This window comes from Gouania willdenowi, chromosome 16 (assembly GCF_900634775.1).
Source record: "Gouania willdenowi chromosome 16, fGouWil2.1, whole genome shotgun sequence".
In the NCBI taxonomy this organism is placed as follows: domain Eukaryota; kingdom Metazoa; phylum Chordata; class Actinopteri; order Blenniiformes; family Gobiesocidae; genus Gouania; species Gouania willdenowi.
In genome coordinates, this window is record NC_041059.1 from 11065975 (window position 1) to 11210153 (window position 144179).

The 144179-nt window shown below is 39.3% G+C and overlaps 3 protein-coding genes across 5 annotated transcripts in view; 2 read left to right on the forward strand and 1 right to left on the reverse strand.

The window, feature by feature from the left end:
- Window positions 1–4397: 4397 nt before the first annotated feature.
- Window positions 4398–120355, reverse strand: LOC114477662 (nectin-2). 3 transcript variants are annotated; one of them, XM_028470121.1, is made up of 11 exons: window positions 119876–120351; window positions 68649–68758; window positions 66771–67020; window positions 64203–64496; window positions 63952–64069; window positions 61381–61532; window positions 8316–8451; window positions 8150–8207; window positions 7968–8057; window positions 5279–5492; window positions 4398–4937 (listed from the first exon to the last, which is right to left on the reverse strand). In XM_028470121.1, the coding sequence occupies exons 1-10, from the start codon at window positions 119961–119963 to the stop codon at window positions 5280–5282; spliced, it is 1509 nt and encodes a 502-aa protein (XP_028325922.1). In that variant the 5' UTR covers window positions 119964–120351; the 3' UTR covers window positions 4398–4937; window position 5279. The 3 variants fall into 3 exon arrangements, with proteins under 3 accessions (XP_028325922.1, XP_028325921.1, XP_028325920.1); XM_028470120.1 differs by lacking the exon at window positions 4398–4937 and having other exon boundaries at window positions 4948–5492; window positions 119876–120350; XM_028470119.1 differs by lacking the exons at window positions 4398–4937; window positions 5279–5492; window positions 7968–8057; window positions 8150–8207; window positions 8316–8451 and adding an exon at window positions 52440–53092 and having other exon boundaries at window positions 119876–120355.
- A 5964-nt stretch (window positions 120356–126319) lies between these two features.
- g6fl (g6f-like) lies at window positions 126320–137602 on the forward strand. The gene is made up of 10 exons (XM_028470467.1): window positions 126320–126447; window positions 127696–128028; window positions 128356–128622; window positions 129239–129577; window positions 131274–131528; window positions 135305–135430; window positions 135654–135724; window positions 136748–136774; window positions 137246–137292; window positions 137581–137602. The coding sequence occupies exons 1-10, from the start codon at window positions 126348–126350 to the stop codon at window positions 137600–137602; spliced, it is 1587 nt and encodes a 528-aa protein (XP_028326268.1). The 5' UTR covers window positions 126320–126347.
- Window positions 137603–139211: 1609 nt separating this feature from the next.
- Window positions 139212–144179, forward strand: part of LOC114478586 (protein ABHD16A-like) — a 17913-nt gene continuing 12945 nt past the window's right edge. The window contains exons 1-3 of the mRNA XM_028471752.1: window positions 139212–139368; window positions 141327–141383; window positions 141462–141528. Coding sequence (XP_028327553.1) covers window positions 139267–139368; window positions 141327–141383; window positions 141462–141528 — 226 coding nt within the window. The 5' untranslated portion in view covers window positions 139212–139266. The remainder of the gene's footprint in view (window positions 139369–141326; window positions 141384–141461; window positions 141529–144179) is intronic.

Sequence of the window (144179 nt, forward strand, 5' to 3'; positions counted from 1 at the left end):
TGGTGTCAATCTGACCCAGGGATCATTTTATGCTTAATCAATTGTACCCATCAAATTTGGAAAAGTAATAAAATATGAAGCAAAATAAATAAATAAAGTTATCTTTTTAATTCTAGCAATTTCATTTTATCTTCTTTTTTGAAATAATATGTTCAAGTTTTGTGTATTCAGACAACTTTTTTTTTTTCCAGATATGTTTCGACTGCCAACTGTCAGTCTTCCTCAGAGGTGATTGCTGTGACGTGTCCCTATGAGTTATTTCATGAGGAAAGCATCAAAGCATCTACGGATCTCTTTCATGTGTCTTTATGAGTTCTTTTTGCCCCCTGTCACCCGGTGGACTCTGGAGAAGAGAGTCCCAGGTGTGGGAGAGCAAAAAATGAGTAAGACTGACAGTTTCCAGTCAAAACATGTCAGGAGATCAAATTTTCTGAAAAAAAGTTGCTTGAAAAAATATAACCTTTACATATTATCATCTTGTTCTTTGAATTTTTTGGTTAAAATTGACCCCAAGGATAATAGGAGGGTTAAACGATGACTCGTGTTGCTAATATGAATTAGATCAGTTTTCTTGGAGGTCTGGCCTTGGTGTCACGTCTTTGTCTTTATTTAAACTGTATTATGTCAGGGTTAAAGCCATGACTCTATCAGTGCTTCTTAGAAACCTTATGTACTTGTGTGATTAGAGAAAGAAGCAGGGAACAGACTGCAGTGTCATGGCATGCTTTTATAGTCAGGCCTGACCTTCATCTGCACTGCCATTGGCTAATCTCTACGTCCACATTCAGGAGCAGCTAACACTCAAGTGCTCCTTGAGTTAGTGTTTCTAGGAGGAAGGTAATGTGTGTGGTGTAGGAAATGTTGGAAATTGATCATGGTGATGCTGAAACTACTGTGTCAGACAGTGTACAGTGAGGGCCGGGTTGGAGTGAACTAACCAACAGTTAAAATCACCAATGATTATTTGTGAGTGTTTGTTATTTAATGATGAAAAGTCAATGTGACAATCAACCTCACACCTCTAACTCTTAGCTTTATCTATTAGCGTCTCCTTTGCTATTTTAGGCTGTGGCAGATAAGAAAGTAATATGACTCAGTGAAGGGCTTCACTTGGTTTTATAGTTTACACCGCCCTCACATGGTCAACAAAGGTAATTACAACTGAGAGAGAGAGAGAGAGAGAGAGAGAGAGAGAGAGAGAGAGACTAGTGTGTAATGAAATATCAGATGAGTAAAACTGTACAGCTTAACTCAGTTGACTTGAAGATGAGATTTTTTATTATTATTATTACTTCAATATGTTAGTATTTGAGCACTGTCTGTGCCCTTAAATCTATGCTGAGAGTAAATATTCACTACTCCCTGCCAGCAGGTGGCATTAAAGGCAAACCAGGACTTGTTAGTGATAACCTTTCTTACTGTACATTATGGAGGTAGATTTGTGTCTTTATTATTAAATTTTTAAAAAGTGTTTAAATACAATTATTTAGGTCTTAAATTTGTATTTTATTTTTGCATTTAAACACTTTCTTTGATTGAAAATAATATTTATTTTTGATTGAAGTTTGATTGAAAATGTTTTTTTTTCTATTGAAGTGATTTTTTTATGACTTTTTTTCAATTGAATGATATAATTCAATTCAACTTTATTAATATAACCCTAATTACAACAAAGTAATCAAACCGTTATCCAAATAATAAATTCATAATAAAAAGGAAAAAAACCCAACAAGATCCACATGAACAAGCTTTTAGCGACAATGGGAAGAAACAACTCCCTTTTACCAGGATGAAAGCTCTCGTATAAATTGTTCCTGTTGTAGATGATCACATAGTTGACCTGCAAGGATTTTTTTTTCAAGAATTTTGGAAAACAAAAGGAAGCTTGGATATTGGCCTATAATTAGACAAGTCACTTGGTTTTTTTAAGGAGAGGTTTGATTACAGCACATAACCTGTTACAAGAGATGTATGGAAAAACATATTTAAATAGTGGAGTTGGGATTGGATCCAAAAGACAGGTTGTTGGTTTAAACACTAACTATTGAGGTCAGTTCAGATAGAACAATTGGAGCGAAACTATGTAAATAAAAGCTGCATGTTGGGTAATTTCAGGAGCTACTTTAAGAAATTATTGAGCACACCTGCAAGGGGGACATTAACTTTGTTTCTAATTGTTAGAATTTTATCAGTAAAGAAGTCGATGAAGTCGTCACAGCTCAGGATGACAGGAATATACGATTCGACAGAGCTGTGGCTTTTGGTGAGCCTAGCTACAGTGTTGAATATAAACCGAGGATTATTATTGTTTTCTTCTATTAAAGTTGAGTAATACAAAGTTTTGCAAATAGCTTTTTTTTTTTTCTAAGCTAACAAACTCTTTCTCCAGGCAATAATAACTCCTACCATGTTTGAAGAGAGCCACTTCCTTTCCAATTATCGCAGTGACTGTTTTAAAAGATGCAATTCAGATTTATACCAGGGAGCAACCTTTTTATGATGTATCGTCTTCTTTTACCCCGAAGCAACAGCATCCAGAGCTGTGTGCAGTGACAACATTGCACTGTTGACAAGATCATCTATTTTCTCTGTCATAAGACATTGATAGCTACTCTTTGTTAATATATCATATTGATCAGAGATAAGCAGTGATGGAACTACATCTTTAAATGTAGCTACAGCTTTTTAAATAAATAATTTATTTAGGCTGTTTTCATCATCCACATGACTGTTAAAGTCACATACTATGATAGTTTTATTGGTGCTCAACGCCATATCAGTGAGAAACTCAGGGAATTTGGAGAGAAACTCAAAATGTGGACCAGGAGGATGGTAAACTATAACCAGTAAGATGGGTTTATCTATTTTATTTCTGGGATTACAAATTTCAAGAGAAAGGCTTTTGAATTAATTATGGTTAAGTTGGTTTTTGGGGTGACTGATAAGGTAGAGTGAAAAACTGCTTCCACTCTCCCTCCCCGACCGCCCTCAAAGGGCATATGGTGGTTATCATAACTGGGAGGGCTGGCTTTATCAAGAGCAATAAAATCTTCATTTTTGAGCCATGAGGCATAATAAACTTAATTGATGGTCAGTTATAAAATCATTCACTAAGAGAGATTTAGACAAAAGCAATCTGATATTTAATAGTCCACATTTAATAGTTTTTTTTTTTTTTTATTGTTTCGTGTTCCGTTTGTAGTTTTAATTTTTATTAGATTTTTATGGTTCACTCCTTTACAGTGGGTTTTAGTTTGAACTGCATGTTGCTCTATACTGCTCAGCACAGTGTTTATGGGGTATATGCGCTCTGTGCTTTGAGTAAGGGGCTTATCTATGGAGGTGTTTGTAGCAGCCTGTTTATTCTCAGCTAGTCATGCATGTGTAGAGCTGTGAATCACAGAATTAAATTAGATTTTAGCATTTGCGCTTCATCTACATTTAGGATGAACACTAAGTTTTTAATACACATGAAATTATGGAGTTTGCAGCAATAATAGACGGAAATCTACCGCCATAGTAGTATATTAACCATTTTTTTGACCATACAACTATTTTTTAAACATTTTTAAATAAAAAAAATCTTAAAATTTAAAATTCAGTAAAATGTTCCCATTTATTGTTAGTTACTGAAATTCAATAAAAACAAAAAAGTCACGGTCACAAAAAAAAAACTAAACTGTTTTTGTCATTTGAAGTTTATTTATTGTTTTTAATCATTGTATATTCCTCAATTTTTTGCTTTGAACTTTATAATCTATTTACATTGTTATTGAATTTGTAAAAAGTCACTCATGCTTTATAGTTTTTTTTTGTTTTTTTTTTTAAGACCAGTGCAATGTTTGTAAGGTTTGGATAAATTACATAAGGATTTTTTTTACTGCATGATATTTAATAAAATGGGCATCATCTGACAAAATTTTCATGAATGTTATGATGCAAATGAAAATAGGAAAAAAAAAAAAAAGTCATTTTAGTCATTTTAAAGATGTGTTTGAAACATTTGTCTTGGCCGTACAGTCACAATACTCAATGTTTGTAAATGAAATAACTTGCAATAATAAGTTGTGATTTTTGGAAAATTAAAAGTGAGTACATACTGTATATACAGTAGGAGAGATACTACATACTGTATATGGTATATTTTTTATGCATTTAAACCTTTTTTAACTAAAAGAATTGCAGTTGCATAGAAAATGTAGGCATCACATCACTGACCCTTTTATAAACAGAAAAGTTCTATGCATGGTAGGTATGTATGTGAGTAAACTCACACAGACGGAAAAGCATTTATGTCTTCAATCTGTATGGAAACATTGCAAATCCAATGGCCAAAAAAATGTTCTCCAAAGGAAAATGGTGTCGCAAGAAATCTAGAGATTGTGTCAAGTCTCGAATAAGCATGATGAACATTTATTGAATCAACAACTGAAAAACAACCCATAAGTAGTAAAAAAATGATTAAAATCAACATGATTCCAGAGAGATAAGCACTTATTTCAGAGACCACTTAAATACAAAAAAAGATCAGGTTAGCACAAACATATACAGACGCCGTAAAATGATAATGAAGCAGAAAAACTTAACTATTGGCATTCTTAACACTTGATGTAGAAAAAGCAGGTAATCTGTTGCAATACCAGAAGATTCATAAAGCAAATGTCTCATATTTCACTCGTTTTTAGCCAAATCCAAATAACAAGATGTAAATAGAAACACAAAACGTGTTTAGGTAACAGATATCCTCCAACATATACTGAACAAAATATGGCTTTCAAGATGGACAAAAGCGAGTGAAAAAGTTTATGTACATGCACATGAAAAACCAGCAGCGTGGCCCTCTCTTCCAAATGTCATATCTTCTCAGTCCTTGGGTTTCACGATGTGAGGTGATGTACAAGCCAGGTAAGGGTCAATATTTGCTTCACATTCATAACCTGAGTAAAAAAAAATAATCAACAGCCAATCACATTAAAACAACCTTTCTTTGAATTATGTACAGCTTGGGGTATATAAAATTCCTTTAGCTGTATCTTGCACAGTAGGCAATATGATCAATTATATTATCTTAAGTAGGTGATCATTGATATCATTCAAAGGATGGTCACACATTCAAACTAGACTAATTCAGTGGTAATGTTTCATTCTCAAAAGGCGTCAAATGTTCACATTCCCATGTCATCAGAGCTAAATTTTGCCTTTTTCTTTCTAGCAGAAATGAAATCTTACACATTCAAACAGACAAACGTTGATTGTTTGATTGGAGAGTCGTCCGTACTTCACACAAACATGGCTTCTGACACAAAGCTGTCTCCGTGGTTGATGTTGGAGCCAGAGTTATGATCCCGACGGTCGGGGTTTGTTTGCATGTAAGGGGGCGGGACCTCGCTGTTGCCGGGGTCGTCCCAGCCCGATGGAGCAGCAGAGTAATAATGTTCTCTGCCATATTCAGGTGCACCCGCATCCTCGTCATCATTGTAGGTATCCAGGTCCTGGAAATGGTAAGTAACAGGAAGTTTGGATTGATCAGGTGCAGGGTTGGGGTCAACTGTAATTGTAATTGATTGTGATTGATAATTAATTACAATTATGGTGTAATTATAATAATGTTATTGTAATTTAAAAAATCTATTGCTGTTGTAATCGTAATTGAAATGTAATTGAGTTCAGATAATTGACTTTGTAATTGCAATTACCATGGAAATTCTATTAGAATTGTCAATTTAATTAATTTGATTAAACACAAAAACAGTTCTATGGCTTACACATGTGTAGTTAATTATTAAACTATGTTTCATATGAAGTTTTCAGCAAGTTTTCTCACTACCCAGCAAACCGTCACACTTCTACACTTGTACAGGTGGTAAGGGTTAGAAGAGTTAGAGTTAGGATACAATAGAATGTTATTTAAATAGGAACAATACAAAGAGTAACAATAGTGTGAATGTAACTGATGTTACACTAACATGTAAACGTAAAGATGCCAAAATGACGTTGTAAAACACATACAAAAGTCCATACGATCCTCACAACACTATGTGGTCTATTCTCCCATGTGTGTAAGTCAGAAAAACTGCACAGCGGTGCTGTTTTTGGTGCGCCTTGATCCCAGTTACGCACTGTAGGTGGAGCAGCCCTGAAATGTGGCCGTTCCCATTCAAATCTGGCCTTATGCGCATTCTCTCTTCTGCTTACGTTCTTTTCCTCTTACGCGCTTGTGAACCTGGAATAAGTGCAACGCCCCGATAAGGTGAAACATAATATTGAACTCGAAATATGCACACACAAACTCATGATATTGCAAAAGAGACTCTCAGAAAATATATATATGTTCACATTTAACAGTTCGAAACGGGACAAAATGTGTTACATTTAATTATATTTTATCCATGCCATCCTCTCCTTTTACTGTAGGGCGGTGGGTGCTGCGTCGTGGAGCTGATCAGCTGTGATCACCTGAGTTGCGCCTCAGCTGCTGCTGCTGCTGCTGCTGCTCGATAATGAAACTGACAGACGTCAGACTTCTGTCCACGTTGGTCACAGTGATGTCCAACTATTTTCATACTATGTCCAACGTAAAGCCACAGTTTGATCTACTGCAGAGTAAATAATAAGTGAAGCTGTCATATGCGGAGGTTGATGAAATGCCCATGAGAGGATGGATCAGAAACTGTTCCCACACATATTTAAATGAGGCTCAGCTTCAGTTCAGACTTGCTTACATCAGCTCCATAAGGCACTAAACAATTTATATTTAGAACTCCGTGTTCCGTGATTTCTAGACAGCCCCAAAAAAATGACATTGTGACCCAGTCCGTCTCCTTTGCTTCAAACTGCCTTCTATCACAGACTATATGCTTTTGGTTCACTTTTGCGCGGTGGGCGTGTCAGGAGCCTGGACCGGAGAATACGCGCAGGAGATAGGCGCGTAAAAAAGCGCAGTCCAAATAGGAGAATAGGCCCCTATATGAATAAAAGTTTCTAAAATTGTAATTTAACTTTAGTAATTGAGAACATAATTGTAATTTAATTTTAGTTGAAAAATAATAATTGCAGTTTATTTGAAAGAAAAAATAAATAAATTCCGGATACCATAATTGTCATTGAATCGGAAGTGAACATGGAAAATTGAAAATGTAATTGTTGTTGATAAATGTAATTCACACCAACCCTAATCAGACACTGGTAGATCCGCAAATGTAAAGCTTTACACTCAACTATGATGTGATCTACTGGTTAGCAGACAAATATTGAAATTCTTCAATCACATGTAATAAAAAAAAATAAAATATTTTCCATTTTTTTTTGTAGTGAATGTAGGTTTTTAATAATTTTTATTTAAAGTTTGTGGGCACAACTTTCCTTGATACAAATACAAAAAGTAAATCAGCTTTGACTGCAATAATAATGTGTGAAAAATATTTTATATTTTGTATATAACACATTCTTAGCAGTGAGAGTAAATCAAAAGATGCTGTGATTGAAGTGAGTGTGAGGTTTCCATACACACCACCTCAGTCACACAATGGAATCATGGGAGAAATTATTCAGCAGAAGCTGTATTTACGAAAATAAAATTGAATACTAAAATGATTTGAAGTGTGTCGTTTTGTTTAATACCATGTGGGAAACAAAGAAAACATTTTTTTTTTTACAGGTTTTGTTAGTCACTTCTGTTTAAAAATATCAGTCCTTATTTGAATATGGCTTTGAAAAATACTGAACAATCCCAAATGTATCATTATTTTGCGCATTTGATTGAATTCAAAGTAGGTCTCTTACTGTATGCTATTTTCCTTTCCATCAACAATACAATCTGAAAGGTTTTTGTGCATATTTTCATCATATTTGTTTAACTCAACTTAAAGACTTAAATGCAAGTTCCCAGTATCACCCATTGATCCATGTGTGTACCGTACTATACATTAAAGTCTTTGCATTACAAATACATGGGAGCTGTTACTTACTGTGACGGGCTCTGGAGGACTCTGGGTGGAATAGTTCTGGCTCTGCAGAGGTGTGCTGTCGCTCACTGGAGCAGGGTTTGTGTGCACCGGCTGAGCAGAAACACACACACAAAAGTTTATTACTTACATTTAATAATCCTGGACTGTACTGTCAATGCCAAGTAAACTGACAGGGACTTTACCCTGTTGGCTGTGTTATTCTTCTTCTTCGGGGGAGGGGGCTTGTACTTTGGTGGACCACTACAACATAAAGCAAGACAACATGTAGAAGGCAACACATGCTGCTTTTTTGATGGTTTCAAAAAAACAAAAAAAAACAAACAATGATACAAGCTCAGATGTACTCACTCTCCATTGAGTTTGTTGGCCCTGTGTTTGCGGTACATTGCTATGGCTGTTCCAACAATGGCCAACAGCAGAATGACTCCGATGATGGCGCCGATGATGGTGCCTGTGGTTGGACCTTTCTCAGGGCGCCTTGTACCTGAAAACAAGAGACGAAACAGACGTTAGATAAACACCAAACAGTTTCAACATACATACTGTACTGTACATCCCATGTGCTAGGGTAGTGATTATAAACACTAAAGCTTCTGATTCTTTTCATTCAGATCGTTTCGCTGCAGGAAACTCCTTCCACGCTGCTGAATCGGTGTGAACATCAATGACCTTCTGCCACCCTGGACACAAACTTTTCCAAACACTCTCCTCTGGCACAACCTAATATTACACATTGCAACTTGCAAAAGCATGTATAAATGTACAAATCATCATATCCCTTCAAAAAAAAACAAAAAAAAACAAATCCATCGTTCTTTTGCTCATATTTCTTTGACACTCTTTAATTCTTAACCCACTTAGGTGCGACCGTTAAACTCAAAACCTACTTATTTGCTAAAGCATATGCTGTATAATAGCGTTAACTTAAAGCGGACAGGGTCTCGTCTGTAATGATCGCTTAGATCATTACGAGTACAAAGTCTTGTCTGTAGTGGTAGCCTTTCAGACCATGGCAGACGCCGCAAGACGTTTGACGTTAACCTAACCCCTAGGAACGAAGCCCAAAACCATGCGGACAGACCTGCTAATAGTGTATCATGTTTTTCTGCAGTCTGTGCCTTCTCCTCGCCCTTCTCTCTCTTTCCTGCTTCAGGTGTCTTGGTGTTGGAGCTGGCAGTTCCTGATCAATGGTTCGTGGCTGGGACACTCTGATGGTTTATCCTTCTGTCCACTAACCCCAACAAATCAAAGCGGATGGCTGCCACCTCTGAACCTGCTTCTGCTGGAGATTTCTTCCCATAAAAAAAGAAGAGGGAGTTTTTTCTTCACACTGTCGCTAAGTGCTTGTTCATGTTATATTTTGTTTAGCGCACTGAGATTACTTTGTTGTAATTTGCGCTATATAATTAAAGTTGAATTTAATTATGTTTCCTTTTGCTACTGGTCGCACTGTTATTCTTATTATTGTTATTGTTTTATTACGCTGTGATCTTTTGCTGCTGAGATACGGCAAATGTCCCCTTTGTGGCACTCTTATGAAGGTCTTCTATCTCCATATTTAACGCTTGCTTCAATTCACGAAAAAAAAATCATCCTATTGCGTAAATTAGCAACCCGTCATCCGCTTCAATTTCTCCACACTTGTCACCAGACTGGTTTAATCGATTACACAACACAATATGCACAATAATTACACCACATTGCATTCTCATCTTATATAAATAGTCGACTCTTTCCCACCCCTTCAATTGTCCTACCCTGACTTCCTCTTCCCTGTTCCCTTCTGCCTCACCAAGGTGTGACAATGCCCTCTTATTTTATAACCTCCTTTTATTAAAGTTTTTCTTACCCTTAGGGAGGGCTGGTGATGGTCACAATAATTAAATTAAATAAATTATTTTATTCAATTGCAATAATAAAACATGCATTGCTGTCACGAAAAGATTGCACTACATGCAGTGTTGACCTTCAACAGCATGTGCAGACAAGGTGATTTTCTTAATCTCGTAGCATCATCAAACGTGAAATCAGTAAGGAAAAGCATGAAACATAAATACAGTAGCTGCTATATGTGGCATGTACAGTAATAGGAAATACAATTAGATCTAAGAGTCACTTTAGACATGAGTTTTTGGTATTTTGACTGAGAGTGATTGTAGGACTTGTTTATTTGCAACCGCTGAGGGAGGAGTGGTTTTTGGTCCCAGTGGAGGAGGTCTATAGCGCCGCCCAGAGGGCGACAGTTGAAAGCAGTGGAAAAATAAAGTCTCTAATTTTCCTATAGATGCAGAACAACAGTAGAAGTCATGCCTTATTGATTTGCATCGTCTCTAGTTCCGCCATGTCTGAACATATCAAACCCAGATGTAATGAATGTGTATGATGCTCTGCAGACCACCTGTGGCACAGTCAGTCCCCCTTTCCACCTGCTCACCTTTAGTTATATGAAACGTACTCGGGTTGAGTTAATGAAAAACAGTAAAGGAAGGGGGCGCCCAGGCATTCCCAGCTGACAATAGTGGAGAGTCGGAGGAGCTTGTGATTCATGTTCAGCAGCGTTTCTTCTGCTAAGTTCACCAACCCTGCACAGTGGTTGCTAGTTAGCTGGCAGCTGCTGAGAGCCTCTAAACACACACAAGAATGGTAATGATCTCCTTACTGGCTTCATGCTTTGAAGGAGGAGAGCGGTTAGAAGCTTTGGGAATAGCAAACCTCGAGTACGGAGTCATGCCATTCTTAGGATCAGCACGCCCAAAGCAAGGAGTGAACATCCAAGATTAGCTTCTTTTTTTCAAACGTCCACTTCAGGCTAGGAAGCAGAGTTTAACAACTATTAAAAATAATTAAAAGCCCTGTAACGTTAGACTGTCAGTGAGATAACTGAAGTATAACTGCAATGGAAGTCCCATTACTGGGAATAGTTTAATAATGTCAAATAGAAGGAAAGGCAGCATTGGAAATGAGTTTTTGTAACAGTGATTGGTTTGATGAGGGCTTCGAGTCACGTTGGTGATTAAGTTCAACCAGAGGAATCAAGCAGAGGTGCTCTTAATGAACCATGACCGCACGCACGCACACACACACGCACACAGTGTCTACTGAAGGTGCCACCCAGCTCATTATGTCCAGTATTCCCAGGGGATTATGTTAATGAGAGAGTGGTAAAGGGCAGCGAGGATGGCAAGGGGACCTGATTGAATGCTGTTGGTGCTTTAATTACAGTCCTCTTCTAACAATAGACTACTATGAAAACCATCAAAAAAAAAAAAAATCCTTTTTTCCCCCACATGTACAAATGCTTTCTAATGATGGAGCCTTTTTAAGTTTCTCATTACCACCATACAGAGAATTTCCAACTACTGACCTTACATGTGCTGCTTTGATTATCGCCTTTCTTTCATGCTTTTTTTTTTTAATTGTGGTGAATCATTTAAAAAAAAAGGCTGCATTTGGAGGACAATGCACGTGTCAAAACCATGATGTTGCCATATTTTGAATAAAAAAACACACAAAAAAGGAAATTAAGGAGCAAAAATAAAAAATAACAATAATAAAAACTGGATTAGAGCTGTACCTGTGAAATCAAAATGTCAAATTACAACCCTTTGAAGCAATGTGAGATTTCAAAATGACTTCTTTTTTCCAAGAGATGAGCATGAAAATCCATTGGGGTGAATGAAGTTAATTAAGTTGAGTGGATAAATCCAGTGGGTTAAAAACAAGTTTCACATTCTTTATTTCCCTATAGTGTCAAATGCATAGCGTGCAAGATCCTAGAGACCATGTTTGGTGCCCTGATTGCATCTAAAGTAGCTTTTCTAGTTCTGCGGGGACAGAAAACACCACAACACACACATGCACACAAAGAAGAAAATAACTTATCACTGAATGAGGAAAATCCTTCTTCAAGACATCAAGTCCTTTGAGGCTCATTCTTTCATGATATGGGGAACATTTTAAGGAATAAAGGGAGTTAGAATGGGTAATAACTAGTCTATTTTATGTATTCTATATTTCCATCTGTTCATCTATAAACCTGCTCATCCAGTGCAGGAAAATGACTGGGTCTCTCAAATAGATTGGAATGAAAGGTGAGAACCATAGCTAATTTTAAATATATGACCTATTTTAAAAGTTTCAAAAGAAAAAAGAGGTTCAAGCCTGAAATCAACTGTAGGATTAAGAGCTTGTAAAGCCAAGCCTTCAGTTTCAGCTCACCTGAAAAAAATAAATAAATCAGTGGGAATCAAAGGGAAATTTTGTCAGTAAAAAGGTCTTTTTTTTTTCATTTTTCATATTCAACTTGAGACACTTTTTTAATGTTATAAATGATGAATAAATAAAATAATTATTTTTTTTTTTTTTTCAAATACCATATTAGATCTTGAGTATTGTAGAGTGATCACGGTGTAACATCCAACTTTGTTTATCAATAATGGCACGAATATCTTTTACTGTCTTCCCGTCACTGTAAATATAATAATTTTTACTGCCCAACATTTTGATTTGTTTTGTGTATTGTATGTATAACTTTATCAGCAGACTAAATGAGACGGAAAACAGAGTCATGCTTATGTCAATCAAAATTGTATACAGTACAGAACACTTTTAAATTATCATGTTTTTCTACTGTGGCTTGTATATATTGTCAGTTTATCACAAACTATGAGTCTGAAATAAATCTATCTATCTATCTATCTATCTATGTTACCACCACAACAGTTCTCTGTACGTGCAAAAAATAGATGGTTAATAAATACTAATAAAAATAAATAGATTTCTGATGCTGAGTGAATGTGATGACCAGCAACAAATGCAGCATAATCTTTCTACCACAGGGGGGTGCTGTGTCTCCTCAAAAACTAAAGGTCCGACTTTTCAAACTTGACACCTGTGCTTCATGTTACAGTTTCCTCATTCCTGTGCTGTGTCTGTTCACCATCACACCCCCTCCTAGTTTCAGGCGCCTGGTTTTTTTTTCTCTTGTTTTTTTTTTTTTTAGAAAGATCTACAGACCCCCCCCACACACACACACACACCTCCCATTTGTGTTTGCTCTCTCTTATCTCAGTGGCGTCATTATCCAGCCAGTGCCGGATTCACTCCAGCAGGTTTCAGGTTGGTAGCTGTTCTCAGCTCACAGATAACCTCTGATAGTGAAGAAAAGCTGCAGGAAAAGAGGCCAAATTGAAGGAAACCCACGGCGAGATTGTGTGTTAGTGACTTGACTCGAGAGCGTGCCCTCATGTGTTGGCCTCTGGACACCAGCCATGTCTTGCACTAATGAAATAACACACAGTGTGTGTGTGTGTGTGTGTGTGTGTGTGTATTCATGTGTAGGGTAAGACAGCTAGCCAGCCAGCCAGGCCTGTTAAATCAGCAGTTCTCTACCAAGGACATGCAACCAGACAAACAAATTACCCACACAAATCATGTACTTCAGGAGCACCAGACGAAATGTGCGATAAATACACAACATTGTAGAGAAAGAATGGAAAGGAATCCTGTGCTACATCCTCATACCTCACTCTGACATGTTTACACAAACACACAGGTCTGCAGCACAACCTTTGCCCTCCTGCCTTTCCTTTCAAGACATGTCTGCACAAAGACACATCAACATACACATTAAGACAAAAAAAAAAACACACAATACCAAGAACACACTCACTCACAAATCAGTGGAGACAGAAAAATCTGCTTCAACCCAACAAGGTGACTTTTCTTCTACAGTGAAAGAGAACGAGAGGACAGTTCAAAGTTCAAACTCAATAAAAGGTCAGCAGCCCTCCAGTGAGCCGATCAATGCCGTTACCATCTAGATAGAAAGACACCTTTCATTTTCCATACATGAGCCCTCTATTGCTCAGCCTGCCTGGCCAGCAAGTCAACCGTAGACCACCTCTCCCCTCGGGATGGCAGACGAGTGGGAGTGCAGGAAGAGGAGGAGATGAGGCTGCATGGTTGGCTGACACGAACAGAAATGACTGAAGAACTACTTCAGCATGTTGAAAATACCTCCAAACCTCTCGAGCTTTCCAATTCATGCATGGTTCTAGCAGCAGCAGCAGCAGCAGTCGGAGGCTAGTTTTTGTTATTGCTTTCTTTCCTCAGTCTCTAAATCTCCATTTCAAAATACCTCTGGGGGTAAGCAATACCCACCAGTGGACAGATTGGCATTTTAAAGCCCAATGCATGGAGAAAAGGTGCTCAGTGAAAGAAGATTCACTCAGTGGAGCAAAAAGATGCTAAGGAGTCCAAACACAGGAGCTCAGGAAAAGGAGACATGGAGGTGAAAGAAAATGAATCTAAAGTGGAGGGGAAGGGTTAGGCAGTGGGTAAAGCCTACTGAGATGAAGGCTGTGATTAAGAGGCTGGCTTCAGATAAATCCAAAGGGATTTCCAAGCTCCTCTCTGCAACAGGCTGATCACACACCGAGGGGATGAAGCAAAGAGCGGGAAGACAAAGATCTCCCATCCCTGTCTTTCCTCGCTCAATCCCTTGTTCTCTCTCTGTGTTGAAGCCTCTCCCTGAAGGGATTAAGGTTAACATGTTGGCCTATCCTCCACCTCCCTGGATGGTCATGGCTTTCCTCGGCTTTCTTTCACTTTATTTTTACCAACCCTGTCAACTCATCCTATAACTTCAGATTTACTAAATTGGCATGCCTGATAACCCTGTTTTTTTTTTTTTTTTTAATGACGCTAAAGCCCATTTGTACTTTGCCTGAACTCCAACTGACCAACCTTCAAAATCAGATTCCTGCCGATTTGCAGAAGAATAGGTTTATATGCAGTTGGTTGTGGTTTAAGAGATTAGCAGGCTGCAGCTCTTTAGAAAAACAATCCCACTATAGCGGGTGATTGAATGCGTTTCTAATGGGTTATCTTGACTTTGTAAAATGGGCCAGTTGACCAAACTATTTAAAAGTCTGAGAGATCCTGTTGGCTTGGCTTGATGCAGTAATGGACCATGTGGTTGAGCTGATGTAGACTGTTCCCATTTGTGATTTCTTTTAATGTTTTTACTATTTTAAGTCCTTCCAGTCAAAAATCAGACCTTACTATGTGCCGAGAAGAGTGCATTTATATAGATAAATCCTCCATATTGAGTCACATCAGCTCTATTACAGCGAGGGAGTGGAAAAAAAAACAACTTTTTCTCTCTGAAATCAGTTGTTTTTAAAGTTGGTCCCTGCTGTTTTTCAAGGTGTCAGAAGATACTTTGGGCCAGAGTGAAGCAAAGTTTCCGTGTAATGAGACAAACTGGTTTAGACTGAAACACAAGCCTTTTGAACTCAGCCGAAGACAAAAGACTACAGTATCACCAGGCGTCGAAAAACACAAGGCAGCCACAGCGACAGCAGAGTGCCTAGAGATGAGATTAGGACCGAATGAATTGATGGTCTCTGAAAGAGATTAAGATAAAGAACAGTACATGTAATCTCATTCCTAACAAAGAAAAAAGAGGAATTGTAGTCTTTAGATGTAGGGGTTAACTAGTTTATAGAATACTGCCTGTCCATCCAGAGGTGCATTCATTGAGGTTGAAGTGTGTCTATACCCAGTAATACAGTAATCCAAATAATCAAATGATGACTGCAGGGCCAAAAAAAAGAGATGAATCAGAGCTGTAGGGGAACAGAACTAGTCAAAGTACCCACACACACACACACACACACACACAAATAATTCACAATCAATGCAAGTACGCCAGTGTCGAGTGTTGCTGCTATTTCTGACTTTAATTTGACAGTGTTTGGAGCACGGCAGTACCTACTCCAAAGATCACCGTCATCCGCTGACCCTCGTTTGCAATTCACTGCACTCGTGATGTCGTTACAATTCATTTCAGCAAGAAAACAAATCACGTCTGATTGATTGTGCTTGTTCAGACAACATGTCCGGCTAAACGGCTCAGGGAAGAGATCGGACTGGAGGAAAAAACACGGGGCTGAATTTGTCTGTGTGTGTGTGTGTGTGCATGTGTACAAATCAGTCATGCTGGTCATTTCTAATCTACCATGCTTTCTGAGCTCAACCTTGTGTATCTCAGCTGGGGATTAAAACCATGTCACTGAGGAGCACTTAGTGCACATCCTGTATCTGTGTGTGTATGCGTGTGTGTGTGTTTTGAAAATCTAAAAATCAGTGGGATAGAGACTTGATATGAAAACTCTGTTGTGTGTGTGTGTGTGTGTGTGCGCCCTCTCCCTCCCTGGGGAGGCAGTGTGTTCCCTGCCACAGTGCATCAAAGCACATTCAGTTGTCTAGGGGGGAGGCAGGGACTCTACCTCCCTTCTTCCATCTCTTCCTCTTCTCCTTTTCATGCCTCCGTCACATCATCTCCCTCGCTTTCTGACAAGGTCGCCGCTTCCCTCGTGCTGTCTTTGTCAATATTTACTGTCCACTCCACAATGGCATGCAGGTACGGTACATGCATGCGAGCGACCAGCAGAGAAGGAAAGGGAGTGCTGCATTAGCCAAATGTGGTCAAGAAGCAACTGTGCAAACAAATAATGGCCTTGACCACTCTATAGCTGCAAACCCGCCTCATAAATGAAAGTTAATGGATAGAAAGGAAGAGAATTAGCAGAAATGAGTCTTGTAAAACTCTGAATTTAGCAGAAATCACATTAAAGTGGTAATGATACATTTCATGTATGCTTTCAAAACTCAGCTTTGAACCAAATACCTGCTTCATTACAGCACTTTTGTTACAATGTCTCTAATGTGATTATAAAGATATTTAATTTGACTTTAAAGCACCGATGATTACCTGGAGATACATTTAATTACACTTGTTGTGTTTGTGAAAGACTGCAGTAGAATACACTAATCTCTCCATTAATTATTAGGGCTTCATGCATTTGCCCGATGGCTGTTTCGGCTCCTGGAAGAAACATTTTTATCGAACATTACATTTCAAAGGACATCTGGAAAACATCGCCAAACAAACTGATCAAGTGAGGATGGGAGCTATATTTAATAAACCTGCATGGAGAGGAAATGCATAGTCGAACTAATAGCTAATTATTAAGAAACATCATTGCTAACATCACTAGAAAAAAATTATGAAAAATATAAAAGTGCAAGTACACCCCTATGTTTTTGCTGACCTGCCACTAGGGGGAAATTAAAAAAATGCCTCGATTATAGAGTTGCTCCTAGAGTATTTAAGACACACCCAGTCACAGCAGCCCCGCCTCCACAGCGCTGCACAGTTCCACATGGAGCCGTCAATCAATGCTCACTGAGGGCTGTGAGAGTAGGAAACCTAGTCCCTCCGCCCATCTTTATAGGAGGGGCGGGGCCAACAGTGATTATCCAAAATGACATCACCGATCTAATCTCATCCAAAATGAAATTGCAAAAGCTGCCTTTCAACTCATAGAAGTCATTCATTTTGACATTTTACAACTCAGGGGCTCAGGATTGTGTCCAGCTCATTCTACTGAATCAAACTTTGTCATTAATCAGGGCCGTGGTTCAGTAAGATAAACATGCCTGAGAGAAGAGTTGGAAAGGGAGCCGGCAGTGTTTAACACACAGCTGAAGATCATTCAGCCATCTCATCTGAAGCCGTCCTGCATTTTAGCTAAGTGGCTAACTTTAGCTTGGACACTACAGAGGCTGCAGGGGAACACTAGCATTGTGTCTGCAATCATTACCGGACTCTGCCTGCGATGTAAAACACCTTCCTCCTGGAGCAAAGTCTGTTTTCTAATCCCTTATCGTAGTACACGGTGCGCCGTGATGTCCTCCAAATTTCTACACCACGCCTGATTATTTAGCGACAGATTCAGAAACTTTATTTATCCCCGAGTTTCAGTTACATTCTGTCCAAGAAAACATGAAAAGACAAATAACATGGGAGTGCCTAAAAACGCGGGGGGTCTGAGAAATCCGGCGCAGTGATCAAAACGCAGCACATAGTTGCACTTTAGGTGGCCACGTCAGGTTTCAGGATGTCAAACAATGACATTTAAGGTGATGAAGGTTGTTAAACAATAAAGAGTAGAAAAAGCAGAGCAGAGGCTGGTTAATGTGCGCACATCTCTTTTAAGCTACAAGTCAAAATACTGATTCATCTTCTCCACTCAAGTGAGAAACCAGAGGCCCTGAAATGTACTTAAAAGATAAAAGTCAACAGTAACCCTTTGAAAGACATCTCCACCAGCTGTTTCTGTTCGCAGAGCCAGAAACTTCAAAGATTTCTCCTAAATGAGAGGGAATGACTCCAAGCTCTGGATGTGCATCGTCGCCGGTGTTATCTGGTTCACTTTGAGTTAAGAGGCTAAAAAATCCTTATCTGCTGAAAAAGAAACCACGTCTGTGGTCTGTTTCCCTGAGGTCAAGACTCATGTTCACAGGTTTAGTTCGGGCTTTTCATCCACTACTGCCTTTGAATCATCGTTTCTCATTGATTCAGGTTAGAAAATTACACGGATTAAGGGAAAGTGATACAAAATACTCGCCTGAAAATGGTTTAAAAGTGATTATTAAAAAAGTATTTGTGGTGAGAAACACTAAACATTGTCATTTCCAGTAAAAAGTTGTCATTTCAAATGCTTGAAAACACTTCTTAGGTTCTTTTTCCCTTTGCCTCTAAACCAGAAAAAGTATAATTACCTGCTTCTTTGTGCTCATCCAAGTTAATCACACCCTGCTCTCAGTGCATCATGAAGCATCATATTTAGCACTAGTCATTCAACTTTTCTTTTTTTTTTTATAAATACAGGGATTTAACCATCCACACCTCCAAAAGGATTAAACCAAAGAAGTGAAAAATATGAACAGCCTTTCAAACAAGCAGCATCATTTTTATTCAACATGGCACCAGATAATTTGTTTATATGTAAATGTGAATGTAATGAGGATATTATGGTGTCTTAGGTGGTTTTTTATTTTTTTTCTAATTCTTTCCTAACACGACAGTAACTCAATGTGAGCCGACTCCTGAAAGGTAACCCATCAACACTGAATAAATACTGCTCATAGTGAGCGTTTTATTCTGAGAATATTCAGCCTTCTATTTTACCTTGTAATGCCTTTGGGCTTCCAATCCATCTTCTCGCCCTGCTTTACCCACTCTCCTCGCCCACCCTTGCACCAGTCTCTCTCTCACTTCTACCGTGTCACTGCGGCCTCAAGGCCAGGCAGTCAGGAGCAGCTGGTGTGTTTACCTGCCCCCACCTGACCACGGCTAACCTCTGGCTAGAAGGGTCTCTCACCTCATTACCCAGCACTCAGCCACACATGCAACCTTACAACTTGTCATCCTCTTATACAGTATTTCTTCCCCACAGCTTGGATGCTTCACAGTGTAAAAGATACCACCCCTATTAATGATGTTGTTGATGACATGGTCACTTTTCATTTGCTTGTCCTCAAACCTTTCCGACTTGTAAGAGAGTCCTCTTCACTTATTGTCCACGGTTACATGATATTTTTTTAAATTCAGAATTAAATAATTTGGAATTAAAGTATTCTGCTTCGTGTTTACATGGAAATCGTAATTCCGAATTGAGGTTTACATGGGAAACACGTTTATTTGCCTTTATTCAATACCGCTTTAGGTCTGGGGGTTTGGGAAGGCTTCTGATTGGACAGGTAGCGAACGTGACGTATTCACATCTACTGGAATAAACACATAAACCTTATTTAAAGGGTTAAAATAAGCCTTTTTCCAAATTTTAAAAAAATATTTTTGCACCTTATCTTTCATTTGCACATTTTATTTGTGTAGTCTTTCTCCTTATTATTATTAGTGTTGTCTTAATATGCCGCTCTTTGCCGTTCTAATTACCCCTCGCTGATTAATAAAGTTTTTCTGATTCTTTTGGGCTAGAACATAGAAGACTACACAATAAGTACTATTTTCACTTTTATTTTGATATTGTTTCACTTTCAGCTAAGGAGGATATTGGAGATAGAGTAGCGGAGAATGGAGGCAGACGACCATACTTTGGCCAATCAAAGCCAGCGTGCTCTACCTCTACAGGACGTTGAGTGGAAGGAGAACTTTCAGACCACCCGCGCAACATTTGTGAAGCTGTATGTCGTGATGCAAGGTTTCATGTCCTCCGATGAAGCTTGTTGTGTTTGCTGATGTTCGTGTGTGTGTGTGTGTAATATGTCTGTGAATGTCAGCATGTTTATGCCTCCATCCAACCACTCTTTTCATTGTTTTTTTATGCTATTATGGTGTTGCACTTGTATTCATTTCTCCACTGCTCAGTACAGTACTTTGTGATTTTATCTGTGAAAAGCGCTTCATAAATAAATTACTTACTAACATTCATGATTTCTTAAAGGCTATTTTTAAATAAATTGTCTCTGCTCGAGTCCAACGTTTGTTTCGGGCGGCCATCCTGGATTATGCCGTCAACAGTGCCTCTTCGTGACAGGACGAGCATGCGCAGAACGACCAGAATTAATTAAAAGTGGAATGAACACCTACAAAATTGAGGGATTATTCTATTAAAAATTAAAATCACGATAAACCAGCCACTTCATTTGAATTTAAGTTTGATGCGGAATGGTTATTTTCATTCGGAATTAGGTGTTTGTGAGGTCATTTTAAAGCATTTTTATTCTGAATTAAAGGGGAATTAAACTCATATGTAAACAGCCATTCTCATCCCAAGTTTAATCACATATATTGTCAAGAGAAAACAAAGCAGAGGAAGAAAGTGTTGTTGAATATATCAGAGGGAACGCGGACCAGACGACGAGAAGGAGATTCAATCTGAAGTGTGGAAAAACAGATTGTGTAGGTATGCAATCAAAGAGGACAATATTGCACTGCTAGCATAAAGCCAGACATTTCTTCATTCTTTAAGCCTTGAATATAAAAATGTTATTAACTTTGTGCATATTATGTTGTATTTTTAAAATGTTTTTTGGAGTATCAATTTTTGTTCTGGGTGCCATTTACCAGTGCCATGTGTGTAGGTGTGAGATTGTTGAAGGCAAGAATCAGGTAGTCTGCGGGAGCCCCAACAAACAGTCCTGGGAGTGCCATAGCGGTAAATGGCCCCATCTCACCCCCAAACGGCCGTCTCATCATCTACTGATTAATGATACAGAGCTGTAATGGTCCCGTGCACGTTTCACATTCATTCACTTTTCTCTCCATTCAAAGCCTCTGGTGGCAAACCAACAAACATACAAACATCAAGACGCTACCAAAATAAATATAGAAAAACTGCACCCTCGCCTGAAGAGAACTCACATACTCATTAGGAGAGACATTTACTCTGCGCTGCCATTTAGTTAGGCATTGCCACTGGGAACCATGCATCCACAAAAAAAAAACAAAAAAACAATGGAACTCAGAGGAAATGGGAAGGTGTGGAGAAGTAGGCATTCACAGTTCAATTTGTCTTCATGGAAATAACTAATAGTTTTATGAGTGTTTCAATATGGTCGATTGGCTGCTGCTGCTGATTTATGCTTTTCTATAAAAATGACAGTCTGCTCTCCCTGCATGTCACAGGACTCACTGCTACAGCAGAGGACTGTCATCAACAGTCCTTCTTTCACCATCTATTTGAGCTGCTGCACAGTGGGAGGCACTACAGAGTTGTTGCACCTCCACAACAACAACACGTCCTACCCCTCAAAATACAAAAAATGTGTCCCAACCTCTAACAATGTTGCTTTATTATATCAAAAAGCAAACAACAATTCCCTGTTAATTAAATGGAAACAGTTTTTGGAGGGTTTTTTTTGCACCGAAGCCCAGATTTAAAGTCAACTGTACTCTTAATCAGATCTAGACAAACATTTCTGTAGAAGTCCGTCTATATGTCAGTGAATAATGGCTTTTAAAGCTCAGATTAGCACCCCCATTGATTAACATTGAAAGCTTATGTACAGCAGAAATGTCTGCAAAGCAAATCACAGTCCTGCACGTTGAATTTGAGGCTGTCCATGCACATGTATGAAAGAATAGAAAAGGAAAAAGCAACATTTTTTTTCTGAAAAACCAACCCAGACACAGAGAAAGCCATCATGAACAGCTCTTTATCCATAGTTTTAACTAATGTTAGCATGACACACAGTCGCCAGAGCTACTTTCCCTTTTTTTAGTTTAATTTACTTGATTTACATTTATAATTTTTACAAAAAGACATACACAAGAACACAAGATTTTCCCTTTGTGAAAAGCCTGCATATACTGTAAGTCATACCTGCTGATTATAATTACTTCTGCTCTTTTACTGCCATACTGTATCAGTCAAAGAACCGCTGTAATGACTGTTGTAACAACAAGAGGTGAAAAACAGAGAAAATTAGGATATATATATATATATATATATATTTACACATAATTGAGAAACACTATAATGTTACCATGCGTGTGAAATTCAATAGTGTTTCTGTGATGCACCAAGTCCAGTGACTTTACATAATTATGTATTGCCTTCTGTCGTCACTAAAAATAGCTTAAGTTAACTCCTCATTTTGGGTCCTCTGTTCACATGAGGTCAGTAAATGTCTCCCCTGACTGACGTCTAAAGTCATCAGCGAGGGGGTGAAAATTCACCTTGTTTAATCAAGTTTAAACATCTGAGCCCCTCAAAGGTTTAATCCACACAATTAGAAACAATCTATGGAGAACGTGTGCTGCTTGTTGTCTAATCCTGCATGCCCAATAATATAACCCGAGCAACCATGCCTAAGACGGGCTTAAATGTAGTTACTATTAGTAAGTAGGTTTTAAAGGAGACATATCATGGTTTTAAATCCTTCCTTTTTACATATAAATCATACAGTTGTGGTCTATATAAAGCAGAACTGCAATGCTTGGGTCTGAATTCCTCATTATTATAGCTCCACCCCTTTTCTACCCCTTTTCTGATGTGCTTCTAAGAGCAACTCGTTTTGGTGCTGTCTCTTTAAATGCAAATGAGACACTTCATACCCCGCCCCCTCTCCAGGTTGCAGAGGTGATACTCGGTTCAACGCCACCCTGTTCGGCCATTTTTGTAGTTTAATAGAAGAGATACGGCTATGTAGCGGCGCAGAAACTTTTTATTCAGAGGTTATTTACAAAATGTCAACAACAGAAGACTTGTCCATCCAGCCTTACATGTTCGAGCCAGAGTCTGACCCAGCGGAGAGAGATGAAAATGAAGATAATGAACCTGCAGAACCCTAACAAGTGAGCTAACACAAGCACCGAGCTAACGCTAGCGCCAAGCTAACGTCACAAAATGCATTTTACTACAGTCTTTTCGGAGACAAAAACGGCAAAATGAAATGACTAATGAAAACTTTAGACTTTAAATTAAATCACGTAGACCATATCATCAAGCATCTAAAACGAGCACACAGCGCTAACATATGAAGTCTGAAGACGGTGCAACTGCTAAGCAACTGCTAATGCTAACAAAACAATGACAGGGACGTCTTATCATCACACTTTTTAGCGTTATTTACAGCTTACCGAAGTGCTCTGTTCGTCGTCTCCAAAGATAGAAGGAATTGAACCCTCGATCAGACAAAGTCTTTCGGCAAATCCTTCTTTATACTGGAGGAGGTTGCAGAAGCAGTCATCCTTGAAGTGCTTCGCGCACACAAAAAAGACCTTACCCACAGATGTGGGTACATTTCCGTGAAAAATAAAACTCAACCAGGCACTTCGAAAAGGTTCTGATGCTGGGAGACGGTGTAATGAAGCGTGTGGGTTACTACATCCAACAACCGAACATTTTGACTTCGGCATCCTTGAGCTTGAACTACAAAATCACAGCGAGAAATAAAAATTGCTCGAAGTGTTGGGCCTGGAGTCGATGTCCTAATTTGGCAGTTCTGCTGCAAATACTGTGACGTAATAGTTCAAAAAACGTAATAGAGAATAGAAAAATCGAAACAGATTGGAAAATATGACCAAAACAGAAAATAAAGATATCTACAGGGCACCTGAAGAGACTAATTTGATTTGTTCTATACTTCTAAACACTCTAAATATACAACAAAATGCATTTAAGGGCTAAAAAAGTGGATTTAGCATGATATGTCCCCTTTAAAGCAATGAGTTTTGAAGTGAATAAGTTAGGTTCAAAATCTCTGGGTGCTTTAACATAGTTTAAAATACATCCACCCCGTACAAACATGGCTGGGTACAGAGATTCTAGTTAAGGAGACATCTGCACCAGGAGCAGAACACCCCAGTCCAGCAAAATAGTATTAACCAGCACGAGACAGAACCACTGCAGCCACAGCCCTTCACAGCCCCTAGTGCAGAGGGGCCCATCTGAGGAAACACTGGGATAGTAATCCTAAATAACATAAAAGATAACAATCCTAAAACTATATTAAAAAAAAAAGATAACAATAAAAACATGAAAGATAATCTTAAAATGAATAAAAAATTAGTTAAAAGCTCATTTGAAAAGGTGGGTCTTGAGCCTGTTTTTAAAAATAGGAACGTTCTCTGCAGCCCTGAGGTTCTCCGGCAGACTGTTCCACAGACGGGGGACGTAAAACTGGAACGATGTCTCACCGTGAGTGCGTGTCCTGACTTTGGGGATTATTAAAAGGCCAGCGCCGGAGGACCTCAGGGCTCAAGAAGGCTCATAGGGTGAAAGTAATTCTGAAAGATAAGAAGGCCTAAGACCATTAAGACACTTAAAAACCAGTAAGAATACCCTAAAATTGATCCTGAAACACACGGGGAGCCAGTGCAGCGATTTTTAAATGGGTGTAATGTGTTCCCGCCTCCTGGTCTTCATCAGGACACGTGCTGCTGAGTTTTTTTTAATAATTGTAAACTTCAAATATTGTTTTTGGGAAGACCAGAAAGCAGAGCATTACAGTAGTCAATTCGACTGGTGATAAAAGCAAGCATTAGCGTCTCCGTGTTAGCCTGAGAGAGAATGGGGCAAACGCTGGTTATGTTCACACGAAACCCCAAAATAACTTTCTCTTAACTTGTAGCTAAGGGCAACATTAATGTATTTGCACATGTTGTTCTGTGCCAATCTACATCTACAAGCATAAAATGGCTATTTAAGAGAAAATCACAGGCGTTGCCAAGCAACAGTCGGTGCCTGGAGGCGGCCATTTCTAACTCAACCGAATGCTGTAGTAGTGACATACACACCGCACCATTGGATATGTAATCAGTTGATACAAACTGTTGATAGCAAGCAACAGAATCCGTTAGCTCCAGCTTATTTTGTGATGTGGATGAATTTCTGTTAAACCAAAACAAAGAGGATGAAGGATGAATCTTCTGGGGACATTCAACTGTAAATGTTGGAGCCAGAATAGGAATCCGTGGAGTCTGGGATTGAAAACGGTGAGTCATGTGACAGAGATGCATTGCTAAACCGTCAGGTGCAATGGCCAGGCTGCTCAATCTGTCAGTGACTGCTGTGGCTGTGCCAAATGTATAATTATATTCAAAAACACTGTGGCATGTTTAGGCAGCTTGTACATGTAAAAATATACAGTGTTGGCCTCCGAGTGTTGCACTTAATATGTCACAGTATTGAAAAGTAACGCAACGGAGCGGCGAGCCGCCAATTATATGAGCAGCTGCTGACGACGAAACATACATTTTGTAGTTGGCACAGAACTACATGGCAAAATAAATTAGATTCTTATTACCATCATCATAGAGGGAATGTTTCACTGGTGTTTGTTTGTTAACAGAATCACGTCAAAAGCACTTAACGGACAAAATTCGAACCAAGACTGACATTACTTAATGAAAGATTCCAACACACTTTGGAGTCGATAAATAATTCCTCACTATCATTAGTGGCAAAATTAAAAATGTGAGTCATTAGATAAAGAATTCCCCCCTGGGACTATTAAAGTAATTCAGATCCTGATTAATTTACCAATATTTATGAAATTGGACTCATTCATGCCAGGTTAGTTTTTCAATTACCCTGCGGCGTTTCGTGTGAATCAGATCTGAATGAAGTATTTCATCGTGATTTTTCTAAAAATTTTGGCAATAAAGAAAATTACAATATCATCTATATGGAGATGTATCTCTTTTTTCACTTCTTTTTATTAATACAATCATACAGTACAATTATTTCATATTATTTATAGAGTACAGTCAAACAGTGACCTTTACAATTTTTCCATATTACTGAGATATTTCTTTTTATAGCTTATTTTGAATTAAAATACTGGATTTAGGAGTTGCTGCTTTAGTTACTTCTCAGAACATGAAAAGCACAGTTAGATGTATTACAAAGTGCGTCCTAACCCAGACCTTCCCCTAAACAAGCCACACTACAGAACTCACTCACACGTGCTGTCACTCAGAGCAGAAAAAGCCAATAGTTGAACATATTGTGCAGCAGTTTGTTAATAAATGCGCCTGTGTGGCAAATTTAACCCAGAATTTTCTTTGAGTTAAAAATATCAAGATTAATATCGTATATTGCCATTTTGGGAAAAAATATCAAGATATGAGCATTGGTCCATATCACCCAGCCCTACCATACATTTGGAGCAACTGTATTGTTGTTGATGGGGGAAATACTTTTCTTCCAAGTCTTCAAAGTGTGAATGATCATCATGGTATCATAATCAGGATCACTGATCCAGTTTACTGTCAATATTTGGTGTTTAAGCCCAGGTTTGCGCTCTTTTCTACAAGATAGGGCTTTTCTTTTGACTTGTAAGTAAATCTAAATTAAAAGCTTTGTGTCTTGGCTGCTTTACAGTAACTGCACAAATCATACTGTTCCTAAGTTAAAAAAGTTGCAGGCGCGGGATCATTATTAGAAATGCTATTTCATGCACCACTTATCAGAATATGCAGCTGAAACCAAACTCTACCATTTCGTCTCCCTGCTCTCACTCTGGCCCTACAGCAGCTCCCCACCCTCCCTCCCTCTGTGTGTGTGTTTCAGTGCGGCAGTATTTATGCCCAGTGTGGAGTAATCAATAGTGTTTCAGTGAAGGACACTTAGCAGCAGATTTGAGCCCAAATCCAAGCCAGCATGAAAGACAACATGACAGAAACACTTGCTGCTCGACCTGAAGGAGCTCAGTGTGACATCCACCCTGACTATCAACAGAGTGCACACACACACACACACACACACACACACACACTCCATTACGCACAGACACGACTGTGATGTTGTTTCAGCGTCTCCAAATACAGTTAAAAACATTTACACACTGCTACATCAAAGAAGCAGGGCTAATGAGTTATTGACTGATGAGGCTGCACACACGCTCACAATCTGCAGAGCATTATAATTCATTGCAATACGTCGCACATAAAGGACACAGCCAGTGTCCTCCCCACAATCAGGCAGAAGAGGACAATAGGAGTGTACGCGCCTGTGTGTGTGTGTGTGTGTGTGTGTGTGTACACAAGTCATTATTAGAGGTTTAGTGTGTGCTCACCAGTCAGTCAGGCTCCAGTCAGAGGAGTCGGCTTAAGGACTCATAGCAGCTCCCTGAGGAGACACTAAATACCATCAGCCGTTTAAACCCATCCATGACCGTTCTAAATATGCAGCACACACTCACTTCATTTTTAATAAGGGCTCCAAGCAAGACAGAAGAGGGGAAACGTGAAAGAAAGAAAAAAGAAAAAGACATTCACAGACATAGATGGAGGGAAATGGGGAAGACGGGATAGATAAGAGAGGGCGGTTCATTGGGGTGGGGTGGGGTGTGGGGGGGTTTGTAGGGGCAGAGTCTGTTGCATTGATTTCTTGGCAGTTTGGCACCGGCCCTGATTCGCCTGGAAAAGCCACAGATGTGTCAGAGTCAGTTAGGCACGCACGAGGGGAAGGCATACACAACTAGCGCGCGCGCACAAACACACAGTCACATGCATGCTTTAACACAGCACACAAACATACAACCTACAATGTAGAGAAAGGACATATTTTAGGGTGTCAATGATTGCGTGTTTATTAGGGGTGCACAATAGCTGCGTTTCCATTACCCTTAAAAATGTGCAAAATCTAAAAAGCGCAATAAAAACTGAAAATGGAAACACCCAAATTTTGAATATCGCAAAAACGTTTTTAGACGTTTTGATATTGAAATGTGTCGCAAAAGCGCTATGGAAACACTTTCTACAAATACGTACCTGGTCACATGACCACTTCTCTCCAAGTAAACATGACGCAGTACATGTAGACAGAAAAGAAGGCCGGGACATTTCTTAGCGTTATTAAAAATGATTAGTACCACAGTAGACGAGAAACAACAAAGGAATACGGAGTGTGATAAGGACATTTGGAGAGTCCGTCTTCCTGCGGCGAAGACTCATGGGATGAGATTTCACGGGAGTTGCGAGGCTCCTGCCCTGAACAACCTTCAATGGAAACACGTTCAAAGCACAATTATACCTTGTCGACGTTTAGAAATATTGCTTTTATTTTGCGAAAATCTGTAATGGATCTGACTGTACGATTCACAATTTGCATGTCGATACACATTGCGACTTATCGCGATAATTACAAATTTCACCTTTACAAGTTCAAAATGACAGCATGAAATTTAATATATTTAATTATCTTCAAACTTGCCAGAACAAGTAAACGGTAAATAACTGTAATTCAAGTATTAAAATAAAATCAAAAAACAGGTGGTATGTTTATCAAACGATCAAATTACCTTTTTCAAAAATGTTTAACTTCTGCTTTGACAAAAGATTTTGATTCTGTTAAGCTATACATCTATAAAAGTGCCCAATATGTTTCATGAAATCAACTTCCAAGCTAAATGTTAGCGCAATTAAAAACATTTTTTGTTAAAAAACATGATTAAAAAATTGGAAATGTTTTGGCAGCGAAATATCTCGATATGTTGTCGAATCGATCTTCTCTCACACCCTTAGTGCATATATCAAATCCACCTGTGTGAAAGGCGGAGACTACGCATAGGATTTTGACGCCTTTGCAACAGAGGCGTTTCACTCTGAATACGGCGTCAAAAAGAGACATAATTATACCAACACTTTAATGGGCAGAATAGGTCTCCGTAATCCTTGGATTAACCTTGCTCAAACACCTTTCTGCTCTGCTGGGTTTTTTCAAAGCACACCCGACTGTTAGCGGCGTACGTGCACAGCTCCACAGAGCGGCGTGGATAAATGGGATAAACATTTTGATGTGAGGGTGGATGAAACATTAGGATCAAAGTGAGGAACTGGGGAGAATCAGACAATCTTAGCTGTGAATCCACAAGCATCTTCCTGACAGACTACCTGATTTACCAGGCTTTTGTGGCCTAAATCAAGCACAACAAGTGAAGAGAATATGGATGGCAAACCCTGGGGCCATGTTGTAGGTTCGCTACAGTGAAAGCAAAAAATGACACACATGATTGTCAAGCTGTCACATTTGTACCTGCACTTAAAATAATAGACATTTGAATAATGTATGTGTTAGCTCATCTCGGACAAAAGTAAACACTATTAATAAACATTTTTCAGTATTAACCTTGTTTATGATCGGAACAAGGCCTACATTTGGTTTGTTGAATATTTTATAGCCAACTCGAAGCGGCTTCTACTGATGACTGGTTAATATTTTAAATCATAATTTCAGTTCTTTGATCATTAGTCTATGCAGAGTGATCCATCTATTCATCATCATGTACTGTATCAGACTGACTCCATACATTTACCTAGAATTTCATTTCATAATTGTCAGTCATTACTTTTTTCAATTTTTATTTTTCCATCATGTGAAGAGAACAAAAAACCAAAGCAATGAACCCTCGATAACCCTCATCTCACCTTATTTCTGGAGGCATTTCCCTCATGACACTTAATGTGTAATGGAAAAATGGGCAATTGTGAGCTAATCAACAACAGCAGTCCTCTAAAAAAATGATTTATGTAGGGGGTCAAACTTGTTTATTTGAAGCTAATAATATATAATGCCACGGTGGGAAATAGAGTTAAAGATGGATTGAAAGTGTAGAGCAGGAATGTGAAACTAATTTCAGTTCAGTTCGCGAAAACTTCAATGAACTAAAGTGAGCTGAACCAGTAAAATCATGAAATAAACACTTGGAAATAATAACAAGAGCACTGAACGAGTGCAAACCTCCATCAAGCAAATATTGTAATAATACAGTAGGTCCAAATGTTTGGGCACTTCAAACTTTTCAAAAAAATCCTGATAAAATGCACAATCCGGATCTGATCCAGAGGAAACGCGGCGGTTTAATTGTAGATCCAACCAGGGCTTGACATGAACTATTTTGCTCACCGGTCACTTGAGCTAGAGGATTCCCAGAGTTACTAGCCACTCAACATTTTTACTAGCCAGAATTTTGTTACTGGATAATCATGTTTAATATGATTAAAGCTGACTATGACATGCTTAAGTTCACACGCACTCGATTTACAACTCTTGTAAATTATGAATTTGGTGAAGGGATACAGAAGATTAATTGAAAAGATAAAAACTAAACTGAAAAAACCTAGCACGAGACACTATATTTATTAATAACAGCAATTCTAATCAGAAAATCTACTTTTTATGTTAGAATAAAAATGAAGGAGAGTTAAATTGCATTTCCTCAGAGCTTTCATCATATAGTCACCCCTCTGCTCTGCTTGTCTCTCTGCTTCATGAACACCAGCCTGCAAGACCGGAGGCTTCCAATATGCCACAAGTTGAAAGCTGAAGCTAGATCAAATTGAAATGTAAAACTCTTTTCTTTTTTGTCCACTCTTCCTTTGTCTCGTCACTTTTCCTCTCATTCGTTCTCTCTCCAGGTTTTGTTACGCCTTCAACTGGCCGCAACATCGCGCCACTGCTTCTCTTCTGTTCTCCTCACAGACCCGAGTCCGACCCGCTGTCAGCAGTGACGTCAGCAAAAGACTTCATGACTCGACCAATGAGCAACAAGTTTTGATGAACCACGGCCAGGCCCTCAGAACGTTTCCACGCCAAATAGCGCGTATCACGTTACCGAGAATTCAGTCAAACTAGTACAGTGCCCGTCGGAAGTCTGTATTCATGTGGGAGCTTAAGTAGAGTTGTCAATTATGGCCAAATGAGTATGTGTTTGAAGGTTGGATGTACAAAAATATTTGAGGTACAGACCCACATACACACATACACAGAGATTCCTTGCTTTAACGGAGAGATGACTCGGTTCCACCGAGTAAAACAAATGAAACTGTGCGACGTAAAATTGTATTCTACGTTGAATTGCCTTTGAAACGATATATCACACAACTACAGTATGTCAAAAAGGTCTCAGAGAGGTTCTTGACATCTACTCATAGAATATCCATCTCAAATTACAGCCCGATTCAACGAGCATAAGTGGAGGAGCCCCCTGGCGCCCTCGTGGCACATACAGGGTAAAGGGCCCCATTTATATACTGCTGTGTGCCAATGATTCGGTACCGCCAACCGTCGTAATATTTGACGAGCAAATAAATGAGAAATCGACTTTCATTTTTTTTTTTCTTTCTTTAGGACCTCTTGGGGTCCCGTTGGGCCCCAAATCGAAAATCAAGCTCTAAGCGTTGATGCGTACACATCCATAAATTATATCTACCAAATTTCTACCCGATCCGTTCACGAATAACAGAGGAGTAGTGATTTTAACTAGTGTACACAACAACAAGAAGAACAAGAAGAACAACTTGAAGGAGAACAAAGTGAGTGGCGTTTTGGTTCCGGTAGCCCAGCCTAAAAACTGTGTGCAGGCAGAGCTCATGAGTGTTGTAGTGCCCTAGTCTCCTTTCTTGTATTTAGTTCATTATTTCAGACGCAGTTTGAGAAAACTACAATTGTTTTTTTCAGGGGGTCAGTGTGGATGTTGTGGAGGAGTACAAATATCTAGGACTGGTTATAGACAATAAACTGGACTCTGACAGTGGTGACAGAGAGGAAGCTATACAAGGTAAAGTCCATCTTGGTCAATGCATCCCATATCCACTTCAGCACCAAGGTGCTCCCACCACGGTGCTCAACAGAACACGACAGGAAATCATTCTTGCCTGTGGATCATTATACTGCTTCTTACTTCTGTCTTTAATCCAAGAGTTTTCACAGTGTAGCTGGTAGATGGCTCAGTATACAGTACTTGCATTTATCTGTATTATACTGTATTGTACATATTTTCCTGGAGGTGTGCCCTTGTATTCAATCCCTATTTAATTAACAGTCTTTAATTTAACTATGAACGTTTTCTTTTTCTTTTCTATGTTTAAGTATTTTCTTCTTTTCGTTCAAAATATTTCTGGAGCATCTGTGGAAAAAAAAAAAAGTAATTTACCCCTGGGATAAATAGAGTATATCTGATTCTGATTAAATACAGTACAAATATAAAATCAAACACGCTATAGTGGCTAGAGGGAATGGTAGTGTTATCCAGTTGGCTAGTGTAAAAGTCAAGCCCTTCATCCAACCCAACATAACAGAGTCAAATTTGATAAAGATCAGTCAATTACGAGCCAAGATTTGAAATTTTTAATTCTCACCAATGATTAGAGAGTTTGGGTAATATTTTGTCAAAATCCTTGAAGTACTTTTTACAAACAGTAAATTGTGCAAACAAACAAACATCAGTAAAAATGTCTCTTTGGAGGTGGTAATTACAGACTGGACTGTCAGGGCCTACAAAGCCTGCTGACCTCAACACATTCTGTCTACTTCCTTCTCTTGTTCTTCTTTGGGTAGTGTGTATTTATGAAGGTGTTTTGAGGTGGCTATAACACCAGTCAAAACCAAAATTGACAAACAAGTAATAGCATTAAGTATAATTAATTTATCATATGATCAGATTTGTCAAAGTAGTGACAGTAAGTCAAACATCCAGCATTCACTCAGCAGGAATGATGTCACTGTATAACTGAACATTTCCTGCCGCAGTCAAACACGCATAAACACAGTGATACGTGCTGGGTCCCTGTAGCTCCAGGTGACAGGTGTGTCACAGCAGCACGCCGGGAAGCCGTGATCCCACCTGACAGGATGAATGACCGCTTATTCAGTGAACCTCATGACTCAGTGACCAAAAAGTGCTCGACAACTGAGCAACACGCCGACTCTAGAAAAAGGGGGCGAGTGTGTCACTCGATGTACACATTGCAAAAACACAGTGGAACACCTTGGTATCCCAGATGCAGATTAGACATGGTATGTTTATTACCCCGTGTGCCACAGACAAAACCAGAGCCGAGACCTCTATTCATCCGCCTGTCAGTGAAGACACAATAGGACAGTCACACTTTCTTTGACGCGCCTCTCTGGAATGTTAATCACCACAGAAAGCTATTATCTTCACATCCTCTCATCTCCTCCCTCCATTTGTCTTCCCCTCCTTTTAAAAACCTGACAAACCCAGTGCTCGTTACCAGAAAGTGCCATTGTTTCATCGAGCGCACATGTAGAGGGAGAGACAGACATGCGGCGGTGGAGATAAGGCAAGAGGCAGCAGAGAGGGGAGGTCTGTCTGACTGCTGACATAAATTGGTGATCATAAAAAGTGTCGTACCCAAAATTAATCAACGCAGAATAAATAAAGTGAAGCACCTCAGGGAAAGGTTTGTGTCTGCGCGCGAAAAAGAAGAGTGCGTTCTTCCTGAATACATAATGAAGATTTAATAATGGAAAGAAACGGGAAAAGCTTGACTTCTCCATTCATTCAGTGCTTCATTATCTAGATTCCGAGGTTTGTGTGAACATTTATTCAGCCTGGATTGTCTAAAGGGAACAGGTGTGTGTTTGCATAGCCAGCCCCCCCCCCCCCTCCCCCCCCAAATGTCTGCTGTGCCAACAGAAAGTGCCACTGACATCATGAATTTTATGCATCAGGCTGAATGTCAACACCGATGCATAATTCTTGTGGTAAAAAATGCTAAATGTCACCAAACACCAGACTCTGTTTCCACTGACGGAGGGCCGCGGATGACTGAAGGGTGTGCTCGCAGCGGGCAGTCGCCACGCCAGCCGTCACACTAGAACCGACATTCGACAATTGTACTGTGTGCAGTTGTGGCAGCAGTGGCAGAGTCAGCGACAGCAGTGACATGGGGCCAGCGAAGATAAATCAAAGAAAAGCAGAAGGCGAGGAAAGACTTTTCCTCCTTTTTCTAGTTCTTATGATTAGAGTTGCTGGAGAAATATAAAAAGGAGGAAGGGGTATATGAGGCCAGCTGATGATTTAAAGCACCAGGTGGCAAGACAGCAAAGGACAATCGTAAATCATCCGAGCATGGATTAAGCGTTCCTTTGGATAGAGTTCACCCTCTAATCAAAGTATGTTAAATGCAATATTAAACAAATTAGGTTGATGTATCCCAATCAAAAGGTTTATCGTTCAATAAAAGGAACGTGCGTTAAAGTGTCCTTGAGATGAGCACTGAACACTAAATTGCTCCCAGTGAAGATGACGCCTGATGCGTGTGTGTAATCAATATTATTTTACCACTGCTACATCATCTATAATACAGAAAGTTGTGCTTATAATCAGATCTAATGGGATGCCTAGCTCCAGGAAGATGGAGATAAATTACTTTTGATAATATAAGTATTAACTAAACTTAAAGTTTAACACTATATTGCAGAGATTATTGCATGTAATGATAACAATGGCTGCAGGAAGAAAAAAAAAACCCTCCTTGTGCTGTATTTTGTGAAGTGAAGTCAGGCTATGATGACAAATTCAGACAATTGAACATAAACCTTTATCATATTAGTTGCATACATTTATTTGTGTATGAGTATGTGCGTGGAATGTATGGCACACGTTGGGCAGTTGAATATCCCCTTCTAGGAACGAATAAAGTATCTATTGAAAAAAGCAGCACCACAAGAAATATGTATTTTGTAAAACAAATACATGAAAGGAGTTGTCATTCTTTCTTTTAATTATTGTAATTAACACTATCAGATCGTCATTTTCCTTAGTTTTTTTTTTTTTTAAAGAGAACAGTACACGACTTTAACACTAAAATAAACTTTGAAATGCCATATGACCAATAGGCTAAGGAATGTTGGACAATAGAATACGTAAGTGGGGAAAAACTGAAACGCTAGGGTAGGGGAGACAAGCCAGTGAACAAGTACCGTGTGTCAAAGGGATGTCTGCACACTGAGCCAATAAAAACTGCTTGAACCGGGTCGACTCTTCCTGGCATTTAAACAAGTGTTGGGTGATATATGATGTTGATCAAACAATACCTTAAAACAAACTCAGCACATAATAAAGCTGTCAGCCAACAACAACAGTCACCAAATCTTTTTCACCTACAGGAGTGAGCTGCAGAGAGAACACACACCTCAATAATGCATTATTGAATATGTATCAACTATTAGAAAACCTCAATCTTCCCAATGGCCATGAAATCATTGGGTACCATTAGAGATACTATGTCCTTTTGGGCACAAAAACAGCAAGTAAACCTAGCTGGAACTTGATATAAGTAGCTTTTGGCAATTTATTCATATCTTTTTATTGTCATGCATTCCTCAACATGATTTAAGAAAGAAATTCTTGCCTTTTTCCTATTTGCTGAAAATATTGAAGTTGAATTAGTAAGAAAATATTTGAATATTGTGAATGGGCCATTCAATGTGTTAATCAATGCCCTTACGAGAATCAAACTTGATGGCAAAAAAAAAAACAACAAAACACACACACCAAGGCAATGTGAGGACACTAAAAAGAGAGAATATAAAAGGAATGAGCAGCTAGCGATGCAGATATACTGCTTAAACTCTCCCTCAGAGGCAGGAGACCACCAGCTGAGCTTCTGAAATGAAAAACGACACTATTAATATGTATGTGGTGAGCCGGCAACCAAACATGCAATACAAAACAGACAAGGGAGTAAAAATCAAGTGAAGTAACAGTGCCCAGCAAACACAGCCAAGCACACACACACACAAACTAAAAAACAAGAGGTGACAGTAGTTATGTGAAAAAAATGTGATAGTATTCAGTGTTAATGTGCCAAGTTTGCACCTATGACCTTTAAGGTCTAAGAGGTGCGCAATGGGAGGCGGGGCAGCTCAGAGCCAATGGGAATGAAGGACAGAGACGGAGTGAATCAGAGAAAGGTAGAGGATAAGGACGGAAGGAAAACACGGGATTTTTTCATTTTCCTTCTCTCATTTCTTGTCTCCCTGCAGCTGTTCTTTCTCTCTGTCATCTCTCGATAACTTTATTGACACCCATCCCTCAAATCACCATGAACCGTTTGTGTGTCCGCTGCCCTTCCCTCCCTCCACCCCCCCCCCCCCCACCCACCTCCACCCCTACGCTCTTTTTATTCCTCTTTTTTTCTTCATCCACGCAAATGACTCAGTAAACCAGGTCAAGTGTTGCAGAATTTCCCCTGCAGCTCAACCTGCCTAATACAATAACGGCTCATTGCACCAAGACAAGTAATACGCTGCCTACTCACTGAAAGAGCGACTAGCACACATACAGACACACGCAAACACGTCAACCAACAACAGGCAATAAGGAAAACTCCCAAATTGCCACCGATATTTGTACATTTGTCAATAATATAGACAAACACTGATGTACAACACTGCCACTTGTCATTCAGAGCAAAATCTATCATTTTTGTTTCTTTTCTGCATGAAAATGAAAGACATACCAAAAAAAACAAACAAAGATAAACTGAACACCTATACCGAGTCTCTGGGTTTGCTGAGAATCTTGCAACATAGATTTATTGTTTATTGGTTTATTTAAACTTTAAAGAGCAAAACACGCAATCTAAAGACATCGTCTTAGGGCTTTTGGAAAATTGTAATGACAACTCAGTGACACTTCGTTTACTACCAAGAAAAATCTGCAAATCACTTAATATTTGAAATATAATGAGAAGTAATACGCTGGCTACTCACTAAAACAGTGACTAGCACACACACACACACACACAAGCAAACACGTCAAAAACAACAACAGGCAATAAAGAAAACTCCTAAATGGCCACCATATTTGTACATTTATCAATAATGTAGAGAAACACTGATGCACAACACTGCCAGTTCTCATTCAGAGCAATATTTGTCATTTTTTGTTTTTTTTCTGACTGGGTATGAAAATGAAAGCAGCAAACTTTTCCTAAAATTTGATGTTACAGCCACACTTTCCTGGAGCTGAAAACCTGCGCAGAGTCTCTGGGTTTACTGAGAAACTTGCAAAAAAGATCATTTATTTAAACTTTAAACGGCAAAACACGCAATCTAAAGGCATCGTCTTAGGACTTTTGGAAAATGATAATGACAACTCGATGACACTTCATTAACTACCAAGAAAAATCTGCAAATCATTTAATATTTTAAATATTATGGCAAGAGACTCGTGCATTAATAATGAACACTGAAAATCTAATAGCCTCACCAGTCTTCATTAAAAAAAAAAAAAAAGAAATTATGCACACACAGCATCGTCCTTTCGTTTCTACCTATCCAAACTAATGAAAAGCAATAGGGAGACAGAGATCCCTGAAGCATTAGAGTAAAAGTGGCATTAAGAGGAAGACAGCAGAATAAGGGGCCTCAAAACAAGATAAATGTCCAGAAAAAACCAAAGTCAACACACACACACACACACAAACATACACTTGCCCTTTAACACAGTCAAGCGCACAACATGACAAAACAGGTGCCCGGCAATTGTGTTTGCTCTGCAGGCAGGAGGGTTTGCAATATAGAAATGCTACAGCTCCATATATCAGGATGGGTGGACCAACGCAGGATAAACGACCCGTGTGCTGTATCTGGACAGTGGGTGTAATACACAAATAAATAACTGGGAACTGAAGCTGGATGATGACATGCAGACACTCAGAGTGAGCATGTAAAGAACGAGGACACACTTCTTTGTTATACGCTGAACTGAATCTAGCCACAACAGCAGTGGCTTACAAAGATAAAAAAAACTACAATTAATAATAATAATAATAATAATAATAAATACCTTCAAGTCCCTGGCCTTCAATCTATCAGATTTTTACTGTTTTTCCCAGTTGCCATTTTATCCAGCCTGGCCAGATAAAGCTACTGAGGCAGCAATTATCACAAGGTGCTAAAGATCACAGCCACGTTTATTACTGCCTCCATCATCTGTGTTTATTAACATTTCAGAAGTGAATAGAATCTCATTTCCTGTGCCAAAGGAAGACCTTTTGTCTGCTACAGACTTTTTGCTCAATGCTGACAGTCAAAGGACTGGAGCTGTGTAGGTGCAACAATGCTCAGCATCTCTCTAAAATCACTTTTTCTTTATTGCATTAAAACACTGAGGTGCACTTTATAGACTCAGGAACATTACTCGTGATACTAAGCATTAGCTAACATGTAGTAAAGTCCATGTCAGTAAAGACACTGTCCAAATACAAACAGAAGACATTTTGGTAACACAAACTTTTTTATATAAGGCTGACATGATGCTGTCATTAGCATGAATAAGGTGTCATTAAGGCTGTCATTAAGTGTTGTTCGCTAAATTATGACACCTTTGGAGCTATCTTGGCCTTTTTTAGGTTAAAAGGAGGAATCTAGTCGGGTTAGGGTATCTTTATCTTTTTTTGATGAGTTAGGGTAACGAATGACACTTAATGACAGCTTTCATGACACCTTATTCATGCTAATGACAGGTGTCATGTCATAATATTGACCGTCAGTGTCACTGGCCTGATCCTTTAAACGCATGCGCGTAGACTACGTCACTTACTTCACTCGCAATCTTTATGACAGAGCTCCTGGGACGTGATAAGGTATTTGAATGTAAACTGACCGAACAGACATTTGTTAAATATTTTAATAGTACACATTTAAAGGCACACCGCAGACTTTTTGACCGAAATAGTTCACCCATATGAGTTATTTTAAATGATTCCTCAGGCCAATATACAGCATTTGACAGTATCAATGCTCCGAGCGGGGGTTCCCTCTTGAAATACTGACCATGGAAGTTTGGAGAGACGGACCGTCTCTGACCAGGTCATGTGACCTGGAGAATGCCTGGAGAACGTATCACGGCAGTCACGTGACCACAGGCTCGGAATACGCTCATCGAGCTAAAGCTTTTGCTAGTATTTTTCCGCCTGTTCGACTCTTGGTCATGGCCGATGTATGCAAAAAGTTTAAAACTGCTTCTGAGGAGGCTAAAAAGATGCCGCCGAGACCCGGCTCCCTTCGCTGACCCACCTTCCGCCCGGTGCCGGTCACCGCCCCGCGCACACCGGGTTGCCCGATGCTACACCGACCCCCGCCGAAGACGGTGGCAAGGCCAGGGAGTAGGGGAGGAGTGCAACCAACGCGGTGAGAAGGGACGAGTGCCGGGCCACCGGCGGTGGGGATATGAGATGGGCGACGGTGGCTACTCTTCCAGCTGCACTGCACTTTGCACCCCAGCCCGACCGACCCAGCCCTTAGAGCCAATCCTTATCCCGATGTTACAGGTCAACTACTGTCTGCATACACAAACACAAGACAAAGGAGGTTGGCCCGACAGACTGTTTGTTGAGTTTTGCGACAGTGCTGCGGTGCTTGTGGCCACTAGGGGCGCTTGACGCCAAAGTTACAGGTCTAGCGCCCCTAGTGGCCAAAGGTTACAGTGTGCCTTTAAATATGTGACAAAAAAAGGCGATATGTACAAAAACAGATCAAAACACAATAAATCGGAATTCACTCAAAACATAAATTTTGAATTATTTTGAAATAGCAGGGTTTCAACCTTTTAAATAGTACACAAACTGCCGTAAAATGGGCCGAACGGATGTAGACGCGTTTCGTGATCAGGCCCGAGAAAGGAATGGGCACCGACAATGACGGCGTAATGCCAGCCTTATTTATAAAACTTCAAGTATTACCGAAATACGTCCGTCAGCTAACCAAGGACTCTCCTCGTAATTATTTATCTTAATTTCGATTCAGATAACTAACCATTTTAAGAGAAACAATCCTGTCTGTGATGATACAGAACTACAGAAGCAGAGCACACACACACATTAAACACAAAGATGAAGTAAAGCAGCAGCACCTGACAAATGTCACTATGACGAGATTAAAGCAACTGACATGATGCAGAGATTTATTTTTCCTCGGAGCAGAAATTAACAGGTTAAATGGATGCGTCCTTAAAATGCTGCTTCATTCCAAAGCTGCAGGACTACAAAGCTGCAGGACAGAGGGCCTAAAATTACTATAATCGTTTTACTCACCCAGCTTTTTTTTTTTTTTTTTTTTTTACACAAAGTCTGCATTTCAACAGAATCTCAAAGCTTCGCAGCAGCAGACAACACAATGGAAGCAGCACAGATCAGGATGAGGCAGGAAAAGTGATTACAAGGAGAAAGATGACAAGATAAGATGACAGACAGATGAATGGGGAGACACTGTGGGTATAGATGAAGAGCTGACACATGCACATGAGCACTCAAACACTGACGCGCTATTTTTGCAGGGCAGAAAAAGACTCGAAATGCACAAGACTGAGTTATTTTAACCCAACAGCCATCCTTTATATGAAATATTCTCAATATCATCAATGTAATCATCATCGTAATCGTTTTACATCATGCTACTTAATACAAATGACTGCAGGGACATCTCCACAGACTGTTAATGAAGGCTCACACTGACCACAAACCACCACATCAGTGGTCACATACTGTACAATGGAAGATTATATACAACAAGGACAGGTAACATTTATCACAGTAAGGGTCACCAAAATGTTATTGTATCTGATCCAAGGGCCACATTATCAACAGCATTTAAGGGAATGAGTGAAATGACCAATTTGAGCTTTTGGTGTTTTTTTTTTTTTTTTTTTTAAAGATGTTTTGCTCTTTTGTGTGTTTTTGTGTTTGTTTTTTGTGGTATTGGAGTTGCCGTGAATTTTAAAATGTTTCTTTTGGAGTCAGTTCTGTTGTGATTTTATGCATTATTTTCTTAGTTTTGCATGTGTTTATAGTTGGGGTTTTTTTTTGGTTTTGTTTTTTGTTCCAAAATAAACAAAGAAACAGAAAAGTTATTGATCTAAACCAGGGCGGTGGTGGCTTAACGGTTAAAGGAAGTGAGCTTAGGTTACGGGTTCGAATCCAAGCTGTGTCATCACTGTGGGATGTTGTCTGGTAAATTCAGTTGCTTTTTGTAATCTGTAGAACAAATGTCGGTTCAATTATTTCTAAAAAAAAAAAAAAATGACAGCTTATTAATATGAGTTATAGGTTATATCAATATCACCTTCTGATTCGACTGTGGGAGAATAAATATTCACTGCAACTAGAACATTAGTCGCACTCCTGCACTAAGAAAATACTTGTGGAAAAACTCCCACACAGAAAAACATACATTAGCATGCACACTCTCCATCATAAGGTGGGCACACGCAGCAGTTACACTCACAACCAATCCAACATTCACCACAGACTTGCACGTTCCCAGTTTAACATCTCTGGTCGCCAAGTCCAAACATTTGGAGACTAATTCCATCTTTATCTCCACACGCATCCGTCGTCTGAGCGTATACAGACGTGCGCGTGCCAGTGCGTGCGTGCACTTTGTAAGAGCTGTCTGTTGAGATGGTGAATTAAACAGTAAGTGCACTTGATCTGTGAAAACACTCCAGGGCAGATACACAATAACGAGACACAAATACACACCGGCGTGTAGACACAAGCTTACATACAGCATCAAAATCATTTCCGTCACAGCTTCTATTCTTAGGAGCAGCAGCAAACCATTCTTTCCCTGATATAAATCTCTTTTTATTCACACAAGCACATTTAGCTCAAAGCTACACTCCCTGGTGGTCATACTGCATTCACATAATACTGTTGTTTCCCCACATCCCCACCCGTCAGAGAAGGATTTGTTCCAGGTAAGTCGCAGCATGAAGACCTTTCAGGGCTTGGTTTGCACACCAACATGCATCCAGCTTTCATGGGCTCTGATGCTGATGCTAATAGTGTGTGTTTGTGCAGGTGTGTCGAGGTCAGCGGCACTCGGAGGACGTCCAAGCCTTTCTCTCCCGTCTCCTGCCCGCACTCTCCCTCATATTCAGGCTCGCACACATTGCAGAAGTACAAAGAAACTGATCAGTGAGAAGCTAAATCAACACAGCTGCAACAACCCAGCCTTCATTGGCCCTTCACTCAATCCATCTAAAACAGAGCTTCTCAAATGGGGGTACGCAATGGCAGTACAAGGGGTACTCGAGAGGGAGATAGTGGAAAATTAACAAATGAAAGAAAGCATTAAAAATATGGTGTTATTAGAACATGAACTGAACAGTCTTGGTCCCACTGGTGAGAGATGACGTGAAACAGAATTGGGGTCAGTTATAATTACCCATTTCCAATTACAACTCAATTCCAATTATATTTTTTATCCTCAGAACATCATTTACAATTACGTTCACAATTATTAAAGTTCAATTACAATTATTGAGCCTGAAATAAAAGACATAATAATAGTTCTGTTAGCATCCCTTATGATAACGGATCCTAAATCAGCTGTAAAATACACTAAAAACACATATCATCTAATTTATTTCCTATCAATTGATTACCTTGTTAGGTTTTAATATTTGTGATGTGGGTGTCTGAGCCTTTTTTTTATGTCAATATAGCTCGAGATTTTTTTTTTTTTTTTTTTTTTTTTAAATGGTAAAATGTTTGAAAGCTTGATATGAAACATATTTGAATAACTGTTAACTACATATGTGTATAACTGTACATAGAACTGTAACATGGTTTAGCGTTAAATTATAAATGACATTTTTCATGGCAAAGTCAATTACGATTGCAACAGAAACAAATTTTTTAAATTCCAATTACAGCATAATTGTAATTAATGATCAATTACTCGATTAGAATTATAATTGATCCCAATCCTGATGTGAAATGATAAAAAAAAAATATAGAAATGAATCCATTCAGGAGGCACTAAATACCATTTCATTCCATTTATTTACAAAATGAGATTCTTTAAAATGTGTGTCAACACTCATTTAGTCCATTATTATGCTCTATAGATGTTTCATTTCACAATATTACGAGCAAATTGCTGCAGTCGGACAAAGGGGATACCATACTTGGATTCAGAAATAAGAGAAAGGGTGTGTATGAGTCTAAAACGTTTGAGAACCACTGGAAAACAAAAATAAAAAAACGTCCCTTGATAACCTCTTGTTCTTTCTCTGCTCCATCGTAGAATATGTGGAATCTTGATCCGCTCGGCTGCTTTCGCTCCGAGACAAGACCTCAGATATCACCCCTTAAGCCCTCTTCTCACTCTATTACATCTCTTTGCCCTTCGTCCATACTAACTCACACTCTTCAACCCTCTCCGGCTGAATTCTTCCTTCCTTCCCTCGACTTGATTCTTTGCTTCCCTGTGAGACAACCATTCACCAAACAATGTAGTGTAACCCCCCTCCCACCACCACCACCACCACCCCACCCACCGTTACCTCCAGCTCTGTCAGCACGGGACAGGAAGAGTAAACGCCCAAGGGGCTTCCAGAGAAAACAGCAGCATTTACTTCCCCCCATGTCTCTCTTATCAGCTTGTCGGCCAGCCTGCACTAGTTGTTTTTTTCCCTTCAGTATTTTCTCAAGTGTGTGAGTATTTGTGTGTGTGTGTGTGTGTGTGTTAATGCAAACATTTGAACAACACTGAATGACCAGAAACCAGAAGATCGGATGTTATCATTTAGCGCATGGGGAGGAAGAATTACACCATTTTCAATTATTTGATTATTTCCCAATTCAGCATCCTGTGCACTGCCCTGACATGGCGCACTAACAATCTGTTGGCAAAGGTACATTTGCCAGTCAGGCACTATTATCGGCACCTTGTAACAATAGATATTACTTTAACAGTGGATTGAAAGCTACAGTTCTAATTCATGTTATTACATACTGTGCCGTGGCATTCAGAAAACACCTCGAGTATGAAGGTAATGCTGGTCCCTGAGCCAACAGTGCGTGAGAGATTGTTCAAAATAAATGAAAGAAAACCAAGCAGTATTATATGCTCAACAGTTATAGAACACACAGAAGGGCAAAGCACAGTCAACTCTGCTTGAGAAATAGTTTTAATAAACGCTGATTTGGACTTTATTTAAATAAAACAGAAGAAAGCAAAGCCAAATATTACTAAACTGGTTTGTAAAACACTGTAAAAGAAGGAATTGGAGACACCGCATTGATCTAATGTTAAGTATGAATGTCTGGACTTTGTACAGCGACTACAAGGTTAAAACACTGACTACCATTTATTAATCTGAAACTCCCTGTGGAGATTATAATAAATTTTAAGCAGCTCAACAAATATGAGGACATCCACCAAATGTATCTTTTGAATTCATAAACCCCACTGTCCTTTTTTTTTAGATTTCTTTTTAAAGGAAACAAAGCCCAGATGTGGTATAAAAAAATGATCTAAATCACTGCAGACGGAGGGAATGAACTTTCCAACTTTGGTTAGGTTTTTGTGAGGAGGAATTGCAAGTTTTTTTTTTTGAGTCGGTGAAATGGTTCTCTGCACATTAATTGGAGTTTCCTAATCTACTACAGGAGAAAACATGCATGCCTGTGGTTATTTTTATTTTTTTTACTAAGCATCTCATTATGAGTGTATATAACCGAGGTGGATAAATAAATGTGACATTAAATCAGCAAACTGCTTCATGTACGTTTGAAACATCGCTACAATACGTTACAGTGACTTAAGGCTTATTTTACAAGAACAATTGTCCTACCAAATAATGATGGAGCATGTGATATATTAAATAAAATCCAAAGAGACAAAACACTAATTCAGATAAATGACCCAAACAAAGTCCTTGATATCCTCTAGCTGCCAAAAAATATTACATAACCTACGACTAATAAACTAACAGAAGACAGGAGAAGCCAACAATCGTTCCATATCAAGTTTTACTTGATAAATAGTCTACATGTTTCAACTTACCTGGACTGAAACACTGAACACTAGGTTGTTGTTTTTAAAAAGTAGTTGGAATAATAACAGGAATTTCCAAAGTGAAAAAAATGAACCCTTGAAGATTTGTTTATTCATCAGCAACTAAAATGCAGGGCTTGGACTGAGTTCATGTAACTCAGCCAGAGAGATATTTCACTCCTCGAACAAAACAAGCTATTAAACATACTCTATGCAGTGGAAGGACAGAGTGCAGGGACTCAAATGCAATATGCTGGAGTACACAAGCCAATTGTATAGAAAATCCTCTGCTAACCAAAAGACGTGACACACACCAGAGATTTAATTAGTCTCTGCAAGCAAAAGGGAGACCGCTTCTTTATGGATAGTAAAATTATGCAGAATACTACTCTCATAATTGAGGTCAGAGTAGGACACTTGCTTTAATTCCGATGATGACCCTGGGCGTCACATCCATCACTCAGACACAACAGACCTGGGCATTCATCATTCACTAAAGCGTTTATCAGTCCGGTATAGGATGCAGAGGGTCGAACGCTAAACGAGGAGCATTGTATTAACAGTAATCAGCAGAGAGAGTCCACATTGTGTCTGCATGTTAATCCACAAAGAAGTCGTTTAATTAACACGACGGCAGTAGCAGCTAAAGCTGGAAGTTAAATATGCAGTGATGCACAAACATGCATGTGTCCATGCATGTGTGTACGCACACACACACAAACACACAAATAAACACACAAACAAACAAATCTGACATGGCTACATAAACAGCTCCACACACAAGCATCCTGTGGAAATTGGATCTGTCTGAACTCTGCAAAGCATCAGCGGGTGCCTAACTGCATGGACAGACTCCTTTAGCACACACTGTATGACTGAGGAACACACTCCCTGTCCAATGCACGCCCACGTGCATACACACAAATTGGTATAAATAGGGCCACTACCAGCTAGCCGGACTGCCCGAGGGTACCACACCATGTCTCATCATTGTAAGCTAATGTCGAACGCAGAGGTAGCGCTCGGCAGAGCTGCTGTCACTTTGGCTTCAAATCCAGATTATTTTCCTGCAGCCCAAATTAGGCAGGCTTTCTCCTTGGGGGTCACTGCTTTCACACGCACACACCTTTTACCTGCAACAATGGCAGGCTGCGGCTTAAAAGGCTTTCCACTGTGCTTGACTTTTTTACATTTAGCTTGAAAAACCAAAAAAAGGAGGCTGAGTGGGTTTGTATGCGAGTGTGTCTCTGTGTCTAAGTGCTCTCCATCTCACCAGCCTCGAATCCAAAGCAATTAGAGAGGCCAGATGGTGGGTTGGACTCACAGTAAATAGCTGTGCATCGACTGAAGAAGCCTGCAACAAAAAAGTCCTGTGACAAGGAGCCAGGATGACACATAGATACATGCTGACATCAAAGCACCAGGCAAACATTAAGTACATGCTGGTATATGCACCATAAACCAACTGTCAACATTAGAACATTAAGAGAGAAAAGGTATTGTATCATAAACTGGCATGAGATAGGATTTTTTTTTTTTTTGGTATGTAAACCAAATGGAACAGGTGTGAAGGCACGCATGGGCACACTCATGCATGCACTCCACGTCAGAAACATCTACACACGAAACTACCTATGCACGCGGACAAACCTTTGCTTGCCCTCCTGTTAAAATATGACCAAACCAGTTTTGGTTTAGTCAGAGTTCAAACAATGCAGCCTTTGAGAGTCTCTCCATTCAATGAGTTTCAGCTTGGCCTGCTCACTCACTGCCGACAACAAAAAGTGCCTCCAACCAGGAAACCACTGAACTTACAGCAACACATTCGTCACCTTTTTTCTTTAGCATCAGCCATTGCGTGAAGAACTTTCTATTCTAGCACACAAATGATCAAATAGAAGTGTCCGTATTATTACTTCTTAATAGCTGCATGCTTAGGTGATTAAATTGGATGAAAAATAACTCTACAATAATTCCAACAAAACGGTTTCCAAGGCAGCAAGCTTACTTTGTCCAACCAGAACACGTATGGAATACAGAAACACACTGAGGGGGTGGAAAACAAGTGCAAAACAATCGCTTTTCTACTCACTTTTCCCAAAGCTTAATATACCTTTGTAAACACAGAGGTGTAAAGAGTAATCATATATCCTACTCAAGCAGAAGTATTGTTAGTTGATGGAAATTGTACTCAAGTACAAGTAAGTCATACAAAAAAATACTCAAGCACAAGTAAAAAGTAGCTCAAATAAATAATACTCAAAGTAAAAGTTAATAGTTACTTTCACCCCACACGTTTATCTTTGGTAATAAATCTTGCCACGGTTCCCTTGCATACAGTAAACATCTCATGTATGAACTTAAAAAATACGAGATCTCGCACAATTGGAACTAAATTTATTTTCCACAAAGGCATCTGTATAAAATTAAAGGTTTGTAAAAATCCGCAATTCTTTTTAAAATAAATGAACACCAATCAATTAAATTAAAAACTTTATGAACACTAAAACTGTGCTATGCTAAATGTGCCATGTCAGTATTATTTGATTGTTGTGGTTATTTCTTTTTTTTTTGTAGTTTCACAATGTCTGTTTATCATTTCAAAACTAAAAATATATAATTTACTCAGTAATGGTTGGGTGTAGAAATGTTACAAATTACTTTACTACTTAGAACTTACTGAAGTAGCACTTTGAGATTGCTAAATGTAAAGGGCTTTACAAATAGGGATTTTTCACTACCGATATGACACAGATATTGCAGCCTTGCGCATCGGCCGATACCGATATTGATCCGATACGATATCAGCACGAATCATACTGTACATACTTTTATTAATTTTTTTGTAGTGTGGAATGTTAGAAAAGGCTTGATCAAGTGATGTTACTCAAACAGAGAACAATGGTCAGCAACAGTAGGTTACTTTGTTGGAGTGTGAACCACAGTGAACAAAGTTATTATTATTATAATCATTATTATGAAATACAAGTAAAATTACTGATTTAGAAACACTATAAAAAGTACAAGTACTCTTAAAAGCGACTTAATTACAGTAACGCTTGTACTTGTAATACGTTACTTTCACCTCTGGTGAACACAAACATTCACACAACGGATTTATCAAAAATGAAATGAGACAAACAAAGCAATCCAGGAAATGAGAAAAGGAAGAAAAATGACACACTGGGGTGAGTCTGGAGTCCGAGGCAACGATGGCAAGAGCCGAGAGGCCACTTTATAACCTGATTGATGAATCCATAAATGTAATCAGTGGGAATCAATGATGAGCACATCTATTCACCGTGGCTCCGCTGTCACCCAGCAAACCAGTAAAAGTGAGAAAAACAAACAGCAACACAGGGGTATTTCAAAAACCATAAGATCTTTAATAGCAACCAAATACCAAAAATATAGAAAGACATGACAAATATGTGACGATCCAAATTCTATTTTTTTTTTTTCTTTACAAACCCCAAAAACAAACAAAGATTAAAAAAAAAAGTTAAAACTTTTACACATACGTCAATAACAAAAAGCACAATTTGGGGTCAGACTGTTTTGTCTCATGTATACAGATCACTTGTATCGCAGAAGCACATTTGCCAGTTTTTGGCAGCAATCACAGCGCAGCAGTCAAGAATAAAGCACTCGGAAACATAAATTATAAAGCACTGCAAAATAACCAGAAAGGGAATAAAACTGTTACAGATGAAAATAAATCCTTCATGCTTGCTGTCACAGAGTAATACACAAACGTGACACCATAAATTAGTAATCATTTTCTCTGCTACATATTTATATATTTATACTATGTACACAGGAAGGGCTTTGTTTTTTTCTCTTTGCAAGTGAAATGGGAGATGTTAAGGCTTTGAATACATATCACGACTGAAGCCGGAGGAATCTAATCACGCATTATACAGCTTTTTTCGAAAGGGATATAAAAAAAAAAAATCATATATCTTTTGACTGTGCAATCTTTGTGCTTGAGCCAGGCTGTGATCGCAGATTTTCTAAAAGCATTTTTATTTTTTGACCAGCTGTGCTTGGGTGCCGAGGTCAGTGGCGATGACGCGTGGAGGCGGTTGCAGGAGCAAAGGTGGTTGAAGTTAAAATTTCTGAGAAAGAGTACGAAGCGGCGATAATTCTGCGAGCATTGAAAGGGTGGTGTACTTTTACAAAAAGCCACATTCAACAAAATACAGGATGGACAAAGACTTTCCAAAACATCTAGATCCTAAAAAAAAAGGGAGTGAAGTTCGAGTCCCTGAAAGAATGCTCGTTTCTGCTCCACATGGTCACTGAGTCGTGGACAGGTCTGACCCATGTGGGGCCTGAGAGCAGCAGAGCAGAAAGGCAGTGCTTTCACACCAACAGGACACAGTACAGGTTCTGACAAAGCCACCAAACAAGAAGAGGGGAACGACGAGAATTTTCTTTTTGGTGTGCGTTTGCACGTGTGTGTGTGTGTGTGCGTACGTGAACCTTCACACGCACTTTTTGTGTGGGCTTGTGTCAAGAGACTGCAGAGCTGTCAGGTGTGAGGCGTCTTCTGCACAGTTTGGCTGTGGGAGTGAGCATAATGAGAGAGTGAGTGACAGGTTGTGTGTGTGTGTGTGTGTGTGTGTGTGTGTGTGGGGGCGAATGCATCTCAGCATACTGTACATCTACAGCATATGTGTGCAGGCGGCTGCTTCTTCTTCTTGACAATATACAATCATGTTCTCAGTCGCATCGCTTCTCCATAGCGAGCACAAGTGACCAAGGTTAGAAAGAAGAGAAGTCTGTACGCATCATGAAGTCACATACTGACACACGGCAAAGACAGACAGAGGTGAGTCATACGTGAGAGTATTTGGTTATGGTTCATCAGATAATTTGAGTATTGTGTGTAGTTATGATTTTTTTTCTTAAAAATCTGCCAAAAAATTCAACTATCCTCACAAAAAAAAGTGTGCCTATGTGAAAATTTGATTTAAAAAATAAAAATCATAAAAGCCCCCCCCCCCCTCACAGTTTATACACACCCAACAGCTGGAGCCAGTTCAGAGTGTGGCAACATCCTGACTACTGAGGCATTTCATGAAAATGACATTCTGAATGCATTCAAGTCATTTAAACTCTAAGCTTAATTGACCCAGACACCTCATCTTAGATAACACTCCATTAAGCTGATATTTACATTTCATAAATATCCTTTTTCTTTTTTTTTCACAAGAAAAATAAAAGCTGTTCACGTTTATAGTACACAGATACCTCACACCAAACTGTACATATACGATTTGTCCCTTGTCCATATTTTCTTTTAGTCGCTCCAACATCAAACACACCCATGTTACGGTTGTGTAGCGGTGAAAGGCTTAAGTGCAAAAATAGCTGCTAATACATCTTCATATTGAGTCGTTGTGACAAATCAGCTGTTGGTGACTTTGTTTTACCCCAGGACGACAGGCGCTGCATTTATGTATACACTAAGGTTATTAGATGATAATTCTATTGAACATGCTGGCTCATGCCAGATGCTGCTTAAACGACGAGCGTCGTCTCCATTTGTCGTCTCCCGTCTCTCTCTGAAGGTTAACACCTCTGACAAGAGCTTGTGATGGCACAAGAGCTCAATTCTCCTGCTTAAGGTTAAAACGATTTACCTTAAGAAACAAAAGAAAGTCACTTTTCGCTCTTGGCAATGGGTCAGATTTTGTTTGACCTGATATCCCGCAGCGTATGACAACCCACTTCTCAGCCAGGGCCTTACGGGAGGTGGCTACAGTCATCGAGATCCACTCACAGAATTCCCGGTGGGTCAAAGGGGAGTTGAACGGGAGGTCAAGGGGGGAAAAATAAGCATGACCAAAGATGCTTTTGTCGGGCTTCTTACCACGATTGTCCATTACAGTCACCCAGTGCCGAAGCAGATACAGTGACTCATGCAAATGTCATGGCTTTAGCCTGAAGATAGCAACGTACAGTCGTGGCGCAGTTAGCATTTGCCTGAAGGGGCCTCCGGTGGACTGTTAAACTGCTAAAATTACAGTCAGGAAACAATCAACTGTGACTCTACACCATAAAAGAGCCATTTCACTAGAACTGGCCTGTTACTCAATACCATCCCCATAGTGTTGTAGTGGAAGTTGGCTTTTAAATCTGCTCAATCAATCAACTTCTTTGAACCACATCCGCTAATCGGAAAAAATATGATATGATTAAAAACATTGAAACATTCTGATGAACAACCATGATACTCTGAGGGCGAGGTTGGTGTCCATCAAGCCATTTACTAATGCACGTGTGGAGGCGGGGATACTTGTGAAATTGGTCCCTCTATGAGGATTAGTCCATCTGGTGTGGGGTCGAGTATGTTGGATGTTTGACACATCCAAGGAGTAATGTACTCCCCTTCTCTTCCTAGCACTGACCTCGACACAGCCCTAGTTGAATCATAACCTCCCCATCATAAACAACAGAGAATAGGGTGAAGAGATAGATAGAGAGAGATGGAGAAAGAGAGGGATGATAGAGGAATTGAGATGGGTGGGCTGAAAAGGAAGCACCACGTCATAAACGATAAGTGGTAGCAATCTGTTGGTCCCGGCTAAGCGAGCGACTTCACGGCTCATTACCAATCAAGCTCTTCTTGTCAGGAGTGCTCTGAGGTGCCAGGGGCTAGAGGCGAAAAAAAGTAAGAGACCTACATCCCTCTGAACCTCCGGCCTCCTGTATTCCCCCTTTTTATCTTTTGACCCTGTCAGAACGGCTACACCTAATCCCCCCGTCTCTTGTTTACCTCCCCTTACCTTCAGGCATCGTACCAAAGTTTGTATGCCAATACCTTAGCTTCAACTGTCTGCAAAGTTGTTGTGTTTGATTCACCCACAATTGTTTTTCTGCAACATGGAACAATCTCTGCCTCTTTGAACTTTGCTGGGCTCAACTTTATCAGGAATGCTTTCATTGTTTTTAGTTGAAAATGAAAAGTATAGAGGGAGAGAGAGCAAAGTGGAGACGTCACCAGCAGATATGACAGCATTGTTTACTAGTTACCGATGGCTATGGTGTGTACTTCCAAATTGTTTCTCAACTGTCACAACTTCCCACCAGATGTCACAGAACCAAAACAAAAAGGTTTTCCACAAAACAACAGGGAATCACAGGCAAGTGTTTGACAACCTGTTCTTCTTCTGTTATGAGATGAGGAAATATGCGAGAGAAGCCTCCTGTGTAATTGAGCTTTTTTTCTCTCCATTATTTCACTCCCACAACACATAATTTCTCTTTGAGTCTGTCAAGAGTCAAGGTCCCAGTGAAAGTGAAAGCATGAGCCAAAGTAGTGGGAGGTGGATTGTTCTTTTCTGTTTGTTTTCAGTTCTGAGGGACCAGATAACAACTCCTGTGAAAATACCTCAATGAACACTCCTTTTCAATCAGTTCATCCACGGGCAGCACTGTGATTAATCATAGGCTATTTTAAGAATCAATGCTAAAAATCAAAGTGGGACTATTCCCCCGCCCCCCTCCCCTCCCCCATCAGACAGGGACACGACCCAGAAGCAAAAAGAAATACTCAGGAATTCTCAATCTGCACTTTTTTTCTCCCCTCTCCTCTTGTCATCCTCTATACATAAACTGCAGTCCGTGAAATGACAGAGCCATCCTTCTGGGACTCCATGTCATCATCCATGTAATCTCCGATCATATCATCCTGGTCATGGGGTGGACGAAGCTGAAGGATGGGGTCCCCTCCCCCAAAGTGGTCATACCGCTCCTCTTCTTCCAGCTCATCAAACTTCCTCCTCTCCACGTCATCTAGCTCATTGCTCAGCAGGATGTCTTGGGCGGTTGGTGTAGTGTTGACGACCTCGGGGCGGCCCCCGATTGTCAGCGGCTGATGGTGGTTGTTTTTATCTGCCAGGCCAGGGTGGGACGAGGCCTCGTTGTAAACGTATATCGGCCCGTTGTTGTTCCCGCCTCCAACGCCGCCACTTACAGAACCTCCACCTGTGCCATTCTTGCTCGCCTTCTTTCCTCCTCCGAATATGCGCGTCTTTATGTCGCTGCTGCCATTGGCCCGGTAACCCTGTTGCTGTCGGCGGCTACGGGTGACGAGCACTGCGACGAGAGCGCCGACCAAAAGGAGGGCCAGCAGGGAGCCAATCACAGCTCCTGCCACTACGCCGGCATTGGATGGGTTCTGTGGGGGCTCTGCAGGAAGGAGAAGAGGCAGGGAGACAAAGGAGGAAAAGAAATATGAAAAAAAGAGCCAGGTAGACAAAAAGAGAGAGAACAGAGACAGCATAAAAAAGAGAGAGAAAAGGGGGAAAAGGAGGGAAGGTAGAGTTGGATGATGTCAGTACTGCTTATGTGAATGTAATCAAGTGTTGGTGTGAGTACAGTACATTGCTTTGTGCGTGTGCATGTGTGTGCTGAGCCTCCCAAATGTGTGACATTTCTTCCTTTCCCTCAGAGCTGCTGCTGTCCCCATTCCCACAGCCACGTCACAACAATGTGTTCCCAGCCACGCTTGCCCCCACTTGCTGCCCTTCAATGACCAGTTTTTCCAAGATGCACCACAAATCCCAAGGCAAAGCGGGGCGAGAAAAACAGCGCATGCCATGCACAGACAGACACACACACACACACACACTATGAAGGAGTGGACAACAATCTATGTGTGTTTGTGCATGTCAGAACAGGTGAAGACAGAAAAGGCTGATGATAAATAGAGGAATATCTTCCAAGTTAAGATAAGAGGAACAGTAGGAGGGAGGCGGCGTAGGTGGTGAATTGATTGAGTGATAAAGTGAGAGTAGAATGACGATTGTTCCTGGAGGCCATAGAAAGAGCATGGGGCAGTCTAATAAACGTCCGTTCTTTCTGTAAACCAGTCTGACGGAGCTTTTTTTACTTTACATTGTTACTGACAACCACGGAGCACCTATGTGAAGATTAGAAAAAAATCCATTAAACAAGGAAAAAAGTTAGTTTGCTAGAAAGTGAACAGGGGAGTTCAGTAAAACTAGAACAAAACCGCTCCACACAGTTTATCTGTTTGCGCTTCTGTGTGACGAAAACCTCGAGGGATGAGCAGTTGCTTCTAAATCAGGGTTGCAAACAGGTCCCATATGACTTGTCAGCCACATGCTTTTCTTTCTAAACTCGCACATCCCACTCCCTCTGCATCAAACCTTCGTTAGTGCAACTTTTAAAAGAACTCAAACAGTATAGTTTTCACATTTTCACAAACCAGAAGACTGCTGGTTCAAGCCAAGACTAGGATCGGTTTGGAAGGTTTTTGTTGGAAATGTGATACCATGTTTCAATCAATCGATCAAATTTTATTTATTAAAAAGAAGCGCCTTTCATACAACAAAGTGTAAACTCAAGGCGTTTTTAAATAATTAAAAATACACCCACCCTGCACAACTAAGTGGACTATTGAGAGTGTCGTGATGGTGAGGGAAAACAATCAACGGGGCAAGCGCTGACACTCGGAATGTCCGGGAGGAGGAGGAGGAAGTTGCGTGTGGGGAGAATGACGGGGGGAGAAACCTTGGAGGAATGCCAAAATACAGTAAGAAATCCATTCAATTCTGACCTAGATAGCAAAATAATAATAATGTTGCTATCAAAAGCCCGGTCTCAGCGTTGTTTCTGTAGTTTTATAGTAGGAAACCAATGTTGAGGTGTCCCTAAAGCAAAAAAAAAAATTGCTTCAAAATCACTAATAGATTTTTTCAGAAAAAGACATTTTTCTCAGCTTTTTGTCACAAACTGGCGATTTGTGTGAAACTTGTCTCTATTCAACTGCTGATTACGGAAGAATGTTAGAAACAAAACTATTTTTTCTGATGAAACTAGAGAGTCTAATCTTTCTGGACATCTGGTTTCAGATTTCAGATTGTCATAGTGCAAAATATTCTGTGGGTCTTAAAAAAATAAGTGAAAATCATCTAAAACGCCTGGCAATATGGGGCTGGAAGCTCTGAAAAGGGCTGGCAGTGAACGAGTTAAAAGCTCAATGGAAAAGGTGGGTTTTGAGCCTGTTTTTTTTTTGACGTTCTCTGCAGCCCTGAGGTTCTCCGGCAGACTGTTCCACAGACGGGGGACGTAAAACTGGGACGACGCCTCACCGCGAGTGGTGTCCTGACTTTGGGGATTATTAAAAGGCCAGCGCCGGAGGACCTCAGGGCTCGAGAAGGCTCATAGGGTGAAAGTAGTTCTGAAAGATAAGAAGGCCTAAGACCATTAAGACACTTAAAAACCAGTAAGAATACCTTAAAATTGATCCTGAAACACACGGGGAGCCAATGCAGCGATTTTTTTAAATGGCTGTAATGTGTTCCCGTCTCCTGGTCTTCATCAGGACACGTGCTGCTGAGTTTTGTAATAATTGTAAACATGAAATATTGTTTTTGGGAAGACCAGAAAGCAGGGCATTACAGTAGTCAATTCGACTGGCGATAAAAGCATGCATTAGCGTTTTTCTCTCTGTGTTGGCCTGAGAGAGAATGGGATGGACTCTGACTGCTTTTCTTCAAATGATAAAAATCTAATTTTGTTACATTTCTAATGTGAGGAATAAAAGTAAGCTCAGAATCTAAAATAATGCCCAGGTTTTTAACTTGTGTGGAGGGAATCAAAGATGCTGTTTGAAGTTTAGGTAAAAACTCTCTCTGGGCCTCAGGACCGAGAACTAAAACTTCAGTATGTTATGTTTACCATACAGAAGCAGAAACAAATATCTCCACTACTTCTGACTTTACAGAACAGGTTTCCCCATTAATAATACAATAAGGATTATTTACACACTTCATACAGACAGATCTGTTGATTTGATTCACACAATGTGAAAAATTATTTAATATGGGGAACATTTATGACAAATCCTGATGATGGTAAGAGATTTTCTTCTAGCGTTCTCATTTTGGGAATTTTGGAGCTGGAATGAATAGAAAAATGAATAATCCTTGAAAGTAAAAGAAATCTAAATGAATTAAATTTACAGGGCACACACAGAATCAGCAGCTGCTGAAGTGGTTAAAGGATTTCCACTACAGTACAATTAATGGCATCTTAAGACCTGAATACCTCACTGTAGTTTTATTAAATGTAGTCAGCCAATTTAGACATGCAAGTGCTTAAGTTTTCAGCCTCTGATGTTGACTGACGTGTGAGAGGTATGTGCAGAGAGCCTTTCTAAAAGAAAGCAAAAACGTTTCTGTTTTAAAGGGAAGTGTGAAGGGCCTCTGAGAGGCTCGGAGTCTCACAGCGAGCTTGTTAAAACTCAGTAAGTTCTCAGGGTCATGAGTTCAGGGCTCCAAGGTCTTTTGGATACTTGGAGAACTCCAGACAAACAAAACCTGAGACAGTTTCCTGTTCTGCGGTCATCAGCTAAAGCTTTGCACTGATAGTACATGGTGTAGGGATTGCAAATAATTTACGATAGAAAAATGTCCTGTAAAAGGACCCGAGTGAGCCAAAACCGTACAGACATTAAGTACACATTACACTACTCAGCAAAATGCAGCAACATAACTTTCCCCATCCTTAAAGTGAATACTTAATGATGGAAAGGAGATGAATGACCCAGAAATAATGAATTAAATGGTTTTGCATTCCATTGTTTACAAAAACAAAAAAGTTAGATATAATAAAATCTGTTTGTCGCTCAAAAAGGTTTCCCTCCTGCTTATTAATGAAAAAAATGAATAGACAAAAATAAATATATTAATAACAATGAGTTTTAAGAGATAAAAGAACATTGCTCCAAGTTTCAATCATCAGCAGCAGCATGAAGCAGCAGACAATAGGGTTAAACCACGGCTGAAAATCGAAAGTGGCAAATTGACAATAGGTTTTCATAGTTCCTCCTATTAAGTCCAACAGAAGCCAACCACTGCTTGTTATTTCCACAGCGAGCTGACAGAAGCATTCTTTAAACTGCCTCTTGTCATAACAGTAAATGGTAGAATTCTGCATCTACACCTGCGCTCCACTCTATTTGTCATCACCCTTTTCTTCAGCTGCTGCATCCACTTCACCAACCGTTTCAGTTACACATGCTCCGTCTTCCCCAAATCCAATTCCCCAACAGCATTCCCATTCATCTGTGCTTTTTTTTTTTTTTTTGAAGTTTTTATGTCCCTCTCCGCTCCTCAGGGACTCATCTTTAACATTGTTTTCTTTTTTTGTGTGGTCTTTTCTGTCAACCGGCTGCCAACGAACACCAACTCGCTCTGCTCCTGGTCTCTTCAGGCTTGTGCTAAACATTCCTGTTCACACACAGAAGAGTGAGCGTCCTCCCTTGGTGTCCACTTGTAACAGGAACATGAGAAATGCATTATCACCTCTGACTCAATCGAGATGCACCAAATACTCCGTGGCACCAATCTCTGCACAAATATAAGAATGGTCGTTTTTTTTTTTTTATCAAAGGGAATTACTCTTTCAAAAATCGACTCATCCTATTATTTTTAATGCATCACTCAAGTCATCTCTGTGTAAATCCCTCCGTGGATGATAATTCATGTTTTATTCCGCACTTCTGGAGTCATCACTTAAAAGATTCACAAGCATGATGTGAAGGAACACCCCCAGGCTCCCGGTGCAGCCCTACCACAGACAGACGCAGACAAATCTTGACAAAGAACCAGTGGAATTTGTTCAAGTGGGTAAGGAGAGGACATCTTCCAAACACATGCTGCTGGATGAGCCAGCAGAAAGTCTGCAATATGCATGCTGTGTGGATAATTGTGGGAGGGTAAGGCAAAGCTTAAAATTAAACATGCATAATTGGAGGAATCCCCCCCCCCTTTCCTCCCCACTTACACACAGCATACTGTGGAAGCCAAAAAAACAGCATGCGCCTTGTGAAGTCATGTCCAACCCGACTGTAAGCTCCAAGTGACCGCAAGTAATGAGGGAGATGGAGCGGAAGTAACGTTTGCTGCAGCCTCCCAAAAACATGCGTGGTCACGCCATGACGGTCATCAGCAGTCTGATGTCAGATCTGCACCTCAAGCGTCGCTCAGTCGTTCTCGCGTTCTGCATGTTAAGTTATCAAACAGAGCTGGATGTGTGCGTGTGTGTGTGTTTAAATGCACGCCGTGAGACTGAGTATAGATACAGATTGGGAAGAAGGCCAGTTGCAGACCAGAGGGAAACTTTGGCTCAATTGAACATGGGGTCATGCCACTTTCACATGTCCAGATGCGCACACAAAGGCCGACACAGACCAACACACACAGAGAAAACCTAATATACTTGTAGACAGCATTGGAAAATAGCCAAGCCCCTTGCCCTTGAACTGTCTCCTTAGATGATCCTGAAAATGGGAGCAAACACACAAACTGGGGGGAAATGCCACTTTCAGTGAATTGAAGACAATTTCCTCAGACTGTGTTTGTGTGCGAGCGGGGTTGGTTTATTGGGATATTTAACTTTTGAGGTTTAGCTCGATCTCCCCTAAGGAATACAATAATAGTAAAAACAAAATCAGGGTTAGCCATACAGAAACCCCCTGAGACCAGCAAAAAAATGGAGGGATTGAGGGAGGAATGAAGACTACTAAGCTGTGATTAAGGAAGAGCCACTGGTATTTAGGAGTTAAGCTCAGAGAGAGACAGAGATAGCTTGGGCATGAGAGGGAGAGGGAAAGGGAAGCGCTCGGGGCAGGGCAGTCTTCCCTGAGCAGTGAGATCAGGACCAGACGTGCAGAGGCTGAAAGACAACCTGAGAGAGATAAGCAGGATGAGGAGAGAGCATATGCTAACTGAGAGGATGAGAGATAAAGTGAAAGGAGCAAACAGCAATGAAAGAGATAGCAAGAGGCCGATCAATCAAAAGAAAGGAGAGAGGAGAGTGTGCGCCTGTGTGTGTTCGGACTAAGCATCAGGATCAAAGATGAGAGCAGTAGAGAGCCTACAACTCTTTGCTTGGGCTTCAGGAGACACAAGTCAGCAAGGGGACAAACAGTAGTGTGGACATCCGTGTGTGTGCGCGTACGTGTGCGCGTGTGTGAGAAAGCTGTGGAGTAAATGGGATCGAGGGGACCGGTGATGTAGCAGGTGCTGGCCATTTCACGCCTGTCTGCCTCTCTTAGTCCTGTTTGTCTACATACATTCACATTAGCTTCTGTGAGTATGAACCGAGGGCCCATCTGGAGCCATTCCCCTCTCTCCTTCCATCCATTTCTTTGTGAGCATTAGAAACTAAATAAAACAACTGTTCAATCTGAATACTTTCGTCTCTATTTTCTGCTAAATCCTTCGATTCTGTGATACACAGTATATACTTAGTCACCCCTTAACTACTGGCAAATTCTAGCTCGCATCTCATCCCTGTTGCTCTATGAGTAATAGAGGAGTGGGATAGCAGGAGGAGGTGGTTGGGTGTGGGAGAAGACGAGATGCAGGAGGGAGATGACGGATCCAGGAAAGTGTGGGAAGTTCAACATGGTTGAAAAAAAGAAACAACAGACTAAAACAGAAGCAAAAAAAAAACTTGAGGAACAGGGAAAGTGGGATGAGGGTTGGGGGGAGGAGTGGGAAATACGGGATAAAAGACGATGAGCTAATGGTGGACTGAGCAGTGAAGCAGCCAGGAGCTGAAACAGCAAAGGGTGACTGATCCACTCTGAGAGGCTTGGGGACGGACAGAGACACACGCTATGCTGGGAGATAGTGGACGCCAGTAGCACTGGAGATAGGATGCAGTGGCACTAAATTCCCATGGGAGTTTAAAATGCTATCAGCATCACTCGCTACCCTCCATTCCTCATGGTCTCTCTCTCTCTCTCTCTCTCCCAGTGTGAGGATTGCACACTGGAACTGATTTATCCTGATGCACATTTCTTGACTTTGCCACTTAAAAGCAGCAGCCTCCGACCTGCAGCTCCATGGATCTGTGCATCTTCCTTTGCTCGTAGCTTGTCAGACACAGCAGGAGATAGTGACATCTTTTATGCTACTGACGCTAGTTAGATCCTAGTTGTATGTAGCAGCACAGATTGGCCCCATAGGACCTGTGATACATACTGTAGCACCATAAGGAGCCAAAGGACTTGAGGGGAGGATTGAGTGAGAAAGAATGAGTTAAATAACGTCAAGAGGGAAAGTAGGCTACAACAGAGCTCGGTGGCTTTAAAGATGAAGCCACAAGAGAAATACAGTCGTCCCTCCTTCCTGGGAACGACTTATCCAATGTCAGCAGAATGTGACTTCTGGTAAAGTGCAGGCAGAAGTGGAGAAAAATGTATTTTGAATGAGGCATAAAAGCATAAGTGAATCACGCTGAAAGCGGTGCAGTGACTCTTCAGGATCTCTTTTGGCTTATTTGAAATTGGTACATATTAGAAGCGACTCCCCAAGCAAAGCCCTGAAGACCGGAGCTTCAAAAGAGTTAAGTCTGAAACAAAATTTAATTTCAGTCAACAGTGGGTATATCATTGTGAGTCAAACACCGCTTATTATTAACAATTTTTTTTATCGCCAAGGCTCAGATTCTGTTTACAAAGCTGGTCATTGTTTTTTTTCTCTATATTTTACAAACAGCTGGTGAAGCAAAGCAGCTACACACTGGTTTAAGTGCTGAGGACCAATTGAAACTCTTTCAATACACCAATAAAAAAATAAAATAAAAAAACCTGTACGAAAGACATTCTTTTGTGTGACAGAAACATACTGATAACTATTATTAAAAAACCTTGCGGGAAAATTGCTTCCGCAAGCAGGAAGAAGCCCTTGGAATAATATAAAAATACATTTATAGCCAAAAGAATAATAATCAAAAAATGAAGGTGAGCAAAGAGGCAGAAAAGGAGACATGCATTTCACACAGCCTACTCACAATAACAAAATTTACACTGAAGGAAAGAATTGAAAATCCCACATAAGCATGCAGATACGCACCCGTATTCCCCCACCAACTTTAACGCGTGCACACACCCACACGCACGCACCCACACAAGTAATGGACAGAGCAGCTTGACCCTCTAGCCCTATGTTACACCCGAAACATTCCGCAGCACCCAAAGTGAGAGAACATGTGTGAGTGTGAGTGATTTGTGAGGCAGAAGGTGTGTCCTGGGAGAAACTGAAGTAACAGAACATGTGTTGATCATGTGATGACGGTGTTATTTGTCAAAGCTTATCAGTATAGAGAAGAAAAATCTCTATGAAAAAAAAACTGGAAAAGTTTAGCTGCTTAATGGGACCCCGTGAAGTGCTTTTTATTTTATGGTTAAACATTTATCAGCACATTGGGAAGTGTGCCGCACATTAAATTAAGTACAAGGCATTCAGTTTAGAGCAGCAAATGGATGAAATTATGAAACCAGGGGCAATTTGGCCAAACTTTGTTATTATAATGAAGAACACTTCATCTAATAAAACAATTTCTCCAGTGCAGATTAATGACCTATCATTTGAAAACTGCATATGCTGTGCATTTGCGATGCGTTGTTTTAAATGTGTTTTTGTCCTCAAACTCACCTCTGACTATTGCTGTGACCTGGTCCCTTGTTGTTCCGATGCGGTTCATGACCTCACAGATGAACGTGGTGTTGACGGACTCGTCCACCTTCAGCACTTTCAGCTCGTTGTTTTTGATCTGCACCGTTTCAGGTATCGCAATCCCCGACATGCTGCACAGACGTAAGCACAACACAGTCAGGAGGAGGTAAAGGGAAAGCCAACGGCGAGGAAATAAAACTGGCCAGAAGCGTGTTGATCTTGTGAGATGGGCAGTTTGCAAAAATCTTTCATCAACAGAGTCTGTTCATCTTAACTGTTTGATCAAAACCAGTTTCCTGAGTTTAATGAGGAAATTTATCTGCACAGAAGGACATTACAAACTCAATCTTTTCATTTTAAAGGGGACATATTATGAAAAAACACTTTTGACTTGACTTAACTTGAGTGTCCACGGGCACACAAAATGTAAAATAAAACCATGCATTGTTTTTCTCGCGAGCAAAGGAGTGATGTCTACCGGTAAAACTAAATACAGAACTTTCCTGCTGTCGGTGCCGCGCCTCCACAGTGACGTACAATGTATTGTTAGCGCTATTTGTTCATGCGGATGTGTACTTTGCTCTTGTGGTTCTGCGACCCTGTTATATCGCCTCTTATCGCTGATCTGACGTGTTTGTGACAATGCAAAGCAGCGGTTGAGGAAAACAAATGATTATCACATCAAATGCACTATTCCTGTGGTTAAAAGAGCAGAAGAGGAGGAGAAAGTGACATAGCAGCTTAAAGGGCCCATGTTATGCTAAATCAACTTTTCTGTGCTTTAAATATTATAAAAGTGTTATTTGGGCTTCATACACATGCCCAAAGTGTTTTTTCATTGATTTTCTCAATCGTGAGTTAGAGGGTGATTTGCTCCTTTCTTACTGCAGGGTGAGCCCAAACACCTCGCTCCAATTTGATGACACGTTCCCACTTTGATGACTAATTTGACGCTGCACTGAGCTGGAGAAGCCGCGCCTCCAGGAAGCTCTCTGTCATGATTGACATGTAAACAAACGCCCACGAAGGTGAACATTTCAGCGTCCTTTGCGCAGTGCTATGTATGTATTTTCTACAGTCTATGTATGTACCGGTGAACGCCCCGCCCTCACGCTCTGTCTCGTGTTTATAAAGCAGCATGAGCTTGGCTACGGAGTGGGTGGAAGCAGGGCGGGCCGTCCTCTGACCCTACGTCACCGTGTGGGGAGGAGGATGTCAGTGTCCTGTCTAAAGACTAAAAACAATCACAACAGTGTGTGGATAGCAAAAATAAAATCGCTTTGGTGATCACTGATCACCCTGTAAAAGAGCGAGACATGAAGTGAGTGAGCGTCTATAGACACGCCCACTCATGAATATGCATAAGTAGGCCCCAAAACTGCCCGATTTCAGAATTGCTCAGAAAGTGACTTTTCAGAGGGCTAAAACTCTGGAAAACAGGCAAGTTTGGGAAAATAAACCTCAAATATTATGTTTTTGGGGTTCTCAGAACAAATGGAGATGGGTGAAAAATTGCATAATATGTCCCCTTTAAAAGCCACAGACATTTAGTTTTTTTCCCCACATATGGTAATAGCTAAAAAGACAAAAAAAAAAGGAAGGGGACCTCACTGCTTACTATTCACACCATGCAAGGCTTAAATCTGCAGTCATAGAGTCTATTATGAGAAAATGTACAGCTATCTCCATAATCAGTGTGGGGTTTCTGTAGTGACCATAATAAAAGCACTGATTACAGCTCTGTGAGGATTGCGGACTCGGGGCGGATGTGAAATAAAGAAAGAAAAAGACCATGGGAAAAGACCAGGGGCCTCGTAGCATTAACATTTGTGCACTGATGCTTCTTTTCACCTTCATCACATTTTACAATGCAGTGACGACTGCTGTAAATAGCTTCATTTTCATTTATTTACGCCATTGCTGTGACAACCAAATAAATCCTCTTTTGTCTGGCTTTCATCACTCACGCATCTCTTCCTCATTCTGAAATTCCTTTTCACTTCTGCCACGAACGATCGTAGAATTTCATTGGTCAACAGCTCGTTTAGATGCAATAACCATTCATGAGCTCCTTTGCATTGACCATTTATGGTAGAATGGGGGCGTGTCGAGGGCAGCATATGAAGTAAATTGAGCTGCGCCAACTACTATCCCTCTCGATCTGCTGAGTATGATAGAGAGGGAGATTTTTAAGCATTTTATTGTTGATTTAATGTTTTTGCTGCTGATTTTATGGTTCTCATTGATTTTAAGCTCTTGAATGTTTTGTGTTGCACTTCATCATGCTAAGCACATTGAATTGTCTTGTATTTGTATAGCGCGTTTCATGCACATTTGGTTTATCTTGCCTTACTAGCTGGGCTGTAACTTATAAAGGGAAAAGTGTGTGCAGATAAGCTCCACACGGTTTTATAAATCAGAATTTATTTTTGGAGTCACACAATTTCAGATTTTTGACGTACGGTCACGATTTTAGTGTAGATTCTACTCAATGTTTTATAAATGAGGCCTCAGGAGAATAGTTTTATTTTGCAATCAGGAAGTACTCACGTCTTCCAGATGACACTGTAAGGAGCGGGATTGGCTGTAGCCTGGCAGGTAAGGACAGCGTTTGTTCGACCCACATACCAGTTGTTGTCGTAACCTACTATCGTCACCTTAGGGGGGTCTATGAAAATGCAAGGAGGAGAAAAACAAAGCACAATCTCAGTTATTCTTAAATAGGTATGAAGGTTTACTGAAGCAAAAAAAAAAATGAATGTAAACTACTGTAATGTTTGAGCGTGTGCAAGAAAACTCACACTGGACAGTTAGCTTCATCGGAAAGCTCTCAGGTTTGACCTGAGTCCTATGGTTCACCACGCAGCTGATGTCTCTTCCGTTGTCGGCGGCTGTCGGGATCATGCGGTACTCGCTGCTGACGGTCACCGTGTTGTCTGCACCGGGCTTTTCCACTAAGGTTGAGTTGCCATTGGCTGTGGTCATCCAGGTGAGCTTGGCAGGAGGGCGGCCATCTGCAGATTCACACCGGGCCACGACTACCGGCTTGGTGCCGGCCACTACTGTTACAGTGGAGGCGGAGTTCTGAGGCTTGGCTGATTGACGGATGGGTCAACAGACAGATGGAGGGATGAAGGAAAAAACAACAAAGATACAAAAATTAAAGGATGGATCACCATGGGAGGAAAAAAGGGTCAAATCCAAACCTCTAGTCCTCTTATTCCTCCCGTCTGCACATTTAAGCCTTTTACTCCCAATCATTCATGCAAAACACAAACCAATTTCCCTCTCACTCCATTTATTATGTTTTTCATATCACCATCACCCTCTACTGATTAACCATTTTCCTGCCAGGTCGGGCGCATTTCCACACAAACTCTAAACATCCCTACATTCATTCCAAAGACCCCCAGCCACCCCTCAGAAGTCCCCAGCTCACAATACTTGTGCCCCATTGCCTGCTCTGATGCCTGTATGGATCTGGACAAGATCTGACAGCAGGCATGACGAGCAGTCCGATCAATACAGCACCTGAGGGCAGGCACACAGGCATGATGAACTGGCAAAGACGCACTGCTAAAGGGTCAGGGTTTGGCCCCCTGGTCCCCTTGCATTAAGAAGACAATTAATCTGACAATAGCACTTAAAAAAGCAATTAGTCCACGCTATACATACTTGATATCTGTGGGAGAACGAGGAGCAAGAGGGAAACGGACGGTATGAGAATGCATCCTTCCTATTGTGGCTGTTTAATAAGCTAGGTAAATCAGTGTACGTACACCAGTGTTTCCCAACTATTTTTTGTGGCATCACAATTACCACTTAGTTCATGATATGCATTGCTTATTTATGTCCGCAGGCTCATTTCTACCCCTTCCTCTGTCTGGTCCAACATTAATTATCTATTTTCTTTTTTTTTTATTTTTTCAATCTACTAATTAATTTATTTCAGATGTTTTGGCCGTTTATTTAAACTTCACATTTTCATGTATTTTAAAAGAGTTGTGCCACAATTAATTATCAATGAATGAGAAAAAGAGTCTGCCTGCATGTAAAAATGTGTCGAATAATGTCAGAAATTGGTAAATGTTTGTGTACTCCCTGAAATATGTCTAAGTACCCCTAAGGGTACACATACCCCTGGTTGTGAACCACTGATGTACACCATGTGATCTTTATGACCAAATGAGGAGGAAAAAAATGTTGAACACCCTTGGAGCTCTTTAATCACCCCTTATATTAACATATATAAAACAATAATTAAAAATCTACATATTTAAGCATAGAAAAAAAAAACTATTAAAAATACATTTATATCTTTCATCCATTCCTCCTTTCATCACTGGAGCCGAGCACACAGTCAGAGTCAGACAACCATTCACTACACCAATTATTTTAGAGAATTGAATAAATCTACAATCTTACATGTTTCACAATGGAGCGTGAACTCAAAGTGGTCAAAAAATCAAGATGGCAATGAAAAGGCTATGTAGACCTGAGGCCTTTGTGCCATAATCGACTTAAAAGTCCTGCTCCTGGGATAAAAAAAAAAAATTTAAAAAATGGGACACAATCATAGTTGGCAAGTCCCTGGTATATGTTTTTTAAACTGGGCTGGGATGGATTTACATTTGGAAAAAAGAGAAAATAATGTAATCATGTTGTAGTGGTGACTGTTGCTGTGTTAGATTTGTCCATTTAAAGTCAAACACCTACCAACAGCATTAACAGGGGCACCGTCTGTGTTGATGTTTCTTATTAAACACTGAACAGTTTTGAAAGACCTTGTAAAGTTAGAAGAGCTACTTCCTATATCGGAAACATTTCTATCCTACAATTTAAAATATTTGATGTTTAAAGTTAAATGTTAGGGTTTCAATTACTTTAATTTGAAAATCAATGATTCTCTTAAAGTATTGTGGCAAAGCTACAGGGATTTCTTCCATGTTACAGCACGGACTGGAGGATTTGTCAAAAAAAATAAACAAATTAGCTTATCCTTCCAATGAAAGACACTCCAGAGTATGGCTGGTGGTGAGGCGGAGGGGACTGTTCTAAAAGCAAGCATTTGATTTTCTCTGGCAACTTCACAGGCTCCTTCACGTAAAACTAAACTGAAAGAGAAAGCTTGTTACCAAAAGAAACTCTTTGTCTTGTGTTTGTGTAACCTTCCTCTGAAACAGGATGTGTTCAAAGTTGAGCTTTTTAAAAAAATAAATTAAAAAAAAAACACAAAATAAGGACTCCCCCGCAAGTATAAAAGTTTAGTTTTCATCTGTTCACAGAGGTTTTTAGATGAAAAAATCAATGTTTTAAACACTAAAAAATTTAGATTTTCAACGATTGTTGCTTTGAACTCGTTAACCTACCCAGCATGACTAGTTGTGTGATGCCTTGCTCGTTGCCACTGGGATAGGTAGCGTATTCACAGACGTAGCGGCCCTCGTCCGTCATCCTAACGTCGCTTATCTGGATGGAGGGGCTGTTGAGGTTCGGTGGGTTCTGTGCAAAGCTGACCCGGCCTTTCACGGGAGATTCGGGGTAGTTGGGATCATAGTTTGGGTGAAAAACTGCGATGTTCATCCTTTCTCCATCCTTCGGCTCGTAAATCCAGGTGACCTGATTGGGGGGGGGAATAACAATGTAATTTAATGTGACACTGATTAGCAACTTCTGATGTAAACTTCACTTAGGGCGGCGCACTGAGGAACACAATCAAGAACGTGGGAGCAGGTATGAATATGGATATGGATAATAGTTTTACACTCTGCTTTCATTATACTGGAGCCAAGCAGAGTTGTGAACTTTCTCCTCTGAAAGACACGCTCCCATTATCACATCCCCATCCCCTCAAGCAAAATGAAGCCTAGTATTGTTTGTTTGGAGCGATAAAACATTAAATCTAGATGTGATAAAAAAGCTTCTGCTCGCCCCAGGATTTTTTTTTTTTCCTGGGTGCTACGCTATCAAAATAAGGTTTAATGAGCCAAATGAATGAGTCACATGGTCCTTTATTATCTTTTTAGGAGTATTTTGATTGCAGTAAATGGCTCTTATGCACCTGAATGAATTGGCCTCTTCACATTGAGTGCTGGCTCCCATAATGCAGACATTTAGAAAAAACTTAAAGTCATCTGTTCAATTTATTGCCAGTGCAAACATTGTCCTCAGATATTGAAGAAAAACATAATCCCAAACACACTTCACAAATTGAATCGTGTCGACATAATGAGCAACAACTTTGGATGATGAAGTGCCAAACCATTTAATATTGAGTTTATTTGAGAGCTGAGATGTAAAAAGAGTGATTAAAGGGGGTGGATTGGCTAAAGTTGTCCTACTCTCTGATTGGCTGAGCTATAGCCAATAGGAATATAGACTCTGCACTTTTTACTATCCTAAATACTGCAGCTCAGCCAATCAGATTGTAGAGTACGTACGGTACTACAAGTACATTTTTTTGGTGTTAGGGGTTTGTACGGGGTGGGTGCTTTTTACATTTTTTAAAAGCCCTTCGAGTTGCATTTTTTTGTATGAAAAGTGTTTTTAATAAATACAGATTTGATTTGATCAAAGGAGGATACCTGACATTAAACAGACTAATCAGAAGGAGCGTGGGAAGCAACAATTTTAATCCTCGTCAGTATAAAGCACAATGTGACAACAGGAACATTACCTAACTGCTATTAAATAAATCAAATGTATTCTGGATTACATTTCAGTAAAAGATTAGTGTACAACTACAGGTGTCCTAGAACAACTTTTTCACTGCCGATACAATATCGATATTGCAATCTCGAGTATTGGCAGATACCACAAGCAATCTATTACAATAGGTATCAACACAGATATACAGTATATATATATATATATATATATATTTGTTTCTTATTTTCTAGTGTAGAATGTTAGAAAAGGCTTGATCAAGTGATGTTACTCAAAAAGATAATTGTCAGCAATAGTAGGTATGCGAAAAACTGACCCATTTAATAACCAATTGGTTATATAGATTTTACCCTGAAACAAACAATTCAATAAAATAAATAAAAAATTAAATAGAAGGTTAATGAATTCAATAAAAACAATGTACATTATATTAACAAATGTAATAATCCAATACTTTTCAATGCCGGATCAGGAACATGTCACATCCTGATCTACAACTAAAAGTTAATTCACCCAACCAATCACTGAACTAGGACTAAAACACTTCTGATGAATTCATACGACTGATTAATATGACTGACCATAGTGAGCTGGACCCCTGTGGCATCAGTGAAGGCACAACGCAGGTTGACCGTCTGCCCAGGATATGACGACACCTCTGGCTCCACCTTCACTCGCTGACCGGAGGCTTCTGTACACACACAAAAAACAAAGACAACCCTTATAATCTGTTCCTTTTTAGACTTGAGAAAAAAAGGAAAAATTCTTAGCAGAGAACACCGGCCCTGTGATGACTATTTATGGGTACAGTATTGAAGTGTCCAGTTCAAAAGTGGACAGTATTTGAAAAACCAAGGCAAGTAGGACAACAGACTGGTATCCATGCTGACCGAGTGTGTGTGAATGTGGTGGGAGTGGTTGATCTCTTTTTTTTCCCCCCACTAAAAAAAGGAGGATGTGTGCTGCAGAAATGGGACGAAAGCCGGCTCAACTCTTTTGCACAGTGGTCATAAATCATGTGGATGGGTTACACTTTTTCTTTAGCCTGCCATTTGCTGTGCTGACACATTCCTGTGTTACAGCAAAGAGACTAAATATATGTGCTTTTCTTAGTGTGATGTCAGTGGGTGTATGAGAAACAGAAAAGAGCAAGGGAGCTTTAGAACAACAATCGCCGTCGTTTGTTTGTGTGTGTGTGTGTGTGTGTGTGGGTACAATTTAAGTCTCTAAAAATGTAATTACTTGTATGAGTAAGAGAGCATTAGTATCTGTCAGCGAGATGGCACCTGTTTTAAGTAAAAGTGGATTATCTATGGATACACAGCAACAAATGCGTGCTACCAGGGCCACACACACACACACACACACACACACACGTGTCCGCACATGAGTGTGTGTTTACAGAAAATACACAGAGAACCAATGAAACAAGCTTTTCCCTCAGGACAAACAATTACCCGCAAATAAAGTTCAACCAGTTTTGTGCTGAGTGACAACAGTGATGTTGTAACCAATACAGTCTTAATACAGGCCTGAGAAAACATGGGTCCATACGCTACATCACACGTGCACAGAGCCCTGATATACAGTATGAGATGAAAGGAAAAGGTCAGGCCGTCCAATGTGACGAGCAATAAACACCACACCTTCGTTCCTCTGGGAGACTGCAGGTATCAATATTGAGGAAGAGGAGAAAATGAGTGAAAGAGGGAGCAGCTTAGTGGAGTAAAAAAAAAAAAACAAGCCTTTCCTAGAATAACATCATCTCTCCCATGACCAGCCCCAGTCTAAAACCCACAAACAACCTCTTTTCAGCCACAGAGGAACCTTTGGACAACCACTAAACAGCCTGTGGGACCAGCGCGCTGCCTTATTGGGCTGCAAAGAGACATCATTTGCTCTTTTTTTTCTCCTAGAACGCACATACACAATCATGTATTGACTCTAAGTTCACACACGTACACAGCTCATGTCAGCTTTAGTGTGAATTTTCCTAGCCTCTAATTTTTCAAACGTCTGGAGTATTTAACGTGGCTCAAGCCCCGACTCCTTGTCAATCTGTCTGAACTAGTCTGACTAACTACAGATTAGCTCTGGGAATAAGAGCTGTGCTATGGTTACAAAATAATGTAACAGTCGGGAAATGAAAGGCTTTTGAAAGTCTTGATTACTGGATTGTCGATTGTGACATATAGAATAGGGTTGGATCGACATGTCAAAGATGAATAGAATGAATTAGCACCGAAGATAACTCACTCGGACTAATAATTTAGGTTTTGATACTAGGGCTGGGCAATATGGACCAAAAACTCATATCAATATTTTTTCTCAAAATGGCGATATATGACAAGATAACCTTTATTAGTCCCACAAGGGGAAATTTGCACTGTTTCAGCAGCAGATAAAAAAAATAAAATGGCATAATAATTAAAAAAAAAAAAAAAAATAGAAGATATATATACACACACGGGCCTGTACACAGAGAGAGTACAGAGAGAGAGTGGGAAGACACGTGGGAAGAAAAAACATTGCACAGTAAAAAACAGAATATATACATATACACACTAAACTAGCTGACTATTACTGGATTCACTAGCAATATTCTGGTTATACACTTTGACAGCAGCAGGCTTTACAATATAAATCTCAATATTTTTAACTCAAATAAAGTCTCACCAGAAAAAAACTATTCTGAGTTAAATTTGGTGATGCAAAATGCCACACTGGATCATTTATTAAAGGGGACATATCATGGTTTTAAATCCTTCCTTTTTACATATAAATCATACAGTTGTGGTCTATATAAAGCAGAACTGCAATGCTTGGGTCTGAATTCCTCATTATTATAGCTCCACCCCTTTTCTACCCCTTTTCTGATGTGCTTCTGAGAGCAACTCGTTTTGGTGCGGTCTCTTTAAATGCAAATGAGACACTTCATACCCCGCCCCCTCTTCAGGTGACACTCGGTTCAACTCCACCCTGCTCGACCATTTTTGTAGTTTGATAGAAGAGATACGGCTATGTAGCGGCGCATAAACTTTTTATTCAGAGGTTATTTACAAAATGTCAACAACAGAAGACTTGTCCATCCAGCCTTACATGTTCGAGCCAGAGTCTGACCCGGCGGAGCGAGATGAAAATGAAGATGATGAACCTGCAGAACCCTAACAAGTGAGCTAACACAAGCGCCGAGCTAACGCTAGCGCCAAGCTAACGTCCCAAAATGCATTTTAATACAGTCTTTTCAAAGACAAAAACGGCAAAATGAAATGACTAATGAAAACTTTAGACTTAAATTAAATCAGGTAGGCCATATCATCAAGGATCTAAAACGAGCACACAGCGCTAACATATGAAGTCTGAAGATGGTGCAACTGCTAATGCAAACAAAACAATGACAGGGACGTCTTATCATCACAATTTTTAGTGTTATTTACAGCTTACTGAAGTGCTCTGTTTGTCGTCTCCAAAGATAGAAGGAATTGAACCCTCGATCAGACAAAGTCTTTCAGCAAATCCTTTTTTATACTGGCGGAGGTTGCAGAAGCAGTCATCCTTGAAGTGCTTCGTGCACACAAAAATGACTAGGCACGACCAGGCACTTCGAAAAGGTTCTGATGCTGGGAGACGGTGTAATGAAGCGTGTGGGTTACTACATCCAACAACCGAACATTTTGACTTATCCTCTCGTAACTTCGGTATCCTTGAGCTTGGACTACAAAATAAAACCGAGAAATAAAAATGGCGGATGGCTCGAAGTGTTGGACCTGGAGTTGATGTCCTAATTTGGCAGTTCTGCTGCAAATACTGTGATGTAATAGTTCAAAAAACGTAATAGAGAATAGAAAAATCGAAACAGATTTAAAAATATGAGCAAAACAGAATAATAAGATATCTACGGAGCACCTGAAGAGACTAATTTGATTTGTTCTGTACTTCTAAACACTCTAAATATACAACAAAATGCATTTAAGGGCTAAAAAAGTGGATTTAGCATGATATGTCCCCTTTAACAGACAGCTTCACAATATGTGCCACTTTTGGCTTTTCCCCCTATAAGAGAGAGCATGTGTGAGTGAGTTCTGTAGTGTGGCTTCTTTAGTGTGCTTTTCATGCTGGTCTGAGAAGTAACGAAAGCAGCGTCTCTTAAAACGAGTATTGTAATACAAAATGTGCTATAAAAATATATATACAGTATATCGATATAGGCGATATTGTAATTATAGAAAACTTGATACATTGCATATCGCATACACATGCATCCAAATCCAGATAAAGCATCAGAAGAGCACAGACCAGACGACAATGAGGAGGCAATGCTGGGCCAGGCTTGTTGTCTGTCATTCAGAGGCAATAAGAGCCAAGCAACAAGGGTCAACCCCTGCCAGCGCTCGGATGAGAGACAGGCTGGCTTTATGAGACTTTGTGCAGCTCCAGGGGAATGAATATCGCACACAGACACACACACACACACACACACACACACACACACACACGCAAATAAAAAATACAAAGACTTCATCCTCTAAGAAAGTCTCCAAACCCCAATCTGGAGGACAATAAAAGATTAGTCAGTGGGTGTATGTGTGTGTGCCCAAAAGACACTAAGACATCAGGAGGCAGGGAGATATCGGCGAAAGTAATGATAATAATATTATTTCAAATAAATGAACAAGAGAGTGGAGGAGGGGGGTGGAACTAAATATACAGACGGTTCAAGGGTAAGGTTAGAGGGAAATGGCAGAGCAGGAGAAAGCGAGGGATGAAGGGTAAGAGAGTGATAACAGAAGCCTTGTGTCACCGCTGCTCTACTTTACAGATGCAATGTTGCCTTCAGTTGACACCACACCAAATGCACCAGAACAAACGTGCACACACTAACTGCCCTCCTTTACATCAAATATCCAGATGTACGCAACCTCTGTGCTGTCACTTATCATTACGCCTTTAACACTCACGTGATGAAGACACACAGAAACGCACACACACACACACACACACGTAGAGACACACTATGCTGATGGCGCTGTGACAGGGCTGCCATATGAACGTTTTACTCTCTGATCCCCTGCCTGGTCACGCTGACATTTCCATATTTCCCACCGTTAGCCTGTGAAGGGGAAAATGAATCTGAGAGGGGAGCGTGCCTGCTGGGAAGATGGAGGGATGAAAGAGGAAGGCGCAAAAGCAGAGGAATGCCAAACGATGGAGGGTGAGAGCAGAGAGGAGGGGGTTGAGGTGCAAGGAAAGTGGGAATGAAAAGGTGCAAGGAAAGTACAGTGGCAGGAATAGCGACAAATAGAAGAAGCAGGAAAAAAAAGTGATGTGCAAAGAGACTAAGAAGCAGGATCAACTAAGGAAGTGTTTCTCAAATGAGGGTATGTGTACTCCTTGGGGTACACGATGGCACTAAAGGGGGTACTTAAGAAGGAGAGATTGGAAAATTAACAAATAAAGTGTCAGTCTAGGTCCCACCCCAAGCTTGAGATGACCGGAAATGATAAAAACTATACAAATAAATCTATTCAGGAGCCATTAAATCAGTGTTTTTCAACCTTGAGGGTCAGGACCCCATGGTTGTGGGGTTGACTGAAATTTCTGAAAAATGTAAATAGATTTTTGAAATTATAATTTTTATAAATATAGTCACAATAATGATAAAACTCACAATAAATACAAACTGTAAATAAAAGAATCACAGCTCAGTGTAAACGGGTTCCTTACAAACACAAATAAATCTGAATACATCAACACTAAACGCAATAAAAAAGGCTATTCTGCTGACTCAGAGTTCATGAGCTGATATTTTATGGAATATATTTGTGCATGTGGATCACTGGTAATGTCATCGTATGTAATATATTCCTTTCCTCACTTTAAATGAAATTATTTTCCAAAAAAAGGAAAGAAAAAGCACATGAAAAGCACAAATAACTGATAGTGTTTTTACTGCTGATGAATTTTATTTATTTTAATATTATTAAAGTTATAGTTGATAAAAATATCTTTCTGATTTCCTATAAATAAACAATTTAGGGGAGATATTGAGATTATGAAAAAAAGTTAAAGTGGAGGAAACACAGGGAGAGAGAAACAGAGCAACGGGGGGGAGAGAAGTAGGTAAACTAGACTAAAGGGCAACATGGACTCAGCAACAGAACATGTGACAATTAGGCTGTGAAAAGAAAGCAAAGCGCAAAAAACAGGGGAAAAAAAAGAGGATGTGAGTAATCCAGTATGAAAAATAAATCCCAGTTTCGTCTGTATCTACTTTTAGCGAAGGTATAGTGTTTAGGCTGTGTCGCCTGCCTGACGCCTAATAGCATGCATGTCCTCTGCCTGATCCCTGCTACAATAGAGAAAAACACTGCGTCAGGAGAACAAGGTGTGCAGGCCATCAACTAAAATATCCAGTGGCCTTCAGAGCTAAGTCACTCGACCATTTCATCAGCCGTGACGCATCGTGAGCTTCTCAAGTGTTTTCCAAGAAAGCATCTTAGCAGTTTGTACAGTGCTTCTTTAACGCTGCACTGCTGGCCCAGTGCACACACTGCCTGTTAATTCTCCATTTCTTTATGCTCTTGAAGAGACTCTGATTTTCCCATTACAGTTTACACCCATTTGAGTTATTCTTGAGCAACTTTTTAACTTCCGAATCATACAAAACTATATATGATACAGGGCTCACGATAACAAGACGAGATTGCAAATATAACACATATACAAAGACTAGCAATTCATAGCGGTGTAAAATGAAAAAAGTACCGGTAAATTCTGTCATGACATTCTTTAAAAACAAAATTCTATCAATTTTATTAACGTTGCTTAACAAGTTAAAAAAAAAAAAAAAAAAGTCAAACTAGAACAGTCTACAGAGCCCAGATTAAAGATTGGGATGTTAGAATATCTACATTGTCTGTAAGCAATTGAGACCTTGAAACCAACTTGATGTTGAAAACAGTGGAGAACATGGGAAAATTTCCCAAAAATTACCAAAAACATGTGAGGGTAGGCTGCACATAATGAAATTTAATCGCAACCAGATTTTGGTTGCCACGAGTAAATTAACTTAATATTTTCATTTAAGATATGGGCTATGCACTCTGTAATAGTGTATTTATTCAGTTAATCTTTGGTTTAAATTCTTTTTTTTCATTTTAATTCAATTTTAAAGCTTCATTTTGCACTGTAAATTATACACATTGTTTAAAAGTAGTGCAATAAAAACACAGATTTTTTCCTAATGTGATAAATATTTGTGAATATAATCGGAATTTCAATATTGTTCAAAAATAATCGAGATTATTATTTTGGCCATAATCGTGCAGCCCTGAGTGAGGGTATCCGTGTCATAACTATTTACATTAACTACATAAATTAATTCATTCATTTTCCATCCGTTTTCCCTGATAACTGAAAATCCGAAGCCTTACTCGTGTAGTTTGGTCATGACTACTGTCACCTCTCCATTAAAACGAAAGTTTGTCACCAGGCTACTGCAGAGCAGGGTACAAACATCCATCTTCCCTCTTTAAACACACTTTTTCTTCCTTCAGGTGTATTTAATAAACCTGACGTGTCCCCTTCTTACTCTCAATGAATGCATGTCACGCGTCTGCTGTGGTGTTACACATTCATGACAGCATCGAGTAGTCCGCTAAAAGCACTAATGAACTTCTTGAAAACAAGGATATGAGCTGAATCTAAACTGTGAAGGCTGAGCTATTGGATTACTTTTATTTGGTATGAAACAACACCTCAGCCTTGACACTGGCCCCGAACTGGAGTGCATTCAGGGCAGCCTTATTTCAGTTAAATACAGACTTTGTGAAAATCCCACAGTGCAATTTTGTTCCTTTTTGCTGAGACACTGGCACAGACAGATTCAATTATCAGATTATTACTGGAGTTATAGTTTTATATTGTGCATTTTATGAGCTTGGAGACAGTGACACATTCGCTGGAGTTCTGGTTCGTTACTCCTGCAACCGGAGCTTAAATTGAACAAAAGGCAAGATGACTGTGCTGATTTCCAGCTTTGTGAGTGATGCTGAGTTCCTGTCTCCAACGTTTCCATTGAACTGTGGTGATGGGAGTTGTTTGTACATAATGATGCAACAATGTTTGAGGGTGTTTTACTCCATTACCAACAGCAGAATAGACACTTTGGTAACCTGTGCATATTAGCTTTACGTCACAGGACGCCGGGTCATTTGTGACGCAGACTCTCATACATTGACGTTGAATGGAGGCAGTTGGAAAATAAGGGAAAAGAAAGAAAAAGATATATGGTTTTTAATGCTAAAAACTAAACAGGCACGTTTCTGACGCATCATAAGTCGTTTTGCCATATGCGTGTCGTTGAATTTGAGCTTATTAAAGCAGGAAATGTTAAATGATTTTAATGTGTTTATCGTAAGTTATATAATGGGCAAACTTACTGGTTAACGCTACAATCTGTGCTACTTACACACTGTCAAAATCTAATCTACGATTTTAATCAGCTTTAATAACCAGTGGGTTTTTTTTTTTTTTTTTTTACACACAATGAGGATAGTTTGTGTGCAGACATGTAATTATTCAATTATAGTCGAAATTTTGTTCACAGGTAAAAAGCAGTCAGCTTTGTCCGAGAAAAAAAATGACCGAATCCATCGCTTTGTACAATAATGCAGCATTCCTTTGGGCTTCAGACACAAATGTTACTTTACAAATGTGTAGGATTCATTTAATGCATTTCTTTATTTTTTTAATACAGATCTTATCAATACACCAAAGTGTAGATTACTGTAGCAGTAGCTACCAGTGGGAGAGGTGCTCTCACAGCTGTGTGATCCACATGGATCAAAGTTTAAAAATTCAGCCTTGTGTCCTCTTATAATAAATGACTATTTTTGTCTGCACTGCTTCAGCAATTTTGGGGTCTGACTTGTTGAATTGATCACTCATTTGACACCACAGATTTATATATATTGTGAATAATTTAACAGATGTTTGAACATGAGTATGTTTGAGTGACATGTGGGACCTTTCGCTACTGGTAGAAAAATAAAGACACGAGGGCAATAAAGAAAAGACTGTTTTTCATCTTGTTCAATATCTTCATTCACATTGTTTTGGGGTGTACGTGAGTTACATGTAAACTAGTTCTTCCAACCGGACTATTCACTAACATTTGAGGCTTCATATTTACAAATTCTTACACAACATCGGTTTTAAAAAAAACTCTTGTCATCTGCCCTCAAAAGAATGAGCTCGTACAGTAACTAGGGTTGGGTATCGGTTGGGTTTTATCCAATACCGGTGCCTACTCTGTATTTTTTTTTGAACGGTTCCGGTGCTTAAAACTGCATACACTTTTTTTCAGGGCCAAACTGAACACAATATGACCTTAAATAATAAATATACAAGAAACATGGAAATAATATTAAAAAAAAAAACATATCAAATAAAACAGTATTGTATAAAACTATATAATACTGGAGATGAATATTGTTGTGATTGTATTTGTCAATCATTAATAGCCTTTGTAAAAAAAAAAATACTATTTTAATATTTTTTTAAAGCTATAGGGAGCCATTGGAAAAGCGTTAAAGAGCCACATGTGGCTCCTGAGCCGCAGGTTGCAGACCCCTGAGCTAGCCAATCTGTTACATTCCTGTGTAAATGCAAAACTGTGCCTTTTAAATCTGGTATTAAAGCTTAAGTTCAACATTTGTCTACAAACATGACTTGTGATGAGCTTAACATTAAACAGAAAGTCAGCGGACACTGAGTTGAAGTATAAACATAGCTCATATTTTGTTGTCACATGCTGAATGGCAACGGTGTTTGCTAGCTTGCCATTAGCTGGCATTAAATTGCTAGGCTTGCCCAAAGAGGAAAGGCTGCTGTCATCATCTGTGATAATGTCCGCCACACTGGCAGCGCTGGGAGCGGCAACACTGGCTGCTGCTGACGTGCTTGGCTCCGGGTCACGTAGGTTATTAAACACGGTGCATTGTTCGGCTTTTAAGTAAACTCCATGTTGTCTTTTATCCTATCAACTATCGGGTATGAGCAACGGATGTGCTGAATCTGATGAGTAGCGGCACTGACGTCACGATCAACAACCGGGGGTGGGTGGCGGGGCACCGAAAATGAGACACCAAAATGTTAGTTCTTATTTGGTCTGGTTACAACCATTTACGTCGGAACCGGAGCCATATTGGTACCATGTTTCGGTACCCAACCCTAACAGTAACACTTCCATCTTACGAGTACACAAAGATCACTGGTCAGTGTTTTCACGAGGTCTTGGTAGCTTTCCTTCTCCGGCAGCTTGGCTAGCGATGGCGATGCCGGGTTAGCAACAAGTTCAGGCAAACACAATGACAACGGCGACATGTTTGTCTTTTCTTTGTGTCACCTTTAGGTTTAGTTTTTTAATTAGGTCCTTGAATGCAGGAATCGTACATCGTCTAATGTACACTGTCGTTCTCAGCCATTAGGGAACAGCAGATCCATGTAACCTCCTTTCTACTTCCAGGTGTGCTCTGAGAATAAGTCTAGTAAGAAGCCATCCAAGCTTGTGTTTATTACAACCTGACCCCTGATGTCACAATGTTTGGTTCCAAAAGGGTTTATATTAACTAAAGCCAAACATTTAATGTAAAACTCCTTCCTGTGCCAAAAAAGCTAGTGCTTATTTTGCATAAGAGCTTTGTTTCGTTCAGTTTTTATGACTGATTCAGCATTCGACTGCTCGTGTTCTACAACGTCTCTGTGAACTTTGACAACTCATAAGATGAGCCAATCGAAGAGACTATTAAACGTGGCATTCTAGTTATAATAACCTGCCAGTGTAACTGTTCCTTTACCTGATTTCATTCTTACTGATGCTGCCTGGATTGTAGCTCAGCTGAAAAAGTACCACACTGTGCTTTGGGGCTGTGTTTCGTGCCCAAACTGCAGCAGGTCTACTTTGTAATAGACATTATCAGCTGCGGATCTAAGGAATCATCAACCTGCCCTGCTGTCTGCTGCAATCATGCATGCACACTCACTCCCAGCCCCGCAGATCTACCGGGAACGTGTGCGCACACATAAAGATGGTAATTTAATATGCAGGGTGTATGAGCTGAATGCAGCTTAGGTTTTGACAGCCAAGGTAGTTTGACAAGCCAAGAATAAAACTAGGAAATAGGGACTAGAGATGGGTCTCATCTTCCCATTGACCCTTCCACTGGTGCATTATAAAGAGGCCAATCAATATTACACAGAAAGGCCACATTAGGAAGAAGCAAACTTCTCATATGACATCTATTAATAATCTTTTTCCTCTTCATGAAAGTTGCAGCTTTTGAGTCCAATGTGCATTTAAAAGATAGGATTCCACACCTCAAAGGCTTCGAATATCACAGGAAACTTACACTCAGAAATGGAATCAGATGTTCAATCAGCGTGGAAACGCAACAAAGCAGAGCAGTGGAATTGACGTTACAGTGAGTTTGCAGGCAGGATTCGGAGAGGTAAAGATCTAACTGTGATGCAACAGGAGCAATGAGAGAAAGGGAAGCGCTGTATTTCACTTTGTTCACGGTGACATGATGAAACATTTGATAACCGGCTCTGAACACCATGTGGAATAAGAGGAGGACATCAGACAAAGAAGAAATGAGGATGGGAAGCAGAAAAGCATGAAATGTAACAGAAGGGGAATGAAGAAGGAACGGGGACTTTGGAGGGAGGGACACGAGGCGACATGGACAGGCTTCAAAGTGCCAAGGAGAAATGAACAGCTGGAGGAAAAGAAATCTGCATCAAGTAGGAGTAGTATGCGTCTCGCAAGTATGAGCGCGTAGGGACACGCATCTGCACACTAATGCATATTCCTATTTAGCTGCTTGTTTATAACTAACATGCCTAAGGACTCGAGCGAAGATCATTTGCCAAAATAAGCATTTGCCTATTCAATTAAGTGGATCGTCGTAATAAAAAAAAAAAAAAAAAAAAAAAGGAGCCAGAAGGGTAGCTTAGAACATACAAATTCGTTTGCTCATAAAAGGGTGAGCACTTTGCCTCAAAATGCCAGAATGCCCTGGAAACACAAATAGACCGTGACCTTCATCTTGCCATTAGTCTAAGTTTATACACAATGCATGTGTTCAGGAGTACAAAGAAACCGGTAAATAGGGAAATAACAATGAGATCTCCTAATGCTTTAACTGCATGGGTGCTGACATTAAACTGCATGCACACACACACTTAAGTAAACATCCTACAAGGACTTCTGTCTCTACCTTTCTCCTCCTTTATCCTTGACTCTCATTGATGTTCAACATGACAATAGATTTTTTTCCAGGTCATGCGAGCTATGCCTAACAAACAGGGGCAGGGTTGGAATCATGTTAGGTTGGATGACATTAAAAAGAATAGGAGTGGCTAATCAAACACAACAGAGGTTTCCTTTGTTTCACCGTTGTTCCTCACAACTTGCAACAGCAAGGTGAACCTTACCAACACTCATCGCCATGAATCTTTCAGCTTATGCCAAACAAAGGCAAAGCCATGCATAAAAGATTATAAAAAAGACTGAAAAAAAAGACTTGCAAAGGAGACGAAATTTGTATGTGCGGTCACACTGAGGCATAGCACAGTTAGGTATAACCGACTTTTAGGAGGGCATTCGCTCAAACACACAGCACTACACACACACATATACACAAAGGGTGCAGGGGCACTTTTCTCCAGCAGGTGAATAATTCATTTCTTGTTAAGAACGAACGCAGTGTGCGCTCCTCCTCCTGCTCTCATCTCTTCATTATTGATAAACACCAACATCTACACTGTACCTGACCCTGGAGAGGAGGGAAAGAGAGCGAACGAGGGGAGAAGAGACTATGTAAAAAAAAAAAAAGGAAAGACAGGGATAAAGAATCACTCTAGAACATGTAGAACAAAAATATACTGCAGCTGTAAAAATAAAAAAAAATAAAAAAATGTGTACAAAATATTAAAACACCATGAGATTGATGGCAAAGCCCATCAGGTGAAGCTGCAGATTTTCTAGTATGGTATGAATTCATGCGATGCGCGGGTCGGTAAAGCCTGGCTTGTATAATCAGTGGTTTACAAAAGGACGGATGAGGACGTCCCTCCTGAGCCAAACAAGTAACTGCTGCTTCTCTACTGCCCTGCTAGTCCAATCTCTTCAATCCACTGAATAACTTACTGGCTGGATGGCTGACAGACACCCAGCTCCCCCGTGGCTGCAGGCTCTGTTCGTCTGTTCAGGCCCTGCACATCATTTTACCTCCACCACTCTCTCACTTCCCTCTGCCCCTCCTCGCACTGCTATAGCCCTGTCCTGTCTTTTCATTTTGGAATAAATCCCTCTCATCCCTATGGCTCATCCTGCTCTTCCTTGGGAAACATTTTTTTTCTCCCTATCTTGCTAGTTTTTTTTCTGTCTCACTTCTTCATCTGAGCTCTGTTTGCCATTACATCTCAAAGTAATTGTTGCAGGCATGCTATTTTCTCCCTGCATGTAGCAGTAGGCTTTATAAAAGGTGATGGATTTGCAGTAAGAGTGTACAATACCAGTCAAACATTTGGACTTTTGACTGCAGTGTTTAATCTACTGTAATTCTTTGCAGCTTTCCCAAACCGTGCTGCTTTTTAGGAAGGTCTGGGATTCATCTAGAACAGTGGCTCAATTATCCCCTCTCTCTTACTTTAGGAATCCAAGTACCCCCTTTGTCCGACTACAACATTATGCTCAGAATTTTGTGAAAAAATACCTTTAGAGCATAATGATGGGATGAATTAGTGAAGAAACACATTTTAAATAACTATGTAAATAAGTGGAATGAAAAAGAATTTAGTGGCATCTGAATAGATTTATTTCTATAGTTTTTATCATTAATTACGGTCCATTCCTGCATGGTGCAGAACCAAGACTGACCTTTATATCATCAATTTATGTTTTTGTGTCATTTTGTTGTTGTTTGTCTGTACTTATTATTCAGTATATTTTTCTCTTCTTTTGTGGGTTGTTGGTATTATTTAAATTATTCTGTTTGTGTACTTTGCTTTTGTCTGTTCTTTTTATTATTCAGTATATGTTTCTCTTATTTTGTGTGTTTTAATGTTTTTGTGAGTTGCTGGTAATATTCAGCGTGATTATCATTTTTATGTAAAAACAAAAAACCCACATTTTTAATGCCTCTCTCCCTCTCTCCGATTCGATTTTGTTTTTTTGATTGTTGGCTGTTTGTTATTTGAGAATGTTTTGAGCCAATTGAAAGAAGATTGAAAAATCAAAAAAAATCTCTCTCTCTCCCTCCCTGTAGTGCCATTGTGTACCCCTAGTGGTACACTTACCTCCATTTGAGAAACACTGATCTAGAAGGTATATTGGTTTATTTTGTATAACACAAACTGAGTTACTTTATAAGCTCCAGCAGTGACATTGCATTAAACTTGAAAACTTTCGACACTAAACTTCTAAAGGTGTCTCACATCGAGGGGAAAGCAATCGATTAAGTAGTTGGCCAATCCAAACGTCACAGCCGTGGAAGCTTCCGTCTTCCCTGGTTGTTATTTTTACATTTGTCATATACATCTATCATCTTGGTGTGTCAGCTCCTAATATAATGTGATTATGCCTCCTATTTTCACATCCTCAACAACACTTGGATGCGAGAGTCTACCGTGGTGTCAGTGAAGATATTTCAAGCAGGGTGTGATGATCACATTCTGAATTAAATAAACCGAGGCGTTTCTTAAAGTGAGAGGAATTCCATGACAACCTCGCCCCCGGACCAAAACACAGCTGTGTTGTCACGTTTCCCCTGTCATCAACCTTCACCTTTATTTCACCTTGAGGAGAGGTTGGAGGAGGGGGCGTACAGAGGGGCTTCAGATCCCAGCTGTTTCTCCCATGTCAGGGCAGACAGGGGCAGACCTACTGGTTAACGGCACTGTCAACACACGCGAGGAGTAGAAAAGGTGAAAGCCTCACCTAATTTATGCCTCACATTAAAGGATTAAAATGCAGTAGTGTGATATCAGGAGGGCTGCTATTAGAACAGCCAATCTGTCAGAGGATCACACAGTGCTTTCAAGATTCAATGTTTGCCATAAGGACGACAGAGAGTCAGGCAACACGAGCACCAACGTTAATAAATAATAATAAACTGATGATCACTTCACACAGCAACAAGCATCTGATCCAGGGTTGGGGTCAATTCTAATCGTAATCGGTAATTAATTACAATTATGACGTAAATAAAATTGTAATCGGAATTGAAAAAAAAAACACGTTGCTTTTGTAACTGTAACTGTAATTGAGTTCAGATAATTGACTTTGTAATTGTAATCAGCAATAACGTTCTATAGAAACTGTCAATTACAATGTTATTAATCACAAAACTGGGGAACCATGTTACATACGGAGTTAATTATTAAAATGTCAAATTTACCTGTTGTTTGTCTTGAGGATCATTTTACTATTTAAAAATCTAAGGCTATACTGACATAAAAGGCTCAGACACCCACACCAAAAATACTAATACTGATATTTTCATTGATTCGAAAGCCTAACAAGTTAACCAAAGGATGAAAAATACATTTGAGGATAAATAATTGTTTTATTGTATTTTACAGCTGATATGAGACATGGGTTAAAAATGACCCATTATCAAATGGAATACTAACAGAAAGCCAGCACATGAGGAAGGTTACATTTTATGAGCTTATTTATTAACTAGTAATAGTGATTAATTGTAATTGAACTTTAGTAATTGAGAACGTAATTGTAATTGATTTTCAGGGGAAAAACAATTATAGTAATTGTAATTCGAAAAAACGCAGGTCAACGTAATCGTAATTGAGTTGTAATTGAACATGGATAATTGAAGACATAATTGTTTTTAAAAAATGTAATTGACCCCTAACCTGATCTGAGCTGCTAATGAAGGAAAGGTCAAGATCTCAAAACAAAGGGAAACATTGTGTGAAAATATGACAACCTTTACAGGTTCCTGAAACTCTCGTCATTGAGCAACTGAAGGAGTCATTATATTTGAATGGATCTTTCAAAAACATCCATCAAGCTTCAGGGAGGAAGAAAAACACAATTGTACCATTACTAGCGCCGGGAATCAATTCAGATTAGGGCTTCATGATTACGGCCAAAATAGAGCTAGGCGATATATTGAGATTCAAGATATATCAAGTTTTCCATTTACTGTACTCCTTCTGGCTTTTGTCTTGCAGGTCCGTGGGATCCTCAGTGTGGCGTTACAGAGACTCAGCGGCTCTGTCTCCACCCTTTCCTCTGCACACACCCAACACAGCATAACGTGGATGGCTGTTCATCATAGGAATGGGATCCACACAAGGTTCCTGCTGCTTAACAGAAGGTTTTCCTTGCCGCCATGATGAATTCATGTTGGGTGTGGGATACATATGTATGTGTATATACGTATATATGCATATGTGTGTATCCATAAAATGAAGAGTCCGTCCTTAAGACTGCTCTACTGTAAAGTGCCTTGAGATACCATTGGTTATGATTTGGCGCTATACAAATAAAGATTGATTGATTGATTGATTGATTGATTTTGGCAATATAAAAAATTACAATATCGTCTATACTTGTTTTAGAAGTCGCTGCTTTCACTACTTCTCAGAACAGCATGAGAAGCACAGTTTGATGGACTGAGTGCATTCAAACCCAAATATATCGTATATTACCATTTTGAGAAAGAATATTGAGTTTTGGTCCATGTCACCCTGCCCTTGGCCAAAATGATAATTAATTGTAATTACGATTATAATCACAATTATCTATCATGTTAGGCAAAAATCTGTCTTTTTATTACACAACTTTTTAACAAACAATATGTGTACAGTTTACAGTGCAAAATAAAGCTTTAAAATGGAATGCTAAAAGAAAAGAAAAAAATGGCCAAAAATGTAAAATGTACCAACGGCTAACTGAATAAAACCAGGACTACTTTACCCTGTACGCTGCCATGTTGAAATGATGTGATTGGTCCATTGAGTTCTATAGGAGTTTAAGCATTCAAGATCATTTAGCAGCTTTTTCAGTCAAAATGACAACTTGTGCTGCTTTGGGTTGCTTTAAAACTCAGTAATAACTTAAAAAATTCAATGTAAACCTCTTTTGTTTACTGAGACATGACAAATTAAAACCGTGATCATAAAAAAATCTGTGGCCACAGGGGTATAAAGGCATCCTACTGCTGCTCAACACAGCAGTGGATTCATTGCTGATTCTAATGAGCACTCTTTACATGCACACGGAGCTCTTCTTCTCTCCCTAATGGCGTCTACGAAACAGCAGAGTGGGAGCTGTCGCCCCCTGTGGCCACAGATTTTTTGGGGTCACAGTTTTAATTTACCATCTCTCAGTAAACAAGAGGTTTACGTCAACATTTTTTAAGTTTTACAAATCTTTAGAGCAACCCAAAGCACCACAAGTTTTCGTTTTGACTGAAAAAGCTGCTAAATGATCCTGAATGCATAAACTCCTATAGAACTCAACGGACTAAAAGGGGCTAATCACATCACCAATGTCGTCATTTCAACATGGCGGCGCACAGGGTAAAGTGGTCCCGGTTTTAAAAGTTGATAAAACAAATATGGTGCAAAATAATGTGTTTTGTTAGGCATAGATCTTCTAATGAGGACATTTCACAGGTTTTAGGCCACATTTGTAAAAACAGTGAAGGATCCCTTCAAGATGTGCGTAAAGGGGATGCTCCAGCCAGAGACCGAGGCAGGCACCTTGACATGTGTTAAGAGTGAGGGATAGACAGATGAAGCAGAGAGAATACAAAATAAAACATCATTTAGGCTCAGATAATAAATACAACAGAAATAATGTAATTTATGTATTCACCCGGTACCAACTGACCCACGGACCTAACCCTTACAGCTGCATAGAAATTATGTAAATGACATTATTATGGTTGCACTTGATAAGGTTCACAAATGACTGAGTTATAAAACTCAGTGCATTAAATGTAATGATCAGTGTTCTGAAGTTGTTTCTGTACCAAAATTTGGGTTCTGCAAGATTATTTATACACACATTTTTAAAGTATTTCAAGCCATTACAAGAACATTTCTTAAACACTGTAGACCTGGGGTCCATCCATACTAAGCAGCCATTTCATTGAGTTGTAAGGATGGAGGTGAACCTTTCATCCAACCAATTTCCTCCCATGCTACATATTTAAATAAGTTCTATTTAGGAGTTACAACATTAAACAACTACAAAAAACTACAAAAGAAGCTTGGATTGATTTGTTTTTTTTTAAAGCACCACTGAGCAGAGATGTGACGAATACAGCGAGGAGGAGAACCTGCTGAACACTTTTCTGGCATCATCTTTGTCTCTTCCTATATATACGATAATTCCCAGGAGAATAGTCACTATGACAACTTGTTCCAAGAACACTGTGTTGTCCTGATGCTGATAGATCATTTAATAAACAAGATTGTCAGACTTACAGCCAGAGGAGACTAATGCATAATGGATAATTCTGTAAATCAACGAAACAATGAGCTGGGCAGTAACTACAAAACTCAACACAATTTTAATAATCTCATTTAAAGACAAGTGTGTCAAACAAAAACAACTGCACACCTTGGACAGATAATTGAAACACTCAATTATTTACAAGTACAGAAAATCCCTTAAAATGACGACATTGGAAAAACTAAAAATATTTCTAAAAAACTAGTGATTTATAAGACCTGATGACGCTCACATTTTTCATACATTGTTTGCGACAAAGGAATCTCCTTGAACAATAAGCTATATACAGTGGTACTTCCTCAGTTTCTGCTCTTCAGTGATAAATCTTCAAAAGCCTACAGATTAAGGTCAGACTACAAAAAAGACCAAGTATTATCAGGGAGAACCATTTAACCATGTTTTTGCACGCCTCTCATTGAACTCATTCAACAGATCATTGCCTGCTTGTATAAAATGGTCGTACTGTATTATGTTTACCTTATGATCACCTCATAAGTGACAGTAGGAACTGATAAAAGACTACATCTAGAAAATATCTTTAAAAACAATCCATAGCTGTGTTTCCATTACAATTTTCGCAAAATAAAAGCGTTATTTCTAAAATTTCGCCAAAGTATAATTGCACTTTGAAGGTGTTTCCATTGAAGGTTGTTTTGGGCAGAAGCCTCGTAACTTTAGTGAAATGTCATCCCGCAAGAGACTCCGTGGCAGATGGATGTTCAAAACCTCCTTATAAACACTCTTGTTGTACTTTGTTGTTTGCCGTCTAATCTGGCAGCAATATTTTTCAAGTATAATGCTAACAAATATCTAGATCTCTTCTGTCTACACATACCGCGCCAAGTTTTCTAAGAGAACACTGGTCATGTGACCATGTACGTCACATCCTCTAACATGTAATTGTGGAAAAAGTGTTTCATTTGCGCTTTTGCAATACATTTCAATATCGAAACGTCTGAAAAACCTCCTCGTCAAAGCTTAAAAACTACCAGTTTTTTATTGCGCATTTCCAAGGGTAACGGAAACACAGCTTATAGCGTTTCACAGAGTAATTGCAGAATCTAATCTTTTGTTTATACCTCTATGTCACGATCAGGGTCTTCCATCACTGAAGCCTACATTTCAGACTTTTTGGCTTGTCGGGCTCACCCCTGCGTTCTCTCTCTCTACACTCTACATTTAAGCTCTTATTCTCATGAGTTTGTTTGGATTTTTCTTCCCAATGATGAATTGCTTCCCTAAGAGTCGACTGTTTGGACTTCATATTGGGATTTGACCTCACTCAACTCCAAACACGACGAACGCACTTCAAATGAACTCCCTTTATTCTCATCTCGTGTGATGATTTCAAGCAAATTAAAGCTAAAGCACGCACATGCACTTAAAGCACACGTAGAAAGAGAAACATTACATGAATGCAGTTATGGACTTGAAAACCCATTTTGGGGATGTTTAGAAAGGTTGAAACTTGTGTCACAATTTATGACACCAGCTGTTGTTTTAATATTGGGATAGTCTCACATTTGGCTTGAGTGGACAGAGAGCAGCTGATAATTGTACACATCGAGTCATCAAAAGCGCTTTTGGAATCACTCCAAGCCGACATGAAAACCCATAAATCAACATAAAAAGTTTTTAAATGAACTGATATGCAAACATGAAGCAATGGTGAAGTGCAGGTGTTTGGAGACGCTTGTAGAAACTCAACAGAATGCAGTGAAACTCGTTTGGCAGGGAAAATACGATCAGGACTAGAGCCTAACCCCAGGCATGCTGTGATTGGCTGAGTCGATGGCCGTTAGGCACCTTCTTCAGCCAATAGTGCACCACTTAAAAAACAAGACACCTTATTAGGTGAAATGGTGTCAACCTGCATTGCACTGAGTCATTTTGAAACAGCCTAACACTCAGGCATTCTGTTTACTGGCCGCACTGACTTATCAGTGAACTCTTACTGAAAAATAGTAGCTTTCTTGGCAAGCAACTTTTATACCGGTGTGAGCTATAGTGTGGAAAATCTGGTATTTGATTTTTCCGCAGCAAGAAGCAGAAGAGTGAACAAGCAAAGATGAAGCAAGTAGGTGACACCTTGACTCACTTCTTTTTAGCGAATCACACGCACAGTAGAGTATGCTTCTTTGATCTGCACCAGACTCCAGTTGCATGTTCACACAGGGTCAAATGAAGCAGACTTTCTGCTGGGAAAAGAATCCTTGAGTAGAATTTGCTTGTTTGATTACATGGGGGAGTGGAGTAGCTTGGCTGACAATTAAAGCTCCTGGCTGAGTGGCACATATTTACTCATTTAAAGGAGCATAAGGCAGGATTTGAGAAAACATTCATGTTAAGTTTTCTTTCAATGCTCATGGGCGATGAAGCACTCTAAACCAAAGAGAATGAGTCCACATATATTTCTACCTATTGCCTTGAAAAGATTGTGTGATACATTTTGTACTGCTGTTACAGGTACGAACAGCGGTACAGTTCTGCTAATGGTGACGTCAAATGACGCTGGTGCGCGTTCGATGGCTAGGAGAGAGGCGTCTTAACAACACAGAAATAAAAAAGAATGAGAAGACGACGGCTTGGAGACTGAAAGAAGACAAGCACAGTGGACTAAACTACTGTTTGGTTCCACAGATGTACTCAGAGGCATGTGCACAGGTCTTTCAGTAAACAGTCACATGAACTGCAAGTAAATAAATAACCGTGCCACAGCTAGAGTGCGGATCGGGCTGCATTTTCACATCCGAGTCCTATCCGAGAGTGAAAACCTCTTTTTCTCAAAAAAATGACACATGTACGTTTGTTTAAATGGTAAGCACCAATTTCATTAACAAACAACTGTTAATGTCAACATCAGATCAGCACACGGGTAAGAAGCGAAAGGGAAACACAAACAAGAGACCCATCGGATCTATTTACATAATCCATGTCCCAAAGATAAAGATATTCCATGTTATCGTGCAGAAAAAAGAATGTTTCTACGGTATAAAATTGTCCTCTGTTCCATTCTCCTTGATCCCCGCGGATCACAGCTCTCATCAGCTGTGGCTGCTACTGCACTCACTTCAGGCTGCGCGTAAACAACACTACGTGACCAAACCAGACAACCAGTTCTAAATATCTGTCCGAACTCGACCCGTCCGGTGCTATCGAGTCCTGTCAGGGTTCGGTCGGGTGTCCATCCTCTACCCACAGTATTAGCTGTGCTCCGGTGATAAACATTTGATGCGTGTTCCCACGGTGGCTTGGCTGATGGCTGTAGTTCCATTAACCACTGTGGTGTCACAATGGAGTCTGATTTCTAGATCCTGCCCTACGCGCCTTTAAGTTGAATTATAAAGAAGAACAGGCTGCATTTCTTTGTTTCATTAATCACAAGATAAATATCTTAGTACATCTTTTTATGGTTTACCGTTTATGATTTTTCAGTTGAGATTAATCAGATGTGGAAATTTCATTTCTCGTTTATGAAAACTCTGCAAACTCTGTTACCTGTAAATATTAAATATTAAAACCCAGCTAATAAAATGGCTTTTGAGCAATGAGATCTGCAATCATCAGCCTTGAGAGTCATGAGTTCTCTTACATTTTATTTTCTATTTAAAATATGTATTGAACTATTTCATGAAACTGAATTATACATTTTTAGGATGGTGAATTATAAAGTTTTATGAATGCTTTTATGTTGATAGATTTGGTTTTTAGGGTGACTCTGGCTAACTCTGGAACATTTACTGTAATGTTGATGAATGTACATTGTCCCTGTCAAATAAACAAAAAAAATAAACAAATAAATAAAACAAGAATTCAGCCATAATGCTGGAATCATATGATCTGCAGACAATGTGCGAGCCTAAGTTAAGTGAAGAAAAAAAAGGACAACCATTATAAAGAATTATTTCTACTTGTTCTATAACAAAAATGTTAATTCACTGGACAAAAAAAAAACCTTATAATTTGCAGTCCATCGCAGGAGAAGATCAGACATGTTTAAAGCTTCTTATACTCAAAAACAGCTCATGGTTTAATCTCTAATCCAGTTTTTTCAATCTAATTTCTGAACACATTTTTCTCAAGCCTGAGCAGTGTGAGCCATGGCATTTTCTATTTCTCTTCTGTATGAAGAGTGAAGACATGCGTTAGAATAGTAATGATAGCACAGTGCACCTCATTCAGCTCTTGTGACTTTCCATGTATGTTTGGAGTATTTACCTCTCTTTTACTCAGCTTTCAAAATCTAATTCTCTTAATTCTTATTCTTGCCTGCCTCGGGGAGTGCAGATGGAAATTAGCTTTGAAGCTATAATCTGGTGCATAACATCTCCACGCTCTCAGACTTTAATGTTTTTATACACGGCCTCTGCTAAATAAGGAAAAAAGGAAAAATGTATATGATGAAGGTGAATGATTAATCATCTAATCCATAATATTTTTGATGAGTACTTAATCTTTTTAGTGGTACGTTGGATTTAAGAGCAAACGGTGCTTTAAGTGTGAAAATTAAGTGGCGGTATTCCCTCAAATGAGCTGCTGTCAGTCTGTCATACAAATATGGTACAAAAACATCAATCTTCTACCACTTATGGGTGATACTTAGATATCGATCTATCTAGCAATCTATATATTACAAAGAACTAAAAAACAAAGACAGTGCTAAATCAAATCTACATGAGCCAAATTCAAAGTGATACAGCTACTTTTAGGGATGTCCCGATACAACTTTTTCCCTTCCGATATTGCAGCCTTGCGCACTAGTCGATACCAATATCGATTTGATACGATATCAATGCGAATCATTCATACTTTTATTACTGATTTTGTAGTGTGGAATGTTAGAAAAGTCTTGATCAAGTGACACCCCTAGTTCTCAATACGTTGTTTATTACTGTAAACCGTTTTCTTCTGTAAAAAAAAAAAAGGTTCTTGGTATTAGGCCGGGCTTATGTTTTTCCCAAACTAGAAAAATAATGCTATAACTTTAGCAATATTATTAGTAAACACTTTCCTTGAAGTTTTATACATAAGGCTGACATTACGCTGTTATTATCCGTCATTAGCATGAATAAGGTGTAGGGTTGTAATGATTAATCGTAAGGCAGTTAAAAATCGATTCATGGGTATCACGATTCACATCGATACTGTGTAAATTGAATCGCAGTACTTTTTTTTAACCAGAAGTGTTGGCGGCGGGCAAAATCTGCTAATAATTTCTTTCTGTCCGCCTTCTACTTTTAATCATGTTCATAAATGATTCCTTACCCCTTTAGCACCAAAAAAATATCTGTAATATTACGTGAATACCTGTAAAAGTCACGTTTTTCTATTAGCTCTGTTTGCTAGCCTAGCATCTCTTCTTCACTGCAAGATATCGGCATGCCAACCGACCACTGGGTTACCAGCGCCCTCTGCTGGTCCAAACAAATATCTGACCTCAAAAACAGTGAAATGACTGGTTTTTTTTTAAGTCTAATTGTTAAGGCACAAAATACATTTTCAGTTGCACTTTTAAAAAGAAAAGGAACTATTATGGAGTTTTGCATTGTTTACTAGAGAACCAGAATTTAAATTAATAGGCTTCTTCTTCATTTGTATTATTCCTTTATTTCATTCAAGATTTATTTTTAGTTAAATTGTATTGTTTTGAATAGTTTATCAAGGGATTTTTTTGACAATGAAAAATAAAAGGAAAACAAGATAGTTTTTTATAGTTTTTTCCCCAAAAAAATAAAAGCATATTTTTCAGTCATCATTTTTCTACAGTCCCATTTTGTAAAATAAATCGTGAGAGAATCGTATCATGAACCCAGTATCGTGAATCGAATCGTATTGGGAGTTGAGTGAATCGTTACATTCCTAATAAGGTGTCATAAAGAATATCATTAAGTGTCTTTCGCTAAATTATGACATTTTTGAAGCTTTGTTGGCATTTTTTTGGTTTGGTGGGGAGTCTATTTGGGTTAGGTAGGGTTATTGGTTAGGTAGATAGATAGCAAGGTAGACTCAGGGGTCTATAAAAACCATAAAAATAAACACAAAAACACGTAAAAAGTTAGGGTTAAGTGTAAAGAACGACACTTAATGACAGCCTTCATGACACCTTAATCATGCTGACAGGTGTCATGTCATAACAATCACAGCGTAATGTCAGCCTTTAAGTATAAAACTTCAAGGAAAAGTGTTACAACCTTATCTGAAAATATGTCAATGTCTATAAAACTCAATATATTCACCAGGCATCCATATACACATTGCCAAAACCAGGGCTTAATTTTGATCGTTATACGACAGGCTAGAACAATCTACAGTAAATAAATGGTCAGGTGATGTGTTTCAATTAACGCGAAAAAGACGCATGTACCGTCTGTAGTGGCACATGAAGCTGCTTGCCATGTTTATAGTTCTATGCAGAACAAGGATCCCTTTCTGCTTCTTCAGTCTGGGAGGTTTATCTGACTGAGCCACGGCAATGAATAATAAGGAAGTTTAGGAAGATTGAGGAAGGTGGGCAAGAAAAAGTCCCAGTGTGTACTGTATAAGGGAAATAAGTTCATTTTAAATGTGCTGATAGTGCATACCATTGCAAATCGGCCCACTTAAGGCACTGAGTGCACACAAGCAACAATCCTGTCATTTCCTCACCGGCCTCAGAGCATTAGAATGAGTTCTCTCTTTATAATGGAATAAACCTTGGGTTAGCCTGTAACGGCTCAGCTGTCAAAATGATTCCAGAAAGAGTCACACAGACTGATGCCACTTCTCAGAGATTATGAGTCGAGTTACAGATCAACAAACACATAGATGAGCTGCCAAAGCGTCTCCAGTCAGGTCATTACACTGCCTTTGTTTACCAGCTCCCCTTTAAAGGCAGGGTGACAGATAGGGGATTGGGAAGTGAGAGATAGAAGAATGAGGGTAGAAACAGTCAGACATGGCCCCGACAAGCTCCAGTTGGCAGCTTCAAGGACAGACAGGCCCTTCAATTTAGCATCCCATGTTTAATTAGACAGTGCTTTGTCATGCACCAGAGAAACCACCTTACTTGTGTCATTAACTACAACTTGGATATGCAGTACTGTGCTTTACTATTGAGATCTGATGCAAAAAAAAAAATGTGCAAAAAGGGAATTTGTATGAATTTAATTAGGTTCATAATTCACCCATCTTTGGCTGTAATCACTTGAGGTAAAGTTAAGTAAATCCACCGCTCAGCAAGCCACCCACACACTCGGGTGCCTTAATCAGCCCAGTGGTGTCTGCTTTTTCAGGGAATTTCATTGACAGACTGAATCTCTCAAAATGAAAGTAAACAGGGGTTTTTCCTTTTTTTTTGGAACCACAAGCGAAATATTAACAGCTTTCTGCACTGAAGTGCAATGTGTTACAGCAGTGTTCCTATATGTAGGCGTCTGCTTGTGTGTGATACAGTGTTTTTCAGTTTAACCTGCAGTTTCTTACAAAAACCAAGGGGAGACTCTTTTTTTTAATTTTTTTTGGTGTGTGTGTGTGTACATCTGTGAATCTGTTTTTTTTTATCTTTGGGTGTCTGCCAGTGTGTGACTGGTGCCCTTAACAGCCAAAATGGTAGCAGAGACAAGCTGTCTTTTTCCATAGCGATGAAGAGGAGCAAAGCAGATCAAACACAAGCCAGCTAATCACAGACGCCGGCTAATTAGCCCAGTCCTCAAAGGGGAACCAGGAATGAATGATGATTCCCCCATATAAATTTCCCAATGATGTTGTGCTGTGTGCGGCTGTATGCCACCCTGAACAGTTTTATGTCACAGAGGAGGGAGAGCAGAGAGGGCTGGAGTTAAAAAAAAAACAAAAAACAAAACAGACACTGCTGGCCTTGTTGTAATCTTATCATCTGGGAGCAAAGGGAGCAAAGTGGCGCTCAATATCTCTTATCAGCACTCCATGCATGTGTGCATGACACACAGTGTTGCACCATCACAAACATACATCATTTTATCTCAACATCCTCAAGTTAGACTGCATGTAATGTTTTCCCATTAAGGGATTTCTCAAGCGATTTCATTCCAGGCAGGGCGGATTTCTATCCTCCAGAGTCGCGCGCAGGTTGACGTGTATACTCGTGTGCATTTTGAGGGCTGATTATCTGACAGATCAGCCACAGTGATCCCACGTTTCTTTAAAATTACACATTTGTGTCATATAGGTACTTTAATGCAACGCCAATAGGGCCTCATTCAGGCTATGGTTATCATATTGGCTTGATCCCCCTCTTTTCCTTTTCCTTCTCATCCTCATTCTTTTTTCCAACTAATACTAGATGAGAGGGAGCCTATTATGGGGTGGCATGCACGCCACACTACCATCACATAAGCACTAGAAAAACAATGATCGTCGAACCTCGGATTCAGGAGGAACAATGCGGTTTTCGTCCCGGTTGCGGCACACTGGACCAGCTCTATACCCTTCATCGGGTGCTTGAGGGTTCGTGGGAGTTCGCCCAACCAGTCCACATGTGCTTTGCCGATCTGGAGAAGGCTTCGACCGTGTACCTCGTGGTGCCCTGTGGGGGGTGCTCCGGGAGTATGGGTCCGGGGCCCTTTGCAAGGGCTGTCCGTTCCCTGTATGACCGCAGCAGGAGCCTGGTTCGCATTGCCGGCAGTAAGTGAGACCTGTTTGCAGTGTATGTTGGTCTCCGTCAGGGCTGCCCTTTGTCACCGGTTCTGTTCATTACTTTTATGGACGGAATTTCTAGGTGCAGCCAGGGACCGGAGGGGGTCCGATTTGGGAACCTCAGGATTTCATCTCTGCTGTTTGCAGATGATGTTGTTCTGTTGGCTTCATCAAATCAGGACCTTCAGCGTGCACTGGGGCGGTTTGCAGCCGAGTGTGAAGCGGCCGGGATGAGGATCAGCACCTCCAAAGCTGAGGCCATGGTTCTCCACCCGAAAAAGGTGGCTTCCCCTCTCTGGGTCGGTGGAGAGTCCTTGCCTCAAGTGGAGGAGTTCAAGTATCTCAGGGTTTTGTTCACGAGTGAGGGTCGGATGGAGCGTGAGCTCGATAGATGGATTGGTGCGGCGTCAGCAGTTATGCGGCCGCTGTATCGGACTGTTGTGGTGAAGAGGGAGCTGAGTCGGGGGGCAAAGCTCTCAATTTACCGATCGATCTACGTTCCTACCCTCACCTATGGTTATGAGATTTTGGTAATGACCTAAAGGACAAGATCTCGGATACAGGCGGCTGAAATGAGTTTCCTTCGCAGGGTGGCTGGGCGCACCCTTCGTGACAGGGTGAGAAGCTCAGTCACACGGGAGGAACTCGGAGTAGAGTCGCTGCTCCTTCACGTCGAAAGGAGCCAGCTGAGGTGGCTCGGGCATCTGTTTCGGATGCCTCCTGGTCGCCTCCCTCGGGAGGTGTTTCAGGCATGTCCTATTGGGAAGAGGCCTCGTGGAAGGCCCAGGACACGTTGGAGGGACTATGTCTCTGAGCTGGCCTGCTGTCGCCTCGGGGTCCCCCCAGAACGGCTGGAGGAGGTGTGCGTGGATCGGGTGATCTGGGCATCTCTGCTAAGACTGCTGCCTCTGCGACCCGGCCCCGGATAAAGCGGAAGAAGATGGATGGATGGATGGATGGATAAAAGAGAACTGGGTTTACCACATCTCAGAAAAGGATGACACAAGATCATTTCAATTATAATAGAAATCTAATCAAAAATGACTTAAAAGTTGCTATATATTCTAACTATTCCTCATCTGTTTGAAACATCAAAAATAATATCCGTTTAAGCAAAGCGAGTTATTAAAATAGGCTCCTCAGAGGTTACTCGTCTTGCTTCATTACGCCTATATAAAGAAAAAAAATTGAAAAATAATTCTTTGACAAGTTTCAGTGGAACAAATATAACACACTTCTTAGAAAATTACATATTGATAGAAATGCCACCCTTCAGTCCAGACTATGTAATCAGCCTGTGAAAAAAAATTATGGATCTCTTTTGAAGATCCACTGCAATATATTAAAATGATAAACATATAGCTTCTCACAAGTTTTTATTTACAATTTGATGCCAATTTAACAGTCAATTTTCTTTCTTCACTTGCATATTGGAAATAAAAATAGCAAATCAATCAAAAAAGTTTTTATCTCAAAACAAAAAGAAACTTCCATCGACTCAACCCCCTGTTAGAGGTTTACACCTACACTAAGCTAATGTAGACAATACGCTAGAATCGTTACAGCATAATACAGCAAAAATGATTAGTGGTTGCATTAAAAAATATATAAATAGATATTGAATTAATTTGAATAATTCTTAAGAAAATACAAAGACAGTAAATTATGTTATAAAGAAAGTGTTTGGTCATGCCAATGCAGAATAGAATAAAACCCTTTTTAAAGGAGTTATTCATGTCATTTCAACAAATTTTCACGACATCCCATGCACTTTGGTCTCAAAATTCTTCCATTTTTACAAATTGTTCCTTAATATTTCAGTTGGCACACTGTAAAAAAATGTGTTTGATCTGACAAATTATTTTTGAGATATGGACAATTTAGTTAAGGGGGTATGTGTTAATATTCGTGCTGCATCCCTATTTTTCTTCCATTTTCAGCTAACGATAATATCTCAAAAATTACTCCAAATAGGAAACTGACATTTGGTCTATAAATACAGCTCCACCTACTCTCTCCGAATATACAAAAATATCTGCTATACATCATATCTGGTGGACATGCCATCCCCTCAAAATTGGAAAAAAGTTTGTAGGGGTGTCTGGCTCGAACATACTGTATTTTGGCCTTCGGTAAACAAATTTGTATAGGTCTCAGCACCCTGTACTTTTATCAGTTTTGAGCAATAGACTGTTCAAATCACTAATGATTAGTTAGATACATGCATTGGTTCTTGGGTGATAGTCTCTTGAAATATGATTTACTATTTCATAACTGCATGTGGGAATGTAAAAAAAAAATCTGATCTGTTTTAATCTATAAAGATAACTTTCTTGGGATAAATTTTTTTTCTTTATGCAACTTATTTTGGACCCCAACTTTGGGTCATTTCACTACTCATGACATGGAATGACCCTATATTGTTTCAAATGATGAAAGAGCATTTATCATTCTTTCTACTGATCTTTCATGCCTAAATGTAGAATGTGGAAATCTAGTTATGGGCCTTGGTTTTAATGACATTGTACTTTAAAACAAATCAATCTTTTTTTGGCTTATTTAACCACATTTATAGAAAAAATACCCCCTCCCTCCCACTTTCCGTGGTCGTACAAAATGAGCCAATATCGTCCAGCATTTGTTCCACATCAGTACAGTGTGACAGTTGGCATTCACAAGAACAGAAAAATATGCAAAGACTCCAGGCTTATTGTTGTGTGAAAATTCCTAATGTGCTTCGTACATCAGCAGCTGCATCGAAGAAGCTGGAAAGTGAAACAAATTGCCGAGGCTGGTCAGAGAAGACAAAGAACATCGGAAAACAAAATTAAACTTGCTAATTCACGGTTCGGCAGCAAACAAAACTGAAGGCGCGCTGATAAGACCATAAGAGTCATCAGAGAGAAAGGAAGATATGGAGAGGAACGGGGGGGGGACGCTGCAGAGCACAGCAGCAGCTGTTGAGCATCACATCTGCTCCAAGTGGAGTCATCAGCAAACAGACAGACTGGAACTGACCCACTGAGGCAGGCCTGGGGGAGAGTGAGGGATGGACCAAAGAAGAGTGACGATAGAGACTGTGGGTAAGGCGGCGCAAGGAGAAGACAAGATGGGGAGGACACAATTTAGGAGATGGAGGAGAGAAAGTATGAAATGGAGATGACGGTGCAGAGAAGCAGAGTGAGCATTGGCTACCTGTTACTCTTTGAGCAAAGAGAGGCCATGGAGGAGGCAGAATAGCTTTCCATTGAACAGGAAATGCACAACACTTGCTGTCCTTTCACGTCTTCTTAAGCCGCCCTTTTCATCCTTTCCCTGACATCCTTCCTTTATCTCTCTTTCCTCCTCTCCCCCTCCCTTTGGGTTTCTCCTCAGTGAGACTGACAAAACAAGAGAAGCCTGTGAGGGAAAAGATGAAAGGCCTAAGAGGGAGGTGTGTGTGAGTCAGTAAGTGTGTAAGATGAATGAATGACCTCTCTCATCCCTTTTCCCGGCATTGTATCCAACCTACATGTTTGTCAAAAAAAGACATCCATGTAATAGTAGAGTGGCTGATGGAGGTCACACTGTGCTCTGCATGTTCATACATGATGTTTTGTATGGGTCTCATACATTTCTTTATCCTTGCCTCACTTTCCCACATTTAGAAATGAGAAACATTGCTGTAACAAGGCGTTCACAGCGTGAATGTGCACAGCTGCGTGTGCTGTAGTGTAGGCCCACACCTTCAGCCTGTAGAGAGACACCCTGAGGAGAAGTACAGAACCGAGAAGCACACATTCTTCCATCACGATAGCAGCCACTGGCGGCGAGGGCAACCGCGTAGCAGACCGAGCGTTGTCATTTGGCAACAAATGAAGCACAATGAGCAAAGCCGTCTCTGCAGCTCTCTGAAGTCTCAAAGCGAGCTCAAGTGTTCAGTTATCCAGTGAAAAACTCAGTATGGGTTCATGTCATTCAGGGTTAAAATAACATGGCTGCCGCCTCAGTTTTCTTGAGCTTGTTAAGGCCCGTCCCAGCTGATCCTACTTGCCTTCCCTGGTGCCTACAAGAACAATCTACCAACACAGCAGGAACTACAAAAATATTTACTCACTCAGTATCAACTGAATACAAAGGCCATTCTCTCTGAGGTGTAACATTCAAACAAGCCGTGTGTCCACATGAACCGCTCTGACCCACTGTTCATCAAGCACACCTGAATTCCTTCGTCCCAGAACCTTTCACTGGGTTTATGTCTGACTGATGAAGAAGTCAGAAAATAAATTTAAAAAAAACTGGTGTAGAAGCAGCTGTAGCCACCACGCCCCGCTTTCAGCAGAGAACATCCTTTGATTCAATACCCCTGACATCGTTTTTACACCTTTTTTTTTCCCTCTCGCCCTTCTTTCCTCATCAGTTTCCCACTCTTTTCATTTTCTTCTCTTTAATGCCGTCACCTTATATTCTCCCTTTGTTCGTTTTCTAATCCCACTTCCTCATAGCATCCCCTCTGCCAACCAATTTCCAAAACAAATTCCTAAATAATCCAATAAATTCTGGTTTTTTTTTTTTTTTTAAATAAAACCCAAATTTCCATTAATTAATAATCACAGACTAAAACCAGATACAGTGTTTGCGAAGCGTGGGCTTTTCCTTGCTCCTCAGTCATTAGCATATGTTTGAAACCCAAATCTAAATGAAATGATGAGATGTAGATAAACTACAAACAAAGAGCTCAAACTGTTCCCGTGAGACAGAAGCATGACATGCTTGTCTTTAATATGTTGCACTTATGATCTTTTAGATGGGAGCTCAGAATAGATGCAAATGAACAGAGTGAAAGAAGTCTCATCTCCAGAGTAATGAGACTTCCCCGGGGTGCAAAATGTTTTTGGACGATTGATCAACAACTCCTGTGGGGTTGTGCATGCTTTAATCTATCTATTTGTTTATCTATAAAGCAAGGAATATCTGTCTCTGTGTGTGTGTGTGTGTGTGTGTGTGTGTGTGTGTGTCTGTGGCTCAAATATCTCTGCAGTTCAGGGGCTGACAGAGCTGAGACTTTCAACACGGCTGCTGCTTGGTTCAAGGGTGCGCAACGTCAGATTTGTTTGGACTTCAATGATACCGTTCATAAATGATTTCATAACATTGTCTTAAAATGCAGCTTTGCAGAACAGCTCAATGTTAAATTAAATTTGCATTAGGAATTGAGTGTTTACAAGGTCAGTTTAAAGAGGATTTAACTTTTATTGTGAATTAAAGACGAATTCAAGCTCCCATGTAAACCATCCATTAAAAAGCCACTTAACCTCCCACTTTTCTATAGCAATACATACTTGCTACGGGCACTGCGCTAGTAAATAGTAATGACAAATCAAAGTGAAATGTTGCTTTCTTCTGCAGTTTCACATCTTCCAGAGTATCTTTCACCTTTTTTTTTCCATCCTCCCCACCCTCCTCCCATTAGGAATCTGGTTCCACGGTTGCACCTGAGTCTTCGGCCACAGATGGTTGGGTAACAGTCTCCCGTCGAGCCTTGCCATTGTGCTCTCCTCACGCCTTCAGCTACTGCCACCGTGAATTTCCCTTCAACAACCTGACCTGCACTCAGCTTGTCCCAATGCCCATCCTGCTAAATCTATTCACATGATGTCTGCAGACCCTGCTATCCTGTCGCTATTACACCCAGCAGAAGCCAAGGTATCAACAGTTAGGTGCTGTAATGACTTTGTGCTCGGCTGACCCACTTCTTCATTTTATGGGAATGTACTCAAATAGTTTAATACTTGCAGTGGACCTGAACAGGTTGGGCAAGCACAGGCCAACATTTATTCAGTTAGCAATTTTCTGTGAGGTAAAACTCTTAAATTATCAAATATTATAATAAAGATTATACCGCAGGATATTTCTTATTAACAATCATCACATTCAAGTCACCGACCCACAGGTCAGTTTGTCCTGTAGGAAAATTAGAAAGTTTTCACCATTTTCATTTTGTGTTTTAATTTCTTTCTTTTTTACTCGCTGTTAGTTTGTTATGTATGTGTTTTATCACTCTATAAAGTAGTGTCCTTAAGTGTTGAGAAAGGCGCTTATAAATTAAATCTATTATTAGTTTTATTATTACTAGTGCAGTGCCTGTAGGAAGTATGTATTGCTATAGAAAAGTGGGAGGGTAAGTAGCTTTTTCAAATAAGGTTGTGTTCGAAGGTAGGATGTCATCACTGTTCTCTGTTTGAGTAACATGACTTGATCAAGCCTTTTCTAACATTCCACACTACAAAATAAGTATTTTTTTTTTTTTTATTAAAGGAAGAAAAAAAGGAAGAAAAGTATGTATGATTCATGCTGATATTAGATCAATATCGGTATTAGCCGATACGCAAGACTATCATATCGGAAATTAAAAAGTTGTAACGGGACATCCCTACTACTTGATAATCAAAACCCAAAGATATTTAATTTACAACTATAAAAGACACATTAAAAGGACAAATTCACATTGTACAAAGCAGACGGAAGAAAACAAAAAAATCACCCCATGATGTCTTTTTTGGGGGAGTTTGTAAACCTAACTCATTCCACTACCTAAAACAGAAGTTAAAAAAAAGTTGTTAGCTTTATAAACTGTTTTCAATAAAATTACTTCAAAGTTTGAGTACAAATCTATCCTGAAAACTTCTTGCAGCTTTTTGATTCCATCTATGGAGCCTACGTTTGTTCTCATAGATATAGTGATATGGTTCAGACACTAAACAGTGTAGCTGCAGCTAAAGCATAGCTGAGTGAAAAGGTGTGGTAAGCATCAAGCTGAGAGGCTAAATGTTAAATAGTTCTTGTATAAGTTCAAAAACCTGCAGACAAACATCTTCAATAAACGCGTTTTACAACCATTTACTGCAACAACAAAAAAAACACTTTCAAAGGTTTTAAATGTCAATGCTTTACCAACATAAATTTAACAATCGCTATAATGCGTGCAATTGATTTTTCTCTTTTGTTGATCGTGAGTGAATAGTTATTCCTGTGATGTCTGGCTGGCCCAGCTGTTTTGAAAACTTGAGAGGTTGACATTTTGGATGGAGGTGGCAGGTGACATAATTTAGTTTTGTCTTTCTGCCTAACAGACATGCAGCATCATCCCAGGGTTGCTTTTGTTCCTGTACAATTCCTGTTAACTGCTGCTCATAATGACATTTTGAACAACAGAAGCCTAAAAGTCCAGATTTTTTGGCCCTTTCCTCATTTGACGAAAATATTTAGCTTCATTTTTAGATCCTAAAAGTTTAGAGCTGTGTAGTCCATAGTGTCCCCACAACGTTTTTGAGTTCCAAAGCTTAAAAAAAATAATTATCTTGTTAAAAAAACATTTCGTATGATCAGCATCCCACCTCTTAAATTGTAGAAAGTGTCTGTTTGTACGGTTGTCGTACGGACAATCCCTGGTGCTATTGGTACGGTTACCAACATACAAGTACATAGAAAGGTTGGAGTTAGGTTTAGGGTTAGGTTATAACCCAAAATCGTAACAATTGTTAGGGTTAGAGTTAGGTTTAGGGTAAGGTTTAGTCTTAATCACGTGACCTAAACTGGCCAAATAGGGGCGCTGTGTACGGACAGAATGCCGGTATATCGTATCGCAACCGTACGGATAGCCACTGCCTAAATGATATAATACGACTTGAAGGTTCAATTTGGGATCATAATTAACCCAACTAACAGTGTTTCATGTGTTACTGCTGAAAAAACCGACTGTTTTGGGAAAAGCATGAACAAAAAACCACTTAAATTGCCCTCAGGTGGGATTCAACTTCACTAGTCTCCACTGATCAACCCCAAGGCTTTCAGAACCTTACATTTTCGTTATTGCCAAGTTTATCAAGTTATTTTGCCAAACTTGTAAGATTTTTGTCCTCTCAAGAGACAGGCAGCATTTTGAAAAGTTCTGGCATCAGAATTTATAACCCTCCAGTCAATAAAATGTGAGTAAAGGTTCATTTCTTAACAGTTTTCAAACATCTGACTTCATCTACTGGACACGAGCTCTAGCTTGTGAGACAAAAACAAAAATCATTCAGAGTTGTATAGTTGGGTCTGATACACCCATCAAATCTAACGTTAAAAGGTAAAATTAAATCCAAGCAATCATAGTTTTATTGGTAGAGTTTTCAGCAACAAATATACATTAAACTGGTATGTAACAAGAGAATTCAGCTGAAAAAAAATTATTTTGTTCACTGAGTACCTGGACAAGAGGAAGCAGCATAAACACAGCACTCAACAATAATAGCTCATAGAAGAGAGTCATAAGAAAACCTCAAAGTCGCATTCACATACCATGTACAATCGATGCAAACAATCATGGAATGTTCCAAGAATTTTTTTTGTAAATAAATATTCAAGGAATATATAAATGTAGGAGTTTTTTCCACCATTGACAGCCTAAAATCAGAGCCCTTTTGTTTTGGCAACATTCCATCAGTTATATATTATAGAATCAATGCACATAAGTGTAATAAAAAGTCTTGGTATTTCACAAGCAACAAGAGATGACTGAAATGTATTGATTCATTGTCCCATTCTCATTCAATGATTGTCTCCACTCATTATAGCAAATTGACATTTTACTTTCATTCCTTGTCAAACAGGTTTACCATTACCAAAAGTGACCCTAGCTTTACAAACCCACATTAGCTGTTTTATAGACAAGATGCTCCAGCTTTCACTGTGAATTGCATAAGGCAATGTAAATGTAATGGGAATGATACATAACATTTACTTGCTTTTATATATAAGAACTGTAACTGCAAAAATTGGATGGAAGTTATGGCAACTTCCCAAAACGGGTATGGTACAGAAACCCACTGATCATTTTATTAAATGTTTTATTAGGTTACAGGATGCTGTCAAATTTCAAGTATAAATGCTTATTTGCATTAACATTTTTAAGAAATACATTTATACAGCAACATCCATCAAAGCCCTGAATCAAGGTAAAGTAATAAAGTAAAAACCACAATGCGAAATGTAAGCAAACTCTGATCATCGTCCAATTTTTCAGCCTTTTAGGAAGTTGAAAAGACAAATTAAAAAATGTACATCTACACCGCTGGATCTGTCAAAGCAGTTTAAGAAACAGAAAAATAGACACTCGGTGCACCAGCCAAACCTGCGCATCCAACACAGCAAGCTGAACACTTCCTCAGGTCCGAGAAATAGTTAATATCTGGCACTTGTAATAACTCCTAAAATCCTTTTTTTATTCTACTGAATCCATAAAAATTAATAAAGGTTCAGGACTTTTATAGAAATTAAGCTTAATGCTGTATGTAATCTGTCTGAGCAAGCCATGATATCATAGTCTGTATTGTATTCTTTTAAGGCCAATTAACCCCAGTGTCAGCACTAAAAACTAGAGTGCATTCATTATCGTCGACAAATGAATTCAATACCAAGATTACTGGCGACTTAAAATCAGCTACTGGGTAAAAAAGCAGTCAGACATTAGCCTTGATGGCTCGGGTGATAACTTAGAGTGTGATGGTTTCTTAAGATGAGAGGAAGCGATCGTGGAGCTATTAGCATTAAAAGGACCATGGACAGACTTTCCCCTACGTGGAGCATTATAATTCTTCTAATGCAGCCTCGCTCAGCTTGTCACACGTCGACACTGCATAATTATGTCATCTACTAGCGACACAGTCTTTAAAGGGCAGACATGTGCGCAGCACAGTCCCTCCATCAATGAAGATGTCCTACACAGAAAAATGTCAATGTCTTTTTAGAAGGGGTTGGCAAGTTGAAGGTTGAGTTTAGAACAGTGTAATGTCTTTGTTACATGAAAAACTCCTGTAAAAAGTCTGATACGTTTTAATATACATGCCATGTCTGTATGAAAGATACTCTTTAGAAAAACAAAAAGCCAATTCTCCAAGCATTATCCTCAAGGTGCATCCAGACCAGCTCGCTTTGGCTCACTTCAAATGTGCCAGGGTTTGATTCCATGAAAGTTCTGTCTAGATGGCCAGTTCCAAACAGCTACCAGAATGGAATGGATCAAAGTCCAGATACAGAGGGAGAGAAATCCCTGCCTGGAGGGGACTGGAGGAAATACAAAGTGTATGATACAATGTGATATATGATACAGGGCTCACAATAACGACGCAATATGATATTTTTGGAAACAAGATAGCTTTTTATGATTGCAGTTGGAAAAATAACCATGCTTTCGTTTAAAAACACTGGGAACCAAATCAAATATCAGATTCAAATTTCAAGATTCTCTGATAGTTTTATTTATTTATTTTTACCAATTCATTTTTTATTTGTTTTTATTCAATTGTAGAATACTGTAGGTATTATGTCGAAGGTAAAAAATTATGTAACCAATTGGTTAATCATATCAATGGGTCAGTGTTTCTCATACCTGCTGTTGCTGACTATTGTTCTCTGTTTGAGTAACATCACTTGATCAAGCCTTTTCTAACATTCCACACTACAAAATAAGTAATTAGGCTGCAATATCGGTATCGTATCGTAAATTTAAAAAGTTGTATCAGGACAACCCTATAAATTAGACAAATGTTTTCCTATTTAAAGTGCAAAAAGTACCACTCTGAATTGTCAGAGTCTGTTTTTGCATTCTATTTGCAGTCTAAAAATAAAACGAAATCATATCATAGTCATGACATTTAGAAACCCCTGCTTCTTCCTGACCTGCCACTAGGAGGGAAATTCAAAAAAATGCCTTGATTATCGGCAGGGCTCCTCGAGCAGTTAAAGGTAGGGTAGGCGATTTTCAAAAGCTAGCATGATTTTGAATGTAGCCTCCCTGTTGGCTCCGCCTTTACCCCCCTTGCCCCTCTCCTCTGTGCTCCGTCTCACTCACATGCACGTGCACAGCTGCTGCAGAAGCAGACCTCAGTTCATTGCTTGTATTGTGTAGAAACTGTGTTGTCTCATGTCTCATTCATCAGTAAGTAAACAAACTTTACCATAATTATATATGTTGAAAAACTTGACCAAAAACTCACTTTTAACTCTGTCAGAGGTAATGGTAAATGGTAAATGGACTTGATTTATATAGCGCTTTATAACCACTCTGAAGCAGTCCCAAAGCGTTTTACATATCAGCTCATTCACCCAATCACTCTCACATTCACACACCAATGGGACAGGACTGCCATGCAAGGCGCTAGTCAACCACTGGGAGCAACTTAGGGTTCAGTGTCTTGCCCAAGGACACTACGACACATAGTCAGGTACTGGGATTGAACCCCCAACCTCTCGATCAGAAGACGACCCTCTACCACCTGAGCCACGGTCGCCCCAGGTGACGCACTTTCAGTGTGAGCTCGTGCATGTGAGGGGTTGAGAACGAGCAGGGAGACATGACTGGTTAAAAAGCAAAAACGGTTCGTTTTTTTTTCCCGATGGTCGAAGTTATTACAGATTTACAGCTGCTACAGATGACAGATTTTCTTCGTTCCTTTTTCAGAGCACATAAGATCTTAATTTCTGTCAGGACATGAAGACGATTTCAACCAAGAACTTAAAAAGTGTATCTGAAGAAAATTGCCTACCCTAGCTTTAAGAGACACACATATATATATATATATATATATATCCAACTTACTCACCACAGATTGTAAAGCCCACAGGTGCTAGTTTTTATAAAAGGGGCAGGGCTAACGGTGCTCGTTTGTGACGCAAGATGGTCCCAAAATGTCACATGATCTTGCTCTCAGCCAATAGTAAAAGTCAATTGTAATAGCTGGGTTTCAACCCATAGAGGGCAGTCACTGACATTTTACAACTAAATATGCCAAATTGAAAAACTGTGACTAAAATATTGACAGTTGGACCAGGATCAATCAACAGTTCTGCTTCATATCAAATACATTTGTTTTTCAGCAGAAAAAAGTGGTTTTGGGGTTTAGTTACTTTTCACAAAAATCCTACTAGTACATGAAGTTTGCATAAAAACTTTTTGAAAACTTTAAACTAGAGCAGTCTACACTGCCCAGATTTAAGAAACGGACATGTTCTTTTTAAGAATATTAGCATGTCGACATTTTCTGGCAGCGACTGAGGCCTTAGGGCATTAACTACTGTATGTCTCCTGCAGTTTGAAAGACACACTCATTTGAGACAGATGTAGCAGGGATAAGATATGATTTGCTTGTTTACCATTTTTGCAAGCTACAAATCAGATGTATGATTCCAGTTAGAATGCATCAAAAACAAGCGGCTCTTGTAACTGTCTAGGTTTTTCCTGTCGGTTTTGAACACTTTGCTATGAATGTTGAATGCAAATCGCCCATTCTAGCAGAGTCCTGGACTTTCCTAATCTTAAAACAGCATCATCCCCTCACCCATGGCCTTTTGATATTCATCATTCTATCCTGCTGACCCCCTATACATCTGTGTTTAGAGATACAATAGAAAATTTGAGGGAGGTGGAAGCGCATGCAGAAATCAGGAAGGACAATCAAAGCTGGGACAAGTAGGACAAACCAAGTTCTGAAAGGAGAAGGAAATGCTTTGAATCGTACGGGCAACAAAGAAAATAAATAAGAGGATGAGAGACAGGAAGAAAAAGCACAATAAACTGCAGTAAGGTGAGGAAGGGAAGAATAGGAGGCCGAGAGTCAGGAGAAAAGAATGAGAATGAAAGAAACTGGAACAGAGGATAACCGACTAGCAAAAAGACGACAAGTATTTGTGTAAGAATGTAGACAGGAAAATCAGACGAAAGCATGGAGTCAAAAAAAAAAAAAGACATTAATAATCTATGTCAGATAAAGCATTTCTATGTCAGAGGTAAAGCATGTAATGGAGAGGGAGACGGTCGAGGGAAAAGAATGATGAAATACAGAAACGAACAAGAGAAAGTTGTTATTGCAGAGCTTGGGGGACTTTTATTTTGAACCAGAGTAAGTTAGAACACTTGTAGTAGTTTACACTTGCAAAAAATAAAAAATAATCATCTTTTCTTCACCTCAGCCTCCATATTCTCCGGGCTTTGTCTTTTTCAATGTGTACAACTGTGACTTCACAGCAGATTTCCTTCCTCACCTACACCCGCCCATGCATACACTCAACATGCAGCCCTCTTATGTTGCTCAGACCTTCTATACACTCGACACACACTTATTCCTGCACCCTTCGTGATCGTGTAATGCCGGAGAAAAATTCATGAATCACTGAGGCACAAATCCGCCGCAAGCTTGTTGTAAAAAAAAAAAAAAAAAGTGAATGTGGATGGAGTGAAGAAAGGACAGAAGCAAGTGGTTAAAGTGTTTCCTTTAAAAGCTTTTAGAAAGAGGTTGGATTCAGGAGACAGCTCACTGCAACCTGAGGGAGTGAACACACAGTTAAGAGGGGCTCCTTGACTACTCAGGGTACTCTAACATCTCTTTCTGAAGCAACAGAGAAATGAAAACAGAACACTACAGCCATCCAAATAACAAGCAGGTGTACGAGACACACATGTTCAAATACCCATATCATGTCTGTGACATTTTGCAAACAAATAAAAGGACAGACAAATATGTTTTAAAAAGGCAGTGGTCCATCCACACGACACAAAATGCCCTTCCATCAGCTCCGATTTCAAAAAGAGCCACCCAGTCATCTCCTGTTACACGGCCACTTCACCCTAGGGACACTACTCAAAGACAGGCTGTCCAACGATACAGGTGTGGTGCAAAGAGAGGAAAGATAAGAACAATACACAGTCTTTTTCAGTAGCCTCCCACAATTCACCTGGATTATAGGGAATGGAGGAGGAAGGGGTCCAACGGGAGGGAGCAGGAGGAGAACGAGGGTCCTTTAACTCAGCAGAGAACAATGGAAGCTCTGTTTTTTTGTATCATTCAGTCAAGCAGGGGCCAGTTGCCTACACTAAAAACAAACTTTAAACCCCAAAAGGACATGTCCACTGTCTGGGGAAGAGCATGTACAGAACGTGGGATACTTCTCTATTCCCAATAAAGAGTTACGACCCAATGGTCATGTATATTTCTCAGCTTACATGATTTGAATTGAAGGATAAACGCTTGCAAATTTTGCTTTAAAATGTTGAGAACTAGAGACTGGCCAATACGCTTACTGTATTTACAGTCCATACTCTGTTTTTGTGCAACAAGACCGGGGAATACAACTCAATGAAAAGTCATCACACCATCTTGTTAAACAAGAAAACCATGTCAAAGATAAATGCTTATCATACGGGGGAAGAACACACAATGCAACACTGACAGGAAACTGATTACCAAAAACGAATTGAAAGTTGAAACAAAAGCAAAATGTACTTCCCAAAAAAGTGTTTATGACACGGAATCTCCCCTCACATGCATGCTTTGAAATAATTATTAGTAGTAGTAGTACTGAGACGGTATTTCTTACCATAAATGTGTGGTTTAATGCATAGCAAGGAGATAGAAATATCCAATATTGTGAAAAATCTTGCGATAATATGTGGAATGCTGGACTTCACTTTCTGAATTAAAAATAGCTAAATGATAAGGACTAACCCATCACTTACATGGTAGGGTAGAAAATTCTGTTTTCCACAATATTTTTAACAGTGAAATGGCTGGCTGAATGCCTAGCATGTATAGTTATCACAATTACAATAATCTTTGAATGCAAAGTACCAAAAATAGGCTGAATGTATTTTTAAAAAGTGACCCAATCTCATTTAACCAGAAAGCGAAACTTAAATCTAACCTTCAACCTCAACAGATTGAAACAGCGATACAATCAATAATTAAAGTTAATTAAGAAACCGCCACCACATACTGTGGATTTTTTTAACCATTAATTGTTGAAATATACCGGACTGTTATTCGCACAAATGACAAAAATATAACACTAATAAAAACCAACAGCCGGGATTACACTGCAGAGAGAGACTTTAAACATACCCTACTTGTGAAGTATAATCCTCATACTATTGATACAGTAGTTATGGTATAGGATTATAAGATTAAGAGGTTAAGTAACAATGTTTCAAAGGACTTCTGTGATGCAGTGGGCTTTCAGCAACACAACAAATCAAAGCAGACAGCAAACAGCAAATAGCATATAATACAGGGACATGGTGAACCAGTGCAGTTGTTCTCACTTTTCAGGGTCGGCTTATATTTTCATACAGTTCGATGTAATTATGCTAAATGGGGGGAAAAAATCCTAGTAAGAAATGTCAAATAAACCTGAAAGAACGAAGGGGAAATTTCATCAAGATTTATTACTAGCGTCCTATTGCCTGCAATAGAGGAGCGTATGTGACAAGATATGGCAGCAGGGGAGTGGACACCGTCATCCTGATCCTCGTCACTGCACGACAGGTTGGTTCCGCTGAAATAAAATCAAATTCTGCATCCGTTTGTATTCTGTCTCAGATACTTGCTCAGCTCACTTTCCGACTCTGTTTCGTTCCGTCACTTCTTTCCTGTCCTATGTACACTAAGTGATTCAACCATCAAATCAGCCCAACATCCCTCAGCATGGAATTGTCTCCATGTGTTTGTGCTCAGCGTGTGTGTGTCGGTAATGGAGATGACGACAACCATGGCAAATAAAGGAGTAGGGTGGGGCACCACTCCAAAACATGTCAGAGCAATTTAACCTTCAAAATATGCCTACCAGGGGGGAGTAGAGAATTCTCGACCACCAAAAAAAAAAAAAAAAGGTTTGAGACTAGTGCACAAGGGAGGGAGAACTTAGAGTGTTAAGGAAAAAGATGATGAATTGAGAGTTGTAGAAATGTACAGCTGTCTATAATATAAATGTCTGTAGGGTGAAATGGGGAAGTTTTAAAGAAAGAGGAAAGTAGAGCAAGAATCTCAAGGGAGCCAAAGTACCTAAAGAAGTTTCGATAGGCTTAAGGAGAAACTGTGCGGCCGACATAGGTGGAGGAGACAAGTGGGGAATTGGACATCGGGACCGACTGAAGAGAAAAGCCACAGCAAGGAAGAAGAGTGGAGTGTAAGTGGATGTAACAGACAGTCCAATTACTGAAAAAGAAAGGAGGGATAGATGACCAAGGAGTAAACCAAAGGGAAGGAGGGTGGCGCTGGAAAACAGGATGAGGGGAGGAAAAGAGATACAGAGACAGCGGTTTACTGAGCAGATGGATCAATTATGTGGACCAAATTACAGCAAGAGGGAAGTCTGTGCATTAGGAGAAGATGTAAACACAAAGAGACAGAAAGGAGAACAAGGAAAGGATGAGTTAAGGAAAAAGGGATTCAAAAGCACAAATGTAAGAGGGCCCATTAGAGAGAGGGCAATCAGTTGAGCAGATGAATAAGCCAATTCACTTCAATGAAGGAGGACAAGCTCTCCCAGAGGAGCCACAACAAACAAAACCTGCCACCCCCAGCTGGCAAAAACCAGGGCTGATAAGTGAATAAACCTGATGCCTTCATTTGACTTTAGTGTCCTGGTTCTGCTTCAGGGGACAATTTAAACGTTTCAGCCATTTTGGGCTCCAACACTCAGGCTCTTATTGTTACCGTTCAAACCCAAGACTTTAACTAGGAAACATATGCTCTACTGGTAAAAACATGCAAGATACTAATAACATAAGAAACTAGCATTCAAGCTTTCATAAAGTAGAATAAACCTGGCAGTGCGTTAGGGTGGTTCACAAGATAAATATATTGTGTATTATAAAATAACACAGATAATGTTCAAAGCAAAAATAAATGCTCTTCCAGAAGGCGTTCAAAAATACTTCTCATTACAGACCAGCAAATACAGCCTAAGAGATCCATTTATGTTTATTTGACCAAAAGCAAGATTAGAAGTTAAATGAAGATGTCTGTCTGTTCTTCCAGTTAAATTGTGGAATACTGTTGATAGAGAAAGAAAATGTCACAATATATTTTAGAGAATTATGTGAACCATTAGAAATACGTTTGCGTTCTTTGTTAAATGTTGAATATAAAAGAAAGTACATATAATATTTATTTTTTTGCATTAATTTGAAAAAGGCAAATCTAATTTACTTGTTGAATGCTTGCATTTCTTTTGTATTATTGGAAAAGATAACTTGAATTTTATCATTTATGTCGGGCATATAAGCATTTTTGCTTCTGCCTGTTTCATTCTGGTTACATATTCACCACATTGCAGCGTGTTATTCTAATCTTTGCTGTGATGTCTTCAGATCACAGGAAATGCAAACTCAAATTTAAAGCAGCTGGTCGGCACCAGATTTCTGAAGAGCATGACTCTCGCTTGCTCCCGACAAGACCGTGTCACACCAAATTCAATTTCATCCAGTAGCCAGCCTGTCCACTGCCTCTGATAAGTGTGAATTGGACATGACCTTGTCAAAGTCAGATGTGATGAAGATGCAGCATGCCTTTACTGTATTGTATGTATTAATAGCAAACGTGTGAAGGTGCACAAATGACAAGTGGTTCTGTCGCCTCTAACACATATACATGGAAGAGAGGCACAAAGGGGATTGAAGCTGCAAAACCCAAAAGACAAGTTACAGTTAAGTGTGGGGGTGGGGGGACAGAGACGGATTAGCTGGGGAAGGGAGAAGGAGATGTTTTACGATGCTGACGCGTCAACTGAGCGACCCTAAACGCTTTCAATATCACATAAGGGCGCTGCATCATCCGCAATTCGATAGCGGATCAATAACGCAAACCACCTTCCACCTCACCAACTACATTTAGACACATTAAGGTGACTGCTAATGAGCCGCTGTGTGCAACTCTCTAAGTAGAAACCCTGAGGAGGTCAGAGCCAAGGGCCTTCATGCACGGATACAGAGATCTGCTGAGTCGTGAGAGAATTTCAGGAAAAAAAAGCACTATGACAATGTCAAAAAAAGGTAGAGGAAGATGACAGAAAGAGGGTACAGGCCAGGTAACAATAACAGGAAGAGAAAGCTTTAAAAAGGAGTTGCCCTCTATTGGCTACGATGGGAGGCTAATAAATTTGTGTCTAAAGCTTCAGGAGAGAAAGAAAAAGAAGGGGGGAGGAGAGGTGCGACTAAATTACAAATGAGCTGTTAATTCTTGGCCTCGCTGGTTCACTCCCTTGCTGTGTTTTGAAAGCCTCCTTCAGCCTTTCTGCCAAGATGCTACGGTGTGGAATTTGAAAATGTCGACGAGCTCACTACCCGAGCTCACTGCACTCCCTACGCTGCCCTTTCACGCTGAATTTTCTACATCAGGGTCACAGGGACACCGAGCTCCAAAGTCTAGTTAAATAAGTGGGATTTTATTCTAAATAGTTTGGCAGGCTTTCAACGATTCTCAATTTGGAAATGCTGCTCAATCTGCACATTAGCTGAGCTGAAATAGGTTTGACCTGCATCTCCCTAAGTTCCAGCTGCGGCTTGTTAGAGCTGTGGATAGGAACATGTCCGTTTTGTAAAAAGCCTGTTGACTGTTGAATAAATGCATGTGACTGAAAAATAAAGGAAACCACATTCCCTTTGACACAGCTCTTATGATACACTTTTGCAACTCCACTCGAGCAAACTGTTCCAGTAAGTAAACTGTAACCATGGTGCACTATGAAGATGTTCATAAATGCAGAAATTCCCAAAACAACAGTACACATGCACAGCCATTTATTTCACAGATGAGAATATACAATACCAAGTAAGTCTATGATCATATTTTTGAAATACTAGGTGTGAAAAACAATACTCTTGATAGACAATTTAAAAAAAAAAAAAAAATTCTAAATGCAAAAAAGCCCAAAACATTCCATAAACATGGAAAAATGACTTGCCAGGGTCTTGTAAATAAACCACATCTATAGACAAAGGTATGATGAAAAAGGCCATGGGGTAAACCTAACAAAAAACTATTTGGAATCACTGACCCAATGCATCAGATTTTGTGGAGAGAGGAATTTAGCCCAAATCTCTGCCAAGTATATCTTCCAAACATGCACAGCGGTGTTTTTGGAAACCCCTCAGCTCTCCCATTCGTACTCACTTTACTTTGATTAAGATGGGCCCGACTCCAGCAATCTGGTTACCCTAGAAGCCAAACACAAACATCCCAGTGGGGGGCTCTCAGTGTAATCTACTCGCACCCCACCAACTACCCAGCATGTGCATGTAGGCAAAGGGCAGCAGGAAGAAATGTTTGACGACGCCAAATGAGTAGTATCGACTTATTTTATGCACGAAAGCTGCAATCATTACTTCAAGTTGCAGGAACAGCCTCCTTTAGGAGACTATTAAATTAACAGAAGTAGAAAGTAATGGGCGGTCTAAGATGTCTGTACAAGATAACAGGGTTGCTGATGGAGAAGATGCACTTTACTTCTTGTAGAAAAAGAGAAAAATGTATGATGACGCCGTCGTCCAGAGATGTGACGCTTCCCCCCTATTATTGGAATGTCATCCCACTTCCAGCGCACCCTACGGGTCCTGCTCTTATTCATCACCAGCTGTACGTGCATATGTGAACTGTTGTGTGTGTGTGTCCATGTTTGTGGTCACTTGTGTTTTCAGTCGAAGACTTGGCCTAAAATGCAATAAGACGCAGTGACTCGTGCTCATTGACCTCCCTCCCTTTAGATCCATTCATCCACTCTAATGATATTTGCCACGTCAACAATAAAGCTCATGGATCTTTTGTGTTCTCTGGTCATTTGGAATAAGAAGTCTGCAGAGCAGCAAAGCATTTCCACTAAAAGTGAATTAGTTGAAAATATGTATGCCTGAAATTAAATGAGATGTTTTTTTTAATGAAAATCAATTTAATCCAACTTCCTCTGCAACAGCGTTTTTAGTGAATAGTGCCTCATGATAAAATGTTTGATTCATCCATTGCAAAGCCTTCCATTTCTCACCAGTTTGACGTCTGTTGAGAGGTTTTTAAGTTTCCATACACAGCTATCTAATATTGCCACCAAGCTAATTTCACTCCCCCAATCAACAGGATACCATAAAATACCAGTGTTTTGAAAATTAAATAGCTGAATTGGTGAAATGCCAAACATTCCTTTCAATCATTTTACAATCAGCGCATTCAATATTAATAGAGCACATTTGCCACACCGTGAATCAGTTGTAAGTCTCTATTAGGCAATCAATTCGAGCCTGTTCATTCATTCAAATCAACTTTAATAGTGACTTTAGGGGCTAAGACATGATGAGTTTATGGATATGTCTTTTACACAAGAAGTGCTCCCAAGTTTGTGAATCTAGATTATTAAAATTTGACATTTTTTCCTGTGCAAACACGCATGTGACCTTTTCAAGATCCTTCTGACATTTACAAAGCCAGTGCAAAGGTACGAGGACAGCTCATTTAAATACTGATAACACAAACTATGACAGTCATAATTACAACCCAAATTGAGCGCCGTGAAACCTAATGCCCCACAGAGACTAATAAGATATTGATGACTTCCTTTTTCCTCTGTTAATGACAAATCAGGAAAACCCAAGACACTGCCCATGATCCATCAATGGCAGTCCTCCTCTCAGATAGTGTATAGTGTATGTCAGTGCAGGGATGATGATGAATAGACCAAGGCTTGGACGAAATACACTGTTCACGTATCAAGTGGAAGCAAGTGGTTAGACCTAATAGTTTGTGCTACTGCACACGTAGCACTGGGAAAAAAAAAAAAATAGCTGCATTAGAGCCACTGAGTGTCAACGCTAAGTGTGTATATGTGGGAGGGCATGGTAATATCATGAGGAATTGAGGAAAACTGCAATCCTCATATTTTCACAAGGTAAGAATGTTTTCTGGTAATAATCCAATGGCTTTAGTAAAGCAAGAAATCCTGAAGCATAAGTGGCACACTATTGTAAGTTAATATTTATATTCCTGTCTGTCCACATGTTTTCGCTTTTATAAACAACACAACCTTGAGTGAAGACATGAAGAGAGATGACATTTAAATACTCTAATCACTGCTGTCACTCACACAAAAGAAATAGGCAGACAAATATTAGAGATAGTTGAAAGAATGCAGAGACGAGAAAAAGGACCTTGTATGTACTGGACGGCAAAGGTGGGGGAGGGAGAGAACAGGTTGGCGGGAAAGAAACGCTTGGAGTGGTGGGTGGAAAAAAGAGGGAGGCGGGGCGTCGACTGTCTCAATTAATCGCTGGCTGTTGAGTTTTTTTAGCCAATCTTGAAACTCTGCTAAAACCCAGTAGGCCGTCCCATAGCCACCTGTTTCATCAAAACTGGCGAGTGCCATCAAGGGTAGCTCCACATATGAATGTGATTTCCTGTGATACTCTGAGGTAGAGGGAAAAAAAATATTATTACTATGAAGAGCTGGAAGTGCCCCCCCCCCAGGCCCCGACCCTGCATAAAGCCTACAATTTTCCATTTCAATAGTGTCAGTTAAAAAAAAAAAAAAGAAGTAATTTTTTCAATTTCCGTCTCATTGGTTTACCCTGATTAGATGTCATCATTGGCTGCTAAATTTCCCAAAATAGTGGCAATAATGCTTGATAAGGTTAATTGGGCTAACAATTATTATCAATCTTATATTTCTTTGCTGTAGAAGTGCAATAAAATGATGCAGTGCAAAACATTTTCAGATTTTACGTTGGAAAAATAATGTGAAAATTGTAAAGGAAACATGTAAAGTAAGGGTTTGTCAGATAGCCATTTTCACTTCAGGAGGAACTCAAGTCATATCAGCATATTTCGTACTAACATTTCGTAAGAAATGCCAAACTTAAGTCACTTTGCCCACAGGTTCTAATGTGTATAATGCGTGTAAATGTGCAATAATGTCACAAAACATGCACATGATGGTATTTTCTGTGTCACATTGCAAATTACGCTTAGTTTTTGTTAAATAAAGTACAATTTATTTTAATAAACAGTAAATAAATTAAATTAACAATAAGAACCTTGCAATTTCTGTTACAGGAAGTGAATACCATCATTTCCATCCATTTCCTGCAATCACAGATAATCGGAGGCTCTACCTAACTTACTCACCAGTTTCTCACGCAGCCAGCCACACACACACCCCTTGCACTCATGCAGCTTACTCAGCCATAAAGACAATAGTGTTGGAGCCTCATACCCCCCACCAACACTCCCCCACACATAAGCCCACTCCTCTTCCAATAAAAACATCTCCATGGTAATGGGCCAAGCTTCTCTGACCCACATCTATAGACCCCAAACCCTCGGAGGGAGGGGGCTTTTACAGACTTGTAGCATTGCATTAACTCTGAGCACACCTGCCTGCAATTGTAAAAAGTTAGAACGATACTCAATAAGAGACGGTAATATCAGATAATCTAATATTCAATTAAAACTCCATCAGGCAGAATACTGAATTTTTACAACAAGGCTTGGCTCAGTCATTGAAGTAAAAACTACCCAGAATTACATTTCTCGCTCTTGGACAGCAGATGTAAGGAGGTGGTAAGTGGTGGCTGTCAAAGGTTTGAAAGTGTATAAAAAAAAGTTGAAAAAATTCAAAGTGTACAAGAGAACAGTTTAAACCCCCAAAAAGTCGGCTTTTTTTTTTCTCCAACTATTACCTGAAAGCAGTTATGGGGTTTCAGTGACAAGTGACTTCACTGAAAAAAACCAAACAAAAAACTAAACAATGTTTTGGCATTTGTATTGTCAGAGTCTTACATTTATTCTCACTTATAAATATGTAAAGCCTTTTGTTTTGGTTTTGTTGCCCCTCCCCAAAGAGCACTCCATGTTCTGTAAAATGAAATTGGACAAAACAGGTTCCATGGCATGAATAAGTCAAAAGAGGGACTGTGCTTATGCCTGATTAAAACAACAGTGCAATCATCAAACCACATTGTTGTTCAGCGCTAAAAATGCAAGCTGTAGCGTGGAATGTTAGATCCAGTCCTACATTCCTGCCCTAAATACAGCACAAAACAAATAGCCGTGGGGACAGGCAGGAGATGTTGGACTGGTTCCACACCACACACACACACACACTGTATATCCATATGACGATGGGTCAACTGCATGCATTGATAGGTTCCTTTCATTTTCAAGTATGTTGCTCAACTGTAACTGCAGGCTACCTGAGCTGAACTGGAAAATACCTAAATAATTCACATGCGTAACAGGTTTCCATGGAGGCAGGTGAGGTGTGGCCAGTAGTTTGATTTAAAGCCATACGCTCTCATTTCACACTGGTAGGAGAACTGGTAGGGGTGACATGCATTAACCAAAGTTTGCACGTAGTAAATAACAAAATGTAGAACACTGGCTAAATCAAAGATTTGACTCAGTCAGCCAAATTTCCTAAATTGCTTCTAATCTAAGCAATTAAGTCTTGATTCAATTACAAACTGATTTTCAATAATGAACAATTATGAATAAGATTCTTGATTATTGCTGATTATCTTCCCATTACCAAAAAAAGCATTTGCCTGGTTTACAGAACAGTTTGAAAAACATAAATAATAAATGTTTGGAATTTTAAGAATCGATTCATAATCTAATAATAAATTCATGATGTATCAATAATCGTTTCTGTATGTGGATGTAGAAGGCCACCAAAAGGCAGAACATGCAAATTTAATGCTACCAGAACCTTCTTGATGTCAAGCGACTAATAATCTAAGGACCCAATATACTAAGCAGGTATACTTACAAAAACTGTGTTTAGACTAACAAAACAAGGAACATCTCTAACTGGGGTGTTAAAGAAGAGTAATGTGGGTCTCATCTGGTCCACCACAGGGTCCAGTTAAAGTGAAACCAACAACACTGAATGAGCAGCAGATTTGACTTTTATTACAGAATGCTTCTCTGCATATATATTTAATACTGAGGTGGTTTGAGTTACACAGCCTTATACTTGATATCGCCGTCTTGTTTCCTGTAATACTAACCTGATTTGTTATTTAACCTTATTGTTTGTCACCTTTTCTTGAAACAAATCTGTTCTTTGTTATGTGTAAATGTTGGAGTAACTGAAACCATTGCATAATGAAAATCACAAATTGAAGAAATAACTTTTCAGGCTTCAAGAACTTGGTTTGTTTTGTGTTTGTAAAAACACAGCTAAAAGTACATTTTCAGGTTAAAAGTGAAGAATGAAATGATTGAATATATACTATTCTCTATGATGTGATCATTTCTTTGGTGTTGCCGGTCCTGATCAGACTAAGTGGGAGGAAATGAGGGAATAAAAGATGAGATGAAAAATAAAACACAGAAAGAATGACTCAGGTTCAGGTGACAAGGACACAGTAAACTAAAGGCACCTCACAGCGCTCGTTTCTCTGAGCCACACCTTAGGAGAAACTGAACATGGCGTTTATGGAGGCACCGACCGAAACTCAGGTCAAAGAGCGATAAACAACAGCTGGTTTATGTCAGAGGAATGTGGTGAACGAGTAAGGAACTAAACATGCACATTGCTGTAAATCACATCAAATCGCATGAAAAAAAAGCACATGTTTTAAAAAGTACAGTGAAAAAACCCCGATGAGAAATCACCTGCCAGGGTTTGTGTGACTATCACCGCCCTGACAGGTGGTAGACATCATAGAATCACTCACTTCCTAATGTTATTCAAGCTCAGAGAAGCGACGTAGGACGCATTGTGTGTACTGTAGATCACTCTTTTTCTTCATCACTGATCATTTCTTACCGTGTTCGGTGAGTATCGATGCGACCAAGCACAGTAGTCCGATCATTTTTGTCCAGGTAGGCCAATTCCGGTCGTCATGTCTCGCCATGGTTGTTTCTTTAAATGAATATAACCCCGGACACGCAGTGTCTCCCTGTTAAACTCAACAACAACCTTGAATCCGCTTCCTTTGTGAAACCACACTCAGTCCAGGCAGAAACAAGAAGAAAAAAAACCAAAAAACTTGTTGGCTTGTGAACGCAGCAGGGGGGAGTCCGACGCAGACTGACCGTGCGGCTCTCTCTGAGCTCTCCCAGTGTGTTTAAACTACTGAACAATCCTGTTGGTTTCTTCCCAGAGACGCACAGGTGAATGTAACCGCCTCGGATGATGGTGATCAGATTAAATGAAGTGGTGCTGCTTCTGCTTCTGCTTCTGCTGCTGCTGCGCTCCGGCCGCTTCAACAACTAGTTCCTGCGCGTCTGAGCGCGCGGCGGACCGGCTGTGTGTGAGTTGGGTGATGTCATCGGGCTCAGAGGCGTCACAGTCCAAGTCCAACCCCCCCCCAAAAAAAAAAAAAAAAAAAAACACAATTAGGAGCATTAGATGTAAAGGGGGGGGGGGGGGATCCCAAACCACTTGTTGACAAAGCCAAAAGCTTTTCTCCCGCAGAACAAATATATCTGCTCTGCACTGTGAACAACAACACCTCTGTAGGTTCATTGTTTACTTCTGATCAGATAAGCTCGAGTCCAAAATATATTTTCTTTAAAAAAAAAAAAAAAAAAAGGGGGAAATATATATATATATAGCTTAACTAGAGCATCATGTTCTAGATCAGTGGTTCCCAAACAGGGGTACGTGTACCCCTAGGGGTACAGGAGCACATTGCAGGGGGGTACTCAGAAAGATTTAAAACAATCGGGAAATATTCCTAGTTCTTTTTAAGGCTATTTCTTTGGAACACATTCACCACAGACTAATAATCAAACTATTGCTTAATAAAATACTATATTTTCTTGTTCAAAAAAAATAAAAAATCGAAACAAGTATATTTGGGCCATTTTATCACACTTTCTGCCATAGCAGACAATAATTAGATATTTGCTTACTATTGAAGTGATCACATGAAAGTTGCATGGTATTAAAACAACAACAAAAAATCCACTTTAAATTACATTCTTTGTTATGAATTGCTAGATTAAGCCTTAGGGGACCAATGTTGAAGACACAGTAAGGTTCCATTTAGTAGAGCCCGCTGTTCCACAAATGAAAAATCATATGAAATTATGAAGATGATACTAATGATATGAGGAGGGGGTACACAGGATTTGAACAAAATGCAAAGTGGGGGACATACCTCAGCAATAACAATCTGCCCAATTGTAAATATACATTTTGTAAATATCTTTTATTTTTTTCTGGCAGCTTTTGCACTCATCTTGATATTATTATTATTATTATTATTATTATTATTATTATTATTATTATTATTATTATTATTATTATTATGCACTCCTGTCTTTGTTTCCTATTTGTTTCATTTAAAATTCTTGTTGCCTGCACTGACTGAAGGGCTTTTACAATGTCATTGTACTTGTTCCAATGATAAATAAAGTTATATTCTATTCCTCAGTCCCCACCAGGCATCAAGTTATCCCCCACGGGAAAAGTCAAATTGAGTGCCACACCTTGTGATAAAATCCGTCGAATGTGTTTATTAGTAAATATATTGGTAACATATATGGCCATGTTTGCATGTACTGTCTCAGTTGCAAGTGTCTGCGTGGGAGTAGATGCGTGTTGCGCCCTCTGCTGTTGGTTGCTGCACACAGACATTATGAGTTCAGCTCAAACTCCTGCACAGCATCAGCAGGAGGCAGGAGCAGATGCCAGGATCAATAAACATTCCCCAATAAACGACAAAAAACACAAATCCACTGGCAAAGCAAAATGAAATCATAAGGAAACAGCTTTAAAATCTGTTTGCAGGCTCTCTGCAAACTGTCTTTTGATGAGATCATCTTCATTTTTTTTACTTCTTCTTCTTCTTCTTCTTCTTCTTCTTCTTCTTCTTCTTCTTCTTCTTCTTCTTCTTCTTCTTCTTCTTCTAACAGTGAAGCAGGGTGCACACTGGCATAGCAAACGCATTATTTCGTCTCGGCATAATCCCTATACCCAAGTGTTTTACAGCCAATGTAATTACATCTCCATAAGTCACACAGTTTGAACCAACGCCGACTGGTTTCTTCCATTCTTGATTTTTCACTTCCCCTCCAATGTCAAGTGGTCAACTTCATAATTCAACACCGTGATTGTTAGACAAAAGCCCTTTTCAAGGTATGGATATATAGCCATTTATAATGCCCTTTCTTCACATACTGTATACTGCAGACTTTCATTCACTTTTCACTCAGTGCTTACGGCAAATCCAACGACTGTGGAGGCAGCTGTCACACAAACAAACAGCTGTTGGTTTTAAATGGCAGCCATTTACATTGCCTTGCAAATGTTTAATTGGCAGATGCATCTTAGGCACTTAAATGTATATATTTGGAGTCGGAGAGTTCAGAGAAAGTGTACAGGAGCATATTTAAGATTTATTACTGCATCCATGTTAATGTAAGGCAGAAATGAAGGACCCACTTCCAATCCCTCGCTGTACTCCAGACTAAATCGACCTTCACTCCTTCGACTTTCTAGTTACTACCCAAATACCTCTACGAATTGTCACCACTTTCTTCAACATCTCACACTTTATCTCTCATATGCACTTCATTTTACTCCCATACTTATTTATCCCTCTTTTAATGCGTCTCTCTCTCTCTCTTCCCCTTTTTTCTATTGTCATTTATTTCCCTTTGTCCACTTGTCCTTCGCTTTCTGCTGCTACTCAGCCCAATATTTCCTTGTGCTCTCTTGGGTGTGTGGTGGTAATAATGAAGTACCCAGTTAACAGATATTTGTTCACTGGCATTGGATTCATCATTAGACAGTGCTGAGGCTTATGGTGATTCTTTGCTAAGAGAAGAAGGGGCACAGGATCAGCACCAAGCTCTGTGTCAGCAACCACAGGCTTCTTTGAAGTCACACAGGCTCTGCTTCCCACAACAACACTGCCTCTCCTTTTTCTTTCAGGTTTTTTTTTTTTTTTTTGTATTCTGTCTGAGGATTTTCCCTTCACATTTCTCTCTCTCTTAAACTCTCTTCTCCTTTTTCTCCTTCCCTGTCATCATTAGACACCCGGAATAGGCTACATATCTACGTTCTAACCCTCTCTGTTTCCCTATCGCTGTTCACCACCCCCTATCACCCAATGGTAATTATAGAAAAATCTGCAATAATGCTCAGAGAAGCTGATAATGCTTTAAGCTTAATTAAAGACATTTATCGGATGTATAGATATGTAAGTTGACTTGGTATGCACCCGCATGAACAAAAACTCAGTGTTTAAAATGCCCTGCTTTCTGCTTTTCTCATCTTCTGAGTTTCTCTCAAGCACACGTTTGATTTTAGTCAATGTAAGTTTATATAAGGGTCACTTGTTCCTTTCTTAAACAATCTTAAGTTAAGCAGTGAAATTATTTTCAGCAAAGAGAGAAATGTTGCATTTAAGGGGAAACTGAAACTGTGGAGGACAAGGAGAAGAGAGGAAGGCTAGAGTATAATAACAGAATGGCAGAAAACACAATCCAGGAACCAACAAAGGTCATTAAAGTTTAAAAAACTAACCAACTGAGTGACGATGCACCAATGACCACTCTGTGTTTAAGCACAGCAGAATGGTAATAAGAATAGGAAGGCAATCAGGAGATGGGCTCCACCTTGGTGGAGACAGTAGGGAGGCAAGGAACCTTCTCATATACTCAACGTCAGAGCTTAATTTAATCTTCCAGATTTTAACTTTTTTGATTGGATCCAGCACCTCATTTTTTTTTTTTTTTTTCCTTTTTTTCCCCCAGCACCTCATTTGCTTTTCGGTGTTTTTATTAAACTTTGATTATATTTGGACTGCTGTCTTATATTGAGTTTAAATCACTGGAAATGTAATTGTACACACAAAATTTAATGTAAAAATTGAGCGTGAATGAGGAAGAGAGGGGAAAGTCAGGCCATGCCCATGCTACATCTAAAGTGTGTTTTTCTGCAAAAAATGTGTCTTGTCAGCCTGGAAGATGGTAGAGAGATGGTTTTTCTGTGAAAATTGTGGAGCAGCAGCAGCACAGCAGCAGTTAGCGTTGTGAGTCGCAGCACCTGTAGCTATTATGCTAATGCAGAAAAACCTGCTTCCAACAGACAGGACACAAGGGGAGAACTATCCAGGGGACATGAGGATGACTCAGGGACAGAGACGAGAAGGAGACGATGGTGAAAGTTATGGTATTGTGACAGAGGCTCAGTTCAAAGCCATGATGAGCTGCTGCTCTAGGTTTATGAAAGACGAGGCAGGCCTCGGCTGTGAAATATGTAAAAAAAAAAGTTGTGAGTATACAAAGTTCTTCATGGCTGTTTTTTTTTGGCTTTCTTAAAAGGTAAGCACATGTTATATTTAAATTTTCTGCCGTGCTGCTGATTAGAGGAGTAAATTCCTTATGTTATAGGTGTAAAAGTTTGTAAATATTTTCTATTTGTGGGTTTTTGTGTCTGAAAGTTTAGTGACATTTGTAACGAGTGGATATATTAGCGGTGATTTTGAACTGTCCTTGGTGCTGAAACATTGCGCTTTGTAACGTGAGATTGTACGTGTTTTTTTAAACGCTGATTCATCATTCTTTTATTAAACATTTAGGTTAATTGGTTATTTGTGTTCACGTGATATTATTGGCCCATTTAGCAAAAGACGCTTTAAAAAAAGTTTTATTTTGTGACATTTTTGTGTCTCTCTTACTACCAGAACAACATGCGGCCGGTGTTCCAGGACCTGGTGATTTACAAATTAAGCACTGACTCACACAAGACATGGGGATAGGGGTGTAGATAGACCAAAACAAGTTCCCGTTAATGATACGAAACAATATTTTTGAAGGAAAAAAGGCAAAAAAAATTGCAGTTGGAAAAATAACCGGGCTTTAATATAACTCTGGGCATACTTACATAGCTAGGTTTGACCCTTTCAACTCATTTATAAGAAATAAAATTTGATGTTTAATAGTGTAAGACATTTTTTTTTACACCCCCTCCTCCACTCTAGAGATACCCCTCGTACACTTGACGACATATCCTGTGATGTTTTAATATCACAATATCTTGTCACATGATAAAATAATAACAATGCATTTTATTGATATGGACGTACAGGTAAACACTCAAAATGTTATTTTCAGTGGGGTGATTGTTCTTTTCAAACGATCTACCTGGGCAACATTCCACTGACCTTCCAAATCGGGATAAATACCTGCTGAAGATAATATTAGCGGCCACTAAAAAGGCTGTGACTCGAAAGTAGTTAAAGCTTGATCCTCCAACACAGACTGACTGGGAAAATATTATGGCTAATATTGAGAATGTGGAGAGAATTGCTTTTGCATTCAACCAGAAGATGGATACATTTTATGTTAATTGGTAAAAATGGATCTTGTATGTAACTTTGGAAAGTAATTGTTGAGCCATTTATGTACAAACTGACTTGTATTCCCTATTATTTTTAGTTTTAATTTCATAAGGACAAATGGAAGACCAAATGTATGTTGTTCTTGTTTTGTCTTGTTTACAAATGTTTAGAAAAATAAAGTTAAAAAAAAAACACTCAAAATTTGTTTTCTGCTTTTAACCCATCCCTTAGGTGCAGTATAGTGCCTTGTCCAGGGAACAATTTTTGGTAATATGATTTGCTGAAAATGCCAACAAGCCCATTTCCTTAACCCCAAGTCCACCTTTGGTTGAAACCCATCATAGGACCAATGAACCAAAGAAATAAATTGAAACCGAGAGACACGAAACCTCTTACAGACATAGAATTAGAGAACTGAATCTAAATAGAAGACAAAAAGAAGGAAATCAAAAGCCAATAGAAAAAGGAATCAGAGTTTTAACTCCTGACATTTAGTTCTAATTTTAACATGTTAACTTTGTGTTCCACTGAATAGGCTGAAATATAACAAAAAAAACATAAAGGAAAACAAAAAAGATCTACAAAACCCCCATTGAAAGAGGATATGCAAAACCACAAAACAACCCATGAAATGATAAGCACAGAAGTGTAACCCAAAGGACGGTATCAAATATTAAAACCAGCAATGTAAACCAAGTACTGACAGGCCAGTGTTGTGGTGATGCCTGTGTGTAGTTTATCAGGCCTGAGCACACATGAATGACTGGATAATGACAGTCTTTTCCTGCTGATTGGGCTCCTGTTGGTTGCCTCACATCCTGGTGGGAAGACGGACATACAATACACTCGTTTCCATGTCAGTCAAAGACACACATATTGCAGGGTACAGAACAAAATTTGGTGCTCTGACACACATTTAAGTAAGCTCAGAGTGGTAGGAGAATGCTTTTCCTTTCCTTTCAGAATGCAATGGAGCCTGAATTTGTCACCTTCACTCTCATTCTCTCCACTGTGGTCAATCCTTCGCTCACTGACATCACAGGTATGAATTATTTTCAGGGATTTAAAAAGATATGCTTGTACATTAGTTATGTTTTCCATTTTCCTGCAAAAGTTATTCTTCAAATCAAACAGTGCTGATTTTATTCCACCGTGTGGACAAAATCAGTCAGAGTCGGTTCTTACCTTTTAGGTAAAAAGTCTCTCCTTCATTTCCATCTTTATAGACAAAGTGAATTAAGTAATGTATCCTGTTTAATTTAGATTTTTACAGTTGTATCTTTATTGTTTTTGTTGTTATATTCCTGACTCTTAGCTCCTGCTTTAAATGATTAAATTCACATCAAAATAGCAATATGGAAATACTGCCAAATAGTGATAAACTTCACAAATTCAAGTGTATAATTATCGCATAAAATAGAGAAGTGTATTTGTCACATTTTATTTCTAGTTATTTATTTATTTGTCGACTATTTTAGCTTTAACATTATCAAAATCATCTTTTTTCTTTGTTTCTGGATGTATTTGGCACAATTCTTGACCAATTCGAATGAAAAGTCTCAGGTCTTTTTTCATGTTTATTTTGTGTTATTGTTATTATCTCTTGCCAGTAGCTCATGTTTTCACCTGTTTATTTGTTTGATTGTTAGTCAGATTATGTCAAAAGTAAGAGAATGAATTTTGACAAATTTTTAAACAGAGACACACCCCATGTCATAGAAGATTCTGTTACATTTTTGAGGGGGATCTGAATCAATTTACTGCTTCTGGATCAGTTTCAAAAATTAAAAAGTCCCTTGCTCTCATCATTGGCATAATTTCAAAAATTCATATCTCAGTTTGTAAGTGATTAACCAACCTTTACGAAATTTAACTCCGTTACGTCGGGTTGGTTCTTCAATTACCCAAACGAGTTTCATCCATATAGAATCAGGATTAAATGGGGGTGCCCATACATTTCAACCTACTGTATTATTAATGGGCATATATATTTATATGCCACTTATATCATCACTGATCCAGATAACTGCCAGTATTTGGCAAAGAAGATATTTGGTGCTCGATGACGGTTTGCACTCTGCGCTCTTGTTATTACTATTGTTGTTGTTGTTGCTGTTGTTGTTGTTGTTGTTGTTGTTGTTGTTGTTGTTGTTGTTGTTGTTGTTGTTGTGCATAAAAGTTAAAAAAACTGACTTCAACTCAAGGGTAAAATAATTGAGTATTCCTAATGTATTGACTATACCTGAACACTACACTATAATTTATAAAAATGGGACTTTTTCCCCCTCAGACTGGGATGATGTTGTAGTGATTAAGGAAGGCACACCTGCAACATTGATCTGCATTGATACACCAGTAAGTGGATCCGTAACCATCGACTGGAAAGTTAAGAAACATCTCACAGATGAATGGAGATTGGTCCTCTCTGCCAACGAAGAGACAAAGTTCTTGGAAGACATGCCCAAGCATTACATGACATTGGAGGATCCAAACTTTAAAAACACTGGGAATTTCTCTCTGTTATTTCGACCAAGAGTAGAAGACAGTGGTCTTTACTCATGCTTGATAGACTATCAGAAGAAAAACCAGAAGGAGACGCTTATCCTCTTGGCTGTTCTGTCAGGTAATGAAAAGTACTGTAATTGGTATACTGCATTGGGAATTCTTAAAACACCTAAAAACCAATTAAAAACAAATTTCTTTATCATGTAGCACTGAACGATATAAAGTATTTATTGCGTCAGATCTGCACTGCAGGATTTAATCAATTGTCTTAAAATGTAAGTGTTTGAAAAGAGTAAACATTGACTTTTTCTGAACATGTTTTTGTTTTTTATGTTATTTTTTTTAACTTTTTACTTGCAAGGTTTTGTTGTGGTTCAGCTTGTATCATGGATTTTGATCATTTAGACTAATTTCACTTTAATATTTGTCTGTTATTGATCTCCAGTCATCATAGGCCCTGCTTCTCCTGTACCTCTGAACAGTACATTACGACTGATTGCCCAAATATCACCCAACTTTACCACGGTCAGAATCACCTGGATATCACCTGAAGGCATTGTCATGAGGAGCAAGAATTTGCCCGGAACAGGCACATTCACTAAGCTTCCACTCGTCCAAAAGAGTGACAGTGGTGCTTATGTGTGTGTGGTTCAAGCCTGGGCTAAGAGCAGGGGCACTCTGTTTGCTTTCAACGTGGACGTGAATGTTGATGGTGAGGCCGAGCAGAGGAGGGAAAAGATGCAGGAACTTTGAGTAATGAAGTGCATTTGTTGTTGCTTTTATTGATGGTGTGAGCGAACATCGATGTCAGAAACTCCAGCAACACCATTATTTATTTAATAGTCCTATAGCTGCAGTTCCTTAAAGTGTTTACTTTTACAACCAGTTTCAGGACTCAAAAGCAAAATGAAAACCCAATCATCCTCCTGTGAATATTGGAGTTGCTACATTTATATTTTATTCATCATTTGCTTTCCTCTCTTGCTTCGCTTCTTCCAACAGTTGACAAAAAGGCCTCATTCACCGCTTTGAAAGATGGTAAGTGACTCTGTAGTGCATGTTGTATAAAACTCCTGTGTCAGCAGCTTGCTAATCAGGCAGAGCAGAATGCAATAACAGAAGAAGTGATTCTCAGCATATAAGAACATAATCCCCATTGTAGTAGGAATTTTTCCCTATCTTCATTTCCTCATGCTCTTCTGTTTACTCTGTTAGTTCTTCTTGACCTTACTTTCTATTCACTCACACTCTTTATTTCCCAGTTGCGGTGCTTTCTCGCACCATTTTTATAATAAATATTTGTCTTCTTCTTCTGTCCCGGCCTGCAGACCCCGTGATCTCCACGGCAACTCAGATGCAGATGTCCCTTATCCTGAGATGTCCAATAGTCCCAGGGGACTATGTAAAGTTATACTGGGTTCCCCATGACACAAGCAAACAGGATAACATGAGGCTCGTGTACCAGTATGATCGCTGGAGGAATTCCACTTTACTGACAAATGAAAGCAAACGATTCCAAGTGGCCGGGCCGCTTTACAACGCAATGAATGAAAGTTTCTCCATTCTCCTACTTCGACTGAGGCTGAAGGATGGCGGCTTGTACGTCTGTAAAGTGTTTCTCAATGACAACGTCTTCAGCCGGAGCACCGTCCTCAGCATAATGAGAGGTAGAGATCAAGGTCAGGAGGTTGACTAAGACTGAGAGAGGAAAAAGATTAAAATGAATGAAACATAAAGAGGGGGTGGGTTTATGAGAGTGTTTTTGACATCCTGCTCATTGTGTCTGTAAAGTGAGGTGCAGGATGATGAAGATGAAAGCGTTAAATTAGCCCAAGACAATCAAAGGAAGCTTTTTGCCCTTTGGCATAGATTTTAGTGCCAAACTCTGATACATTCTTTCAATTGAATTTTAATGATCTTATTGCCCATAGATGAGTCGACTTCATATCTGCTGCTTATGTATTGGTATCAGAAGTTACATCAGTGTGGTCTATGTCTTAAAAAAACAGGGGGAACCTGCACATCGTTAAACAGGTAGCAGCACTGTTATTACTGATACATGCACATTCTGACGTAGGAAGTTGGCAATCTTAAGAGGAACTGCGCAACCCTGTGCAATGTGCATGTGGAAAACTCACCGAATAGTGTGAAATAGGCTTTTCAAAAATTTTTTACTGCTGTGCATTTGTAATTCCTTTCTCTATAGAGACTGGAATTACAAAAGGACAACTTGCAACTGTCTTTCCTCAACTTATTTTTCTTTAAGAAGACATACCGTAGTCGGATTGTATTGTTTTTATTTTTTTGTGCACTGGGCCAATGTGTGACCTTGTGGAAGGAGTTGCTTAGCTTAGTAATTGGGAAAAAAATTAGTCGTGAAATGGTGTCCTTGAGTGTAATATATTGTTCTCATTGGCTTCTCCAAGGGACACGTGGACAATAGATTTGTATCAGTTTTTATATTAATATGAAGTCACATTACGAAATGAAAATGCTGCCATTTTCTCCTTGAGAATGACATTCAATGGATTTGCCAACTGAAAAGGAAGACAAATAGAGAAGAGGACCTGTTGATTTTCTGAGTACGCCTTGGGGAGTTTTTACCCTTTTGTAGGGGAACACACATGCACAAACACACACACGCACGCACGCATACACACACACACACGTATCCACTGTTCTGTCATGAAGGCCTTGGAAGGCTTTACTAATCACAGTCTCACTGACATCCATCACAGCTGCCCAGACATGACCGGTCGATCCGTCACTGTCATTGTCATGGTTCACACATCTGCATTCCAGCCACACACACACACTGACACACACGCACACATGCATTTACCCACAAACAACCAGTGCTAACCACGTGATGCATATATTTTTACCGCACCTCATTAAAAGTATCATTATGTACCATGGTACCTGCTGCCCTACGAGCACGACTGTAGGTGGCCCACACTGATCACACTAATCATAGCTGAAATGTGTGTGTGCTTTATAGGAGTGTGTGAGGGGGGGTCTGCAGGGCTTGATTACACCCAGATGGATTCTCATTTCAGTTTGATGAGACACTAAGCATCAGTCACAGTCAACCAATGCATTAGCAGCAAATCACTCTAATGAATATATATTATTTTGATCCCCCTCTCTGAATTGTTCTTTGTTTTTCAGAGCAGTCTCCCTTTACCTCATTATTCTCTCTCCGTCCTTGCCCTTTTCTGTATTCACACACTACCCTTTAACTTACTTTTTCATCCTGTCTTTAGCTTTTTTTTCTTCTTACGACCGGATGTCCTAACTCTTCGTCCAAAACAGCTGGTATCATTTAAAACTTTCCTTCACTGCTCTCTGTCTTCTCCATAGTTAAGGTCCTCGAGTATCCATCAAAGCTGGAGCTGTCGTGTGCTTTCACTGAGCGGTCTCATGCCCGGAGTGTTGTGTGGAGACATCACAATGAGAATTACAAGCTACAAATGTTTAACAACGGTCCAGGCAGCGTCAAGACCATTGTGCCCTTACCCATCACCCCCAATACAACAGGAAATTACAGCTGTATCCTTCAGCTGAATGATGGGCAGGTCTTCCAGGCGATTCAAGAAGTTACACAGCCTTTGGAAGGTGAGAGGTATTTTATAGTATCACAATGATTTATTCAGCTCTTTTAGGTCTTTCTTCCAGTACAGGCAGATTATCTTTCAGCTTGGAGGAGATGATTATCATATTGTGCTCATGAAAACGTCACATAATACCTTGAGAAGTCAAATCAAAATCAAAATCAAAAAATGTAAAACTTCCTGACAGAGCGTAAATATTATAGCTTTCAAAGCTATTTCTTCAGTTAAATACGTAAAGCCTTAAAGCTGACAAAGACTTGAGAGGACATTCATCCTCCGTCTGTCGTTCCTTGTATCAATTTATCTCGCTTTTTCTGGCTGCTTATTTTGTTCAGGGCCCTGAAGCCTCTTCAGCATATTCAGGGTGGGAGGCACAGTACACTTTACCAGTCCATCTCATCACATTGATTAATAGCCAACTTTTCAGTGTTATTCAGCTGATATGTGAATTCAGAACCTTAAAATACTATTTCTTTTCACCAATGCTAAATTATTCACTCTCATTGTATTGAGAGCTGTGGGGGAGCACAGTGAGAGTGATACTGCAGTGGGACTGAGGGACTCAAAGCTCATCGTGATGCACACTGATGGTATGGCCATAATAGTAACGTAGGCAGAAGAATGAGATGCAGCCTATAGTTTGAGCCTGTATTTAAGTGTTTTTTAGGGATGTTTCATAATAGTTGATAATAGCTGATATGCCGATATTGTTCAACGCTAAATTTCCAATTTCCTTCAGTAATAGAAAAAGTGCCATACTCATTTTTAAATGTTGTCTCAAACCGAGGAAAAACTGATATCTATGTCAACCCATGTCACATTATATGGCTAATATCAGCCAATAATATCGTCCATCGCTTGTGTTTTATGTATGCTGGAAGTAAGTGTTTTAAACTATCATGGAAGTGTTTGGACAGGGCTAAGTAGAAAGTTCAAGTATTGTAGGTGATGAATGGCCTACATTCACATAGCTGAAAAGCAGCCCAACTAAACTGGTTTTTCCAAAACTATTTGTTTTAGAAGGCATCATTAGAGATGTATTTATTATAAAACAATACATTCTCCCAGAGTGAAAGGTGAAATGACTTTCTATATTTCTATGCTTCATCCACAAGTCAAGTCCAACATTCCAAAGTTAAAACTGCCTCACATTATAGATTTTCTTCTATACTGGTGCCACACCTCGGAGAACACAAAATTGAAACAATCACAGTACTCAGCAGCTCACAAATACTTCAAATGTCAGGGTTTTTTTGTGCAATCACATGCTATCTACTGTTTGGTCATCACTTCCAAAGCATTCAAGCCGGTCTTAAGTATGCTTCCTATCAACCATTCTGCTCTAAAATTGCAGTGATATGAATCACTCACAGCCTTGTTTGAGATAAAACAGGCGAACTGGAAAGTGCTAATAGTGGAAAGAAATTGGTAGGGCAGAAGAAGATGAGAGAAATGATGACAGAGACAGGAAGACAGAGAGAGGGGATGGTTTGGTTAGCAACTGAAGGGATTTACGCCTCACCTCACCACACTCAATTACCATAATTCATGCGTTAAAACTGGCATGGAGAACAGTACAGGTCAGACTTAGGGTCAGCTCTCAATACAGTATTCCATCAGCAAACCTTAAATATACTAACCAATCAATTACACATTACACAGCACATAATCACAGATGGCTAAAAGCTGTAACACCAGGGCTAAGGTGAAGCTGGAAGATTAAGCCGTTTACAAACAAAATCTGTGCATGCTTGAGGAGATGCTTCAGTGATTTTAGTATTTGCTCATCTTTGGTTCTTCAAACAACGTAATAGAAGCTCTGAGTAGCAATGCAGGAGCTGCAAACAAATGTTTAAAAAAATCTTATTTCTGCTGTAGCCATTCATTTTGTTCCCTGTGTAAACTGTAAACACCTGTCACAACTAATTACTTAGCATCATGAAAAGCGAGCAGAGCGCTTGTTCAGGTACTCGAGGCTGCAGCAATCACTGTGGAAACGAGCACCACCCTCCTGCTTCCCGTGCTGCCCTGTGGCTATGCTTTGCAAGACTGATGTCAGCCTTATTATGCAAACAAATCTGACAACTTTGATCACTGTGTGTTCTCTTTCTCCACAAAATTTGACTGCTACAACAGTGAGCTGCTTGTGCTAATCCTTCCCATGCTATCCACCTGTTTTCCAATAGCCTACTGTAGTGTTTTTCAACGTTGGGGCCAGGATCCCATGTGGGGTCACCCTGAGTTAAAATGGAGTTGCCTAGAATGTGTAGTACGTAGTAAATAAATGTTTAAAACTAACAAAAAAAAGTACTATTTAAATTATTATTATTTTTCAAATACACATCACTCACAATACAGATCAAACAACTGTATCCTATACTTAATCTTTTTCAAATATAAATCTAGTTCAAATACAATGCAGTATAAAAATATCTGAGGTGGCGCATTTGTCACTTTGTGCATGCACTAATCCTGGCTACTCCTTATTTGTAACATCATCTAAAACTGAAAAAGATTGGGAACCTCTGGCCTACTGTATTGAGGCAGGTAAATGCCACCCAAATATGATTTTTGCCCATTTGCGACCTGTATCTGATCTGTTAAAGACATTTTGAACAGCACAAATCTGATTTTTCTTTTTCAAATCTGACCTAGGCCACTTTCTTATGTGTTCCTAAATCCACTACGTATCTGATATTTTGCAATGTGAGTGCTGTCTGAACGGCCAGGTCACATTTAATCAGAATCAGAATTCCTTTATTAATCCCAGGGGGAAATTTTGTTACAGCCACTCAAGAAAGTACCACAAATAAAAGAATAAACGTTAAGCAAAGACAAAAGAAAGAATGAATGTTAAATAAGTGTATAATTAAGTAAAAGACTGTTAAAAATAAGGATTAAATGCACACACATTACAATAGTAAAAATAAAGTAAAGTAAGATAATAATAATAATAATAATAATAATAATAATAATAATAATAATAATAATAATAATAATAATAATAAAGTTAGAGTAGAAAGTGGACAGTGGGAGAAAAGTGATGTCTTAGCATTGATAAATATTTATGATATTATCCATATTATCAGTGCCACACACACACGCTGAGACGAGATGCCTTCATATTTACTTGGGTAAACACAGTGCGTGAGGTCAAGTATTACTTCAGGACCTCTTTTGTTAACGCGGGTCACTTAAGGGTCTCATTCAATTCATATTCTTTCAACATAGCTTTAGTTTGTTGGTGTGGCTTGAGGCGATTTGTTGCAACATTCACATCGTAGAACTGAATTTCACACACTTCACCAATAACACATACATAATAAGTATATGTGCGATGATGAATGCTTGTATAGGGAGTTTTTGTGTAATGAACTTTTAACTGACCTATTGTATTTTTGAACGCTTGTCTATTTTTTCTGAGCGATAGCCTTCATTCACTGCCAGATCAACGTCCAATGCTGTTACTTGGCCTATGCTCACTATCTCTGATGGAGCATCTCTGGCTCTCTTTAACTGCTCCTATTATTTATGACTGACAGTATGATGCAAACCCATGTAACACGGTGAAGAAAACAAGACTTCGAATGCGTGTTAGAGCAAGCTTTTTGCCCTCATCTTAGCTTCCACAAAAGAGCAAGGTGGAGAACAACCCTTAAGCCACTTTCATTGAATTCATTGCATCTGTCAATCACACACACACGCACACACCATATAAGTTCAATATTAGTTTTGTTGGTAACACTTGCTTTTATCATCCCCTCTCTCAATTTTTAGTAGAGACTAGTGCGGATGTCACCAACCCCTCCATGTTCGCTTCTCTCTCTGCTTTATTACTCCTGGTGCCCCTGGTTGCTACAGCTGTTGGCGTGTTGTTATGGAGACAGAAACACATTTCTGATCGCGGTGAGTCTGCCGGCAATTTGTTTTTTGACTTCTTGCCGTGTTATGTCCATCTTCAACCCCTGTTGGCTGCAACTGAGTGATGTTGGCCATGACATATCCTCTGGGTCCATCATAAATTCCCTCACTATTCTGGTGTGTATGTCAATGTGTCTCTATATGTGTCTAGAAGAGTGTTTGCTGCTAAGGCTGGTGACAATCTTCTTTTTTTCTTTTTTATCCGTAGGTATTGAGCAGTCTCTCTCTGTTCACTTGAGTGATACAGAGAACATCTATGAGAATCCAGATGTCAGAGAGGTGATGAACACTGTCATAGTCAATGCCTAATAGTCCTTTGATGAATTCTGTGCCACGCATTGCCCTCAAAAACCCTTTTTCACTTTTATGTTTTGCACTCATTCACTTTCCTCTTTCTTTAACATCACACCCCCTTTTTTATATCTGTGTAGTGTATTTATTACATTTAGCCAGAGGTGTAAGGAGTCCTGGTATATCCTACTCAAGTCGAAGTACTGTTACTCAAGTACATGTACAAGTAAGTCATACATAAAATACTCAAGTACAAGTAAAAAGTAGGTAAATTAAGTAGTACTCAAAGTAAAAGTTAAGAGTTACTTTCACCCCCTATGTTTATTTTTGGTAATAAATCTTGCCATGGTTCCCTTGCATGCAGTAAACATCTCATGTATGAACTTAAAAAGGACGAGATGAAATTTGGAAAAAAAAAAAAAAATTTCCACAAAGCAAGGCATCTTTATAAAATAAAAGGTTTGTCAAAATGTTCAATTCTTTTTTTAAAAAAAAATAAAATAACACCAATGAGTTCAATTCAAAATTTAAAAAAAATGTATCAGGTTCTAAGTATAAATACATTTATGAACTCTAAAACTGAAAAAATAACCTCCATTCAATACTGTTTTATCGCCGTGCATTACGTTTAATCTGGTTGGTTGGCTATGATGTGATACATTTGATTGTTGTCTGGTCATTTATTTTTTTTGTAGTTTCACAATGTCTGTTGATAACGCTTAGGTGTAGAAATGTAATATGAGTACTTTGAAACCATAGGCTGCTTTTACTTTTTTTGGTACTCTTTGTTTTTATTGCTATTTTACTTTTTGAGATTTGTTTATCAAATGTAAAGTGCATTTTAAATAAAATGTATTATTATTATTGTTATTATCATGAATAATAATAATTAATTACTTTCACCACTGCATTTAGCATCATAAATGGGTCTCTGTTTTTCCTCATTTTCTCACAATCCCTCTTTTTTTATATATTTTTTGTTCATTAAACACATTTTCTGCTCTCCAACAGGCCCCTCCCAAGGACTCAGTCTACATGGTGAGTAACTGCATCTGCCCTCTGAGTCTGAGCGCAAGCACACACACACACATACACACACACACACACACACACACACACACACACACACACACACACACACACACACACACACACACACACACACACACACACACACACACACACACACACACACACACAGAGGAGCAACAGTCGACACATCCACCAGTGTATTCAGAGTCTCACATTTTCCCACACTGTCAGCAGATGTGTCTTCCTTCACACTTGTCGTCCATACTTCCAATCTGTCAGCCCACTTTCAGAGAGAGTCCTTGCCTATCACCTGTCACCCCCCCCCTACATTAGTGGTATTAACAAATCAATCTCATTACACACTAGGGGGATATAAATCTGGCCTCTAGTGGTCTTTCTTTTCACTGTGACACTCTTTATCTCCCTTCCTATCCCCTCTCCCCCTGCCTCCCCCTCCTTTTTGTGCCTTCATGGCAGGATTTGAATCCAACAGGGGTGGATGATATCTACAAGGAACTGGAGCGGTAAGTTAAAATGTCTTGCATCACTTGCAATGTGCTTGTGTGTGAGTTTATGCTGTCACTTACTCACACATTCTTATCAAACTCCCCACACATGCTGACCCGAACATCATTCTGGCATTGTGGCATGATATGATGCCACACGTTGACATCCCTGTGTGCTACTGTTTTTGCGTGGGCTTGCTTGTGTCTGTGCTATAAAGAAAGAGAGAGAAAAAGTCTGGGATGGGGAGATTTTTCTTTTTTATCTCCATGCATTTGTGTGAGCGAGAGTGTTTGCTCTGTTTTCAGATACGAGCAGTGTCAGAACTGATCACCATCCCACATCTCATTCTCATCCTGCTGTCACATCTGTTCAGTTCCCAACTGCAGCAGGTTTCAATGAATCAAAAATAACAACTGAGTGAGAGTTTAATTGAGTCCTGCAGAGAAATGCCACCGTGAGCAGTGATGGGGTTGGAAATAAAGGTGCAAAGCCTTTAATGGAAACGTTGTTGTTTTGAATCCATGGACATTTTGGGATTCATCATTTAGCAAGGAGGAACCCAAATAATCAAAATGCTGTCCAGGGCTCCTGAAAGATGTGAAAAAGGCAAAGAAAGAAATTGCCCACATGTATTTGACATAGAAATCTACATATACAGTTGTATTTAAATAGCCAATAACTAGTCCTTGCCTTGTTCTACACTTTCCACCACAACAAAGTTGCATATAATCATCAGCTATGATCAAAATAATAATCCATCCATCCATCCATCCATCCATCAACCCAACTTGTACTGAACAAGGAAAACAAAGTTTGAATGAACTCTGCACACAGATTGCATTTTATGTTCTATTCTATTTGTTTATGTGAGCATTTAACACTTTCAGTAATACATAATGTGTATTGATTTTTTTTTTATACAGTTACTTAATGTTGACACATTTAAATATGTGTGTGTGAGCTCTATTATGATTTCTTAATAAACTGTACTTTTACTTTCTTGGTTGCCCTGCGTTGTTTATTATTATTATTATTATTATTATTATTATTATTATTATTATTATTATTATTATTATTATTATTATTATATATTTTTTAATACATTTCAGGAAAATATTACATATTGCAATATTTAGCATCGACAGACTCCTTCAAGAGTACATACCAATCTGAAAATGAGTTCCAAAATTGCTGTTTGAGATCATGTAATAAAGAGGTCTTCTGTTGTTTCAATGTCATTTTTACAAAAAAAACACATACATTACTTTCAAAACAAACCTTAGTCTTAAAAATTCGATAGATGAATAAAGATAAAAATGTTGTTGTGAATTTCTTTTGTTTTAGATGAAACTGGGTATTTAAAGAATTTGACCCACAATTTAGATATTGTAAGTTTGTCAAAAAGATAGTCTAAATTTTTATTTCTACCCAATTTAATAGGATATAGATAATTTGTTACATTTGTTTGAACATTTTTATCAGATAAATGAATACCATTTATGTGAGGGCAGGCGAGGTGGAGATGGAGAATACCAAGAGAGATTTTTGGCCAGATTAAGTAAGCTTTGGCTCTTGCTTTGATAAGAGATTTAAAATATTTGAGATTAAAATTAAAACCATATTTGTTGTGATAAGTTAATACATCTCAATTTCCATTCAAAAGACGTCTTAACGGTACGTCACGATGACGTAGAGGCAAACAGGAAACACCACTGGCTAAAAACTGTGGAGGCTAGTAATGTTACAGCTTTAGAACGTTGTATTGTTGTGTGTTTGGGTGCCAGAATAGGAGGAATAACGTTCATGGACGTAAATTAAAGTTTTATAGGCTTCCAACGGACACTCGTGCTCAGAAAAAACACAGACAGGCTCAGCCCTGCCCAACAAAATACGTCATAATGTTTACATACAATCAACGCTCTCGAAACTCTTTCGCGTTTTTGACTCAAGTGGCCTGAACAGGCTTCCGTATTCACGGCAGCGGAAAAAGAATGGCTGGCGGGATGTGGCTCCGTTGCTTGTTGGGGCCTCATTTACAACGAATTCACCGTTCACCGGACCAGTCTCAGCCCGAGGGGAGGTCTGGGAGGCGGGTATGGATGTGTAGAGAGCTTTGCAATGGTTTAACATCAGCTGGGAGCGAAAACGGGGATCTGTTAGTGTTTATAGCCTATTTTTTTTTTCCGTGATGCTACGGAAGTGTCGTGTGTTTGTTATTGAGACGAGCTGTCAGTAATATTCTGGATAAATCCAGAATAGTACTGAACTGAATGAAGAAATGCTGTGTTTGAACAAATATCACTGTCACTGGAGACAGAAACTGCTGCTGTGGCGTTTTCACACTTGTATGTTCCAAAAAATAGTGCTCCTGGTGTTAGCAGTGGTGAAGGTTACCTTTGACTAAGCCATGAACACATAAGACAGAAAACAAGCATTAAAATTAAAGCTACTAAAGTTAAACCAATTTAACGGTAGAAGATTTAGGTTACAAATAATCGTCTGTCAACGTATGATTTGTGTTTACTAGCCTCCTTCATAATGAGTGTACCCCTACTGTCAAATAGAGCAACACGATTCATCACGATTATTTTCACCAATATTGTAATCACGATTATTTTCACCAATATTGTAATCACGATTATATCACACAATTTTTTATCATGAAAAAAAATCTGTTTTTCTTACACTACTTTTAAACAAACAATATGGGTACAGTTTAAAGTGCAAAATGAAGCTTTCAGTAAGAATTATACTAATAAATAAAAAAATGAATTTAAAATGTACAAAAGGCTAAGAAAATAAATACATTATTACAGTGCAATGTGCAGAGCCCATATTTTAAACAAAGTATCTATAGTTCTGGAAACGGACCTCAGACAAATCTGACTATTGTTAACACCGTGTTAGGATGGCCAAGTGGTATAAGGTGCTAGCTTTAATGACGTTTCCCTCTGCTGATGTGGGTTTGAATCCCGCTTCTGACATTTTTTTTTTTTCATTTTAACATATTTAACACGGCAAATTCCACCTTTAAAAATACATATTCAAAAAAAAGAAAATTTTTAAGGTATTTCCTGGGTTAGGTATTTATTTATCTATTTTCATTTTACCATATTTAACACGGCAAATTGCACTTTTAAAAATACATATATGAAAAAAGAAAAAAAAAAAAACTCTTTAGGGTATTTCCTGGGTTAGGGTTAGGGTTGACAGGGACGGTGCCAGCAGTGACAGAACTACTGGCATTCGGCTTACTTGGCAGTGCCGGAACTATAGTCAGAATTGTCTGAGTTCCGGACCAATATCAACAGCCTATTTTAAATGTAAATATTACAGACGATCAGATTTATTTAATCGTGGCAACCGAAATCGTAATCACGATAAAAATTTGATTAATTGTGCAGCCCTACTGTCAAATGGCATTTACATTATGTAATTATGTAATTACATCATATATTTATGACTCCCATGGAAAAGTCAAAAGCTTTCTACATTGTAAAATATTAATGCAAAGTCACACCTAGAAGATTGGTGCGTCCTTCTGTCGACAATGATGTTTTAATGAAAATTCTTAATTTCTATTAAGTTATTCTTAATAGATTGTATAAATAAAAACAAGTAAAAAAAAAAAAAGATATATCTCGATATAGGTGATATTGTCATTTTCTATATCGCCAAAATAGAAAACTCAATATATCTTGAATCACGATATATTGCCCAGCCCTATTGTGTATCTCTTTTGCCTAAAACACACATACCCCAAGTCACAACACAAATATATCCCAAATAATTGTTATACCCTTTGTAATTGTTAGTAGGCTTACCTGTCCACAACTAGAATTTAAGCCACTTATTTTTTATTCTTTAGGGGAAGTTAAAAAAAAATAAAGCAGATGGGGGGTAAAAGTTGTCTTCATAAGGAAAGGAACAAAGACTAGAAAAAATAATACCAATATAATTATCAATGTAATGTGTTTTTAACTTCTGCCATTGATCACATTTACTGGTGACAATTATCTTAATATTACTTGTATGTTTTCTGTCTTTTGAGGGATGGACCTACCAACCCAGAAGTCTGGAAAAACACACTGACAGCATTCTAGGCTGGGTCAGTACAACATTACCTTCACACTGCTCACGAGAGAAGGAGAGACATTAAAAAAAAAAGTTTATTTTCTGTCCCCAGGCTTCTACTTTGTGGTCCCTGTCTTACTACAGTTCCCCACTGCTCCTCTGCTATCTCTACAGGAAAGGTAGGTTGTACTTTTTACAGAACCTGAACTTACCTCTAAATGCAAATATTAATCCTTTATTGGAGTTCTAATAATTATATCCTGCAAGTCATCCATAAAAATTATCAAATGATTGTGATTGATTTATTTTCAAGTATTGTTTAGATTGCGTATGTGTAATTGCAACCTCCAGAGAAGCCACTGAAGGCGTTTTTTTTTTAAGGTTGCTATCTGGAGTTTCTGAGAGAACATTTTGATGTCCTGCCCTCAACTGCTCTACTTCCTCCACTGCCTCTGCCAATCTAACAGAAGCTACGCCTCTATGTTTGTGCACGCGCATTGCAAAACATAACAAAGTCGCATAACTACAAAAACTACACATTTATTCATTATTACCTGTCCATGAGAAATGTCGCCAAAACCTGGTCGGTTCGGAATCCTTTTAAAAGCAGCAAGTCCCTCCACCTGTGAAAAGCAGCTCCGAGATAAATTTTGTTGCGGTCACGAAGACATTTATCCACAAGCTTTGCACCCGGACTTTTCATTTCTTTTTTAGTGGAAGCTTTATACGTTGCCAATCGTGGAATGTGTAACTGGAGTTTCTGAGCGCTCCTCCATGACGCTATGCTGCTCAGTGATACCAGTTTACTGCTGTGACGGTGCACGCGCATTCACTTTTGATTGACCATGGCCCGCTCAAGGAAGTTGAAGCCTATTGGCTGGGCGAAGTCGGCGCTTTCTTGCATTTGTATAGGGGTCTATAGGACGAAGGCGGGACTTATAACCATTAATGTATATGAATGACCACCGGCACTAGACCATAGTAAAAGAATAGTTATGTATTTTTTCGCATTTCAAAAGAATAATATATAAACATAGATTTCTCTGGATATCAGCTTTAAGTTTTCCTCTTAATTGGGCTTCTTCTTTGGGCTGCAAAGCATTGTGCTTAATTTTGAGCTGTACATTTTCAGTCAAATCTGGCAACCCCACAGCAGAGCAGCACAGAGATATGATTCAGATACTAAACTATTTTATTAGCGCCCATGCTGTGTCTGTATCTCAGATTAGTTTGTTCACCAATATGTTTTCAAGATTATTCATCTTTATTTTCATTTATTAATTAATAATATGTTTATTCTGTGGGGCAAAATATAAAAATAACTTATCACAAGTTTTGCGACAAACAGCCAAATGCCTCCCATTCAGGCTCAAATGTATTGCAAACTGTGATGCAATACTAATTAAATTATGGCCCGAGAGAGTCGTTTTCAATGGATCCCAAGCCTTTCCTGGGTATGAAATAATGTTAGATGTTGTGCTTTGATTATGAAGGGGATTTACTCACTGATACGTTCTTTAAAACACATTTTCATTGGTGTTTGTTTTCTTTTGTTAGATTTCAGTTTCATTTTGACTGAAACTATCCATGTCATAAAGAAAGTTAGAGACCTCTGCTAAAACATGTGAGTTTATAGCTGCAGACAACACTGTTTATTTCTGTAGCTTATCACTTTATGACTATATTGATTTATTTAGGAAAGGGACAGTACATATTAATGAACATATGAGATATTTAAATATGTCAGATTTTAGCCACAGTTTAAAACTTTAGAGGGAACCTAAACATTAATGTAAACCACCTTACAATCACTAAACACACTACAAACAAGAGCCATTCGTTAAGAAAACAATTTATGATGTTATGAACACACCAATATACTGTTTTTTAAATCACACACCTTAAACTTTGGGGATCTGGTGCAATTTAAGACTGTAAAGATAATGTATGAAGCAAAAAATAAACAACTACAGTACCTGTAAACATACACAAACTGTTCTCAGACAGATGGTGTGGGGGGGTAGGGGGGTGTTATAACTTTAGAGGGAACCTAAATTTGAAACAACATTATGCTCAGACCAATTTAAAAAGTATGTGTATTTCCATTTGTGGGCTGGTTTTGTGAAATGATCTTGATGAAACAATTAAACAAAGTATTAATATAATGCATTTTTAAAAAATGTACAAAAGATATATCTTTGAAAAGTACAGCAATAAAGGAGATTGTTAAATCTCACAGATGGCGCCTGTTAGTTTTGCATTTTTTTGTTTTATTTTTCTACGTAGCTCAATTTGAGTATTTATTTGTATTGTCCATTTAGTTTTTTTTTTTGGATTTTGCATTTGTTATTTGTGAAGAATGGGAGAAGGACTTGACAGGCCTAGGCTTCTTCCTATCCCTTGTCGCATCAGTTAAATGTGTATTATATTGAAATTGGCTTTTTTTTCTTTCTTTTTTTTAATAGAGATTTCGGTAGAGATTTGTTTGTTCATTTTCATCTGTTTTTTTACTTGTTTGTTTGAAATAAATAAATAATTAAAAAAAAAAGGTGTAAGATTTTAAAATGCGGTTTAAATTGAGTAAACCACAAAAGTCGAACGAAGCTTTAGAAAAACTGTGGTCTATCATTAGGCAGTAGCAGTGTTGTTTTTTTCACTCGTATCTGCCTGATTACTGCAACAACAAAAAATGTTTAAATTGTTTTAAAATAATAATGCAATAATGATATATCTGCATTTCTTAGTAGTTTGCCAATTGATTGTGATGTTGGTTAACTGTGGTTCTTCTATCATGACAAAGTTTCCTAATGTGAGGTACACTTCCAAGAAA

Bases quoted from the DNA above. Each gene is read 5' to 3' on its own strand.
- LOC114477662 (XM_028470119.1), bottom strand. From the start codon at position 119,963: ATGGCGAGACATGACGACCGGAATTGGCCTACCTGGACAAAAATGATC. The intron at 68,759-119,875 runs GTAAGAAATGAT...GTGTGTGTACAG, and splicing joins ATCGATACTCACCGAACACG to AAGCCTCCGGTCAGCGAGTG. The intron at 64,070-64,202 runs GTGAGTTTTCTT...GCATTTTCATAG, and splicing joins GATGAAGCTAACTGTCCAGT to ACCCCCCTAAGGTGACGATA.
- g6fl (XM_028470467.1), top strand. From the start codon at position 126,348: ATGCTTTTCCTTTCCTTTCAGAATGCAATGGAGCCTGAATTTGTCACC. The intron at 136,775-137,245 runs GTGAGTAACTGC...CCTTCATGGCAG, and splicing joins CCAAGGACTCAGTCTACATG to GATTTGAATCCAACAGGGGT. The intron at 137,293-137,580 runs GTAAGTTAAAAT...CTCTGTTTTCAG, and splicing joins ATCTACAAGGAACTGGAGCG to ATACGAGCAGTGTCAGAACT.